Here is a 144,179-nt window from a genome sequence, read left to right as displayed (position 1 = left end):
ATCACCTCATTAGTGATCTGGTCATCTTTTCAACTGCTTCCAAATAGACCCCTATTGCTTTCTTTCCTGTGTGCTTTTGTATCCCAAGTTTCGGAGGGAGAAGTTCTGATCAGGCTGGGTTGTCACCACCCAATATGGAGTGCTCCATGTAGGGAGCATCTCAGGTCAAGTCATCTCTTGGGCAACAGGTCTTACTCATGTGCATCTTACATACACATGTATTGCCTTTGGCCTGGGCGCTCATTTTTGACTCAGTAACCATTAGCTATAGTATCTCTCTTTTTTTTGGTCACTGCACGTGGCTTGTGGGATCTTAGTTCCCCGACCAGGGATGAACCCGAGCCCTCGACAGGGAAAGCATGGAATCCTAACCACTGGACCTCCAGGGAATTCCCTAGCTGTGGTACCTTCATGCAGAAAGAACTGCTCATGACAACTTTCCTCTGAAGGGGGATGTAGGTATGGCCAGAATCCAGTGCTTCATTGTTTGTTAGGACAGGAAGGGGATACACTTATTTAATACACTATTCAGATGCCATGTCCCATAACGATAAGAGCTAATATGCATTGAGTACCACCTTAGGCCAGACATTTTTTCTAAGCACTTGATTAACATTCATAATTGAACCTTCAAAAACAACTTTTTCTGGTAAATGCTATTATTATCCTTATGGATTAAGAAATTGAAGCAGAGAACTTCCTCAGCAGTTTTTATATTGTGGAGCTACAATGGAATTGACACAATTTAGCTCTGAAGTCATTTCGTTTTATGACTATTTGGGGGTCATGACAAAGGATCCCTCTGTGTGTGTGTGTGTGCGTGTGTGTGTGTGTGTGTGTGTGTTTGTGTGGATGTTTGTGCTTGGGGTGAGACAGTTTTAAGAGAAAGAATGAATGCAAGGCACAAATTAGGTCAGGAAAGCAAGAATATGCAGAAACCTCCATTGGTGCGTGTTAGGGGAAGTATTTGAAAGACATGACAGACAGATGTAACAAAGCAACGAGACACAGCTGGGCTTGCCTTGAGAACCAGAAAGGATTCTAGCACAAGATGCTGAGGGGTTTCTCTTAATCACTTCTTCCCTTTTTAAGAATAAAAAGGAGTAGAAATGGTGTCTAAGTGTCCATGATTCCTTTTAAAATTAATAGCATATTAAATACCTTCCTTTGGAGCCATAAACCTCCATCCTAGCCAATAGCCCGTGGGTCCTGATGCTACTTGATAGATAAGATTCAAGAATTTTGGTTTAGACAGGAATGTTTGGATTTGAGTGTGTTTAAGGAGAGAAAGTGGAGGGTAGTTATATGTACATTGCCCAGGAACGTGAAGTTTGCAGTAGGAATGTGGAGATGGGAGACTCCTCCACCATGAAGAAGTCTCTTAAGGTCCAAGCCAGAGCAGCTACTGAACAATACTTTAGTTTCCACTAAAGACTGAGGCAATTATCCCAGTGATTTAGGAGGAAGGGGAGCTATTGAATTACTAGAATAATTATCTCCATTTCCTTTCTTTTTTGTTCACGGAGAGAGATCTGGTCTGCTCTTGTCAATGTGTGCCACCTTGCTGGGTGAGGGCGGCCTCCTAATACTTCACTTTTTAGTAAAACACAGTAATCATTGAAATATCATCTTCTTGGGGCTTCATGGGCCTTGACGAGGTCTCCTGGGTGCTTCAGAGACAAAACCTTTCCACCTTTCATGAGTTACGTTTCTCTTCCAATCAGTAGCTTAGGAAGTAACAGGGGATACTTGACTTGAGAAGAAAATGGCTATTTAGTACCTCATATCATTTCCGAGTCACAGTGGGGTTCTTGTAGGTCAGGAGTGATTTTGCAAAGTTCTGACTGAAGGCAGGGGAAGGACGGGATGATCCTTGCTCTCCCAAATTCTGAGCAGGCTGGAGGGCTGTACGAGGTGTGGGTTCTGGCCAGTACTTGGCACACTGTGTGACATGGGGATTTATACATCCAAACCAATAGGTCTTGGTGCTGAGAGCAGTAGTTGAAGGACGGTCAGTTGTTCCTCTGAGAAGCACTCACAAAGATGTTCTCTGTTTCAGGCACAATGATTACTCCAGAGACTTGAGGAGTTTCAAGACAACTGAATGCAAGATAAGAAAGGAGATGGCTTGGGGAAGATAGACTGCTTATCCCTACTGGGACTCTTCTGGAAGGCACATTATTGACTTCAAGGCAAGAGGCTATGAAAGTGTGCCTTTCCTTAAGACAGTAAGCTCTCTGTTTTCTGAAGCGAATGGAAAAAAAGGGGCGTTTTGGTTCCCTGTATCAGTTTCCAGAAATGAGTGTATTGTACAATGTACTTGAATCTACTATGCTACCAAATATAACTTATTGTTACTCAGATGATTCAGAAGACCCTCTGGGATCTCATTAAGATAAACAGCAAATATTTTGTGCTGCAGCTGTATGGACAAGCCATTTCCCAGTGACTTCTAGCAATGAGTCAGAAAAATAAAAATAAATGCCTTTCTGTATTGTCACATATTCTAAGCCAATCATTCAATCAATTGGAATTTATAGTTTACCTCTTAACTGTCAGGGATTATACAGGTATGTGGGGGATATAAAGAAAGGTCAGTGGCGGACTCATTGGTTGCAAATAGAGTTACATCTACATAGGTTCTTTGTCGGAGCTTAAGACTAGAACGCAGTATTGGGGTTTTGTGATGGGTTTGGTAGATCTGCCCCCAGTGTCCACCCCACCTGCCTTCTGCCACTTCCTGCACTGTAGTGGCTGGAGAGCCAAACACCCCATTTCCCAGACTCCCCTGACCTCAGGATGTGCTCTGGATGTGATTTAAGTCCAGCCATTACTTTGCACTAGTGTGAGGTTTGGAAGGCAGAAATGAGCAGAGGTCATGCCTTTGCGGCTTCTGCTTTTTCTTTTAAAAGTCTGGTTGTAGAGGCATTTGCATTCTCTGCGGCAGCATTAGCAGAACTTTGTGGGTGACAAGAGCCAGGTCACAGGGACCCCATCGTGCAGGTGAGGATTAAAGCATGTCTGGTTTGGAGCGGAGCCAGCTTCCTGTCCCTGAGGGCCTCCACATTGCGGTGGCTTCCTGACTTTGGCTGTCATACTGTGTAGAAGGTGGCAGGTTCCTAATCTTGGGATAACCAAGAGCTCCCTTGGTGACCCAGTTTGACTACATGGTCTGGGGAGCCATTTCTGAAATCTCAACCTCAGTCTGTTTCGCCATCTCTCCCAATGACTCAGTGAGCTTTTTAATGCCCTATGATAAACCCTTCCGTGCTTCAATTTGCTAGGGTGGCTTATGTTCTCTGCAACTAAACCCTGCCCATGACTGTGATTGGTAGAGGAGAGTTACAGGCAACAGACTCTAAAGAAATTGGAAATCTGGATTTATGTTTTCTGACTGGATTAGGTTTGAGAGGAGCAACAATGATGTTAGCATTAGAATATGGAATACTGGCAGTGCGTGACATGGAGTGGTGAAATCGTTACTTAATATACGGGTCACTTGGGATGAAGTGTACAGTACAGGCGAGGCTTTGGTGCACTGGGTGCCTGCTGACCACTATGGTGAGAATAAGGCATATAAGCACTGTGGAGCTGGGTGGTTGTTTTCACCTACATTAGAGAACTTAAAGAAAAAATGATCTGCTTAGGATTTTAAAGTTACTGTTGTAAGGCATGATCAGAAGACAAGAAGTGCCTATGAATTTCTAGAAGAATCATTTATTTCATGTAGCCGCAGGGCTGATACATTCTAACATTAAATGCAGTCTGATCCTGTGGGTTGATGATTAAAACATAATCTGAACTCACAGAATCACTAGGTCTCTTATGCGAAAGTTTGAGTATTGATTGGGAGAGAGTGAGACCATATGAATTGGGACCATTTGGGTGGGTTCAACTGAACCTGAGTACAAAGATCCCCCAAACTCCATTGAACCTCTGTTGCCAGTAGAAGCATTTCCTCTGGCAATGATGTTTGATGAGGCTGGTCCAGCCTTTCTTAGAGACTCTGTAATGACCTTGCTGAGGGAGTTCCCTTGCAGGGGAGTGCCAGTTTTCCTCTTACCACAATTCCTATCACTCATTGGTCTAGATCTATCACTAGAGTCAAACGCCATCATGAATTCAGAAGGACAAGTACAATGTCTATTTTAGGAGGCAAAAGTTTACACACCTAGGGAATGGCAAGATTTTCTCACTTATATCAGCAAAAACCTAGGGAATATATGTGGGGATAAATTATGAGAATCTAGGCTAGAAAATAAGAAACATAATTTTAAATCTGGCTTACTTTATTGGGGTGGTTACATTTTCTAGAGATTCTGGATTGTTCTAGTCGGAGCAGCTGGGAATGGTTGTAACTCTTGGCCTGACTGATTGACTGGAAATGGGACTCAGTGGTGGCCTAGTCAAAGGAAATTGAGGTATCAGAAACCTGCGGTATAACGTAGGGGGAGGAATCCAAATACTTAGGAGAAAGGACTATCGGGGTAGGTATTTCACATATAATCCAGTAACCCACTAAGAGGGCCAGGGGACTGACTTTTCACCAGAGCGCTGAGAAACAAAACTGTGAGAAGTACATCCTTGAGAAGTGTTGCAGTGAAGTCATCCATAAGTCAGGAAGGTGAGAGATGCTGCTTTTGAAACGGACATTTTGATTGCAATGGGTCTGCTGAGAACCTAGAGAGGCAGAGAACAAGTAGCAATACCTAAATGTTAGAAGCAATGTGGAAACATCTTCTGGCAGCATTGCCAGAGCAGCAATCTGATCTTTGCTGGTAGTTAATTGACCATCTGCCTTCTAGGAATGAAGAGACGGCCGTTCTGTCAGAATCCACTTGTTGATATATATATAATCAAAAATACTATGCATCTGGAAAGTCATAGGCCTTCACAATTTCCAGACCAGTTTATAAACCTAAAGCCATTGAATGAAGGGGAAACCAGAACCCTGAGATCCTATCAAGAAAATGTACCATAAATATTTCTCCTATTCTTCCTCAAAGAAACCTGTAGCTATTTAATAACTTAACTCTGCACTAGGAAAAGAGAATCACCAAAACTGATGAGGGCTGATTGGATTCTAGCTTTCATTAACATGAATCACCTAACACTCCAAATACTACTGTGGTCCTTTAGAGGTGATAAATGAAATTTGGGTCTGAGCTTGTCTCTCAGTGGTCCTACTGAATTTGTGAAGCCCTCTTGTAATTATTTCCCTTACTCTTTTTTTTTTTTCCCTTACTCTTAAATGTGTAGTTGGAGTATACATTTCAGCAACTGAAGAGTAGCCACGTTGGTTTTGTGGAGTAAAAGCTATTAACTATGAAGTGTCCAGTGGAAGCTGGAGTAACCCCTACCCATAAAAATAGTAAACCAAACCAATCCCCCCCCCCACAAAAAAAAAACTACTGCAATCTTGAGGAAATCACAGAGATTAGTGTCATCATAGAAAGCATAAAATAGTGCAGGGATGATGGTTCTTCTCATATCTACATTTAACTCATAGTAGATATACAAGAAAACTACGGGTCTTGGAGAATGACAGTGGATTACTGTAAACTTAATCAGTTGGTGATTCCAATTGTATTTGCTGTTCAACATGTCAAATTAACATAATTTCTAGCACCTGGAAGGGACCTATACATTTAGCAAATACTATATTTTCCTTCTAGTTGGTAGAGAACACTAGACTCAGTTATATTTTACCGCACAGAGATAGTAGTATACTTTCCCTGTTTATCTCTGGGCTAGGTCATGCATCAGATGCTCAGACATGTTTTAGTTTTCAGGGAAGTTGATCACACCATGCTATGGAACATCATACAGGTCCACTATGTTGATGACATCATTCAATTGAGCCTGGTGAAAAAGAAGTAGCATGTGTCCTTGGTAAGATGTATACATGACAGGATATTTAAAAGATCATAAAAATACAAGGGTCTGTCCCTTCAGTAAAGTTCATGGAAGACCAATAGTCTGGAGCATTTTGAGATATCCCATCCAAAGTGAAAGACTAACTGTTGTGCCTTCTGCTAAGAAAGAGGTTCAAGCTTGACAGCTTTCTTTTGGCTTTTGGAGACAGCACATACCACATCTCCATGTGCTACCTGGACTCATTTACTGAGTAACCTTAAGCTGCCAGCTTTATGGAGGGCCCAGAGCATAAAAAGGAATAGAAGCAGACTGCCACTTGGCCTAATAATCCAGCCGATCTAGTGGTGACTTGTAAAGGAAAAAATTCAGCTTTTTTCTACTGCTTAGGGAAAACCCCAGTTCTTCCTGACTGTGTGTTTCTTCCCTGAGAGTTTCCTTTTCTTCTACATAGACACTTCAATTCTGACACTTCTCATCACCAAATAGATGGAAGTTTCCCCCACACCAATCAATTCTCTGCAACACCAGCTGCGTATCCTACAATTTAACTCAATTCTTACACTATCTCAGTTCCATAAGAACCACCCCCCCTTCAGATGCCAGTTAACACCTGTGCTTCTGACCAACGGACTATAGATCAGAGGCTCCAAAAACCCCCCCTTGGGTTTGATTAATTTGCTAGAGCATCTCACAGCACTCAGGAAAACACTTAATGACTAACAGTTTATTAAAGGATACAGATGAACACCCAGATGAAGAGATACATAGGAGGAGGTCTGGGAGGGTCCTCAGGAGAGGACCTCGGGGACATAAGCTCTGGCGCTGGAATTGGGGTGCGTCACCCTTCCAGTGCGTGTGTGTGTGTGTGTGTGTGTGTGTTCATCAACCCGAGAGCTCTCTGAACATTGTACTGTTGAGATTTTTGGAGGCTTCCTCACATAGGCACAATCAATTATGAACCCCATTTCCAGCCCCTCTCCCCATTTTGGAGAAGTGTTGGAGGGGGAGAGGTGCTGAAAATTCCAAGCTTCTAATCATGGCTTGGTCTTTGTGGGTGACTGGCCCCCATCCAAGAGCCATCAGAAGCCCACCCAGAGTTGCCTCGTTAGAACAAAAGATGCTCCAACTGCTCTTACTACTTAGGAATTGACAAGGCTTTGGGAGCCCTGGGTCAGGGTCTGGATCAGATATAAATACTAGAACACGAGATGATCCTAGTGTTCTTATCACTTAGGAAGTTACAAGGGTTCTAGGAGCTCTGTGCCAGGAACCCAGGGCAGAGACCAATATATATATTTTCAACTATCTCACATGACTGGAGTGTCTTTATCAGATGAGGATGGTGCATGGAACCTATAGGAGTATGGAGCCTCTACAAGAGTGATACACATCCCTAGAGTCTGGAGCAAAGTTATCCTCTATTTGTCAATTGATTACTCTCTCTTTGAGAAATAGGCCTGGCTTGCTTCTCATGGTCAAGTGACCACGTGGCCTGAGCTGTGCATCATGGGCTGGGTGTTATCTGATTAACCAAGCTATAGGAATGGGTCTTCTCATTCTTCATTCTCCAACACTTTATGATTGTGTGGTCTTGAAGGGTGAGTACATTGCATGAACAGAGGGCTCACACTGCCAGGGCATCACCCACTGCTGCATTGCCCTCTCCCCCAATCAATACCTGTAGATCCTTGGGGCGAGCCCAATGAAGAAGTTACCCTAGAAAGAAAAAAAAGTCAAGCCTGGTTTATGAATGCATCCATATGATGTGCTTGCGTCAGCTGAAAATCAGCTTCTGTAACATTACAGCCCCACTCAGCAGTGACCTTGAAAAACAGTAGGGAAAGAAAATCTCTCTGTGGGAAGAACTTGTCAGTGTTGCTTGAAAATAAAGATGTTCAGATGTCCAGGTCAACATAGATTCATTGGTAATAGATTCATTCTGGATTAGCTGGATGGCCAGAGATTTGGAAGGAAAAAGATTGGAGGACTGGTATCAGACTGGGGTAGAGGTGTGCAAATGAACTCTTAGGATGGGTACAAAGAAGGAAGATATGTGTGACCACATGTTTGTTCAAAACAGGGCATATTTTGACGAGAAGTTGCTGAAAAATAAATTGGACACATTGACCTGTTTTGTGGATGTCTGTAAGTCTCTTTCCTCAGTCTGATGGATTGTTTCCTCATGATTAGATTCAGGTTATGCATTTTCAGCAGGAATACTACATAACTAATGTTGTATCCTTCTCAGTCAAAACATCAGGAAGCACGTGATATCAATTTGTTCTGTTAAATTGGAACTTGAGATTGCTATGCACCATTTTGGCCACCATGTGCAAATGAACCAACAGGCAAAAGAGGGGTCAGTACTATGTCAAAGGAGTGTTTCAGCCCAGTTATCAAGAGGAAATAATGTTGCTGCTTTACTATGGGAGCAGGGAGAGATATTTTTGGAATCTGGAAGATCCTCTGGGACACTTCATAGAAGTGCCATGCCCAGTGGTAAAAGTTAAATTAAATTATATATTCAATATGCATTTTAATTTAATTTATATATTTAACAATAACTTTTAGTGGAAGACTACAGAAATCTAGTATAGTCAGGATCCCTGAGGGTTTAGATCCACCAAGAATGAAGATCCGGGTCACTGTACCAGCTAAATAACTTGGCCCAGCTGTTATGCTGGCTGAGGACAAAACAGGCTGGGGAGGAAATAAGTTGTAAATACCAACTGTAGACTTCCAGCTGCCTCTGGAACTATCATGACCACAAATGATTTCTTCCTTGTTCTGTTATGTGCTTTTATACACATTAACCATTTTCCCTCCTCCCTTTCCATTTTTCTCAAAACTTTATAAATGGTCTGATGGTGGTTAATTTTACAAGTTAATTTATATAGCATGGAATATCTTGGTGGAATTGTTACTGAACTAGAGAAGGAATAAATATCACCCAAAGATAGATACAGAGACTTATGGAACTTTGGGTGTTCCCTTTTGAGGGGAGGTGAGTATATTTGTTTTTTGTTTTTGTTGGTACAGGGACAATTATGTTATTGCTTGGAAGTTTAAATATGGAGAGAAGGTAAGTATGGATGTTGAATACCCAGAGGAAGCGTCTACGGCATTTATGGTGGATTGGTGCTCAATATCCATTCAAGTTTTCTTCTGTGAACTTTCCCATTTTGCAGAAGTTAGAAAGTAAAAAAAAAAAAAGTTTCTGTTTTTTTTTTTTTACCTGGACTCTCTTGCAGCTAAGGTTTTGGAATTTGTTAGGCTGGGCCAATCAAATACACTTGTGCAAGATTTGGAAGGCAGAGAGGAATGGAGGCTGTATTTCTGCTGTACTTGCTGTACTAAAAAGTACAGGCATGGAGGGATTTTTTTTCCCCCTGAGGCAGCATTAACATAGATACCAGTGTCTAGGAACTCAGTTGGTTTGAGTACTAAAAGGCAGAGCATGAGGCCTCCCTGCTGGTGTGTGTCACAGCAGGGATGGTGCAACTTCCTGATGTGGCAGGTTCCTCATTGTAGCAGCTTCCTGCCACAATTCTGGAGCCAGCTTCTTTCTGACCACAGAAGAGGCAGAAGCTCCTTTGGTGACCCATTTCTGCCCTGAGACTTTTTGTTCTTGAAAGCTTGTCATGGAAGCTCTTTCTTCTGCTTTCCCAATGATTCAGTAAGCCTTTACAGTAAGCTTGTAATAAGTATTTTTCCTGCTTAAACCAGCTACAATGGATTCTGTTCTTTGCAAGTAAACCCTGATCAATATAGGGGCTTAGGAGCCCACTGTCCTGTGCCAATAGTTTACATGAGGAGCAAGCAAGGTTCAGGTGTAGCTTCTTCACTACTGCTTGTTATGCTTCTATTCTGGAGAGAAATCTATCACACCCTCTACGACAGCGATTCTTAAGCTCAGCACATTAGAATTATCTGGGGAGTTTGAAAAATTCCTGGTTCATGAACTGTCCCCAGAGTAATTAAATCAGAAATCTCTATGTGTGGGGCCCAGCATTCAGTGCTTTTTTTTTTTAAAGGTTTAGTGTTATTTATTTTTGGCTGTGTTGGGTCTTCGTTGCTGTGCGCGGGCTTTCTCTGGTTGTGGCGATCAGGAGCTACTCTTAATTGCAGCGCACAGGCTTCTCATTGCGGTGGCTTCTCTTGTTGTGGAGCATGGGCTCTAGGTGCACAGGCTTCAGTAGTTGTGGCTCACGGGCTCTAGAGTGCAGGCTCAGTTGTTGTGGCGCACGGGCTTAGTTGCTCTGCAGCATTTGGGATCTTCCCGGACCGGCTCGCACCCATGTCCCCTGCCTTGGCAGGGGGATTCTTATCCACTGCGCCACCAGGGAAGTTCAGCATTCAGTATTTTAAAAGCTGCCCAGGTGATTCCAATGTGTGTCCAAGTTTGGAGAACCACCGTAGTCTGGAAGAGAGAGGGAGGTGAATTCTCAGGTTATGTATGAGTTGCAGTGGAGGAGAAATAAAACACTAGTAAAGTAGCTAATTTACCATCTCACAGTCACAATACTGAAATAGGTCTCACTGGGCTAAAATCAAGGTGTCTGCAGGGTTGGTTCCTTTCTGAATACTCTAGGGGAGAATCTGTTTCCTTGCCTTTTCCAGCTTCTAGATGTTGCCTGCATCCCTTGGTTCTTGGCCCCCTTCCATCTTCAAAGCCAGCAAAGGCTGGCTGAGTCTTTTTCACGATGCTGTCTCCCTGGTTTTGACTTTTCTGCCGTCCTCTTCTGCTTTTAAGACCCCTGTGTTGACATTGGGCCCACTGAGACAATCCAGGTTAAACTTCCCATCTCAAGGTTAGTTGATTAGCGGCTTAATTCCACCTTCAACCTTAATTCCATCTTGCTATGTAACTTAACATAGTCACAGGATCTGGGGTTTAGGATGTGGATATCTTTGAGGAGGCGTTATCCTGCTTTTCCTAAGGAAATAAGGAACAAGATCACTGGGGAAGAGACACCCCAGGGATTCCTTCCCCACACTGTTTGAATCAGAAGAGGCAACTGGAGAGGCCAAGGAACTCAAAAGCTATTATACTATTAATTTAGACATAAGTGGGAGCCTGGTACACTGTATATTCATACTTCTGTAAGAAGCATGGCTAGCCAGAATGGACTGCTAAGACGTTAGATTATAATTTGAGATTGTTTAGTCTTGCCACTTTTCTCCTATTGGCAAAATTATGTTTCAATGATTTGAAGCTTCTTTGCAATCCCCTGGTTGTCCAACTATAGATAATGGGAAAATACTAACAGGTAAGCCTTATAGTTTGTTGACCTCTGGTTAGGAACCAAGAGGCTTACCACAAACAGGTGGTCCTGCTAGCTAATTGTTTCCCCCTCTTTAAGAGCCATTCTACAGTAACCATTCTAAAATAAAAAAATTATGCTTTTGGCAGATGTCCTTCAAAATTATTGCTTCATATCTGGCAACCGCTGCTGCAGGCTAATTGATCTAGTTCCTCCAGGGGCACACTGTACAGCTAACTCATCCAGGCAGGTTCACTGGGAAGCGGACAGCGTTTCTGATATGGTTTTTTTTTTTTTTTTTTGACCTTGCTGAATGATTGGTCACACTTGCTTTAAGCGTAGTCCATGCCAAGAGCATTGGAACCACGATCCGTAGTATAGAATGCCACAACCTTAGCCTTTGTTTGTGGCCATGCCAGAGTAGACCCTGGCTCTCAGGAAAATTCCTGGCTTTGTCCTTGGTACCCTGCAGGTGCTGCCTTAACCACTTGCTGGTCTGATCTCAGAAGCACCTGGGTCCGCTTTTAACCAGCATCTTGAATTATTTGCACACTGGCTCCTTGACTGAAAACTCATAATCTGTGCTTCCCCGGGGCCACACTAAATAGGAATGGGCGTGGAGTGAGGTTACAAAAATGCAAACAAAGTTGGGCATCTCTGGCTCACTGGTTTCCCCCCGGTCCAGACTGGCAGGCCCGTCAGCCTCACCCTTGCCTGCAATTCTCTTTGTAATTCTAGCGGCCCCTGACACTCCCTCCTCTCTGGGCCTGAGGTTGGCCTCATGGGCCCCGGCTCCTAGGTTGCTGCTCTAGCTGCCTGGAAACTTCTCTCTCAAGCTAAATTTGAGGCACAATTATAGGCCCTATAGAAGCTGTCATGGGCTTTCCTCAGTCTCGACTTTCTATTTTTATTTATATTGTCTCTGCTGCTGATTCTTTATTCTAACTTTTATTACATCACAATGTTATTGTACAGGTTTTGGTGAAAAGCTCTTCAAATCCTCCACGGACTGATACAGAACACAAATTAGTATACAGAATAGTAACACTGATGTCCCTGTCGCCATCGAGAGACTGGGGATGGTGTCAGCCATGTATTTTATGTCTCTACATTGAAAGGGCAGAGGGGATGGTGCCAATGTCGCCTATTCCACTATGTGGATCAAGGAGGTCTTGGTTGCCTTGGTCAGAAAAGGGGAGCTTTACCCAATCAGGCACTTTTTCCAGATATTCCAGATAGACAATGATCGATGAAACTATAACCCACCAGGATTTAATCTCGGGACTGAGTAGGTAGGAAAAATGATCACCTGGGCTTTTCATTTTTGTGAAACAAACACACAAACCACCCTCCACCCTCAACAAAAACAAAAACAAAAACCACCTAAATATAGCTAACTGAATTTTCAATCTTGGGAAAACGTTTTTCATAAATAAAAAGCATAAAATTTTGGCTCAATTGGCAGCATCTAATAATCAAATTTAGGAAAAGTCATTTTGGGTGGTGCACCTACGGTAGAAGCTATCCTGAGGAAAACTTGGAAAACTTGTCTGTCTGACTCTTGGTCTCTCCTGGTCTCTCCCCTTTCTCTCCCTCCCCACCTCTTACTGCACGTTCCTCCTCACTTCTCCTCCCTTTGCCTGACACTGGATGAAGTTTCCATGAGGGCCCCACTGTGGTGCTAATAATAGCGATAGCTGCTGTTTATCAAGCCTTTGCCACTTGTCAGGTGCTGTGCGAAGCGCGCTAGATACATTACCTCACTCATTCCTCCCGCAGTCCTCCCAGAGGATGGGCATATTTGTGTAATGAGCCCGGACAGACATGGTGCCTAATAGCTCCATTATATCCTTTGTCAGCACTCCAAATAACAAAGTTATTGGTATTCTTGCCTTTTTCATGCTTGGTTTCAAATATATTGGTAAATATGATGCTGGCTACAGAAAGGAACTAGCAGGAGGGCTATAGGAAATTGGGGTTAGGCTTTACATATTTTTTAATCCTTTCTCTGAGCAGTAATTACTGGTGGTAGATGAGAGTACTGGGAGCTGTTGTTTCATATTGAAACTTAACTGCTTCCTTCCCTGCAGTTAAAAAAAAAAAAAAAAAATACTGGTACAGATGATTAAGAGCCTAAGATGTAGGAAAGTGCTAAGTTTTGAACTCAACCTCTCCTGACAGGCTCAGTATTAACCATTACTTTCAACGCTTCGTCATATGAGAACAAAAGGTACCACGGCTCCATGCTGTATATTTTGCAGTCAAGATGTTCCAGGCTGTCTCTGGAGGGTCTGACCTTTTGGATTGGAGCAAATGAGTCTGGAGAGGATGGTAGGTCAGTAGAAGCTGAGATTTTTGTTTTTTCCTCCTCCTGGACCATATATCACCTTCCTACCTTCCTCACTGTCCTAGTGGTTCCACCAGAGTACAGAGTTTTCCAGAGTTCCTCTGCTTCGCAGGTAAAGCCCTACAGATTGCTTTTAAAGTCAGAATCTTTGCGACTTCAGGGACTGGCAAATGTTGCCCAGTCAGGCAGCCCTGTTCTCACACAGGGGCACAGAGTCAACTTGTTGGGGCCTGAGGACACCAAGGGAGCACAGTCTTGCAAAAGATGCTGAAGATCTTTCATCATATTGCTCTGACAGTGAGGCTAGAAAACCACAGTTGAAAACGGATGCAACAGGATAGAAGGGGCTGGTAGCACTGGGAGTTAAGTTACCCTTGATAAAGGGAAGACAGAAAGGAAAATTAAAAACAATATCTTGAGGCACTGAATTTAAATGACCAGCTGCATATTACCTGAGACCATTCCACATCTTTTAGGATGACCTAAGGGAATATAATTATGTCACTTAGAAGGAAAGTGATGAGTTATGTTAGAGAGTCATCAGAATGTCAGTTTTATTAACATGAATAAGGTGTAGACAGCAATTTTGTTCTTGTACTTGTCATTAATTTGTGAGTGAAAACTTCAATTAAAAAAATTAATTACTTCCGGGCTTCCCTGGTGGCACAGTGGTTGAGAGTCTGCCTGCTGATGCAGGGGACACGGATTTGTGCCCCGGTCCGGGAAGATCCCACATGCCGCGGAGCGGCTGGGCCCGTGAGCCATGGCCGCTGAGCTTGCGCGTCCGGAGCGTGTGCTCCGCCACGGGAGAGGCCACAACAGTGAGAGGTCCGCATACAGCATAAATAAATAAATAAATAAATAAATAAATAAATAAATAAATAAATAAATTACTGTAGTGGGCTTAATAATAGCTCTCAAAGGTATGATGTCTTAGTCCCTAAAACATGTAAATATTTCCCTATTTTGAAAAATTCTTTGCAGGTGTGACTGAGTTAAGACGCTTGAAATGGAGGAATTATCCTGAATTATCCAATGGGCCCTACGTAATCACAGTGTAATCCTTTTAAGAGGGAAAATAAGGGAGACTTGACATATAAGGAAGAAGAGGAGAAGGCAATGTGACCACGGAGGCAGAGATTGGAGGGATGTGGTCACAAGCCAAGGAATGCTGACAGCCAGCAGAAGCTACAAGAGGCAAGGAACAGAATCTCCTCTAGAGCCTCTGCTGACCCCTTGATATTGACTCAGTGATGCTGATTTGGATATCTCACCTCCAGAACTGTGAGAAAATAAATCTCATTGTTATAAGCCCTCAAGCTTGTGGTAATTTGTTACACCTGTTATAGGAAACTGATACACTTAACTTGAACCTAGGAAGTTAGTTTCTTAAGTCGTGAACGTAGGTCTCTCTACTGAAAAATATGTCCGTACCTGTATGTGCTTGTAGAGAAGGAGACACAAGAAATTGGCAGCAATGTTTGCTTCTTGGAAGGGGAACCAAGAGAGTAAGTGTCTAAAGTAAGAGGCAGACTTACTGTTCATTTTATATACTCTGATTCTATTTGAATTTTTTCAAATGCATATATTTCTTTTTTAAAAAAATAAACTTTTAACTTTAGGATAGTTTTAGATTTACAGAAAAATTGCCAATGTCGTACAGAGAGTTCCCATATACCTAAACCCAGTTTCCCCTATGATTAGCATCTTACATTAGTACATTTCATTTTTCACAATTTGTCACAGTGAATCCATATTGATACATTATTATTAAGTAAACTCCATACTTTACTCAAATTTCCTTAGTTTTTACCTACTGTCCTTCTTCTGTTCCAAGATGCCACACAGAACACCACATTACATTTAATTATCATGTCTCCTTGGGCTCATCTTGGCTGAAACAGTTTCTCAGACTTGCTTTTGATGACCTTTCAAGAGTACTGGTCAGTACTAGCTACTAGTCAGTAGAATGTCTCTTAATTGGAATTTGTCTGATGTTTTTGTCATGATTAGACTGGGGCATGTATTTCTTTTTCAATTAAAAACTAGTTAATAAAAAAGGAAATTTATTATTAGCACACTAATAATACTTACGTAGATTACTGTGAGGATTAAAATAGTATGTGTGTGTGTGCATGTATCTTAGTAGGATAATATATACAAATATATATATTTTGGGTAGGATAATGTAAAGTCAGAAGGATCAAGGTTACACTCTTAGCCCTGTCACTTCCTAGTTCTGTGATCTGGAGCAAATAACCTCTCTGAGCTTCAGTTTTGAAATCTGTAAAATGGTGATAATAATATATGCTTAATAGGGTGGTGATACATATTTAAAAATATGTGTAGGGCTTCCCTGGTGGTGCAGTGGTTGAGAGTCCGCCTGCTGATGCAGGGGACATGGGTTCGTGCCCCGGTCCGGGAAGATCCCACATGCCGCGGAGCGGCTGGGCCCGTGAGCCATGGCCGCTGAACCTGCGCGTCCAGAGTCTGTTCTCTGCAACGGGAGAGGCCACAACAGTGAGAGGCCTGCGTACCGCAAAAAAAAAAAAAAAAAAAAATGGTAAAACTCAAATGCAGCTATAGTAAATTTTGTATTGTTCTTATGTATAATATTTGAAGATAAACTATATGCAAGGAATTGTGACTAATTTGCTTGTAATACAGGGAATGTATAAATAAAGCAGCCAAGTTATTGCTTTAAGTTAGCTGTATGTAGCTGTATAAACATCTGTGCCTTTCTCTATTAGCTGTATAAACATTTCTGCCTTTCTAATTGTGATGTTTTATCCATGAAATACTTATTTAGTGTCTACTAGAGGTGAAATTTTGTGCAACACAGAATTATACAAAACACAGTGCTTGCTTACAATCTAACCGGGGCAGGAACAAAATGACCCATGAGTGCAGGAGGAGAAGGGGTATTCCTGTCAACTGGGGCAACTTTGTCTTGAAATATAGGTGGCTAGAATTTTATACTGTATCTTCTCTTGACTATCAACATATTGGATGTGCACTGCAGAAAATTTGGGAGAGTATAGAGAAGTAGAAGAAAAATATCCAAACATAATTCTATTTTGGCATAGTTCCTTCCAGTGTTTTTAACCATGAATTTTTAAAAAAACTGCTGAGATCATATCATATATATATATAAAATTTAATATCCAGTTTTTTTCCACCTAATATATGATAAACATTCTTTCGTGACACTCAAACTGCTTCTTAAAGCATCATTTTAAATAGTTGCATACTATTTCCTTCTGCTAATAGGAAGTAGGTTTGGCTGTTGTGAAAGAGACATGGAACAATAGTGGCTTAAACAAGGTAGAAATGTGTTTTTCTGTTGTGGCATTCCGAGCTGGTGTGAAGCCCTGTGAAGTTGTCAGAGGCTCAGACTCTTTTATTGAATTGCTCTGCCATCCCGAGGTGTAGCCCTTGTCTGCATGGTCCAAGATGTCTCACCACCATGTTTATGGAAAATCAAAAAGGGGAGGAAAAAAGGTGGGGAAGCATGCCTCTCGTCTTTAAGGACACAACCCAGAAAGTATGCCCATCACTTATGCTCATATTCCATTGGCCAGATCTACTCATATGGCCATAACCAGTTTCAAGGAAGGTTGGGAATCATAGTATTTATTCTAGGTGATTATATGCCCAACTAAAATCCAGGGCTTCTACTACTTTAGAAGGAGAAGACAGATATTGAGGGTCAACTAGCAGTTTCTGGCACACTTTGCCTGGCTGTCCTCTGCTTATATAAACCATGTACTATTGCTAGAGATTTTTGATATCTTCATTTTCTTTTGCTTTAATGATAAATCTTTATATTTTTGTGCTTACCAAGTTTCAAATGTTTGACATATCAGTTCATTTAAGCCTCACAATAATCTTATAGGTAAATACTATTATCCCTATTTTAAATTGAAGAGAGTAAAGTTAAGGAATTTGCTCAAGGTAATATAATTAGTTAGTGGAGTGGCCAGGATTTGAACTGAGAGTCCATATTCTATAACTACCACTATGCTTCTCATTTTTTACCATGTACTGATGATTTCCTTAGAGAAGACTTCTAGAAGAGGAATTAGTGGGTCAAAGGGTATGGACTTGTTTTTTTGGGGGGCTGTGTTGAGCAGCTTGTGGGATTCTAGTTCCCTGACCAGGGATTCCCTGAACCTGGGCCCTCAGCAGTGAGAGCGCAGAGTCCTAACTACTGGACCACCAGGGAATTCCCAAGGGCATGGACATTTTAAAGGCTTGTGATATATTTTTCCCAATTATTTTATAGAAATTTATACTAACTGACCATTCCCTCCAATGAGAAGAAAAGATGTCCTCCCACTGGTCCAAAATAAATCTTCCTACTTGGTCACATAAGTCATCCTCTAGCATTTTCCTAGAACTGGCCCCATGAATCAGCTCTTCTCTGCATTTTTGCTTCAAATGTGGTAGTGGTGCTCGTAAATGGGCAGAGGTTATTTTACACACACTTATACACCCACAGTGTCCAGCCAAATGTAAAGGAGCTCCTTGCATGCTTATTGAGTGGACACAGGTGACACATACTCCTGTGGAAGGTAAGCCCAGTGCCTGGCCATGGTAGGTGTTCCAAAATACTTCTTACATGAATTTACAGCCTCTTCCCATGTTGAAACGAATCTTTCCTTTGGCCCCCACTACTTCTGTAAGCTATTACCTCATCACAACATTTCTTTCATAGCTAAATTTCACAAAACCACAACAGTACAGCTTTCAGTCCTCCTTCCCATCTACCCTCCAACTTCCTGACATCTAGCTTCCATCCCAGTGCCCCCTCCCAAATGCACTTTCAAAACAGAGTTCTTGGAATCCCGATGTTAATAGCAAGAGAAGGCAGTACTGTGTGTTTAATCCACCTCTATATTCCCCTAGCCCAGAGTAGATCCCCAGTAATTATTTATTAGATGAATGAACATATCTAATGGCTCCTTCCTAATTATAAAATCATGAAATCTTTGATCTAGAAGGAATCCAGCAACCCAAAACATGGTACAGGCATAAAATATAAATTGCTTCAGGGAAACACACAGTTATTTGTGCTGTCAGTGGGGTGGGGAGTGAGTTAAGGAGGTGAAGCAACTTCAGTGGTTTACTCTGTATGTTTCCCTGTCATTCAAGTCTTTTGCAAGGGAATGAATTCATGTTCTATTTTTAAAAACATAAATGTAAGCAAAAGAATTGAATATATCTCTTAAAATAATTTAGAACAAGTAATGGCTGCAGAGCCTTAAAGGTTTTCTAGTGTATTTGTAGAATACAGTCTTGATTATTTGAGATTGACATGAAGAAGGAAAGGAGTCTTCCATTAGGCTGTAATGAACTGTGTGAGTCTTACCCAGTATGGCCATTTTATTGTCAAATATATGTTTATTTCAGATTTCTAACACAAACACAAGCTCCTCCATTTTTCCTTCTTCCCCCTCTTCCTTCCTTTTGCGACAAGTGCAGGACTGGGCTAGGTACCATGTGAGATGTAAAAAACATATACTTGGCTCCTGCTTTCAAGAACACTACATGGGCTTCCCTGGTGGCGCAGTGGTTAAGAGTCCGCCTGCCGATGCAGGAGACACGGGCTCGTGCCCCGGTCTGGGAAGATCCCACATGCCGTGGAGCGGCTGGGCCCGTGAGCCATGGCCGCTGAGCCTGCGCGTCCGGAGCCTGTGCTCTGCAACGGGAGAGGCCAGAGCAGTGAGAGGCCCGCGTACCGCAAAAAAAAAAAAAAAAAAAAAAAAAATGTAAAGGAAACAGATGATCTGTTATGGAAGAGATAACACCACAAGCCCAACATGTATGTGATTAAGTTCTTAAAGTGTAAACCCATAGGAAATGTTATGAAGTGTCGCTGGTGATGCGGATTAAAACAGAGCTGACCATACAAGTGTAAACAAAATATAGCCCTGCTTAACTCTTTTCAATCATTAATTGTTCTGAGTGGTCACTTCAGTATTGGTTACCTCCATTCTCAAACTGTTACTGTGATGTTAGCTAGCAAGTGTTTATCCTTAACATCAGAAGTGTGACAGGAGTCCTACCAAGTGATTTTGCCAATAGTTCCCGTTTCTGCTAAAAAAGTGGTATACTCAGACTTAAGCTGTCATGTGTCCACACTCACCTGTCACTTGGGAAGGCCTCTCTCAGAATGCCATGTGCCCAATATCACACAGCCAGGAAGAGGCAGAATCAGGAGTTGAACCAAGCAGTCTGCCTCTAAAGCCTGTAGGCTTAGCCGTTGTCTTAGGGAAAGGGAAGGGAAACCTAACCCCTGTTGAGTATCTACCATGTGCCAGGTGCTCTGTTAAGCACTTTCACTTACACTATTTCATTTAATCTTCATGAAAATACTTAGAAATAGCAGTTATAATCCACAGTTCTGTAGATGAGGAAGAAGACAGAGGCTCAGAGAAGTTAGGTAAGTTGTTTATAGTCACACAGCTGGTAAGTAGTAGAGCTGGGATTCAAGCCCAAGTCCTTCTGACTCCAAAGCACATGCATGTTCTATCATTTCAGGTAATAATGATAAACATCTTTCAAAACATAGTAGTGGGAGACTAATAAAAAATGGTGTTTGGTGATGTTGGGAATCTATACCCTCTGCTAGTCTGGCTCCATATTGGGCTTGTGTTTGTTAGCAATTCTACTCTGACATTTCTCTCCAATCCCTATAATCTCCCTCTGGCATCCTCTCCTACCCTGTGGTCTCCTGTTTCTTCCATCCTTCAGCCACTTGATTATTCTCATCTTTAATTTCCATTAATACCTGCTGAGCATGCCCATAGCTCTCTCATGATATGTCCCTTTGGCATTATAACTTGTATAAGAGCAGTTTTGTAATGTGTATTTGTTGTTTTTGCCCTACCCCGAATATCCTGAGGACAGGAACTACATCTCATTTATTCATCTCTGTTTCTCTCAGCTTTGGTGCTCACAGAGTAGGCAATCAGCAATTATTTTTTGACTTGAATCTCCCTCTGGTTGCTCATAAATGTCTACTTCAATTCCTTTTCCCCGACTGTAGTCCTCATGTACCACCTCTCCCAGTTCCCACCCTTCACTATCAACCTGCAGTGTCCTGAGCTCAGAGATAACTCAATAAATAAGATCTTCTGCCATGATGGCCATGTCCAGTATCTGTGCTGTCCAACATGGCAGCCACTAGCCACATGGACCATTGAGCACCTGGAATGTGGTTAGTGCAACTGAAGAACTGAGTTTTACATTTCATTTCATTTTAAATAAAATTGACTAATTAATTTAAATAATTGACTTGTTTTATTTAAATTAATTTAAATAACCACCACCATATTAAATAGCACAGCTCTTCAAACATGGAAGAAACAAGCTCCTCAGTCCAAAGCTCAGATGGGAGAACACGCTTCTGCAAGAATTCTGTGGAAGGGTATTCTGGAAATACGGAAATGAGGGCTGTACGGTTCATTTCCAGACAGGTAGTTTCTCATGTTTGTTCTCAAGTTGTCTTGAACAAATCATCCTGCAGTCAATCTGTGGACTAAATGTGTAGATACTACCTATTGTCTATAGAGTGGCAGCTCCATTAAAATAACGTTCATGTATATAGTGTAAAATGGGGAGACATCTAAGTGGTCTGTTACTGAATGGTCCTAAAATCCCTTCAAAGGCACTGAGATGCTAACTGGAAAAAAAATTCCCTCTTTCTCCCGCTTCTCTGTTTCTCTCAAATTTAATTTTCTTGTTTTCGTTTCCTGGAACTCTAGTGGCTGTCTAGAATGTATTGCTGGGAGCCAAATTTGTCATTTTATCTTTGGCAGTTGAAGAACTTAAATTTTTCTTTCTAGGGATAATATGATGCATCTCCATTTAGAGGATAGCTAAGTGAAAATGCACTCCTGAAACAAGATTTGTTCTGCTGGCTTCCTTCAATTTGTCAAAAAGACAAAAATCTCACCAGCCTCACTTTGTAATAATGCCCTGAAATTACTTGGAATCATCTTCCACCTACTTTTCTTGTCGCTATTACCTAATACGTGTGGCAGGGAAGACGAAAATGAACACATTTACAATTGAATGTTCTGCTTATATGTGTATTGTCAATGCTAATTGTTTTAGGCAAGGTGTTTGCTTTCCCAGTTTAACTGGGTATCAGAGTTGAATATTCAACATAGCTTTCAAGTCTCAAAATCTCAGCACCATCTTCAAAGCACATAAGGCATCTCCTGAAGCTAGCCTTTTGCTCACAGACCCGCCCCTTGCCCTGGCAACATGACCAACAGTTTCTTCTTTCCAGATTCCTCCTCCCTCTTCACCCTTCATCTCTGTCGTGAGCAGACTCATCAAGACAATGCTACTGCTGGACAGCTCAAGTTCACTGTCTCCCAAGAGGGTCTCAAGAGAGCCTACTAAGCACCAGGTCCTTTCCAGAGCTGATCTTCATTCCTCACGTCAACCCTGAGAGCAGGTGTCCTTTCCATTTCACAGACAAGGAAACTGAAGCTTAGTCAAGTGCAGTGAATGGTCTGTGATCTACCTGATAAAAGGAAACGAGAGCTCCGAAGTCCTGCTATCCTTTGGCTCTAAAGCACCACACCATGCTGCTTTACTGTTGAGAGTAAAGGTTCACTTCATGCATGTGGAGCCCAGGCCTTGTAGAGCTTCCAAGTACTGCTTTGTTAGAGAAGCAGGGCGCTAACCCGCAAAACTCCTTGTGGGAGGAAACCTGACCTGGGCTTGTGTGGCAGGCTGAAGTGTGGTCACCCAACGATGTCCATGCCCAGTTCCTGGAGCCTGTAAGGATGTTACCAGACATGGTAAAATGGACTTTGCTAACAGTCTTGAGATGGGGAAGTTATGCTGCATTATCTGGTGGACCCGATAATAACAAGGGTCCTTATGAGAGGGAGGATTAAAGTTAGTAGTAGGAGATGTGACAGCAGAAGCAAGAGGTTGGAGTGATGCAAGGAAGGGGCCATCAGCCAAGGAATGTGGACAGCATCTAGAAACTGTAAAAGGCAAGGAAATAGATTCTCTCCAAAACTCGCAGAAGGAATGCAGCCAGACCAACATCTTGATTTGAGACTTCTGACTTCCAGAACTGTAGGAGATTAAAAACTACAAGAGAGGGGCTTCCCTGGTGGTGCAGTGGTTGAGAGTCGGCCTGCCGATGCAGGGGACACGGGTTCGTGCCCTGGTCCGGGAGGATCCCACATGCCACAGAGCGGCTGGGCCCGCGAGCCATGGCCGCTGAGCCTGCGCGTCCGTAGCCTGTGCTCTGCAACGGGAGAGGCCACAACAGTGAGAGGCCCGCCTACCACACACACACACACAAAAACTAGAAGAGAATAAATTTGTGTTGTTTTAAGATAGTAAGTTTGTAATAATTTGTTGTAGCAGCAATAGGAAACTAATACAGCTTATTAACAAAAAGAAAACAGTCACCCAAAGATTGGGTTGGCTGATTGCAGTCCCCATGTGTTGGCCCCAGTGATTCCTGCCCTTTTTTTTTTTTGGCACAACATCCCAGGAAGGCCTTTTATATCAAAAGTGTCATGAAGTCCTCAATTTTTAAAAAGTTGCTAAATTGTTCTCGTGTTAAATATACCACCTGGTGAGGGAGCATCTTGTGCGGGCAAACTGCTTTGTCTTCGAGATCACAGGCTCGTTTGGGAGACTGAAACCACTTGAAAGTCTAAAGGAGAAGAGCGGTTAAGAAAGACCTAAGTCTCTAGAATCAAACTTAGTTGGAATGGCAACTGTAGCATTTGTTAGCTTTGTGACCTCAGGCAAGTTATTTAACCTCAGCTTTCTCATCTGTAGAATGGGGATAATGAAAAAAACTATCTTATAGGGTTTTAATAGAGATTAGATGAGACAAGGTATTAAATGGGGGGTGATAATAGTTTCTATTTCAGAGGGCTAAAGTGACTTGATTTTAACCACGTAAATCTCTTAGATTTCTCTTAGAAAGCTCCGGGCACATAGTAAGCTCTCCAGAAATCTATGTTATTATTTTAATTAAGGCAAGCAAGCCATGATGGGAAAGAAGTAGGACTCTAGACTTTGAAAGACAACTAGTGAGTGCCTTACCTAAAATGACAGAGGGGGAAGAAAACCAGTATTTTTGAATGCTTAGTAAGTATCTGGAACTTAACATCAAAGGAGATATTTCGAGGCTTAAATAAAATGATACCCCCGTGCCCAGTGTAGGTTGTAGTTTTCTTATTCTGATTTTGCACCTGAGTCTTCCAAAGTTTAAGTAGTTTACCCAGGATCCCATGACCCTGGTATGTTGGAAGTCCCTGTCCTTTCCCTCCACCTTGCTGCATGTAGCTGCAGGGAGAAGGGAGGCGAGTCAAGACGGGTGTGGGGACACAAGGAATCAATTCGGCTGTAGTCAGGCTTGGTACCTGGTTCCTGCTCTGGTCCCTGGCACCGAGTAAACACTATATATACCTATATATGTAAATTTATATATATTTATATATATACCTGATGAATTCCAAATGGCCGAGATACTGGGTTGCCGGCCTCTTGACAACCACCAGATGTCAGTGCTAACAAGGCATTCATTCCTCCCCTTGGTTGTTTCCAGAGCTAAATGTCAGAGTGTACTTACGTCTTCATTTGGGAAGCAGCACCTCTTCAAGTCCGGAGAGTGGAATGATTTTGGAGGACTGTGTCATATATTTTAGCAGAGCCCAGAACTGAATTTGGAAAGTATATGGTGGTAGAACACTTGGGTCTTTAAGATAAAAGTCCAAATCATCACATCCTAAGGAACTCTTTGCACTTTTTTCTTTTTTTTTGGCGGCGCTGCGCTTGGCATGCAGGATTCCCCTGCAGTGGAAGCACGGAGTCCTAACCATTGGACTGCCAGGGAGTTCCCAAACTATTTGTACTTGGAAGATGAACTTTCCTCGAGGGTAGGCAGTTGTGGAAACCAAAAGGCACTCAAACCCTTAAACTCACGAGGTGAAAAAGTTATGACTGGGGACTGGTTATTGATCAGCAAAAGCTTGGAACTGTAGCTTTAACCTTTTAAACCATGAAATGTAATTTACTCAGGATGCAAACCTATACACATACTTTTATAATTAAACTAAAAATTTCCCCAAACAATATTTTACTACATGTGGGGCACTCTGATATTTTCTCTTCTATTCTTTCATTAAAAAATGCTGGTTGGGACCCACCAAACCGATGACCCACGGTTTGAAAAACACTGACCTAGGAGATTATGCCATAGTATGTTTTAGATGAGGTCCTGGGTTTGCAGTGCTTCATCAGAATTAAATTCCAGGGTTAGAGTAGTCTAGCGGGGAAACCCATGCTTTGGGTATGGATCTGGACTCAAATTGCAACCTTGCCTTTAGTAAGTTACTTATTCCCTGAACCTCTACTTTCTCGTATGTAAAATGGATATAATAATGTCTCCTCACAAGACTGTTGTGAGGTGCCTGATATATAACAGGTTTTCAACATATGCCTTGCCCTTCTGTACTTGAAGGGTCTTATATTATATGTGCTTAGAGAAATTATAATTTAAATAAACCAGGGCATTCTAAAGTGGAAGGGAGGTTAGATCCTAAAACCAGTTCCTGGAAATCCTTAAGAATAGAATAATCCGGGAGTTCCCTGGTGGCCTAATGGTTAGGACTCCGTGCTTTCACTGCTGTGGCCTGGGTTCAATCCCTCGTCCGGGAACTGAGATCCTGCAAGCAATGTGGGGCAGCCAAAAAAAAAAAAAAAAAAAAAATAGAATAATCCTGTGCCTATAGTTCAGGCATAATCGTGCTCGTTAGAGAGCTGGAATAATGCCTCTTAAAGTATTGGGGAGGGGATGACATGCCCTGTTTACAATGATGCTTCCCTGGAATTCCCCTGTCTGACCCTCTCTTAGAACTTATCACACAAATATTATTACTCATTTAATGATTTTTCCCTGTTAGGATCTGTGCTTGGCTGGGAGACAGTAGGTGCTCAAAATATTGCTGATATTAATGCAGATTTATGACTGAGCATGGGACTGTGGGTCAGACTTTCTATCTGGAGAATTCTAGCCAAGGAGCCCTGTGACATGCTGAGGGGGAGCTAGGAAGACTTTTTAATTTTCCAGGTAATAAATACTGATCACAAGTGCACTATGATCTGTTTCATAATGAAACTGCCTGTATAGATTTTTTCAGTCTGTGAAAGCCTCCAAGTTATGTCACCTGAGGAAGAGACTGATTTCCTAGCACTTCAGCTCTTCTGAACCCCTGGTGTAAGAATCCATAGCACCGTTGGCAGTGTTTTCTCGTGATGTATTTATATCTCTCCTCTCCATTGGATTATAAATTCTTTGAACCTGTTTTATGACAATAAAGCCTCTTGTTTTGTGATTACATGCTCTTCGTGTGCATGATCACCTACCCTCACGGCTACCACAGCAAGGTAGATGTTGTTATAGCTCCATTTTACAGGCGAGGGGACTGAGGCTCAGAGAGGGTATAAAGCTTCCCCAAGGTCACACAGTTAGCAAACAGCAGAGTGAGGATTCAAACTCACCCCTCTAATGCCAGAGTTGGGGTTCATAATAAATATGTGTTGAACTCATACACTGCTGGTGGGAATGTAAATTGGTGCAGTGCTGTGGAAAACAGTATGGAGGTTTCTCAAAAAACTTAAAATCGAACTACCATATGACCCAACAATTCCACTCCTGGGCATATATCTGAAAAAAAAATACTAGTTCAAAAAGACACATGCACCCCAATGTTCATAGCAGCATTATTTACAGTAGCCAAGATATGGAAGCAACCCAAGTGCCCATCAGCAGATGAATGGATAAAGAAGATGTCGTATATATATATATATATATATATATATATATATATATATATACACACACACACACACACACACACACACACACACGGGATACTACTCATCCATAAGAAGAATGAAATTTTGCCATTATGCTAAGTGAAATAAGTCAGACAGAGAAGGACATATACTATATGATATCACTTATATGTGGAATCAAAAGGACACAACAAACTAGTGAATGTAAAAAAAAGAAGCAGACTCACAGATGTAGAGAACAAACTAGTGGTTACCAGTGGGGAGAGGTAAGGGGGAAGGGGCAAGATAGGGGTAGGGGATTAAGAGGTACAAACTATTATGCATAAGATAAGCTGCAAGGATATACTGTACAACATGGGGAATATAGCCACGATTTTATAAGAAATACAAATGTGGTATAACCTGTAAAAATTGTGAATCACTATATTGTACACCTGTAACATATAATATTGTACATCAACTATGCTTCAATAAAAACAAATAAATAAGTAAAATATGTGTTGATGGTTTATGGGTTGATAGACCCAGGACTCCGAGGTCTGATTCCCTGTACAGACCCAGGACTCCGAGGTCTGTGTTCCCCGCCTGTATTGCGCTGTCCAGGTTGGAACTGAGTGTTCCAGGATCCTGGACCCGGTTAGTGGGGCATGCTTCAGAGCACAGAGCCAGGGGAGTGGTGATGCAAAAGATAATGCCTTAGGGGGAATAGAAATGAAAAACTAGCAAGCTGAGTCCTTGGTCTGAGGGAGAGAGAGAATGAGAAAGAGAGAGTGATTACACGCAATCAAGGGAGAATAGAGGGGTAAAGAGAGGGGAAGCAGGGAGGTGGACAAGTCCTCTGAACCACAGCCCCAGACTCTCTAAACAATGCCTGAAGATTCCCGCCTGGATGGGAAGGAGCAGAGAAGGAGGCTCTTTGTGCTCCGGCAACTGGCTTGTGTTACAATTCAGTCCTCTTTGGCCTTAGTCAATTCGAGCTATAGATCATTTTCGTAGACTCATGAAACTTTCGAGCTGGGAAGGACTTTGAAGATTATCTGCTGCCATCCTGTGGTAAGATCTCTCTCTTTCTCTCTCTCCAGATAAAGCCACCAGGGACACACAGTGTGAAATCAAGAAGAATAATAACATTAATGATAACAATAGCTGGAGGTGATAGTGAACATACATTACAATTGCTGAAGCATGGATGCTGACCAATCAGAAAGGACACAGCAGCAAATATCTGGTGTGGCTGGGCTGGCCACTGATTTTCAGCTGTACTTCAGCCCTGGCACGTGTATGTGCTGGGCATGAGCTAAGCATTGCTTAATTAAATCCCCAGAAAACCCCATGAGCCCAGTGATACTTCACCAGAGGAGGAAACGTTAGGTTTAGAGAAGTGACATTAGTGTCCCAGGATACAAGTGAGTAAGTGGAGGTGTCTGATTTGAACTAGGGGCTCCTGACTGCAAGGCCTATGCTAGGCTTAACAACTCTGGGGTGATACCTGTCTCAGAAGTGCATAGCTGGGACAAGGCGGGAACAGGGAAGCATCTGCTTGGAGTTTGAGAGTTTGAGACATGTGGGTGAGGGAGTTTTTTCCATTCTGCTTAGAGAGACTTCTTGATTTTGTCCAACAAGGGCCCCTGAGAGTGTTATAGACATTCTGGTCTCTGATTCCCATTAGGGCAGGAAATGAATAGAAAATGCTGACCTCTTTCCTATGTCAAGGCTTTCCTTGGCCTTTTGGGAAGTGGATTGGGAAAGCATGTCCGTTATTTTTACTTCAAGCCTCCCTTCCACTTCAAGAGGGCTCTTACCTGAGAAAAATGGCTGGGCTTGGTTTGGGCGTGACCCTGCACTGGAAAAATCCCTTGAATGAAAGAACCTCAGTGAAATTTCCCTGCCACTAGGCCTCATCTTTCTATAATAATGACTAGTATTATAATAATTACATAATATTTTGGCGGGAAAAGTTGGCATGATTTTTCTCTTTTGCTTTTCTGAATATATTTTCTGCCGAGCCTAGCCAAGGGCACTCATCTGCCTCAAGGAATTAGGATAATTACAGCAGAAAGAAATCAATAGTATTCAGGTTCTGGTTCTCAAAACAAGATCTTATTTCAAGGCAATAGACTTGAGAGCAGGTATTGTGAAGAGAGGAGATTTTCTCGATTCCCTCATGTCCTTCCTTAGCTTATCAAAACCCAGTCCTGGTGAACCAACCCAAAGGGTTTTGTTGCGAGACATGCAGGAAGAGCGGTGGGTGGCAGAACCCCATCCCTTCCAGTCATGGGGGTGGCTGGAAAAAGAAGGGAGTCCAGGAGAGAACTATTTTCTTCAAGAGGCAGGCGTTACATAGGCCGAGGAGAACCCCGTGGGCAGAGACCTCCGACTCCCCCCCTTTACTGTGCTGGGCTGCCCTGTGCCAGCTGAGGGTGCGGTTTGCTCATCTGAGACCGCTCTCATTTCCTGTGCAGTGTGGACATCAGGCTGAGAGCCAGCAGGTCTAAACAGGGACCCTGCCTCGGTGCGAGTGAGTTCCAGGGCTGGATGAAGAATGTGGAGAAGGGGACTTTCCTGGTGGTCCAGTGGGTAAGACTCTGTGCTCCCAATGCAGGGGCCCGGGTTCAATCCCTGGTTGGGGAACTAGATCCTGCATGCATGCCACAACTAAGAGTTCACATGCCGCAACTAAAAGATCCCGCACGCTGCAACTGAGAAGGCCACATGTTGCAACTGAGTCCGCACGCTGCAACTAAGAGTGTGCATGTTGCAACCGAGAAGTCCACATGCCGCCACTAAAGATCCCGCATGACGCAACAAAAAGCCCGTGTGCTGCAACGAAGACCCAGCACAGCCAAAATAAATAAATAATTAAATATTTAAAAAAAGAAAAAAAGAATGTGGAGAAGAGGGGAGGGAGCAGAAAGTCTAGGGAATCTCACTAAGATGCTGAGTTACCCAAAGGAGACTAATTAGATGGGCAAAGAGTGGGATTGCCAACCCGGAGGACGAACAGAGAAGTTAGAAATAAAATAGAGGATCCCCTGCCTCTCAACCCCCAGTGGAATCCCCTCACACCTAGACTAAAATCCACAATTCTCCTCATGGTAGGCAAGACCCCCCCAGGCTGGCACTCCTCTGACACCTCTCTGACCCCTTCATCTTTTTCCAACCACCTCGGCCTCCTGGCTCTTGCTCCCACACAGCTCATAACTGCACCTGGTGAGGGGTGGTGTGGCATGGGGGATGGGCTGGGGGGGGTTGTACTGGTTCTTTCTTCCCTTTGAAGCTGCAGGCTTGATCCTTCATTCCACTTAGGTATCTCCTCACACAGAGCCTCGTCAGGAAGACTTCCCTGACCAGCCTATTTAAATAGTGCTTCAACCCCTCTCCAGGCTCTTACCTGGCTTTATTATTCCTCATAACAGTGCTTACAATTTGAGCCTACATTTTAACAAAACACCACATAACAAAATACCACAGACTGGGTGGCTTAAACAGCAGAGATTTTATTTTTTCATAGCCTGGAGGCTGGAAGTCCAAGATCAGGGTGTCAGCATGGTAGGGTTCTGGTGAGGGCTCTTCTCCTGGTTTGAAGAAGGCAGCCTTCTTGCTGTGTGCTCACATGGCCTCTCCTTGAGTGTGTGTGTGTGTGTGTGTGTGTGTGTGTGTGTGTGTGTGTGTGTGCGCGCGCAGAGAGAAGGCCACCAATCCTGTCAAATTAGGTCCCTATCCTTATGACCTTATTTAGCCTTAATTACCTCCTAAAAGCCCTATCTCCAAATACAATTACATTGGAGGTTAGGGCTTCAACATATGAATTTTGGAGGGGACACTATTCAGTCCATGGTGCCCTTATAACTACACATTTATTAGAAAGTATTTACTAGAATAGTCTGTACATTGCTATACCTAACTTGCCCATTACTGTGCCTGGCACATAGTAGGCACTCTATAAACGTCTGGGCAATAAATAGATGATCTACTCTGCTTATCCTAGTGGTAGTGTAAACCAGTTTATGCCTTCATTATGATAACATCTCAAATAAGCACCATTAATCAAGCATATACATATGCCAGTGACTTTACCTTAGTTTCTGATCTAATCCTCAAAAAAATCCTAGAAAATAAGAATGACTATTACTGTGATAGGGATGAGTCAACAGAGGCATGGCAAGGTTAAGTAAATGGCCCAAAGCCACACAGCTAATAGGCAAGGCCAAGATTAGGACCCTAGTCTGTCAACTCCAAAAGTGTATTTCTTTTTAGACTCTAGACCAGTGGTTCTCAAACTCTGGTGTACTTCACAACCACCTGGAGGACTTGTTAAAACAGACTGCTGGGCTCTACCCTCTGAGTTTCTGATTCTATAGGTCAAGGGTTGGATCTGAGAATTTGCATTTCTAATAAGTTCCCAGGGGATACTGATAGCGCTGGTCCGGGGACCACACTTGGAGAATCACTTCTGTAGATGTACAATACTTCAAGTTCCTTTTTCTTTCAGACTTCTGAGCTATTTTCTGTCTCTATAGCCTTTGCTTGAGTGCATCAGAAATGAGTTTGCAGTAAATGCCTGGTGTTTCCACATTGTCTGGAGTGGCCATCCGGAGCCTAGAGAAAGACCTTTGCCACAGGGTGGCAGCAGCATCCCAGGTACAGAGAGTTTGGCTTGGAGCTGGGGACAGCTCATTAGCACACTGGCCCCTGGGTTCCCACAGAGTGTGGGCCTGACTGCCTCTCCATTTCCCCTTGGCAGGGAGGAGATGGCAGGAGGGGGGCTGGCAGAAGGGGAGGTCGTTGGCACACAGAGTGGTGGTTTTGTTCTCTGGGAGACCGGGAGAAAGCTGGGTGGTCCCCTCAGAGTGTCGAATTGTGCCCTTGACAAAATCACCACGCAACGCTGGAGAGCCGGGCCTGACAAAGGCCGGGAGGAGACTGGCAGTGGTTGCCTGTACCCCGGGCGCACGCAGAGGCCTGGGCCCCTCCGGCCTGGCAGTTTCTCAGGATGCCCGTTTCTAGGGGTGATTGACCCTGCAAAGCCTCCCTCGGAGGAGAGGTTGGTCTGTGGCCTCCTCGGTGAGTTCCTTCCTGCTCTGGTGGGCCCAGATGGAGCTGGGAACCACTCTCCCCTCCTCCAGCATCATCCCTAGGCCTCTTCTTTTCTCATTGAGACGGTTTTGTCCTAAACGTCTTAAGGATCTTCCTAAGTGCCAGAAGCTGTGCTGAGAATTTTATATTATCATTTATTTAATTCTCATTACACCTCATGGTCTTATTATACCTACTGATGATGAGGGAGTTGAAGTCTGAGCCATCACGTGCCAAGCTTAGTTGACCACAGAGCCCCATTCAACCTCCTCCAATATATGGAAACCTGATATGAAAACTGGTTTGGAGACTTCAGGTTTCAGACAACCTTCACATGTACAGATGAGGACATACAGGGAGACTTAAGGATTAGGTCAAGGTACCACAGTCGGTTAAAAGCAAGTCAGGAACTTGAACTCACATTTCCTCGTCCAGGTAACTACCATCACCACGAATCCAATAGATTGTGTTCCAGAGTTAACCAAGACAGTCCAGGGACCTTGATGAAACTGCTCAAGAATTTAGGGTTAAGAGGTTTGGATTCAACCACCACTCTGAAGCTGAGAGCCTTTAAGTTTTAGGAAGCATGAAGGTGCTTTTAGCCTAGCTGTGTTAGTTTTCTAACACACATGTAGACATCCTGCTTCTTTGGTTAACGGCTCATCATCAGCTTACGTGCAACAATACCTCACTGAGGCCCTGTAGTGCCAAGGCCATGGAATTTGGTGACAGTTTTCAGACTTGTGTTGCTGACAGAACTTTTGAATGCTAAGTTCTCCCCACGGCAGACCGATCATCATTTCCTTTTGGGGCTGAGATGACCCTTGGATGGTCTTTATTTTCTCCTGCTATGTCTTCAAGTTCCCGGCTGGCTGCCTTCAACGTTTTTTTTTGTTTTTTTCTTTAATGATCCCCTGGACCTACAGACTTGGAAAGGAAATCCAAAAGTTGTCATCTGACACCCGTCTTCTGTGAGACACACTGTTGTCTTTAACCTGGCTGCACGTATGTGATTATTGGGAAAGAATTTATGATTTTAAGGGGCATATTTTGTGCTCCTTCTGCAGTACCGATTGGGCCCCGCTTTTTTATATCCTTCAGCCTCAGCTGAAAGAAGGGGCTTTTGTGGGAATGATGCCCATTCACGGAGGCTAGAGTTCCCTCAAAAGACTTTGAAAAATGCCTCTTCCGAACTTTACAATGACTGGAAAATGATGGTCTTTGAGTAGCACAATATGAAAAGAATATGGGTGCGTTTCTAGAAAGAGCACCCCAAATGAAAAAAATATGTTCACATTGGAAAACAATATGTGAATGCCAAATTGTTCAGTCCTGTAACGGATTACAGAAAATATTTTATGTTTGGGTGGGCAGGGGAGAACAGGAGGAAGGAGTGAGAGAAGGAAAGGGGAAAAAAAGAGAAGAAAAGAAAAACAGATGTGAGTCTTAAAATATTTCAAGCATGGATAACTGAAACATTGTTTAATCTATTTAAGAGGGTTCTGTGAAGTCTTAAAGGTGATTGATCAGGCTTTTTAAATGCAGCAACAAGATTTACAAGCACATAGTGAGTGAAAATGCCCCCCAAACAAATAAATAGTAAGAAGAGTCCCAGATCTGGACTGCCTTTTAAAGCATGTTTTTGTCTGCAAAGAGGAATTAAAAATTGGGATGATTATTTTTAATAATCACACAAACTCACCTATAATATTCTCTTCATCGAAGCAAACATAAATTGTCTTGAATTCTTCATTTTGCTTGTACGTAGGGTTGCCAAATTAACCAAAAAAATACAGTATTTTGGAACATACAATAAAACATTATTTGTTACTATTCATATTTAACTGGTGTCTTGTATTTTATCTAACAATCCTACTTGTTCGTGTGTGTTCGGTAAAATGAGACTGTTTCCAAATTGAAGGCTGAGACACCAGCTTTGTGGGCATGATGAGGGAAGACCAGCTAAAAAAATGTTACCGAGCTACTTACTGAGAACCTGCTCTGTGCTTAGGAAACATAAGTGATGGGATGGGAAGATAATTATCTAGAACAGGATGGCATCAAAAAAGGAGGTGGGAGGGGAGAGAGGCAGGGCACAGGGGAAGAGGAAACAGAGAATACCCAGAAAGGAAGGGGCTCCTGGGAGAGAGGACTGGAGAAGCAGGATGACCAGAGGGAAAGGAGAAATGGGGCAGGGAAGAATTTTAAACTCCTTGATGTCTTTCACATACTGATCTTCCCTCTGCACGGCCGACCTTAGAATTTCATACTGAGCTCATCCAAGCGAGTTCTCTAAGAGGAAGTTCAGTTCCTTCCTGCGGAGAGTTCCGGGCTCCCCCCGGTGGCTATTGTAGGTATCGCTCCCCCAGACCCTGCCTCATTTACCCCAGACATTTCTCATCTCTCACTTTCCCTCTTAGAACTCGGCACATCGGCTTCCTCCGCTCTTCCTTCCCTGCTTTTTCTGATGGCTTATTCATTCGGAGACTGCTTTCGGCATGGCATGACACCTCCCAACTGCTCTGGCCCCCGGAACAGGCCACACAGAGCTGGTCATTGTTGCCCTAGTTCTGGGACCACCCGAGCGGGAGAAGGGGCAGCGCGCCGCCGCGGAGGCCGGATGATTGACAGCAGCCTCAGGTCAAGTGCCCGGCGGGCCACCCGGAAGGAGGGCGTGTGCTCCCCTCCCCCTCCCCCTGCCCCTTCCAGCGGGAAATGAGCCCTTCCTTCAGACGCACGCAATTAACGGCACCAAACCCTCTATTTTCAACACTCTGTATATGAATAAAGGCTTACCAAAAAAAAAAAAAAAAAGGATTTTAGCGGGAAAGGGAATCCTGCTTGGGGTGAGACAGTGCTGCTGAAGGGATAAATATGGGAAGCACACAGACCCCCAGCTTCTCACAGTGTAGGATTTAAAAAAAATTGTTAGTGTATTTACTCATCAGAAACGTTAAAAAAAAAAAAAGCGTTAATCTGAAAAGTGTCCAAAGTTCCATTTGTGAACAGATCTGTGACCTACCACACAGAGGGATCTCTGCGGGCTTCCCCAACACCTTAGTCACACCCTGACAGGGCTGCCACGTCCCTCATTCCTAATGGCATCACCCGATCTTCCACAGGCTGATGAACAGCTTCGCAGGCGTGACTGTGGGCTGAGGGGGGGTGGAGGCAAAATGCAGCTTCGGCTGCGACTGGAAGGAAACTGGTGATTGCAGGAAGAAGCACTTCCTAGGGGTGGACTCAGATTTTGGTGGCACCTCCCTGATTGCTTCTTTATCCAGAAAGTCCCATCGATCAGGATTCCCTCAGGATGGTGAGAGCTGGTTTGATGCCCTCAGGCTGTGAGCGTTTCCCCAATCAGCCATTCCAATACCATAGATGCCTTGTAAAAAGTTAATCAGTGATCGGTAAATGTTTTGGTCAAAAGATCCTTTAGAGAAATTGATGGAAATTAAGGATTTCTCCCCCAGAAAAAGGCAAATGCACAAAACTCTCCCCACACTTTCAAGGGCTATTAGAACTCACTTAAGTCTTCACATGGATGATCTAGGTGTTTGTGGATCATACTTAAGAGTCCCTCTCTAGATGGCTGTCACCTGCTAGTAGAGGGTCAGATTAAAATGTCTCTTAAAAAAAAAAAATGTCTCTAGACACAACTTCGGTCTGGGCATTTCATGATATTGCCTCTCAGTCCTCTGTTAAAAAGCATGACAGAAAAAAAAAAAAAGCAGTTGTTGTAACTCGTGCTTTATGAATAGAACGGTTCACTAGCACATTGGCTGTTTCTGAAATATCCCTTGAGACCTTATTCAGCTCTTTTCGCAAATGGCAGCAGTAATCACATAGATAAATCTACCTACCTAATTTGAAGGTCAGACAGGAAATTACTTTTTTTGGAAGAACCAATGGTGGCATTACACTTTTCTAATTAATCCCAACATGGAAATGATTCAATTTATTGGCGAAATCTGAATCTGAGGTGAACAAGTAAATGCATGCTGTTACAGCAAAGTGCTTCCCTCACCTCCTCCTGTTTCCAGTTCTAGGAGTTGGGCAGGGAGAGTGTGTCCTTATTTATTTTCCTGTGGTTGGCTTCCCCAGCTGGGCCTTCCAAGATTTTACCTAGTAAAATCTTTAAAAAAAAAAAAAAAAAAAATTTGCATGGCATCCTTCCCAGCATTGTCCTGAACTCCCTGCAATACTTCCATGAATGAAAATTTTATTTTCCTTCAGGGATAAGAACAATAACAACATGCAAAAGTATAATGTAAAACTAATTTTTTTCTTTATTGAAAATACATCTACAAGGTAATGCTTCTCAGTCCACACTGGGTGCATGTAATATGCAGAGCCTGTGATGGGCTGGCAAGAGGGTCATCCCAGAGGACCTGCTTTCCATAAGAGATGGTTAGTATAAAAAAGATCACATTGTGTAACAGTTAATTTGACACAATTAATTTTTACTCTACTGGTGTCATGACAGCCATGCACATTAACTTTTGTAGTGTATTTCCCAAATAGAGCCTTGACATTAAATGGTTACTCCACCACAGCCTAATGTTAACTTTTGTACACATGTACGTAATGCTCGCGATCTATATAAAAACATCTCTAATTGTATATCAGAGGATGTATGTCTAGATTTTCAATCTGTTAGCATAATTAAGTCCGTTCCTCACCATTTTCAGTCAGAAACTCAAACACAGCTGGTATTGTCTGACAGCTCGCACTTCACATCTTTGACTGGATACTCCTTAGAGGGTAAAAAAATAATCTCCTCTAAACCTGGTAGCTGCCTTGCCTGAAACTAATACCCCTAGTGTTTTTTTTGTTTTTTTTTTTTTGTCTTGGAACCACACTGACATGAGTTCATACTGATTCATCTTCTACGGTTTCTCTCAGGGACGCAAACCAAACCAAACCAAACCCCACTTCAGCTGAAGGTTTTAAATGATTTGGTGAATGGAGTTCCAACACAAAGAAATATCTTGTTTCTCTCATTCTAAGAACTTTTGATGATAGTCAAAAACCTTTTCAAATAAGAGACCACCCACCCGGTTCATGGACCTCTAGTGGAGAGAGAGCTCATTCATTTGACTTCTTTAAAACGTATAAGAAGTGACCTTATATTTTGATCTGCAGACTTCCTTAAGGAATGATTTTTGAACTGAAAAGAAAAAGTGTTTCAGGTTAAAAAAAAAAAAAAGAACCTCTCCTTTTAAAAAAAAACCTTCCTTAAAGATGACTTATAATCTTGGTGTTTTAAAATCCTCTCTTTATAATGTCAGCCATGCTCCGTTCTTTCCTGGTGATCTTTAGTGTTCCATAGTAAGACCGTGAGCACCCTTGCTAAGTTGCTAGTCTTACGTTTTATTTTCTAAAAGTCTATGGTCAGTTGAGGAGTGGTGGGAGATATCCTTCCCAAAGTAGTCCCTTTAGTTTGTGAAGAGTAGGAAAGAAGGGAATACTTCCCCTGTTGGGAAGAACTAAGCAGAGTTTCGTGAACAATTCCACTCCTGGAAGGGCCTCCAGCCAGGTGACTTGTGTAACTGACATTTTGGACACAGGACCTGGTAAACCACACAGCCATTCTGCCCCCACTTAGAAATGTTCATTCCCAATAAATGTCTATTCTGAAAGTCTCACGCTCCATGGACTGATACTTGCTACAGGATGTTCTTTGGGGAAATGGAGGGCAGGCTCTTTTATGGTACAGGATGTTTGGGTGAAAATTGACCATAAAGGCATCTAAGGAACTCGCTCATTTTACAGATGGGAACTCTGAGGCCTAGAGATGAGACATAACATGCCCATGGCCACATGGAAATTTCACTTTCTGCACCTCTTCACAGCTGTGCTGGGTATGTATTTGTATTGTCCTGCTACTAATAAAAGAAGGACACAAATCATAAGAGAAAGGAAAAAAAAAAAAAAACCCTTGTAATGTCCAACCAATAACCCATTGCTGATCAAGTTGTTTTGTTTTGATATTAAAACTGAATTGTATTCTGAAGGATTTTTAAATTCTGAAAGTTGATTTAAAACCATGTTTTTAGCCTAATATTTGTTTTGACTCTTTAATTTGTAAGAACTATCACATTTACAGGATTGCGTGCCACATAAACTTGTAAGACCTGATCAAGACTATTTTTGATCTCAGTACCTTATTAGATAAGACTAACATGAAATGACTTAAAAATTTCAAACATGGGATGAAAACTATACATTTTGGCCACTGCAAAATCCCCCCTTGTTTTTGGATGACTATTTCCCAATCCTATCAGGGCAGGGAGGAAAAGGGAGGTAAAGGGCTGACTGGAGAGAATGAGTTGAAATGAGATGGAAACATTGTATAATGGTTTTCAAACACCTGGTGCTCAAGGAAGCATTTCTTTGTGTTAGTCTACATCTTGGTCTCGCTATCAATGGATTTCTCAATTTCGCTTTCCTGGGCAATCAGCTGATACGGTTTCTTCATTTCATTCTCTTCAATCACTGAGTTACCCATTTCGACGTCCCGATTCTTCAGTTCATGTCGTGACAAGTGTTCAACAATGCCAGCTCCCAGGGAGTCTCCCAGCACATTGGTGGTGGTACGAAGACGGTCCCTGGGGAAGGGAGGGGTGGAAGGAAAAGCGAGGCTCCTGTGAATATCACGGGATTTCAGCTCATGTTTTGAACCAGCTGGCTAAGTCACTGGGGGCATCTCTTAAAATTCTGCTTGGTGTAGCCACCCACTTCATCATTCCATAATAGACACATAACATTCAAAATCATAGTTACTAATATATATCCGTATAATTAATAACTTATATAACTTATAACTAAGGATATATATTAGTATTAATTTTTAGTTACTAATTAGAGTACCAACAGTAGGAATGACCCTCCCCTTTCTCCTTTTATTTAAAATTTTTCTTTGGTTCTCTTTCCTACCACTCACTTTCCTTTTACCAGAAGGTCTCAGAAGTGTGATCTGGAGACCCCTGGGGGTCACTGAGGCAAAAACAATTTTCATAATAATGCTAAGATGTTATTTGCCCTTTTCCCTCTCATTTTCTCATGAATGTCTGTCTAGTGGAATTTTTTGAACAAACAACACAACACCAAAGATAACACAACAGATTGAATGCAGAAGCAGCTAGTCTTGTATTAAGCTAGACATTAAGGAGATTTGCAAAAATGTAAAATGGTATCATTCTTTTCCCTAAATTTTTGGTTTGGAAAATGATATTTTTCCATAAAAGTGTTATATATGTTAACATGTAATGAATGGATTATTGTAGCCTTTAAATGAATTTAACATTTAAAAACTGCCTAAGTTTTTCTAACATGATAAATATTGATAGATATGACCCACACAGATAAAAGCTTTGGGGGTCGTCAATTTTTAAGTGTAAAGGGGCTGTGAGACTAAAAACTTTGAGAACCACAGCTTTATATTATAAAAGTCTTCACATGACTCAAGTAGTGGCTGTGGGCCAGACAGTGAGCTGAATGCTTTCCATGTATCAATGCATTTAATTCTCACAGCACCACCGGGAGGTAGAGGGCATTATTGTCTTCATTCTGCAGAGAAGGAAAGTAGGGTGGCTGGGTAATCTGGCCGGGTGCCACACAGGGGCAGGACACAAACCCAGATCCAAGTGACCATGGAACTCATGCTCTCAATTAATTATCTTCCCCCCACTTATTGTGCCTTGAGAACACTGAACTTTTTGTGGTCATTAGATCTACCTCATGGAGTCTATGTAGACTCCAACACCTACTGTGTCCTTCTAGGCTGTCACCTTGGGCATCCTGGGGAGCAAGTGTAAATGGAAGGAAAAGAAAAGAGGCAGAGAATGTTAGCTGGAAGGGTGAGGGGAAAAGGGCAGAGGGGTGGGCCCTAGAGGTTAGGGTCTGAGGGTGCTTTTCTTGAAACTTTCCTCAGAACCAAAAATCAATTCCACTTAATGACGCCAGCTCTCTTCCCACTGTCTGCACAGCTGCCCCACTCGCTGTTGGGGTCAGATGGGAACATCTGCATTATATTACGCCATTGGAATGGGAAGCACAAGAAGAACGCCTGAGGCAGCCTGGGAGGCCCGCTGTTCGGTCCCAGCCGCCATGGGGATGTGTTGTGTAATGCAGAAATGGCTCTGCTGATTTATGTTGGCTTTGTAGACAATAGGTTTCCCAATCCCCAAATGGTTTTATAGAGTGAGAAGCGTAGCAGCCAGATGTGCCCCGAAGGCTGATAAGGGAGAGTGTGCATGGTGCCGGGGGCTTGGTGGCCAGATAATGGCAGGGATCAGGCAGGGAGGACAATTTAATTACAGGCCAAGCCTCCCCTCTTCACGGAGCCCTTTGGCAGGGGCGCCAGGCTGCCTGGTGCCCTAGGATGACAGAGGAGAGCCCCACGACAGCAAGCCGAATGCAGTCCGAGCGTACTCACAGGAACCAGTCCACTGCGATGATGAGCGTGATGTCGTCGGTGGGCAGGCCCACAGATGTCAGCACGATGACCATGGTGACCAGGCCCGCCTGAGGAATCCCAGCTGCCCCGATACTGGCAGCCGTGGCTGTGATACTGTTAGAGGAAGTCCCCAAACAGAAAACATTTGTTTAAATCTCCCCAGATAGAGAGCAGACCCTGTAAAACATGCACAGGGGCGATGTCTGACTTGCCAAGTTAACATAAGAGGCCGTGCTTTAGAAAACTGTAAGTGAGATGGTATAAAACCCATTGAGCTGATAATCGTATTAACTCATAGTTATCAAATGCCTATTACGTGCCTCCTGATTTGTTAAGCATGGATTACCTCATTTGTTTCTCACAACGACCCTTAGGAAGTTGGTCCTGTTCTTACAGCTGTTTCTAAATGAGGAAACTTGTGCCTATATACTTTTTCACGTACCTGGAAGTATTTTGCAAGGTCTAAAATACTGTACAGTTACAAAAACAGTTTGTTTCTAATAATTCCCCTATCCAAGCAGAGGGTTGTAAAGATACTGAACTTTACAGTATGGTTACTTTGGTCAGAAAAAAAAATCAAATTTGTTAATTCAAAAGCAAAATGATTTATGAACAAGGTTCTGTAGCACTAGCTATATATATATATATTTTTTTCTTTTTTTTACTAGCAATATTTTTTATGGAGGCAGTGTGAACCTCATTTGTAAGGCACATAACCTGTCTGGGACTCAGTTTGTTAAATATCTATTTGATAGGCTTATGTGAGAATGTGAAAATAGTTTTTGAATAATAAAGTATTACCTAGATATAAAGTGGTATTCATAAAGTAATAAGTCTGTGGAAGAGACTTCATGGTTCCCCCGCATTGTTCCCCTTGTATAGTACTAGAATGTTTAGTTGGTGTATGGCCGCCCACAATGAAACTATATTTCCCAGCCTCCCTTGGAGCTTAAACTAAGTTCTGGCCAATAAGACATAGGTGAAAGTGATCAAGCAAATTGCAGGTTGTGTCATTCCTCCTCCTCCCACTGGCTAAAATTTGGAGGTGATGTTGAGCCATCCTGGACCACCTGGATATCACCCTGGACCACCAGGGTGATACCCCGGGGATGATAGAACCACAAGTTTTGGTCCCTTACACTGTAGAACACCTACCAGCCTGGAGGGCTTTGTGGAGCGGAACTGCTCCACATGAGAGAGAAGTACAGTTCTATCTTGCTGAAGTCACTATAATTGTTATTATTATTTTTAACTCTGACACACGCAGCTGAAACTTTTTCATAACGCAGGGCTTTTCAACCAGTATGTCAAGGTATGCCCGAGAATAGGTTATAGTTAACTGAGATATTGAGCTCCCAGCCCCAGTTTAGCTAGACTGGGCCTGGGGCTCCCAGAACCTCCAGGTCCGTCACCTCTGGCCATGATCAGCCCCATCATTTTTATCCCAATGCATCCTACAACTATTATCATTTCCCAATAGTACAAAATATGTATACAGAGTCTGACATAAATTATTTCTAAATAAACATATATAGACATACACACACAAATGTGAGGGAACTGATAGAGATTTAAAAAGACTAAAGTGACATAAAAACCAAATACAAGCCGTAAACCTGGATTGGATCTTAGTCTGTGGAAAAAGCTATACAAGATATTTTGAAACAACAGGGGAAATTTGAATATAGGCTGGATATTCCAGAAGTGTTTTTAAGAATCTTACTATTGTGGTTATGTAGGAAACTATCTTTATTCTTAGGTGATGCATGCTGAACTATGTACGATGAAGTGTCATGAAGGCGAGGGGAGATGGGAAAGAAGCAAAAATGGCAAAACGTTAACAATTGTTGGTTCTAGGTAGAAGATGTGTGTTGTAATATTCTTTAAACTTTCCTATGTATAAGACAATTTATAATAAAAATGTTGTGAAAAAACTAATTTATTTTGATTTCCAAATTGAATTGTTAATAATAACACACACACACACACACACACACACACACACACTAAAGAGCAGGGTCTGATCTGGATTGTGAGATTTTGTCTTCATTATACTCATTGGTCTGTTGTGCACGAGGACTTTCATTAAGCAAAAAGAAGGGACGATATTCACATGTGCACATGGATATGCCTGGACTGTCGTCAGAAGGATACAAAAGAAACCAGCAAGCAACAGTGGTTGCCTCTGGAGAAGGAAACTAAGAGACTAGCGGAAGGTAGGAGAGGGAAAATTACCTTTCACTAGACAGTTCAAATAATAGTTAAAAAATAGGGCTTCCCTGGTGGCGCAGTGGTTGAGAGTCTGCCTGCCGATGCAGGGGACACGGGTTCATGCCCCGGTCCGGGAAGATCCCACATGCCGCGGAGCGGCTGGGCCCGTGAGCCATGGCTGCTGAGCCTGTGCGTCTGGAGCCTGTGCTCCGCAACGGGAGAGGCCAAAACAGTGAGAGGCCCGCGTACCGCAAAAAAAAAAAAAAAAAAAGAAAAAAGTTAAAAAATAGTCCACAAAAGGAAAATTCTCAACCTATTTGTCAGTGTGCTCTGTCATATATACTGCCTAAAAATTAACCCAAGAGAAAATGTTAATCCAGTTTTTGAAATGTATTTTTATTTTCTAATTTTCTCAATAAAAGCTAATGAATAATAAAAGCTAAAATTTCAATGCCTTTTATTGAAGTTTAACATTTTTTAAAAAGAGAAATATCCATACTATGTATTCTACAGATTTTAAAAAGAAAGAGCTGGATATGTTTATAGATGGTATACGGATGAGTAAATCTATCAAGTGGCAAGCAGTATGTATGGTATGATTCCATTAATTAAAAAAAAAAATGTGTGTATGTCTGTGCATTGGAAAAGGTCTTTGTACACCAAACAGTAACCCTGGTCACCTACAGAAAGATGAGGAGTCATGGTGGCAGACAAGTTTCACTTTTTACTTTATACATTTCTGTATTATTAGAAATTCATTATTAATAAATATGCACATCTGTAGTTTAAAAAAGTAAAAATCTCTAAATATCAAAAATAACACTGTTCCTATGAAGAGTCCCCTCTCCCAGTTTCTTCACTCAAGCCCTGATCACCGGCTCATCATTTAAAGTCGTTCTTAAGAAAAGGTCGTATAGAATGTTCCTTGTACCTGATTGTAATAATCTGTCCAAAGTTCAGGTCGAAGTTGTTAACTTGAGCAATGAAAATGGCAGCCAAAGCCTCATAGAGGGCAGTCCCATCCATGTTAATGGTGGCCCCTACTGGGAGCACGAATCTGGTGACACGTTTGTCCACGCCATTGTTCTCTTCCAGGCACTTGAAGGTGATGGGTAGGGTGGCAGAGCTGAGCACAGTAAAACAGGACATGTCAGCTGACCATCCTGACAGTTCAGACTGTGCCTGTCCATTTTGGTATTTTGGACAGAGAGTTCCTTCCTTTCCCATATCCTAAGTGAAAGGGAACTAAGTCAGCACTAGTATAGATAGGGGAACAGAGCTAGGGACAGTGGGTCCTCTCACGGGGTCATTTGGCAGCTCCCCTGCTTCTGGAGTCCTCTGTGAGGCATCACTTGCGATTACTCCCCATCCCCCAACAAGAGCCTGTGCCAACGCTCGGCCATCTCTCCCTTAGGCAAATGGCAACTGGACGAGGAAGATGAGAACGGGCAGGAAAGGATAGCTGATTTCCATTTTGTCCCCTGAATGGGTATATAGCCAGCTAGTCTTTGAATCCCAACTAGGTCTGACTAGCATTGGAGTCAAAAAGCCAATTCCTATGTCTGGACATTTAAAACCTGGAAAAACACACTCCCGCCCCTCAGTCTGAAGGTTCTGGTTCAAAGTAAAGTTTGAGGTACATTTTCTGATAGAAATAAGCCACGGATGTATGCGTACCTGGATGAGGTTCCCAGAGCCGTGACGAGCGCTTGCAGCAACCCACCGATGAAAACCCAGGGGTTTTTCCGTGTTACCAAGAAGTAGAGGAGGGGCAGGACAATGACTGCATGGATGAGTAAGCCCACGATGACTGTCACTGTGTACATGGCAAGCTGCCCGCCAATGACTCCCATGTCTTCCATCTCAACAATTTTCCCTGCAATCAGGAAGAGGATGCCCAGAGGGGCGTACCTATGTAGAAGCAACACATGCACAGTTGGAAGTCTGATTTCCAACAAGCTATTCCACAGAAATTACCAAGTGATAAGAAAAAGTCAGAGAGTTGACTTCCAAACTTTTCTGCGCAGAATACTATGAGGACTTGCAGAAACTGTGAACTTCTTTCTTTTCTTTTTTAAAATACAAATTTAAATATAACTAGCGCATAATTAGGCTTTCCTCTCACTCAGAATTTCTCTAGGTCACAATTCTTTTTTTCTCCTAAACCAGAAAAAAAGGCAGGTTCAGAGGTTTTGCTACTCACCTCTTTTTTTCCTAAATAACTGTCATTTCACCACACCTGGGTCACTTTGGGGGTCCTCAGATGCCACCATCCCCCCATCCTGCTGTCTCCTGCTCCCCTGCTAAGTACTCTGAACAGTCAGAATCCACCAAACCAATATCCGGACTTCTGGGAGCATTTCCCACGTCGGAGCCTGACTCCCAAGCTAAAACAAGTTGCACACGATGGCATTTCAGTGTTTTAGATTTGCAGACAGCTGTCTTAATCAAGGACAACTTTTATTAGTTTTTCCCATACTACACACTGCTTATAATATTACTTAGTATCAATCTTTTTTTATTTAAATAAATGTACTCTAAGAGGAAATTGTATGTTACAATGCAAATGAAAAACTAGCACCATTTGCCATAGGTAGAAGGCAATCATAAAAGAAATTCAGAGCTATCAAAGTTAATAACATGCATGTTTGTACTACCACAATCAGGTTATGGGTGTTCTAGTTAAGTAATTATTACCCACAGGCTGCTACTGCCTTTTGTGATCTTTCGCCTGTAGACTCGAAAGAGTGAACAACGGAGACATGAAATGTCTTGTACACATCGAATCAAGGCCCTGCTCTCTTTGTCCGACGTGTGCTGTAAACTACAACCCAACTCACATTACCCGAAACAGAGAAGCTGATCACCCGTCAGGAGAAGGGTCTGCTGGGAACTGTGGAGGACTTATTTCATATTGAAAAATACAATGGTTCTTTTAAAAGTCCTTTAAAATCACAGGCCAGGAAATTATAAGAGTACCTGTTTTCAGAAATGTAATAACTCAATGTTGAATGTGCAGGCAAACGTACAGCTAGAAAAGCTACATGTGAGGTTCATTCAGCAGCCCTGAATAGGCTTCTTTCATAAAAGAGGTGAAAGGTGGAGGCATTTTAATAATATGAAGATAAATGTCCACTTTCAGCTCTGCCAAGGTTTCCAAGGAGGGCCCCCAGCATTTCAATGGGGACTCTTGGGGAGACGACATTCTGATCATCTTTGTGCCCCCAAGTTCATATCCTTCTTGAACAGACTCCTGAAAAATGGATTTCTCTGGGCTTTGGGGGCAATAAAGACAAAGGATATTTTTAATCACGATGGCGAGGGCTTTTCTTAGAAATGGATGTTTTCCTGCCTCAGGTGCCAAGAGGGAGTCTGGATTTAAAACAAAGGAAAAAGGGAAAGCAACCCTCACAGGAGGCTTAAACCTATCACAGGGTTCTCTCCCTGCTGGGGAGAGTTTACTTTCCAAGGTCAATGTTCCTCTGTGGATTTAGTCTTTTCCTTTGTCTCCTGCTCTCAACTTTCTTTGAAGGAAGTTGTGTTATAAATTGTGGCTTGGCCTTCCATAATACTTCCCATGAGTCCTTCAGGCTTGACGCAGAGTGGCCATTTACACTTCTTTCTTAGGACTGAAATGGAGGAGAGCAGAGCTCGGTTTTTCTGATGGTCTAGGGGCTTTTCCCTCTCCTGGGAATGCTCTTCTCTCAGTACTTTGTATGGCTAGCTGATCACCCACCTCCTCAGAGGCCTTTCTGTCCCATCCAAGGCAAATTTTAAGCCTCTGCCCCAGTCACTTTTTATCACCTCACATCATATTACGTGAAAGAAAACCTCATGTTTTATTTTATTATTATTTTTTTCCATAGCACTTGTGACTAAAGCACATGGATGATTTGTTTGTTTGTTTAAGAATGTAAGATCCACACGAGGTCCTACTGTATAGCACAGGGAACTATATTCGATATCTTGTCATAAACTGTAATGGAAAAGATTTTTAAAAAAGAGAATGTAAGATCCAGGACATCCTTGTCTGTCTTCTTCATTGCTATATCCAGGGTACCTGGCATTAAATGCTTCGTAGACAGGAGACAATCAATAAATAGGAGACAATCAATAGGAGAATGAATAACTAATTAGTTATCAAATGGAGGGATGAGGAATGGTACCCCATCAGTGCTGGAGTAAGGGAGTTGACACCTTTCAAAAACAAGGAAGCAAACTTATGCAGACAGGCTTGCAGATATGTTCAAGGCCACTACCAGCCCAGAAAGTTACTGATTTTCTTGTGCTTACCCGAATGAGATCATTGCAATTGGCCATCCTGCCTGGTGGCATCTTCCTCAGTACAGAACACAAGTTGATGGCAATAAGCATCTTCTAGATAGCATACATAGCAAATGGAAATACATACCACATTATCACCGCTACCAATCTCATGATGGCTTCGTTAAGAGAATCAAAGAACTCTCTCAGGGCCTGGCCCTGCTCCTTCATGTTTCCAATCACAAATCCGAAGCACATGGAGAAGACAACTAGTCCCAGGGCATTGACCCCATTCACAGACCCTGGCACTGGGACTAACTCCTCTGTGATCCTCGTCAGAGTCTCCATGGCCTCTGACACATTATTTATCACGGCACCCACAAGTGTTTCATTGGACTGGATGGGCACTTTAAAGCTTCTCTTCTCATAGTTGGTTTTAAACTTAAAAAGAAAAGGCACAACAGGGATTAAAGGTAATTTTTGCTTTCTTCTTTTGTACTTTTTGCTCGGATTTTCTATAATGATATACATTACCCCAAATTCAGAGAAAAGCGTTACACAAAGTATCTATCTACCCTGTCTGTCTATCTATCTATCTATTTATCTTCTATCTATTTACTTATCCTCTATCTAATCTGTGACAAACCTCTACTACTTCCTCAGCACAGACACACACACACACACACACACTCAAATACACAACAAACCATAACAGGAAAGAGGTTGAAGATGGAGTAAACAGATACAAGTGCTTCTGCTTTTTTCTGAAACCCTAATAAAATGACTATAAATTCAAATATTCACAATAATCCCTTTACCCTCTACGGGTTCACGTGAGGGGATCATGGACAAATCACCTAACATCCCCTTGCTCATATTCCACAGCTGTGAAACAGCGCTAACTGTGCTGGTTCCACCTCACAGTGTTGTCGTAATGATCAAATTAAACAGAATATATGAGAACATCTGGTAAACTTTAAAGCACTATACTAATGTTGGCTAGTGGCGCTCAATAACAAAGCCCTTCAGGGACTGGACTTAGTTGGAGACTTTGGTGAATATTAAACAATTTAACATCCCCAAAACAACATTCTTCAAAGTATTCCTGATAGTATTAGTTCTTAGGAATAGTTGTGTGAATAATAGTTGAGGATGACAACCCAGTTCTCAAGTCTATAGAAGAGTCTCCTCTTATTCAAGAGATGGTCTTTTCCCTACAGCTTCTGCATAGAGGCCCCAGAAAGAAAAGGCTGAGTGTATTACTGTGGCTATTTGAAACAATTACGCCCATCTCTCTATGATTTTTAACGAGAGCAGAATTTCTGGCCTTCACATTGATGGGGGTAAAGCACCAGAGAGAGTAATAATCTATGGATGTTGACTGGATCTAGAGTCTAGGTGAAGAAAGCACAGCTGTACACGAAGGGCTGGGCCATTTCTCTACCAAGAGTAAATGGAAGACATTTTTGTCCAGTGGGAAGGCACTATTCCCAAACAAGGACATGGCCAGCTGTCAATACTGTAGACATATTCCCTAAACAATCAGTGGCACTGCTCGTAATTTTAACAAAGAAACGGACACCTTTTTGTCAGTCAGCTCTCAAATCTCTATTCTACTGGGGTGCTTATGCATTTTATGGATTGTCTAGGGTGAATTTTCAATCCCAATTAGCCTTTCCTACACCTCCAACTCTTTCCCCTTAGACACAGTTTGCAGCCTACACAGAAATTGCAACCTCATTTGCATTCTGATCTAAGACAAATAGATCCGGGATGATACATTTGCTTCCCTTTCAGAATCCTGTAAATGCAGTCCCAAACCAAATCTTCATGAGTCAGCACTTTTCCCAGCGTTGCTAGAAATCAGCATTTTTTTTTTTTTTTTTTTTTTTTTTTTTTTTTTTTTTTTTTTTTTTTTTTTTTTACGGTATGCGGGCCTCTCACTGTTGCGGCCTCTCCCGTTGCGGAGCACAGGCTCGGGACGCACAGGCTCAGCGGCCATGGCTCACGGGCCCAGCCGTTCAGCGGCTCCGCGGCATGTGGGATCTTCCCGGACCGGGGCACGAGCCCGCGTCCCCTGCATCGGCAGGCGGACTCTCAACCACTGCGCCACCAAGGAAGCCCAGAAATCAGCATTTTTGATGTCACCTAGTGCCAGCTGACTAACTGGAATAGTCAGCTCCGTGGTGCTGGGGTTGGCTGGTTGGGTTGAAAGGGGTTTATTATTTATGATGATAGTTGTTTTGAATAAAGAGAGTTAGATTTTGCCCTTGCAGGCTTTTTTTGTTTTTTTTAAATAAAGAAGGAATTTTGCAGTGCGCACATGCATTGCCTATTAAAAATGGTCAATACAAACTTTAAAAAGGGAAAAAAGCAAAGAGCGTAAAACCTGGTCCTCCGTGAGTTTGGAGTTTGATTTTGTTTGTTTTACAGATCCCAAGCACAAGGGTTAGGGAATTACAACAAGGGTGAAGTGACACCATCTGGAGAAATGTTTGGGAGCTATTATTTAACAACTAGAATGTCTAGTTGTTTCCCTTTTAATATCTTGGGCAACAAAGCTTTTTTGTTCAGGTGATGTTAGAATGAACTTTACTAATTTTATCCCCTAATAGTAAAATGTATTTGTGTCTTCAACACAGAGAGCCAAGGGTTGCTTGGATTTGGGGCTAAAGGGAACTGGATTTCACTATGGCCTCCTGCTAGGTTTCTCATCAGCCTGGATACCCCTTCCCAGGAAGCAGAACAGAATGTAGAAGCAAAAAGAGGATGGAATTTGAAATCAACACAATGAATTTGAATTCAGGTCTGCTATTTACTACTTGGGAAGTCTCACACCTACTACATAACCTCTCTGAATTATCATAGATAAGTTGTCTCATCAGTGAAATGAAGACAATGATACCCCTCATATTATGTGAAGAGTAAACATAACATTAGTGCTTGGAAAAGAGGGGACATTCAATACATGATGGTGGCAGTGCTTTCTGATGTGGCTCCTCCTTTAGAATCTCTAAGGCCCTTAGTAGACTTTTAAAAAAACAACCCATTGATTTTTAAAATCAAACCCAGAAACTTGAATAATCTCCCTAATCTTTAAAGCAAGCTGTAAATATATCTTATACTGGAGTTTGCTTGCTTGGTGAGCTTTTGTTTATGGGCTATGGGGGAGAGGAGAGAGAGTCTCCTGATTGGCCTTCTTAATAATTAACAGAGACTTAATGAGTCATTTGTATGCAAGACATACAGTGTCTGGCGACTAATAAAGCCTTCAGTACAGGGAAGACCACCCCCACTCCTTTCCCAATTCCCCAGAAAACTCTAGTGCTTTCCATCCACTTGGCAAGAGAAGTGTTTCTTACTACAGAGAAATGGGAAAAAATTAAATTAAATTAAAAAGAGAACTCTACTCTGTTTGGTACACCAAAGAGGAATTTTAAAGGTGAATTAGTAGCTGTGTTTACCTGTTTAAAGCAAGCTTCCACCAGATTTGGAGGGAACATATTCCTGTAAAGAAAATAATGGTCACTTGAAAAATTCCCAAATAATAAATTAGCTCCTTAAATACTTTTTCATTGTGTCTAAGGTAAAGATTGCACTGAAATAAGCAGCAAATGGAAAAAGAGAAAGATTTTGGTGGATCTTATGAAATGGGACATAGGTCATCCCTCAGTGTGGCCCATGTAGTTCAAGGAAGTTCCAAATTCAACTCATCTGTCCTTTTGTCAGACAATGGGATTTTTTATTCCAACATCAAACCCTGCTCCTAGGAAAAACCCAAGCGAGAATGGAAATGCCTTTTATCATAAGCATTCTGGTTAACTGAGGTATTATTCAATAATGGCCATTTTGGTATCATGCCATGTGTTTAAGGACCAAGTGCTCCGTATCAAATGTCATGGTTAGACTGTTCTCCACAGAGTCCTCCCAAAGGCTCTCTGGGGGATGAGATATTGACTCTGAATTGCTAGAGCTTCTGAGGCTCTTTGGTGACCAACAGGGAGAGGGCCCACAAAATTTGAACTTGAGGCCCATGTGGCAGGGTTTGTTACTGCCTCAGAGCAGTGTTTGTGTTCATGGTGGGGAAGAAGTAAGAGGCAACACTCTCGCTGGGGAATCTCTAGCCAGCTGTATGACCTTGGCTAATTCATGGCACCCAGGTAGGTCTCAGCTGACTCACCTGTTAAAGAGGAGATTGGATTAAACTATCACTAGGGCTCCAAGACTAAAGACTGCGGGAGAAGGAGACATGACCCAGGCAGCTGGAGAGTCTGAGATTCCAGCAGGTGTGTGTCATCAATCAGATTTTAAGGTTATAAACTCTGGTTTCTTCCTACTGCCTAGACCAGGGGTCCCCAGCCACTGGACTGTGGAGCAGGTGGTGAGCAGTGGGCCAGCCAGCAAAGCTTCACCTGCCGCTCGGCATCGCTCGCATTACCGCCTGACCATCCCCACTCCCCAGCCCCCATCCATGGAAAAATTGTCTTCCACGAAACTGGTCCCTGGTGCCAAAAAGTTGGGGATCTCTGGCATAGACCATCCTGTTTCTTTGTCCTTCCCATCTATGCTCTATGGGTCTGTTTCTACAAATCCTGAGAGAAAAGTGAGTTTAGGAGATTCCAAGATAAATGCTCGAACCAGGCGTCTGGGTGGGGACAGGTTAGTCTTGCACTTGTCACTGGGGCAAGGAGAGGCAGAAACACACCAGACAGAGAATGAGAAGATCCCAATTCTTTAAATAAGGAGTAGAAATTATACAGAAAGAAAATATAATAAAATACCCCTAATCCAAACTCCCTGAGGGTAAAGTTCCTGAAAAAAAATGGTGAAAAGCCTTAATTAATCGTACGATTTAAATAAAGTCATTATCATTGGGTGCCAGCTTGGTATGAAATAATACAGAGTGGCTTGTTACCTTCGGATAATTGCGATTAACTCCCTGAAAAGCGCTTTCAGGGAGGTACCGTGGGGCTGCCTTGTGCTTACATACAGATGATACAAAGTCACTCATGGTCAGAATTGATAGGTGCTGCTGAAGGACCCTTTGTTGCCCAAATCACTCTTAAATCTACCAGCCACAGACCCATTCCTTGAGATGGCACGTGAACTCAAGTCCCTAGGGGGAGGTTCTCTCAGATAGTCGGTGGGGAATCCTTTAAAGTAGGCATCTAGGATTGGTAAGCCAGTCTGCAAGTACGTTGTAGAGAAGGGAGGAAAGGGCTAGGTTTGGGGAGGACAGCCTGGGTGGGCTACTTGCTGGAGGAATGCTAAGCAGGTGGGGCACTGAGAGGTCCGTGCTGGGATATCTTCCATTTGCCTTTCTCCATCCACTCTCCATCCTGCTCTGTGCCTGGGAGGCTGACCCCTCACCTTCTGGCTTCCTGTTGGGTTTGTCCAGTGTGAGGCGCTGACAGATCACAGGGCAGTGGGAGGAGAGAAGTGGACGTATATATTCTTCCGGCTCTCTCTCTGGCAGGTTGGGCAACAGCTTCCTCCCTCCAAATTAGAGCTGTAGCCCCTATCCTGAGGGCCCTTTGCCTCAGGACACAGCCCGTCCTGACTTCCAGTAATGGCTCCCTTCCTTTCCTCAGAGCCACAGGTGGTAACAAAACAGCTTCCTATTGCTGTTAGTCCTCTAGTGTCTCACCATCACTTGTAGGTTCCCTTTACCCTGCCCACACCTTTGCAAACCCTGTTCAGTGATCCTTCTGGCCTTGCAATATGCTTCCTACGAGCAACTGACCGATGCAAAGGCAAGTGTGGAGAGAGAGCAGGCAGGGAGGTGCCAGGCTCAAACTTGGGCTTACTTCTCAGTTCTGTGTCCAACATATTCTATCCTCAAGTCTGTTTCAAGTATTAGATAAGCTAATTTGTAATCAGTGTATGGTTTGTGTATAAAACAGTGCTAAAGAAGCCATCCTTTAGTCTTTTATTATTGATCTGCCAAATCCTTTCTTCATAAATAGTACAAAAGGAAAACCTTGGGACAGGTATGATCAGATGATCTCTAAAGTCCCTTTTGGAAATAAATTGTGGTGTACAATGGATGATGATACAGATCACAAGTTCCAAATTAGAAGAGTCCAATGAACAGGCTATACTTGAAAAAAAAGTAGCCTTAAAGAGGAAGACTTGAGAAAAGTAGGTCAAGAATTGTTGAAAGGCATTATGTTAAGTGAGATAAATCAGACAGAGAGAGACAAATACTATATGATTATCACTTATATGTGGAATCTAAAAATTACAACCAATTAGTGATTATAACAAAAAAAAGAAGCAGACTCACAGATATAGAGAACAAACTAGTGGTTACCAGTGGGGAGAGGGAAGGAGGGGCCAATATAGGGGTAGGGGAGTAAGAGGTACAAACTATTAGGTATAAAATAAGCCACAAGGATATATTGTATAATGCAGGGAAGAAAGCCAATATTTTATATAACTATAAATGGAAGAGAACCTGTAAAAGCTGTGAATCACTATGTTGTACACCCGTAACATATGTAATTGTACAGCAATATACTTCAGTAAAAAAGTCACGCACACAAAAGAACTAGTAATACTGCAAGGTGCACTGCACAGTTGAGAGGATGTCTGAGTGCTCAGATTCCGAATCCTAAAAGCAGGGCTCTTAAATCCTTATCTTCTCCTTGCTCTTCTCACCTCTTTCACATGAGATCAGAAAACGGACACTTACTTCAATTTCTGTTAGAAAGAGGTAAAGATGTGACCTTCATTTCAAGCCCAGCGGGACTGGTTCAGTCAGATACCTCTTCTAGGGTTTGATCAGCTCCCCAATAAGAGGGGTTGGGTGGTCAAAATATACCCAAAAGGATGGGCTTGCAAGGACGTACCTGATCAAGTCCAGGAAGGCGTCTGCAGCTGTCACTTGTACAATTTTGCCTTCTCTGTGCATGTTTTCCTTTGTGCCCTTCCCAGGATGGATGATGATGACAATGATTATGCCAATCACCACGGCAATGATGGTCGTAGTCATGTAATAGACTACAGCTCGCATCCCCATCTTCCCTGACGCCTTACTATCTAGGGCCGCCATTCCTGGGGAAGGCAAACAGAAGGAGATTTTCAGCAAATCAGTTCAGGGAATTTTCCAGTGGAAGGTCACGGGAAGAGCATTTCCTTCACCACTCCCCTACCCTCTCCCACCCAGCAATGGGATTTTATACGTGTTATGAGAACTTGGCACCAAATTTAATCAGGCCGTCAGCAAAAGGTGAAGGGAAAAAGCCATGGAATGGCTAGGCATCAGCTGTGTCAGCAAACACGTGATCACCTATTTTCTGCCCCAAGAATTGATAGCATGTGGCTCTCTGATGGTTTGAAGGGGCAATCAAATTCTTTCCTAGGTTGCTACTAGTTGGGGAAGCTGTGTTAATTAGTGAGTAGTGTGTGTGTGTGTGTGTGTGTGTGTGTGTGTGAAGAGATACCTTAAAAGATTTCTGGCAGAATAATCTAAGCATATCTCAAGTTCTGAGCACTGGGCAGACTCACACAGATTAACTGCCATTAAGTTCTTTTATAAGAATTATTATTTTATGTATGTACTTGGGAGTCTTCTTTTTGGATATATTTACGTAAAATTTCAGCTATTATTCTAATCACCTACTGATTTACCTTCAATTTACATTTAAAGTAGGCCAAAGTTCTCAAATATCTTTTCTATTGTTTCATTTTATCTCATCTCATCACAATTTTTAAAAAAGAATCACGTGGGTGGGGTTCTTCTCATTTTTGCACTCTGTCTTCCTCCACCTTGTCCCGTAGGCCTGGAGCATCTTATCTCATGTGAAACATTCTTTCCCTCATTTTTAGTACATCTTCAAAATCTACCTCAGGCAAGGCATTATCCCCTGTGAGAGAGGAGGTATGACTTTGAAGGTTTCCCTAACTGCTCTAGCCAATGGAACACATCTCCATACCTCTTGGGATGGAAAAAAATTGGAAATGACCCAAAACTCTCAAGAGATTAAGTCATCTTAATAATAATATGGGCTCTTCTGTTTCATTAACCATTTCCTCACTTCTCTTCCTTCTTCCTCCTCCCCAAATCCGCTAAAACACTAAAATCCAATTATAGCATCATCCAATTATAGTTAATCAAACTATTTTCCTTACTATTTAAAATCATGATTCTATAAATGTATTAAAAGTTTATACTGTATTTCAATGATCAGTATCAGATTCTAATAGTGGTTCAACATGCAGGTAGTGACCCTGTTCATACCAATGTATTGATATTTAGAGTAAGGTAAAGTATTGAAAAAAATAGTGTCCATGATTGCCAGATACCTCGCTGGGTTTGCCCCCAAATCTTGATACAATGGTAATGAGCTCTATGGGAACTGAAGCCATGACCTTCAACTTATAATTTCATGTGTATTGAATCATATCATTCATAATTTTCATAATAAGCACTTAGTACCTGCTACGTTCTTATTTTTAACAATTTATAAGGCAGATTAAAAAACAAATAAGTAACTTTCTAAGGTCTTAGTTAACAACAAGTAAAGTGAAGGGGGAACTTGAACCCAGATCTTGTGTAATTGAATTTAACGTGCTTTCTCCCCCTGAGAAAACCAACTACAGTTCCCACAAACAAGGAGGCCAAATTTGACTTTAACGCATGAACTTAGCTTCTTTTATCCTTGCCCTGGGTTTCTTGAAACCCAGGATTAATACCCACTTATGGGGGAGGCGCCACTTCAACACTTCACCATCATTAAAAATGGGCTAATCTGTTCTCAGTCCAAGTGGTCCCATCCCCCCAGGTTCATTCTCAGGTCTCCATCATATCTCAAAACATCTTGGCTTTCCTGTGCTTGAAATCATTTCTCCCAGAAGGGGCCCACTCTCTTTCCCACCATTGCCTGAGCTTGTCACCACTGAAGCCTGCAATTCTTCGGTGGGCGAGTGGTGTGGGCACAAAAGGCCGGATATCTCTGCTAGGGGTACCAGGCGGCAGTATTTTCTTCCTCCGAGATGCTTTCTTTCCCTCTCGCCTTCTATTCTGTGGTGCTGTTCCGTTCTCTCGCCAACTCTTCTCTGCCGCTCCTGCCCACTATTCCCGACCTATAGCTATTCAGAGAGAGCGCTAAGTGGTCAAGGCAGAGCACTGGAAACCAACGTGGCAGACAAAGGAGGAGGCTTAAATCTCCCTCCCTCCCACCATGGGGGAGGGATGGGGAAAATTATACCAGAATCCACAGCTACAGGGCCATTGGCTCCAGGAAACAAAGTTTATAGGTGTTTTTTTTAAAGAAATAAAGTTTAAAAAAAATGAAAACCGATAAGAAAGTATTTTTTCCATATGCTCTAATTCTGAAATAGATGAAGACAAACATTGAGGCATTTTTTAGCAATGAGCCCAGGAGAATCAACAGTCAAATGAGAGGCCTCACCAACCTCTGCATATTGACCTTGTTCCTCTGAAAGAGAATAAAGCAGCAGCTCCGATCGTTTCAGCGGAAGAGGGAATGTGTGGGAGTATCTTCATTAACTGATTCTCCACGTAGGTCCTTCCCCTAAAAGGGGTCTGGTGTCCCACAGTGGGGCTACCTGCCCACTTCTGCTCAGGGTACCCCAGCATCCCCTCTCCTCCTTCCAATTCTAACCACTCCCCTTTTCTCTGAGGCAGGCTTGTAAAACTAAAGGGACCACTAGAAGCAAAGCCACACACTGTCATCAGGGCAACAGCAGGATGGATGTGGACAATCTGTCACAACACTGGGCCTAAAAGAGAATAGCCTTGATGCTGGTGGAGTCAAGAAAATGGAGGAAGAGCTCTGGAAGGCGAAACCCCACATAAGCAAGCTGTCATTCTTCCTGTCTCTCACCCAGACTCTGTGACCATCTTCTTTCTCCAGCCTCCTGAAATTCCAGACAAAGCTCTACACTAGAGATGACACGCGTCTGGGCACAAGGGTAAAGTACTAAATCACTTTGTAGAAAAGGGAACTCTGGTAGGAAGTGCCCTAAATGTTTGAGAAGGGAAAAGTTTGCATTGAGCCTTGTCACTTTAAAATATATGGAAGAGGGGCTTCCCTGGTGGCGCAGTGGTTGAGAGTCCGCCTGTCGATGCAGGGGACACGGGTTTGTGCCCCGGTCTGGGAAGATCCCACGTGCCGCGGAACGGCTGGGCCCGTGAGCCATGGCTGCTGAGCCTGTGCGTCTGGAGCCTGTGCTCCGCAACGGGAGAGGCCGCAACAGGGAGAGGCCCGCGTACCGCAAAAAAAAAAAAAAAAAAAAATATATATATATATGTATATATATATATATATATATATATATATATATATATATATAAGAAAAGGTTACTGTGGTGAGGGGGAAAGAGGTCCCTTGGGTATGTAGGTACTTGTGGGAGTATGTTATGACAACTATGTGTTCATCTAAATACGTATTTGAGAAACACATTCCAGAGCAAGTAGTAAAGATAATGATCTTGACTGGTCCCTTTTGCTTCATTTGATCTGGTCTTAGCTAAACCAGCTCCATTCAAGACATCCTGACATCTTTATTATGAAAACAATCTGTCATCAGAATTGAGATCCTCTTGAAACTTAGAGAAATACTGTATTGTCTATTGCTACAAATTCTGTGAGAGTTCTTCCAATTACAATGACATGTTTGTAGGTTTATATGTTTTGTAAATATTCAGTTAACTTTTGTGCTGGTTCACTAACTCACCAAATTCGCCCTCTTATCAATGGCACATATTCATCTAATTTCATGATAACTGTATGTTGTAGATATTGTTGACACCATTTGAAAGGTAAAGAGACGAGGCCAGAGATGTTAAGTAACTTGTCCAGTGTTGCACAGCTAGCTAACAGCAGTGGTAGGATTCGTACCCACAGTCTCAAGGGAGTACCCTTTCCACTATACCTCAATTCTAATGGACAAGCTAGGAGTCACCCACATTTCATTTGCTTGTTATCCATGCTAACTTTCTTGCTTTTGAGTTCAATATTGAAATAAGCCACCTGACTGGAAGAAAATTTGACAAAGGGAGGTAACTGTGGAAAAACTCTGACCTTCCCCACCTTGAGGGGAAGTAACACTGGTCACCGGAAGGACTAGCCAGAGAGCTGATCAATGAGTTTAAATTCCTCTCTATTCCTAGAAAAACAGCCCAGAGCATGTTCTAATGGAGGGTGGAGGGTCATGGATATTTGCTGACTGTGGGCACATGGGTCTTACTTTCTTTTCTAAAAATCAACCTGTCAATAACTGGTCATCAAGAAACTAATCCATCATTCATTCCTGCAAACCTATTATATGTTTACCAATGAGTATGGCATCTAAGAAAGATTGAACAAGACATTTTCTACAATGTAAAAGATTTAGACTTTTCTTCAAAATACCTGGGTATTTTAGGCAGCGGTCACTCTGAAGAGAGAGGAAAGGAAGAGAAGAGAGTGTCTTGATACAAATGGGTCAATATGCATTTACCTCTTTATTTATGAAGACAGTCTTTAGGTAATCAGTTCAGCACAACAGATGTGCACCAAATTCACGTTGTTGGGGTGGGGTGGGGAGGGAGTGTTTCCTAAATATGTGTATAGAACTCTCTAAGTCTATTGTAAATTAGATTTCTTCTGGTATAATATTGGTATGACTTCTCAGATAAATGAAATATGTATTCAGTCAAGTATGAAAGGGTAACATCAATAATGTCAAGTTCCCAAGGCTCTATTATTTGCATGGATTTTATTCTCCCATCAGCTAAAAATCTCTTATACATTAATGTGTCTCAGTCTGTTCCCCCAATAACTCCTATTTCTGGTTTGAAATGTGAAATCTAAAGAAGAAGCGGTCTGTTATGAATTGTCTTTCTACTCGTCCTCGTGGTGTTTCATTGTTCTTCCAGGGCCACTGGATCAGTCCAGAGAGGACGGAAAAGGGGGGATGGCAACAGCTGATTCAAGAATATTGTCCTGTTTCAGTTGTTATTTTATTTTACATATACTCCTTCTCCACCATGGGCTTCTCAAACACTCATCTAATGAAAGCCGCCTGTTCTCAACCCTCCTAGAATTTCAAGATGGGCAAACTTACAAGGAAATCAAGGATGAGCTCTAGTATGTACCGTATTCATTTGAATAAAAGGTAATGATTTTTTAATAAGAAAGTTAAGCTCTAGAAATACAATATACCTCATATTTACAGACTGAAAAATGAGCTCTTGTGTCCTAAAGCAGCTGCCCATTTCTGGAGCAAGGGCACACTGGAACCCTCAGCAATGGACAGTGAACAGGAGAGCCACAAAGCTCCGAGGAAAGGCGGTGAGGGGGAGGGAGTGAGTGTGAAACAAATGACTTTAAATCTCTGTCTAAAACTATGCGAAGGTTTTTTTCACTGAAATATTGTCTCTGGCTTCTTTATAGACTAGATTGGAAAAAAAAAAGTTCTATGATTCTAGGGGTTCTGGAACAGAAGGCAAATCTTTAAAAGTTAGGTTAGAAACAGTATCATAAGGGGCTTCCCTGGTGGTGCAGTGGTTAAGAATCCACCTACCAATGCAGGGGACATGAGTTTGAGCCCTGGTCCAGGAAGATCCCACATGCTGCAGAGCAACTAAGCCCGTGCACCACAACTACTGAGCCTGTGCTGTAGAGCCCATGAGCCACAACTACCGAGCCCGTGTGCTGCAACTATTGAAGCCCATGTGCCTAGAGCCCGTGCTCCGCAACAAGAGAAGCCACCGCCATGAGAAGCCTGCGCACTGCAACGAAGAGTAGCCCCTGCTTGCCGCAACTAGAGAAAGCCCATGCACAGCAACAAAAACCCAATGCACCCAAAAAATAAAATAAATTAAATAAATTTTAAAAAAACACGAAAAAGAAAGAATTCTTAAAAAAAAAACTATCATAATTTTGCATCACAATGAATACGCTGGTTATAGCCTCAGAATTTCATCGAAGAGACAATATTTCAAACTACTTGAGGCCAACCTCAGGCATTTTTAGAAGCACATTCTTCTTTTTTTTTTTTTTAAATCTGCCTCCTTAATTAATTAATTTATTTTTGGCTGTGTTGGGTCCTCGTTTCTGTGTGAGGGCTTTCTCTAGTTGTGGCAAGCGAGGGCTACTCTTCATCACCATGTGCGGGTCTCTCACTATCGCAGCCTCTCTTGTTGCGGAGCACAGGCTCCAGACGCACAGGCTCAGTAGTTGTGGCTCAAGGGCCTAGTTGCTCCACGGCATGTGGGATCTTCCCAGACCAGGGCTCGAACCCGTGTCCCCTGAATTAGCAGGCAGATTCTCAACCACTGCGCCACCAGGGAAGCCCCATAGAAGCAAATTCTTCTTTAAAAATGGTGGTGCAGTGATTAAGAGTTCCGGCCCTGAAGTTAGAATACCTGGATTCCACGTCTAGCTCTGGTACCACGTGACCTCTGTAAGCCTCAGTTTCCTCATCTGTAGAATGGGAATAAGGAAAGCTCTCTCACAGGGTTTTCATGACATTAAAGGGACAGAAAGCACTTAGCATAGTGCTTGGCACATAGTAAGCATTCAAGAAACGTTAGCTGTTATTATTATTAATTAATCAGACAAATAATAAGCTACTCTCTAAGTGTTATTTGACCTGTCTGAGCCTCCATTTCACCTAGACAAGAAGATAATAATACCCACATTGCAAGTGCAGGGAAAACTTACGTAAAGAATCTGTACAAAATAGGCCCTTGACAAATGTTAGTTATGATTATTATATGACCCCCTCTGCTAGAATTTTAGTGCCAAGAGAGCAGAACCATATGTCTTATTCATTGATGTAGCCTCCTTGCCCAAAACAGTGTCTGCACAGGAAGGCGCCCAATAAATGTTTGTTGAATAGTCATTCTTGCCACCACTGCGGCTGTTATGCCCGAAGGAGGCCACACACTTTTTAAAAAAGCATTTAGATTAGGCTCCTGTTCAAATGACGAGCACTAAAGTTGCTCTTGTTTAAAGCACTCTGCAATGCGGACTCACCAATTTTGACTGCTCTTCCCGCCAATTAATCCAAAATAGTGAGATTCCTTCTATCTTGAAGAAGGAGAGACAGACCTTGTGGGGAGCGACCCGGTATCACCTGGAGCTTTATCTCCAGAGCTGGGAGGTCATCAGAGCAGGGCAGGAGGGGCGGGAGGCTGGCACAGCTCCATGCAGAGAAGGGAATGGAAGAGGGGGTGGGATCTAACACGTGCTTAAGTGGGTCACGGCTAGTATTTTTATCCATTAATGAAAGAGGACAGAAAACAATAGAGTGCATACATGGGGTAAAGGTATTGTTTTGTGAAACTTTTTTCAGCTCTGTGTGTGTATGTCCGTGTGTAGCCAGATCACAGTGTAAAATACATTTGTGGGTTCTGGTAAAAAAAAAAGAAAGAAAAAAGGTTTGCAAACACTGGTATCTACCCCCTTTCAGTTAATAGTAGAGGCTTTAACAAGGAGCCACGAGCTATGGGCTTCCCTTCCTCTCACCTTGCTTCTGATGCCCTCGGGCTGCCCACCCACCATACCCAAGACCTCATCCCATCTCACTAGCGGGGACCTAGGACAGGACGGTGCTGATTTCTGGAATCTGGTCAACTCATTTGAACAGAAATTCTACAGATATTGTAACAAGGGAAAAAGTTTTAGAAAAGGTTTGTTTCGTGGAATATTGAGCAAAGAAAATTCTTTTACTTTAATCCGTGATTCTTTTACTTTAATCAATGATTCTTAGTGAAGAGAGTTAAACCATCTCCACAAAGAGCTGAGAATGATTTTGTGGAATTCACAGTCAATTAAATCACAAGTATTCTCACATGGGTTTTCACCCTGGCCAACTTTTCCTTCCCGTTATGGCTGTTCACAGTCTCACAGAACTTGACATTTCATTCACCTATAACACCACTTAGTTTTATGAAGTTATACTGCATGAGAACGACAAGGAAGCTTCCTTACAAATTTACCACTTGTGATGGCATTTGTCAGGCAAGTTGATTTTTTAACTCGACCCTTACAACTTGTCAACGAGTCTTTTTTTGAGCTCTAGTGTGCATTAGTAGAATGCAGTGTGGAAAGGTAAAAGGGAAACTTTCTCTTTCAAAAGAGTGTTAAATAGAAAAACTAGCAGAGCAGACACTAGTATCATTGGCAGAAAAACTCCTATCATAAATCACCTTTTATTCTCACTCTGGTAGGACTGAGCAAACGATCCCTTTTCCCTGGCCATAGACATCCTTGAAAATGAACTTTCACAGAAGGAAGCAGTGAGGGGAAGCAGAGGCCAAGCTTCAACGGCTGCTACCTCTCACGTCCAAGAGCTTCTGGGTCCTTCCCCTTAACCTTTGGCGGGGGGTGGGCAGGGAGGGGGACTGCTTCTCCGGGGTACCAGCTGGTGAGGCCCTCTGAGGGGTCAAGCTTTGCTCTTCTCTACACTGGCCTTAACCACCCAATAGCCTCATCACAGCCTGACACAGCCCTGCCATGAATGGTTCCAGTAACGCGGGAACCTACCGCACCGCACCGACCCCCTCTCTCTCTCAGCAAGGTCGCAGGAAACTCTGAGAAGGGCCAGCTCTGAGTTTCACGTCTCACAGTTCATCGCTGCTGGCGCGAGCCCCATGGAGAGGTGACCGTTCACCCCACACACTAGCCCATCCTTCGCTCACGGTATTGGAATGTGCCACACAATATGCTTTTTTTGAAGAGGAACCAGGGAGTCGTTCATCTTCTTTATGTGCACTAAGCAGAGCAAGAGGGAGAGGCGAGTGGGACCCACGATGAGCTGGGGAGTAGTGATTAGTAACAGCTGACAGCCTCAGACCGAGACCCTTTCTTTGGTTACCTCATTGTGTAGCAGCTGAGCACAAAGGAATGACTGTCTTTTCGCCAAGACTTAGAAACCCAGGACCACAGAAAATAGCAGCTAAAAGAAAAAGCGTGGGTTGGGTGGTTAGGGCAAGGGCCGATCAGACGACTCTTGGTTATACCTGTGAAGCCTGGCTTTGAAAAGAGACCCCTGTGATGTGGAAAGTCATACCCACAGGCAGTGGACCTTCAACCAGCCCCCACCAGGAGCACTGATGTGAATGGGGAAAGTAGGTGACTTCACTCACAACAGAAAGAGCACGCAGAGAGCAGCAAATTGCTCTGGTTTAATGAGAGGAAGTTCTTTGAGGGCCAGAGCTCCAGCCCCCTCTGCCTTTGCAAAAGAATCACGATTTACAACCAACCACCGGATGAGTTGTTTGCAATTTCCGTAACAGCCCTCTTTACTTGGGGTTGTCTAACTTGCCATGGAAAAGACCTTTATGTTCTGGGCCTCGTGCAATTTTCTTAAGAAGGTGGTGATCAAAACAGCACATTTTCTAAAATAGCTAGTGGGAAGCAGCCGCATAGCACAGGGAGATCAACCCTAGAGGGGTGCGATAGGGAAGGTGGGAGGGAGACGCAAGAGGGAGGGGATATGGGGATACATGTATGCATATGGCTGATTTACTTTGTTATACAGCAAAAACTAACACACCATCGTAATGCAATTATACTCCAATAAAGATGTTAAAAAAAAAAAAAGCACATTTCTAGCTGGCAGGATGCTGAATGGGACTGAGTTCTACCACTGGGCCAGACTTGTCCCAAGCTAATCAAAGGGCATCACGAGTTGACTGCAGAACATGTCAGACTCAAGGGGTGCTCTATTCTTCCCGTGGAAGGCCTGTCCCTTGCAGGAAAAAAAGGAATTGAAAGCCTCATAGAAACTGAAAGCGACATATGGACATTAAAACCCAAATCCATCTGGCCCAGATTCCCAGAACAGTTGAAGCAGGAGTGTGACTCCAGGCCTTGAGGAGGCTGGGAAGCAGCAGAGATTCCTGGGGCCAAAAGTGTCGTACAAACTATGCGACCCAAGGTCCACCCCACCCCTCCACCATCAAAAGATTCTGGAACCATAACCCAACCTGAAAACTCTGCAATGAACTGAGGTTAAGTTCTGTTGCCTGAAACTGAAATTAAGATATTTTTAAAAGGTAAATTTCTTAAAAAAAAAAGAAAGAAAGAAAGAAAGAAAGAAATAGTTGAGAGTAAAACATGTTCACCTCAGCTATTTTCTGAATTAAATCCAGAATATGGAATCTTATATACTACATAAAAGAATAAATTAAAAAAAATTCAAGTCCACATAGTATGAGTGTGTTTCGTGGTTGGTAATTGCAATCATCGTTGCTTTTGTTGTGGTCATCCATTTGCAATGCTTGGTGTCAGTTTATTTATCTCTTGTAGAAATAAAATACAGTGTGTGTGAGTGAAAAAGAAAAAAAATTCAAGTCCATGTTTTGACCAGTTAAGAGAGTATACAAAATTAAGTCTTTGGGGATAGAGTTGGGGTTGAGGAGAAGAGGTTGCTAGTGGAGATAAGAGAGTTGAGGAATGACAGATAAGAAAGGGGAGAGAGAAAAGAGAAGAAGGAAAGGGAGACTTAAAGCAGAGACGTATGGGATGGGGAAACAGTTCAGAAGGTGCTTTTATCTCAGTCAGCATATTTCTTGGTATGGCCAACACACCTCCTTTCAGTTCTGATTAGTTTGCTCAGCATTTAAAAGTTCATCAATTGTTCTTATCTAATCTATAAAGGAATAGTTGCACCCAGGGAGTGGGAGATTATGCCCCCAACTACCTGACCCTAACAATAAAGCAGTATCACTTCGAAGAGTGAAAAAGACTGTGAACTCTAGAATTGGTTGGCTTCCCTCATCTCTGCCTTACATAAGTCAGAGAACATTCCCTCCTTGGAACAGGAAAAGCTGCATTTTTGCCCCCAGGGCCAAGGGCGACAATGTAATTGAATTATTCCTGATATATTCCACTAGAAGTGGTGTAACACTTTACAGCTTTTTTCCTTCTACACAAAGAAGTTAGTTTTGCAGCATCAGTTTCATATTTTGATTTTTTTTTTCCATGGGGTATTTAGGAATTTCAAAAAATTCTCCGAAGAAAACTGCAGGCAGCCCCTTATATCGAATTTCGCTTATCTTGAGTAGACTTCAAGGAGCTGGAGGATGTCAAAGAAAAGATGTGGAAATGACATTTGGTTGATTTTGAGACTGACGGTGCATGCGCTGGATTGGTAATATTATTCTTTAACTTGGAATTTAGGGAGAGGGTGGGTAACGATACAGTCACCAGTGTTTGGAAAAAAACACAACTAGTGGATGGGCACATTGGAGTAAAATTTGGTAACACAGAATGGCAAAGAGAGAGGGGGAGGGAGAGAGAGAGAGAATATGAACTGGGGACATTGTCTTTAACAAGGAATATGGGATAAAAGATTTATAAATAAGGTAAAGAAAAGCAGGTACGAAACATTGATTTCAAGTGACTAATTCAAATGACTATGACTGCCCCATCACAAATAATGGAGAGTGGCAGTAAGGAACTGAAGTTATATTAAGGGTAACTTACTTCTTTTGAAAGTGGCTATACTAATTGCTTTCATAGTTAAAAATTTCTCACTTACGTGTTCACTCACATTTCATTAAGGACCTTCTCAATGCTCTGGCCAAAGACATGATCATTAAGGCCCTCATGCATTTAGTAAGAAGTAAGACTTAAAAATATATTATTGTGAGACAGCCTGAACAAATGAAATGCATAAAATTATCCAGCAGAATGATTTGAGATGGAATTGGAAGGAAAATAGGGACATTTGTTGGCATATCCTGCAAGGAAATGATTGTAATAAACTGAAAGGTTTGCTTGATTTGAATTCTGGCTCCCTTACTTGTTAGCTTGTGACTGGTCAAGATATGCAACCTCTCTGTGTCTCAGTAAATGAGGGATAATAATAGGATTTACTTCATGAGATTGTTCTGAGAATTAAATAAATTCAGCATGTGATGCCTTAGAACAACATCTGGCACATATCTTAGCCATGATGATGGTCATTTTTTTGTTTGTTTGTTTTTAAAAAATACTTTAGGTCTGAAAGACTCCTTGGAACACTACTGTAAAATGTGAGATCTCAGTAGGTAAAATTAGACCTTATATTTCTAGGCACGTGCTAAGTGCTTTATCTGATTTAATCCTCTCAAATGACTTGCGTGGTTGGGACTTAACAATGGTCAATAACCATTTACAGATTAGGAAACGGGGAGGTGACACCACGGGCTCAGATCACACAGCTAGTAAGCGGCTATTGTTGGCATTTCAACTCAAATCTTTCTACCCCCAGAACTGCCCTGGAGATTCTTTGTAAAATAAAGTCTTCTCTGTACTGGACTTGTATCAATTGTTGATTTGTCTAATGGGGAATTCTGACAAAAATCTGTTAAATTCGTATTGGAAAGGATGCCTTACATCATAGTAAAAAAGTCTTGAAAGTAAAGCAGTGATGATGAGCGGCTACTGTCAAAGCAGTGGGCAGCCTGCACTAGAATTAGTCTGATACCTTGTTGAACTGGAGAGTCATAACATGCCAGCTTTATTCAGAAGTTGATATACTAACAGGTATCCTAAATCAAAGAGAAAAAAGAAACCTCAACCATGGATAACTGCACATTGCAAAGGCCTTTGGCTAATTCCTGGAACTCCCAGGTCTCTTGGTGAAGCTGCAGTATTCCCTCCACCCCATACCCTTCAGAGTGGCAGTTATCAAACTTTCTCTGACCCCATCCATGGTGGCACTCACCACCTCCTAGGCTAACTCTTCACTGTTGGGCAGCTTTGATTTTTAAAAACCGGTGCTTAAAAAGAACTGAAATCTGGTTCTTTATATTGCCCCTGAGATACATTTTTGCTTCTGGAGGAACACAGAGCAAGTCCGGTCCACATTTATCAGAGAGACCTCGGTCTTCTTTTCTCCAGACTAAATACACATCATTTCTCCAACTGATCCTCATGTATCACTGTTTTCAGAGGTTCATCAACCCGTAATCCTTCCCACTGCCTACCGATTGGGGCCCTCATGCTCTGATCCAAACCTTCTTTTCTCAGCTTCATTTCCTACGAGGGCCGATTCTACCGTATTCTTCTGGGCAACCTAGACTACTCAGTATTCCCTAGACACGACTTGAGTTTTCCTGTCTCTGCATCTTTGCTTTTAAGGCTTCTTCTGCTCTTGTCCTCATTTCCTGTGGAAATCCTCCCGCCGGTCCAGCTCCTGAATTCCCAGAGCACTCTTTTTGTGCTTCTCGGCTTCAGAGCCGGCTTTGTTTTACAGTCATGTCTGTACCTGTTGGGCTCTCCATGAATATTTTCAACTCCTTGAGGCTAGAGACTGGTAACGTCTCTTCACATCTTTATTCTGCACACCGGTTAGCACATCACCTGCCCCAAATAGATGTCCAATAAATGTGTCTTGGATTGGATTCAACACCCTCTTAGTAGATACCCTGCTTTGTCAAAGGTGCTCCCGAATGTGCTTGGCACTAAACAAATACTCCCAAGGCGCTGTGACCACTGCAGAGTACAGCGAGCTGTTTTCATAATTCTACCGAGGAAGCACACGACTCCGTTCATTCATTTTTAGCCACCACATCCTACTGTTGGTTCGCATTAAGCTTTTAGTCACATTAATGGCTGCCAAGCTCAGTCGTTCCCCATCCTGTGATTGAATCTTTTGAATCTAAAAGCAGAAATGTGCATTTATCCTCTGCTCAACTTCATTTTGCTGGTTTCCGTGCAGCACTGCAGCCCACTGAAGTCATTTTGACTCGTGCTCAGAGGCATATGCGGTTGAAGCCATTCTATGGGGGCTTATATCATCTCAAAACACAGTGCAGGTGCCTTCTGGGTCTTTAAGTTGTTGATTAAAAAAAAAAAAAAAAGGAACAGGACAGTATTTTCTTTTATAAGTACACTAGGGTACTTTACCAGGTATCTTTCCAGGTTGCCGTGGAGCCTCAAACACTCTTTAGATCTAAATGTTCAGACAGTTTCAAGTCCAGACCACCGTTTCATTAGGTTCTATTTTATTGTTAGAGGTATTATAGAAGACTTTAAAATTTCAGAATAACCAAAATAAATTGTATCAGGAATTCCACAGCCAAATATTATTATAGGAAGGGAGTATTTTTAAAACATAAAGAGATTCCTTGTAGTATAGGGAACTGTCACAAGATGTTTTGTGAGAATGGAGTAAGCCTGACTTTGTAACGTTAGGAAATAACTCTCTTTTCCTAAAAGAACCAGTAGTATCAATCTAGAAAATTATGCACTGATAAATATTTTTCTCTATTAAATGGGAATGTAATGTCATTGGGTAGATATGTAAATATGCCAATACAAAAAAACATAAGTTTTTCAGGACTTCCCTGGTGGTGCAGTGGTTAAGAGTCTGCATGCCAGTGCAGGGGACATGGGTTCGAGCCCTGGTCCAGGAGGTTCCCACATGCTGCGGAGCAACTGAGCCCACGCACCACAACTACTGAGCCCACATGCCGAAACTGCTGATCCCGAGTGCTGCAACTACTGAAGCCCATGCACCTAGAGCCCGTGCTCTGCAACAAAAGAAGCCACCACAATGAGAAACCCGTGCACTGCAACGAAGAGTAGCGCCCCCTTGCTGCAACTAGAGAGAAAGCCCGAGCGTAGCAACGAAGACCCAACGCAGCCAAAAATAAATAAAATTTACAAACAAAACAAAAAATGTTAAGTTATTCATATGAGAAAGAAATAACATAATAATTATTTAAGGCTTCAGGAAAGTTCACTGGATAACTCATTGGCAAACAATTCTGAATTTGTTACATTGATCATTAAAAAGCCCATTATTTAAGTGTATGCCTTTAATTCATCTTTACATTTACTCCTTCCACCAGTAACATATCAGCTTGTGGTTTTACCAGGTATGCTCAGTTCTGAACATACCTAATGGTCTGTATTTATTGCTCTATGTCCAGTGGCTATCACAGCAGGGATCCAATAGATATTTTGTTGAACGAATGATGAGTGACAAAGCCTGCAAATTCAGCAGGTAGGAATAACTAAGCCACTATACTCAATCCACAAATCAATGAGCTATTTATGTAATATCTACTATAACTCGTCACTGTAACTAGGGCTGAGATGCAAATGTCCAAACAGTAGTTCCTATTCTCAAGGAGTTCCTTCGTTGAGTAGACAAGTCATATTCTCACCAAATAATCAAATGATCAACCACACGTGACATAAAAAGTTAAGTGTACAAGTATGCGAAAATTGGAGAGAATATTTACCTCATGTGGAGAAAGGACTTTATCATAGGCAGTAAAATTAAGGCAACAAATGCACTTTAGCATTATAAATCGATCCAGTACAAATCTAGTGGCCACACCGCATGACACTACAGAGAGGGGGCTTTTGTGACAAATAGATCTGAGTTTGAACACAGGTTTGGCCACTTGCTGCCAGGGACACCTTGGGAAGTTTCCTCATCTGAAAATGGGGATGATAATAATGATCTTGCAGAAGGAATAACAAGTATGTGTGTTAAATGCCCAGCATGTCTTTTATACTCAGTAACTGCTAGCAATTAATATGCAGGTGAAATTTTAAAAGTCACTGACCAATCAAAGAATAAATCTTCAGTCAAGATCATCACTTCACCATTTTAAGGTAGAAGAGGGTAAACATGATCTGAATGGCAATACCAGTGTTCTCAGATGTTTTCATCTTCAGATGTAAATCACACATTATTTAGCCAATTTCTGAGGAATTACCATGTGCCAGGCTCTGTCCCAGACTAAGTAAACCATGTAGCACTGTCTCTAATTTGCACACATCTAATGCTATGGAAACTTGATTGTAGAGAACACAATCCCACAGGAGAATCTGCAAACACCCCTGGAAACCCAGTCTGTTATCAAAAAGCCAAAATTAAATGCTTAAGACTGGGGCTAGGTCATGGCTAAGGAAAGTGAGTCCAAGAAACCAAGAGGCTCAGTAATGTACAAAGTGACACCACTAGTTAGCGGTGAGGCTAGAACAGAACAAAAGCTCCACCACGAACTTTGCAAAGTAGTTTAAAGCTTTGTGTTAGCACACCAATTTGAAACTGGTTAAGTTTACAACAAATAAAGTTTTCCCAATCCTGGAAGGTCATGAGCTTTTTTGGCGAATGGGTTTTTTATTCTAACGTAGAAAGTAAAGTGACTTTGTTTACTCAGGGTCATCTGCGAGCAGTTTCCTTGCTCAGAAATACTGACAAGCTGCAGCGAGCATGTCTTAGGAAGTAGCAAATCAGCTGAAAGGAGGTGGAGTAACACACAACACGATCTCTGAAACTGGCTTCCAATTAGTGACAGCCCAGGCATGGGTCACTGATGAGGCCCGCGCCAAGGCTGAGGAAATGATCCTCTCTGGTCAGACGCGAGATGCACAAGCAAGGGAAAGGCCTTTCACCGAATACTCTCCAGCAAGGAAGCCAAAGGGCGTTTGAACTTGATGTTTACAGCATCAAAGCAGAATCCGAAAGTGGCTGTAATCACTAACATTAGTCCCGTGCCTGCAATTCACACAGAGTACCCTCGCAGCCACGATCTCAGCTGAGCTCACCTCAGGGTCCTCCCACGTGGCATGGACAACAAATATTTCTATTACTATCGCTACCGTTATTTCTACTCCATTGGTAAGCCTTGAATGCCAAAGCAAAGACTTCCCCCATAGCTAAACAGTGCTGAAAAACTAGTCTGGTATGAAAACTAGTCTGAGAGTTCCAAAGTTTGTGTTCTTAAGAACCAAACAGGGATTACCACGGATACATGCAGCCGGAGGGAGCCTCCTCTTCTTTGATCCTATACTCTGCACTGCTCAGTTGGCCCCTCTTCAAGTCTTCAGAATTAAACATCTCATCTCTCCACAGAGCAAGGACATCCAGAGCCCAGAGTCCCTGTTTAACAGCTCTGTGACTTCCTTCTTCAGCACCTAACACAGCTGATGGGATGAGCTCAATACTGGATGAATTAACAACCTCACCTAGACGGCAGCCAAGGTGCCTGACTCAGAGCACAAAAGCAGTGAGGACACGGAAGGGAACGAAGCGTAAAAACATATGGTAGATGCTGTCAGGACCTATTTGCCGAGTATCCAGTGAAAGCACAGAGTCAGACGAGGTTTGACAGGGAAAATAAAGGAAGTAGTAGGGCCCGTGCTCCCTGAGAAGTGTATCGACAGTCTCGCTGAGGCCGCAGCACGTGAAAATGCCTCATGAGGGCTTGTGGGATAACTTCCAGATGAGTAGAGATGTAAAATATTTCAAGTAGGGAGATAAACGCGTAAAGAAGGTGAACAGAATAACCATTCACTGGGAATCAGCACACAGGATACACAAACGTGCTCCTTAATCCTCCACCGAGTGTTTGGAAGCATGAGAACATTTCCACTGGCTTATCCAATGCACTGAGGGTTTTCTGTCTGCACAAAGTTTTCTTTACGCTCCTGGAGGGGCATAGGAACCGCTTCCGAGGGAGATTCTGACATTGAAGCTGATTAAGAAGGAAACAGGAACATTCTGCTTTTTCCTTGGCGAACCATCCTTGGCTCATTTGAAAGAAATTTATTGAGCGCTTATTGTATGCCAGGCCCAGAGCTACAGACAGAGCTCCAACCCAGGGCTGGTCTTAATGCTCACAGGCTGGCAGGCAGAGCAGTGCTGGGGGAGCCACATTCTGGCAGAAGAAAAGAGGAGCACTGTGGAAGGGGAGCTGGGGAACTGTGATAACCTGTAAGATGGGGTCCTGGCAATGCTTGCCTTTGCTGTCAGGACAACTGGAAAAGCACATTTAGAAAGAAGGAGCAATTTTAGTGCCAAATCAGATCTGCCTGTGCATGTTTACCAGATTGGACTCTGACAGCCAAGGATTTAGCAGTGATGTCGTCAGAACTAATAAAACAGGTTAAGAGAGCTCACGAGGGCTAAGTGCGGAGTCAGGTTAGGTATTTCTGTGAACGCTGGAGCACATCAAAGGCATACAGGCTGTTGAAATTCTAATTGGGAGACATGAGACAACCCAAAATTTGAAAACTAGTACCCCTCCCCATGCTGCCAAACACCTAGCATCTGTTCAAATCTATTATAAACCATTTCCTCAGGGAGGAAGTGAAAGAATTGCATGTAGCTGCCGAGACGTGTGCTAGCCGGGGATGCCGCTTCCACGCTGTAAACTTATGTGTGAACTTATTCATTAAGGAATGCCATTCCTGACCACGGACCTGCTGCAAAATGGACGAGGAGTTCAGTCACAGAGCACAGGTGAAGTCAATGCCCCGAAGACATCATAAAACAACTTAGGAAGTACGTCTTAGAAAATGCATTAAAAAGCAAACTAGCAAATTAATCTCACGTTTGGTTTGTGAAGCTGTAGCTATGCTCTCCAGTGGAAGCATTTCAATTTTCAGCACCCTCTCCCTAACCATTTCAAAGCCTGCAATTCTACAGTAGTCGAGTCAGTTGTTCTAATCGGACTTTTCAAGTTTTTAACTTTATATGGTTTACTGGTACCTAAAAATTGCTCTTGGTGAAATTTTCTTCCACTGGGCATTTACCTCCTAGAGTCACTATGGGAGGAGAATAATAAAGTCATGTGATACGGCAGCGTTAGTAACACACAGCTGTATTGGGTTACTTTCATTTTACTAAACATTTTAGGCCAGGTCTTGCTCCCTGGATAACTCTGGGAATCCTCCACAGGCACGCAGAAGACGTGAATCTAGCTCTTTGTGTCTGTAACTGTACACCTGCTATTGATGCAAAGGATGAAAAGAAAAACACCCAAAACACATTGTTCTATTTTTAAGCTGTTGTACTCAGATCCTGGGGAAGGAAAGATGCCCTTTCTCCCCTTGAAAATTACTGAGAGCCAGCTATTCTGCTGTAGTGTAAATTCAATTTCCAAACATTGAAGACAGATGATCTTAAGCACTGAGGGAGAAAGTATGGAGTGTGTGTGTATGTGTGTGTGTGTGTGTGTGTGTGTGTGTGTGCGCGTGTTTGTCTGTAGATGTGCGCGCATACCAGTTGGAGCTGGGGATGCCAAAATAAATCTTTCCACACATCCGGAAATGCCTATCAGGGAAGCAAACTAGCTGGCAATCAGAAACTCCCATGTAATGCTCACTGTTTTAAACGGCACACACTCTCATGTCCTAGGGCAGAATTGCATGCCACGGCTTTAGAAGGCACTCCACCAAATACTAACTGAAAGATTGAATCAGTGAATCTTTCCAGAAAAAGCATGTTAAAGCTCTCTTTGCCTGTTAAAAAAAAAAAAAAACAACACACCAACTGCATAAATTGGCAGTAGGGTGCAATATTTCTCTAACCCAGGAGTCCAAATGTTGGCTGTTCTGGTCTGATGCTACTCAAGGACACAGTGGAATAGTTTCAGGAGGATCTGGGTCACCTTGGAACTTTGATGCTTCTTCCCTCCTGTATTAACCTCTCTGAAAAATGGTATGCAGGGTATAACACTTTTTACATCCGAAAGGAGACTTTCATGACTTTTTCTAAAATAACTGAAGACTCTCTGGGATCTCAAAACATGATTGTTGCCAGCCCCCAGGGATGGAGTGCCAAACAAAATGGTCCCTCGCTTTCCTGAAACTTACAGTTGGCTGGAGGAGGTGGAAAATGACAATGGGGCCACCTGGTGACACAGCACAGGTAGGAAAGCGTTCCTGGAGGAAGTGACATTAAAGTAAGAACTGAAGGGAAAGGAGGGGTTTCAGGTAAAGAGTCAAGGCAGACATGGGGGAAGACAGTGAGAAATGAGATGGAAAGAGACAAGCAGGAGCCAGGCTCAGAGTTCTGACCTTTATTTCAAAAGCAAAGTGGGGAATTTTAGCAAGATGATACAGTCTTCAGGTAAAAAAGCAGGTCAGAAAACGGCAAGTCCCCATGGGGAGTGGGGGGAAGGCAGGGAGACTAGCGATGGTGTTGCGGCTGCAGACTAGGTTTGAGACGGTGTGGTCTGGACTTGGTGGAGGGGTGGCCAGTCAGAAGTCAGAGTTAAGGAGGTAGAATCAACAAGCCTGGGGGTGGGGAGGAGTGGGAGGAGGGTCGAAGTTTCTGATTTAGCCCCTCCTTTCTACATTTCCTTTGATTGAAAAACAACAACAAATTTTCAATAGTTTCCTACTGTTTCTAAATCTAAGATTTCTGAATTCTCCTCCACATTTATGTCCTTTCACCAGGAATACATTTATTCTACATGCACTCACCATCTTCATAATAATGAACCAGCTCTGTAAAATCTTAGTGACTTGAAAGGGACCAGTGGGTCCTTTTCAGGCGGGGAAGCAGGCTCAGAACGATGAAGGCTTTACTGTGTCTTTAAGTTTATTTTGCAGGTAATTCTAGTTTGCATACACCTGGGAACACATCCAATAGCTCTCTCCCATCTTGAAACAAAAGAAGAATTTTTGAATCTAAAGGAGTAGCAATCACATTGTCAAAGCTGGCCTAACTCAGGAGCCTTTGGCCAGCTGAGTTTTACCAGCTCCTGAAAGCTGTGGATCCTAAGGCTCTTCAAGGCCTCTTTCCAATACAGACTTCTACTGCTTGTATCTATCTGTGACTCTCTTGACCAAAAAACCACGGTCTGAGGGACAGAGGAAGATGTTAAGCAACACTAGGGAGATGTAATCAGCAAAATCCAGAACGTGGGAAACTAATTTTACGTGACAAACAATCTGGTCTCTTCAATAAACTGCAAAAGAAAAGGATGGGAAAGAGAGAGACAGAGACAGAGAAATAGAGGCAGGGACAGAGAGACAGAGAAAGAATCTACAGATTACAAGATTTAAGGGATATGCAAAACAAATTCAATTTATGAATGTGGCTTGATTCAAACTGACACACTGTAAAAAGAGAGGGAGAAAAGAAATGGGGAGTTTTGAAACCGATTGGATGATATTAAGAGGTCACTGTTAATTTTTAAACAGATGATAATGGACATTACGATTATGTTTAGGGAAAATAATTTTTCTCTTTTTAGACTTAAATGACTCCTACAGAAACCACACTTTCCCTCAGACTATAGAAAGTCCCTAGCCTGTATCCAGGAAAGATGATTTTCACTTTCATCCCAGAGCTAGAGGTCAGGGTAGAAACAGTGGACAAGTTTCCCCAACAGTGAATCTACTCTCCCCACCTGCTTCTACACTAAGAGTTGGATAGTCCAAATAAAAGCGGTAAGGTAGACTGACATTCCCAAACTCTGCTTTCACATCTGCCTAGCAATTTAATCCTGAAAGTGGACTGAAAGTGAAATCAATGTTCCTAAAAGCTTGAGTCAGATTTTAAATATACTAAAATAATCCATGGTGAGTCATTTTATAATTTATTATTTTTGGAAAACACACACTTATTCTCAATAGAGAAGGCACATCTCCCTCAAGGGTTGGGGAGCGGGGAAAAATGAGTTTAGAGCCCTTTTTTTTTTTTGCGGTACATGGGCCTCTCACTCTTGTGGCCTCTCCCGTTGTGGAGCATAGGCTCCGGACGCACAGGCTCAGCGGCCATGGCTCACGGCCCCAGCCACTCCGCGGCATGTGGGATCTTCCCGGACCAGGGCACGAACCCGTGTCTCCTGCATTGGCAGGCAGACTCTCAACCACTGTGCCACCAGGGAAGCCCTACCTTTCTTTTTAACAGACAAATAAGCTGCAGAAAGGCCAGAGCCTTGTTCTTTATGCCACTTTTCTCTCGTGATCCTGTCAACCAACAGAAGTTAGGATTGTGTTTTTATTTTGAGAAGCCTAAAAATAAGAATTTAAACCAACTGTCCATTCTTCATGATAGAGAAAACTAAATCCTCAGAGAACCTTTTACCCCTGAGGCAATCAGATAAATTTATTCAGCTAGGATGGACTGTGCTTTCATAATTCAACATACATAAGGAATATAATAACTGTACTGTACTATTAGGACTGCTCTTTATACTGATATGTAGCACAAAAAAGTGTATCTGTGGTGTTTTCTTAAAACAGTTTTTGTTTTCATATTTTTTCCTTTTATTGAAATCTTAGCAACTCTTGAACCACAGGTCATGAATGCAGTTAGAGTCAAGAGAGATCAAATCCTGCTCTTCTCTCCACTGAGTCTTTTCACAATGTCTGTGGTTAGAAAGAAAAACAGAGTGATTCACTATCTCTAAAGACCAGTCACACAGGGGGTCTGCCCATGCTTAAGAAGTCCTTCCCAAGCCTCTCTCCTGGTGAGGCTGCACTTTTTGAAAGTGGATTTTGACTGTACATGTGGGAAGTTGGGATCAGTAGCTCAGTGTCACAAGAAAGCCAAGGGGTTTTATCTACAAGAACACTGACTGTGAACAAAGCCCATCAAAGCCATAAATACCTTCCAAGGGCAATTGAAGGTTGTAAGAGCCAAACTCTCAAACTACACAGAGGAGACAGCATGAAGTGTGTCTTCCACCCATAAACACGGGTGGATGTAATGTACTTTTAAATTCCTGCCCACGCCTCTGCTTCCCTCATATAGCACTATTTGTACTCCACCGAGGCAGGAACTTTTGTACTTGCAAAGCTTCAAGAGATCTTTTTTTTTTTTTTTTTTTTCTTCAAAAATACCCCTTTGAGCGTTATTTGGGAGGACTCTTGACTATTTGGGAGGACTGCATTTGGAGGTTGTCCAAAGAGCTGATGAACTATGGGGGCAAAAACGGTAGATTTAACTTAAGAACTGTGTTCCAACTTATATTAGTCATCAGTAAGAAAAGGTTTATTGACACAAATCTCAAATTTCCTTGAGAAGTTCCCAAGTTAAAATTGTGAAACCTAAGTTTGTTGCTGAGTGGCAGAGTCCTGGCTGTAGATAAAATAATCGAACATACAAACCTTAAAAATTTCCTTTTGCCGTTCAGACAGTGCAATCATTTTTTAAAAATTAATAATGGAAAGGTATTTGGCAGAATAAAATACAATTTCTTGCACACTTATGTGGTTGGTCCTCAAAAAAAAAAAAAAAGGAAAAAATATGTGCCAAATGGTAAGTTTAATGCTGATTACTGCTTTAATTAAAAGAAAATTCTAAGTGATCACATAGAAATGCAGAGAATGCTCGCTACAAACTCACAGCACCCAGAGCCCATTTTAGCCTTCTCCACATGGTTGGGATAAATTAAAAACAAGGAATAAAAAAGCCACGAAGTTACTCTGATAAATTTCGATAAAAGAAACTGATCTCTTTTAAAGAATAATAATTGTTGGAATGGCTACCTTTTCTCAAAAAACGATTTCAGTTGTAAAAATAAAATAAAATGGATGATCAGAGTCCGCATATTTAAGGAAACAGCCTTGCAGTCAGAATTTCACCAAAATCTGACTTTTTCTAGTGTTGACAAAAATCTCTTTCCATGAAAGAATCACGGATTCTGTCTTAATTTTTATATGTACTCTTTGGTGTAAGTAAATCAATGAGTAGATTGGCAGGAATGTGTCAAGTAGAATCAATTAAATTTCCTTAATACATCTGCTCTCTCTCTCTCTTTCTCTTTCTCTTCTCTGAGCAAAGTTTGGAATCATTTTGAATGCCAAAGGAAATACTCTACTTAATGAAAGATATATTTGAATTTGAGTGTATCTTGATTGAATGTCAAAAATGAACACTCATTTGGAAGGGTGAGTATGCTTTGCTCCAGAGAAATTCATGGCAGCTAATTTTGCCTTTTGTATATTGAAAATAATTAAATTATTTCATTCAAGTCCTTGTAATAAGTTGCATTATGAGCGGCATATGGCTGAGTATGGAAATTGGTTAACAGCGAGTGTTAGTTGAGTACCACAGGACTCATAAAGTATTTTAAGCGGAAAATGGTCAAATTAGATTCTTACTTGAAACTACAAAAGAAGAACTATGTATTTCCAATAGGGTAATTAATGAAAACCCAAAACTTAGTTATGCAGAACCATGCAACTTTCTCTGCACCACCTGTGTGTATGAGGTGAGCAGAGTCTAATTCCATTGCTACTCTCACAAATATGTATTTTATAATGCTATGGTGTCGTATGGAACCTATATTTTATTAGAATAGATGCATTTTGGCTAGCAACACCAGGGCCATGGATTTCAACAAGAAACATCCCAAGGGACCAATTCTACCTCTGACCCTTACATCCCAATACTGTAGCACAATAAACACGGGTGGATGTAATGTACTTTTAAATTCCTGCCCACGCCTCTGCTTCCCTCATATAGCACTATTTGTACTCCACCGAGGCAGGAACTTTTGTACTTGCAAAGCTTCAAGAGATCTTTTTTTTTTTTTTTTTTCTTTCAAAAATACCCCTTTGAGCGTTATTTGGGAGGACTCTTGAAATACTGAAATAGAAAGTTTTCCAAGACTTAGGAACCACTTAGAATTTTCTCCTTTAAGAGACCACAAATATGAGACCACAAATTGTTTTCCTACTAATATCCAAATCCCATTTCCCAGCTGGGAGGTTAAATTGTCATTGTCAACGTGTAAACACAGTTGCATAGCACCGCGCCAATGTGGCGCCTTTGGGGGAGCTTGGCTGTAAAGCTTAATCAGAACGGAGACACGCTGTCTGCCTTCATGCAGCTTGCACTTGGAGAGCACACTGGCCCAGAGCCACTGACAGCAGATCACAGGGCTGGAGGATAAAGCCGACCCTCATACCACTGTGGTTTGTCCAACGATGGAGGGGGCAGACATGACTGAACAATGTCTAATATTTAGACTTACAAGAAGCTTGGGATACTTTGTTTATTTTTTGAGGGTTTTAAGCTCATGCCCCTTGTGTGGATTTCAACACAGAAAGGATAATCTGAAACAGCAGCATAAAGAGAGGAAACCAACTGTTAGTGAAAAAAAGCCAGCCCTTGTTATCAAGGATAGTGCTTGTAATACTCTATCAGTGTTCTTTAAAATTCCAGACTTCCCTTGGTCAGACCAATAATCCATCCTGTCTCTGGCAGCAGCACCAATGCTGCCCACCGTGACGTCAACGTCAAAAGACCCACCCACCTTTAGTTTTCCCTTAGCGATATAGCTTTGTTTCTTTAAAGAGTGGTCAGTGGCTTACATTTTGCTTACAGCAAAGGGTCTTTGGGATTTTCTTTAATAAACACTAATGAATGATTTATAATTAGCCTGTACATTACTTATACATTTGTAAGAGGATAGCACCATCAATGCAAGAGGTTGCTTGGGCTATAGTCCTCTTCAGGCACACAAATGAGCAATAATCAGTACCACCATAAACTAACTCACCAAGCGGAGGTACAACTCACAACTGGCAATTCAAGAAATGGGATGGAAGCTGAATGAGACAACCCCCAAATTACTGAGAATGGTCAGTTGGCAAGCTTCACTTTGGCTTACTGATGGTCAAAAGGCAGTAGAAGACACAGTCCAAGATTTGGATTGGAGGTCTTACGAGTGCTTTAAAAAGTGGAGGGTCCTAAAAGAATGGGACTTTAGGGGCTTTTCTGGAATTACCCAAGTGCAGACACCTAAGGAAGCAAACCCTTTCCTTCTGAGTTGAAAATAACTGACCTGGAATTATAGCTCATAATGCAGAGAATTATAATGAATGTATAATTCAGTAGTATTGTAAAAGATCTGAACAGAACTTTCAGCAACGGGGGACTTTCTGTAAATTAAGATGTACCAGGCCACTGAGGTAGCTCATAAAGGCCACTTCATACCGGTGAGATTTGTACCAGCACTCCAGTCTTAGCATCTACATTCCTTGGAGGAAACTCGAGTATGTAATCTAGAGGTCCTCTTGCTTCGGTCTGTCTCTTCCCACACCCCTACCCTGACCCCCAACTACCTCCTCAGGGAAACCACAGGGGCCTCTGAGGAATGTCTCGATTTGGAGAGATTATCTGATTACTGCCCTCAAGACTTAACATTCTGGATACCTCAAGCATCTATACTATACATTTCCAAAAGTGAATTCCCGGCACAGGGAGAAAGCTATCTGATTTAAGCAGTGTATGATGTCCTTTGAAAGCTATGTGTAAAAACTCTAGCTGTGGTAGGTTAAATTAATAAGCAAACAAACATTTAGAATGCCCCTTTCAAAAGAACTGACATTAAAATATTACATCTACCTGATATTTGAAAATGTCTAATTGTGTTAAAGATCATATAACATAAAATTTACCAACTTAACCATTTTTAAAGGTACAGCTCAGTGGTGTTAAGTATATCCACATTGTTGTGTCACCTGTCTTATTTCTTTAATTAAGCTGATTTTTATTCACTATAGCTGAAGAAAGTAACACATTATATTCTAACATAACAAAAAGTTATGATTGATGAGTCTACATACATTTCAAAGGATTTCAACAATCATTTTAGTATAACCAAAGATGTAACATTTGAATTTTATCTTTTTTGAAACATAAAATGCAGTTATAATACCCAGACTACATATCTTATGACTTCGAAAATTTTAGCTAAAACATACATCTTTTACAGGTAAAAGCAAAGCAAAAAAAAAAAAAAGACATAAGTGTTGGCGAGAATGTGGAAAAATTAGAACCCTTATATGCTGCCGGTGGGGATGTAAATTACAATTACAAGTGCAATTACAAAACAGTCTGGCAGTTCTTCAAAAGGTTAAGCAGAGTTACCGTATGACCCAGAAATTCCACTCCAAGGTATATACCCAAGAGAAATGAAAACATAGGCCAATGAAAGTCCACAGCAGCATTATTCATAAGCGCGCCCTGACTGCAATGTAAAAAATCCCCCAAGTCCACCAACAGATGAATGGATAAATAAAATATGGGATGGCCAAACAATGAAATATTATTTGGCCATAAAAGAGAATGAAATAGTAACACATGCCACAACAGGGATGAACCTTGAAAACATGAACCTTGAAAGAGACCAGTAACAAAGGACCATGTATTGTATGATTCCATTTATATGAAATGTCCAGGATAGACAGATCTATAAAGAAATGAAGAAGACTGATGTTTGCCTAGGGTTAGAGGAATGGGGTAATTTGGGGGAGATGGCTAGGAAGTGTGGAGTTTTTTGGGGGTTAGTAATAATGTTCTAAAATTTATTGTGATGATGGATGCACAACTCCAGGAAGACACTAAAAGCCATTGAATTATACACTTAATATGGGTAAACTGTATGCACGTGAATTATATCTCAATAAAACTGTTAAAAAGATAAAAACCATCTTGAAAATAAGATAAATCTAAGTCTACCAATACCAAGCAATAATTTTAGGGACTCCATATAAATAAAAGCCTCTCTCTTTCTATTGTAAAATAGATTTCTATCATTCCAAGGAACAAGGAACAAGGGGAAGTTAGTGGTAGAGGGCAAAGTCTGACAACAAGGATGTCTCTAGCAGTTGAAAGTCTGATACACACTGCTATATATCCAAATATGCTTATGTGATTTATACAGCACTTTTCAGGCCCTTGACCTTACTTGGGAGGTGTTAAGTCAGTGTTCAGGTATTTATTTAATGGGAAATTATATACTGACATTAGCCATCTTTCCATAGAGTTTCTGTTTTCTGCTAAAATCAAATAATGATGCCACGTGTCCAATTCAGAGGGAAAAAAATGAATAAAGTCAATAGATTGAATTCTTTCAATTCTAAGATTTTTTCCCTATAAATTTTCCATAAGTGTTTCTTGCCTCTACTCATGTGAATACTGGCAAAAAAGGGGCTAAAATTATGAAATATAATGCCTAAGTGATATTAGAAATTTTGAAATTGTCAATCATGCTTAGATTTAATAGCTTATACTAGTCATGGAAATGTGCTTATAGTTTTGTTCTCATACTAAGAGTCATATTCTCTCACAGTAAATGTGTTCCTACATCATTTAATATGTAAACATTTTGAATGTGCCCATGAGTGTTATTGTTATGAACTTCCAGTTTATTATTCTTAAATATGCTTAAGAACTACGACATTAATGTCTGGCTGTGAGCCTAGGCATGCCAAAGGAATGCTTTCAGATATGCCATTAAGCACAGGTCCCGAGATAAGACTGCCAAATTATATTCTAAAATTTAAAAATACAGCAAGATTCCAGTACAGAAGCTACTAATGTTTCCATCTTTTTAAAAAAATAAATACTTACTGTGTAGGTAGGGTACGCTGATATTAAGTATTTTATGGTATGTATCAATTTAGGAAAATTTTGCAATATTCTTTAGGAAAGTTAGTTTTAAAATAATGAAACTTCAGCTCTTCGCACAAACTCCTTTGAGAACAGTGCATCCAAATGACAGGTTAAGGAGACATGATGTAGTTGAGAAACCTTAAAGTACAGAAAGAAATTCTGGAAAAGTTGCAAATTAAAAAGAGTAGAGGCAACAGTCAGACTGTAGTACTTTTCAGAGTCAGAAGAACTTTGGAAAAAACAAACATGCAAAGCTATGTGTGCACATATCCATATTCATATTGTGCTATAATGAAAAATTGTGTTCCCAGATTTCATAGCATCAACGTTTTATTGCATTATCTCCTACTAGACAGAGACGCATCGTGCTCTCTGGAAGCATTGGTAATTAATGTAAAGCACTGGTAGAGAAGTTTATACCACAAACGGAAAGAAAGTAAAGAGCTTGGTTGGCAACACTTTCTTTAAGTGACTGACAACTCTTGGTGTGTGTGTGGGGGTGTGTGTGTGTAGAACATTAAAGAAACATGAAACAAGTTAAAATCATCTTAAAATATTATTCCTGTCTTATGTGTTCTTTGCTTTTAGAAACATAATGAAGTATCTCGTATTTGCTTCAAAATAATCCAGTGGTGGGAAGGAGGATAGGTAGGGGAGAGGGTCCGGGGGTATTATAGATGACACAGGATTGTGTGTGTGTGTGTGTGTGTGTGTGTGTGTGTGTGTGTGTGTGTGTTTGTGTGTGTGTGTGTGTGTGTTTATTTCCCCACCCCCCCCAACAGCACTGACAGGTCCTGGCAATATAAATGTCATCTCAACAGGTTGGATCTAGGAGGCCTACAATCATCTTGCCATCATGCTCTTACAGAACTCTTTCTAAATGATTAGCCAGGAGCTTCTTCTGACTTGTTTACTTGTCCCCAGCACCACAGAGCTCAGACACTGGCCTCCCTTCATCCAGTGCCCTGTGAGAGGAAACCCCCTTGGTAATTTAGGGGAAGTTTCTTCCCTCTGAGGAAAACTCAGATGGAAACTCAAGTAATTGTTTAAAAAACTAAATAGAAAGACAGCAAAACCTATTTCCCCATACGAGGGAGTGCAGGAAATGGACATTTGAAAGCAGTACTAACTGATAATGTAGATGTTGCTGGGTTAGCAAAACAAGGGCAATTATGGGTAGTGCGCTGGCCTCCAGCCTGGGGATCTGGGGTTATTACAAAGATCTCCATGAAGAAGCTAAAAAGAAGATTATCTTGCCTAGAGAAATAAATCTGCACAAACATAAGGCTTGAGAACCTAGATTCTACCCAGACTCAGAATCGGCTGGATCATTCCAGCAGATCAGTCCTTCAGCAGAGAATACCGTCACCCCAAAGCCTTCTTTCTGCTTATCATGAAATACTCACTAAACACGGAACAGAGGGAAGATGGCGTACTGTCCCCTGCAGACATACAACCCATGGCATTGCCACAGAAAGCCTTGTCTGGCTACAGAACCTTCTCTCTTTCTCTCTATCTCTATGTCTGTCTCTTTCTGCTGGTAGAAACTCCAGCGTCTTTTAACTTGGCTTTATGGGGCACACAGAAGTCTTTTGTAATGGAATGCAGGCTCCTAGTCATTCCCAAGGTGAGCAGTTCTCCTAGCAGAAGTCCATTCAAATCAAAGTCAATAGACTGGGTGTCTGTGTGTGTCCTCAAGCACAAATCTCCAGTCAGAATTCATCAGCATCCATCATTGCTCTACTGAAAACCATTATCATATCAGCAGAAGAAAAGCATCTCTTTCCAACACAGCCCACAGACCTGTAGTTCCACAGTAGTTTGAAAGAAATCACCAAATTGGTAACATAGGGGGAAAAAAATCTTATTTTTCTTAGAGAATAATTTAATTTTAAAAGAAGTTTTAAATTTTTCTTTCTTGTTAATTTTATTAAAGAAACTTTCAAAAGTGTCTTACAAACCAGAACCGATCAAAACCACAGGCTACATTGAAGCTGCTGAAATTCACAGATAAAAATTCCCAGGAATTCCCTGGCAGTCCAGTGGTTAAGACTCCGTGCTTTCACTGCTGAGGGCCTGGGTTCAATCCCTGGTTGGGTAACTAAGATCCCACAGGCCGTGTGGCCAAAAAAAAAAAAAAAAAAAAAAAAAAAAATCCCAGCTCATAGAACCCCAAGCCTTCTAGAAAGTCAAATCTCACACAAAGCCTTGATGAGCCTGGGGCTTCTGATCTTTCAATTCAAGAACTGTTCCATTTTTACCACAAAAGTTTTTCCATAAACATTCAATTCTGAGGGGTTAGGTTACCATAGGCAGAACCCCTCTGAGCCAGTGGTTTGTTGCAGCTGACCCAACCCCAGCTGGTGTTAGCAGAGGATTGGTTCCTGGTGACTCTCCCTACCCAGTCACGTGACACCTGGAGCTCTGGGTTCAATTCTGGGAAAACAATGGGATTCAGGAGAGGGCAACCCAGTTGGTAAGGGGCCTAGAAGGACTGGGCACATGAGAAGAACTGGGAGAGAAATTCTAGGCTGTGCTCAGATGCCCTCTTGAAACTGGCTGAAGAACTGTGCTCCATGGGGCACAATTAGCACCACTAGGTGGACCTCGCAGGAGACAAGTGCAACTCAAGTTCGGACCACCTAAGCATGAAACTTTCAGGAGGCAGCTGATGGCCACCTTCCGGGGTGCTGGAGAGGGGACTCCTGTCCTGGGCGTCGGGATGCATAGCATCACCTCTCTCTGCCTTCCAGTTTGGACAGCCTCAGTCTTCTGTCTCTCCTCCTGAAAGCTGAGTGGCTCTGCTCTGAAAGGGAAAGTTTCTGTGGCTGAAACCCTGTTAGGTGCCTCTTCCCTCTGACTTCCCATCTGTGAGGCTATGTTCCCCGGTGTTACTTTTGCTGGGAACGTCACGGGGCACCCCCCTCTGGCTCTTACCGTGTTTAACGGTGAGCCAGGTGTGAGGAAAGCAACAACAAGCTGCTGACTGGGGAGCCTGAAAACTGGAGACTCAGGAAGAGGGATGGCCTGATACTCAGTCCCTACTTTGTCCTCCACTGGGCTCTTCTTCCCTGGGTCACTGTTCCCGTGACGCTGCAATCGTGAGTCTATCTCCCAACCAGACTCTGAACTCCTTGAGGTCAAGGGCCTTGTCTTCCTCATTTGGGACCCTCAGGTCCTAGAAAAGTGGCTGGTACGTAAAAAAGCTCAACAAGTGCTTAGTGAATGAAATTGTCTGTGACAGAATGGTAGACATTTTCTGGGACAGCTAGACTTAAATAAATTTGTCTACGCTTTACCAAAACCCAAATCCACTAAAAATAAATAAAAAGCATTTAATTTCCCAGATTTCCTTCCTATAGGATGCAAAAAAGCCAGGTGATCTCTTTAGCCCTCAGACGGGTCTTCCCATTAGATCTTACAACCTCTCCCTCTAGATGGATGTTATTTAGCCTCCCTTCCCACATTTGTAAACAGATGGAGATAGAAAATAAAGCGGGGCCAATGGTTGGCTTCAGATGAGCTGGGCTGAAGCTGCTTTCTCGGTACCTTGTTTCCAGGCTGCCATGAAGTGTGTTCGAGTGTTGAGACAGACTCAGTTTGTCAACGTTTTGATTAGCCGGGAAGGCTCTGCTTTCGGCATGTAAGCAGCACGTGGAATTTACTGCCCTGTGGATTCCAGGGTGCCACACACTGGGGCTAAGTTTCTCAGGAAAGACCGGGCAGTTGTATAACCAATGATAATATTCAGAATTATGCAGCTGTGATAAGGTCATCCCATCCCTCACTGCAGGGCAAAAACCAATCCCTTCCAGTAGAGAGGAAGGAATTTTCCCGTGTTGTTACTCCATTACTCATGGTTTCTTTAATTTACCTTTAATAGGAAACTGATAGCTGTAAGGATCACAGACATACGAGACGTGAGGAATCTGGAGGCTTAGTTACATGCCCCTGAACTGAAGCTCTCTTCTTTTTCTAGAATTTTCACTTATACAATGTGGACCAGGACAGCTCTCACTGCTGCTACTCTGACTGCCAATAACTACCATTAATTGAGCACATACTGTGTGCCAGGCATAAATCCTCAGGACAACAGACCCACGACATAGGTACCATTAACACCTTCGTTTTACAGAGAATGAAAAGGAGGCCCAAAGAAACTCCTCCCTACCCAAGATGGATATTTTTTTCCCTCCTTCAATGAAATGTATGTGTGGGGGAAGAAAGGAAAGCAATCTACAGTCCCTTTTCTTGTACATAGATGCCTGGGGTATTTCACAAAGGCCTCAGCTATATCCCTGAGTCATGACAATGAATAGTTTAAAATATTAAATTTTTCTTGTGTGATTTTGGCTTTCATTTTTGCAAGGCCTTCACAAACCTTTCACATGTCCAAATACTAAGAATTGCCTAGCTCATTTTTTGCCCTCTTGTGTTAAAGGAAATGACAAAATTTTAGATTATTTTTATTGTAACTGTCATTTCTCTGACACTAAGGGCCATACTTTGAGGTATGCCATTTATTGTCTGTACTTTTATTTTCTCAGGTAAGAGAGCCTTTTGCTGAGTGTAGCTTGTTGGCTTCAACTACAGTTAAGTCCCACATTCCATTGAATTCATTGGTCTACTGATTTGGAAGATGTTTGTCAAAAGGGATGCATCCCCCTTCCAGAAAACTGGAGACACGGAAGATTCCTTTCGAGGTAAGTGATTGAGAAGGAATGCACACTTAGAATGAGAAAAGAAGAAAGCACTAGTTTTCTGAAAAAATTCCAAAGTAAGGAGGAGGTGATGGTTACGTCTACACAGAGCAACTTGAAATGGAGTTTAATTATTATCTAGTGAATTTCATAAGGGTTAAGTCAGCCGAGCCAACTCATAATTCTGGCATGAAATATCTAGTCTGGCTGCTTATCTTGACCAAATCAGTAGGAATTGGTACCAACCCCCTATTTTATTGTGCGGTATGTTGGCATACAAGTATTCTTCTTGTTCAAAAAAATAGGTACTTGAGTACAAATCTAGCCGTTAGGCTTTCTCCGGCTTCTCTCTGGCAGCTTCTGGAATGCTAATACACACCAAGGATGTTTGGAAGGATTGAAAATTTCAAATTCAGAAAAAGGAGAACATGGCTTACAGGGGATCTAGTGCCACAATTCACCAACAGGGATGTTCCAACTATGAAAACGTAACTTCAATGTCTCAGAGTTTAAACGTGATTAAATGTACAGAACCTTCTAAAACAAAATGCCAAATGGAAATAATGCAATAAGGGTTTCATGCATTTCACCTTCTGTCTGCACAGACCCTGGGACTTTTGAACTTAAGAGTGCTGAGTTCTCGTGTTCCTGTCGGGCGCAGAAAAGGCCAACGTGGCTAGGACACAACATGGTAATACCCAGAAGGTGGAGGAGAAGTTTTCCAACAGTTATTTGTTTAGTAGACAATAAATGTGGTGTTCAGTAGCTGATTCCATGTTGAGTTAAGCTTCGATATGGAACTGCCAACAGTGGAATGAGGCAACATATGAAACCCAGAGATAGCCTGATGGGTGCACAAATCTATCAGTGCATTTCTTATAATTAATAGCACTGACGCTGAAACCTGAGTTCCAATATTGGTAGCCCAAGGGATGGATTGAGCCTGCAGATGTTAATTATGTCAATGTTTGAAAATCTAGGTTCTTATCAATTTTTGGATTTCTGGATTCTTTTGAAAAATTGGAAGATCTGGCCCTTGCTGACACATGGCAACAATTGGCTGGAGCTGATAGCTTTCAGGTCACAATCTTGCCTCCCTTTGTCTACGCTATTCTGCAGTGGGTCACTTTCCATTTATCATCACACTCATCTCTGTTACCTCTCCTGTCAAAGAGAAATACTTCTCTGTATCCATGACTCTATTAAGTAGGAAAACAAAAAGTAGCCTGAAAGGGCAGCTTCATATATATACATCGCCCGCTTGGCCACTGGAGGCATCTGAGTTTGCTTTTCCATTCTAAAATAGTGGACCCTGACTTTGTTGTCTCCCAGCACATTCTCCAATAATGCTTCCCAACACTTACAGGGATCCCCTGGGGTGTGTGTACTTTGCAAAAGTGGCCCCCCCCCACCTCCTCATTTCGGACTGAGTCATACCCTGCTTTGGTTTAGAATCCCTGTACTTAAAACCATGAAAGAAATTCTTATGGAATCTATCACTCATTCCAGTTGATCATGAATATCTAAATTACCATGTAGCTTGGAAATTATTCCTTTGAGACCAACACCTTAAAAAGATCTTTGGCAAGCTAAATTAAGCCGCTTCTCTTAACAGTCCTGGAAAAGAGCTGACACTCTTTTAATGGTGCCTAGTGGCAGCATTCCCAACTTGCAATTAGGTTACATTTTAAAAGTTCATTTTATACTGGTTGTTTGCAGTTTATAATTCCTTTCTCTTTAACACCAATATTATAAATGTTGATAATTTCTCCAAGGTTTACGCACAATTTCTTTTTAACCATGCAGAGGGATTGCATCACAGTGGGTTATTTTTTTTCCCAGAAAAATTACTCAACGAAAGCTCTTATTCCTTCAACAAAGTTGATGTATTAAGTATTAGAAAATACCAGGAAATTCCAGTTCAAATAACTGTTAACTCGGATTGCTACTAAAGGGAGTTAATATTTCCTCTAGTTGTACCAAACGAGGGCTTTCCTCTTATAAAACCCACTGTAGCACAGTGGAAATTTTAGCACAATTGCCAGAAAGCAGAAACCTCTAAACACTGTTCTCACCCTTGAAGAGACAGTATAAAGGAACCCCAAACCCCACAGTTTGCATCCAGAAAAACTGCAGGTACTCAATTCAGACTCCAGCCAGTAGGGATGGTGGGAAGGGACTCCCTGTATCATTAAACAAAATAGTGGATGTGAGTTCTGTCCTCTAAGTGCTTCTGCAAGAACTTGTTTCCCAGGAAAATGGCAGCACATAGATAATGAGGATGTGCCCTCACGTCAGCATGAATTTAGCTTCTGTGATAAGAATCGTGGCCGCTGTGATTACCTCTGGTCAGCAATGGGCCAGGCCAGTTTCAAAAACAAGTGCCCCAAATCATTCTGTCTACTTGATTGTTTTATGGGCACTTCATCCTCCAATGGAAGCTTTATGTACATGCAATCACTTGTTTGAAGACCTGAACAAGTAGAAGCCAGCAGAGATCTGCAAGGCGCTGAAAAAAAAACAAACTGACATAGTTTCTGTCCAAGTAATGGCCAGCCCTCCAAGGCATAGAGCAGTCAGAATCTTGCCCCAAGACTTTTGAGTTGTTCTATGTTGTTCTTATTACACAGAGATCTTGAAAGGCGATTATAAATGGCCTTGAGAACTCCCTGGGTGGGGGGGTGGGGGGAAAGATGCTCGGAGCCACAGAATGATCTGCCTAAAGGTGGGCAGTAAGCCAAGGACGGAAGAGAAAACAGGGCCAGTAATACCTGAGTTCTGGGTTTTAGCTACAAACTCAGAAACCATCCTGCTGGGGCAGTGTCTATGGACATTCCTTCTCCAAGTCAGAGATGTGCTGTGGGGAAAGAGAAGAGTTTTCTAAAACTTCTTGGTTCTGTTTGTATTCTCCAATCACAGGTACCAGTGACTCTTCAACCATTTCCCATGCAGGCGTAAGTCGTTATTTCGCGTTCATAGAAAATAAGAATCCTATCCTGCAAAGCTTCCTTCCGTGCCTTGAAAATCCAAGTGTCAACTGACAAAATATCTGGATGGGGAAAATCTCCCACCCCCTCCCCATTCTCCCACCAGCGTAAAAGGCAACGGGGGTGGGGGACAATGGAGAAGGGAACGAAATCATGCGGGTTCACCAGGAAAAGATACAGTGTTGGTGGCAGCAGAGTTGGTGAGTGTGTTGTGGGCATTACCTCTTGATGAGGCTTCCAAGAAGGCTCCCGCTCAAGTCGTGGTGGCTCTGAGAACAAGCATTCTTGCATCAATAGCTAATAGGCTGTCCAACCAGATGTTATCTGGGTGGGATAAGAGGGTGAGAAAACAGACCTGTTGTACGCTGTTGTCAACTACATCGCTGTGGGCAGAGAAGGCTGGTTGTGTAGTGTTTAGCAGTGCGCCTCTTTTGTAGTGAGGCAGACCAGATTACATGGCGGTTCAAATCCGTTTCCTCTTGTGATTGGTAAAATACGAGAGTTATAATCATTCATGCATTACTAAAGCCTCCTTTCCATCATTTTGAAGGGACTTTTATTTTCTAGAACAGAGCATGCATCCAGCAGAAACCTAAAGCGTTTGTTTTTCTAAGCGATCTTTTGCAATAAGCACACATGAAAAAAACAAAACAAAACTGCATAGGGTACCTGTGACAAGACTGGAGATGATTAGTGGTAACACCAGCATCTGTAACATCCGCATCAGAAGTTCCCCGGGAAAGGAGAAGTATTTGACTTCCCGGTAGCTCATTTTGTATGGTCGGAGGGTAAATCCAAGGATTGTACCTGCAGGAGAAAAAACAAAAACAAGACAAAGAAGAAAAGTTGAGTCTTTTTCGAAACTGTAGCAATTGTAGAAAAATAAGCAAGCATTTGGCTGATCATCACTCCTGTCTAAGGAGACTCGATTTATTTAAGCAGCAAATATTTGTGCCACTTTGGAGCAAGGGGTGTGCCTATCTTTTCAATCATAGTCTGGAAGGGTCTGGCTGAATTCAGGGCTTCGAGTAGAACTTAGAGAAAAAAATGCTCCTGGTCTTAGCAAATGAAAAATTTCTCTGTCTAACTTGCATGCAGGGGAACCAATTTTGACATGGCCCAGGACATGGATTGGGGCATATCTAGGAAATAAATCACGTATCCACACACAAGGCAATATAGGAAAACAATAAAAGAGGCTTATTATAATGAAGTTCTTTTGTAACAACAGATGTTAGAACGGCTGGCATAACCACTTATAAAGGGCAGTGTAATTTTATCTTTTACAATGAAAAAAACCTCCTCTTGTGCACACTGTTAATCCATTTTCATCATCTCCCTGTCTACACACCACACTTTCTGTCTACATGGTCCCGATATTGCCTTGGCAACTATATTGTACAGACTTGCTAGTTGCTGGCAAAAGAAGACAACAAAATTAGCAGAGACTTTTTCCAAAAGTTTTCCCTGAAAACTTAGGGGATAATAAGGGAAAGAGAAAGCAATTTTCCCCTTAATTTGATTCTGCTCCTGGAACTTTAAAAAATATTTAAATGATAACTCTATAGGTATATCAAATTATGCTTGGTACCTTTGGAAATGTTCAGAAATTAACAGATGTATTGAATAATTTTTCTCCTTCTCCCCTTTTCCTAATAAACTTTCTTTGCCCCCCCCCCAGATTTTCTTATTCCATTATTGTAAATATTTTCAAAAATTTTACTAAACCATGTGAGTTATAGAGAAGTACTGAGTAGTCTAGAGGCTAGAGGTTGGGGGAGGAGAGAGAATACTGTGTAGACACAAGTTTTTCCAAAGGAAGCAAGCAGTCCTTTAAGGAAACTGAACCATCTTAACTTCTTATGAAATGAGACACAAAGTTCATTTCAATTGTTACTGTAACTCCAATTTCAATTCTTGGACTCCAACAACATGAAGTATCCATTCTTTGATTACATACCGTGATATCGCAATTACAAGTTGAATCTACATGACTAGAAAATCCAGCTGACCCTGTTTTCAAGACCTTCAGAAAAATATTTATTGCTTTTTCCCAATGTAACAGTAATATGTTCGGGAGAAAAAAGTTGATTTGGAAAATGTAGAAAAGAGGAAGCCAAAGCCTGCCTTTATTGGTTCTACCATTTAAATAGCAAATAGCTAATACTGACTGAGCTCTCTCTATTTGCCAGGCATTGTTGTTAGTGCTTTACCTGTATTAGTATCCATATATTTAATCCTCACAAAACTCCCAAGACATAGGTACTAATTTACCACCAATTTACTGATGGAGAAATCTAATCATAGTGAAGTTAAAACATGCCCAATTTCAACAGCTCTTCCATATCAAAGTCAAATAGCCGTCCATTCAAGTGGCAGAGCTGGGATTTAAACCCAGGCAGTTTGGACTCAGACCTCACATTCTTGACTACTTTTCATACTTCCTGTCTCTTCAGTAGAGCAAAGACAACTACTGTTAGTGCTTCCCTGAGCTTCTTTCCAGAATGTTCTCTTACAGAGTTAAATACACAGGGATCACGCAGACTATACTTTTCCATATATAGTCACCATAAACATCACTTTTAAGCCTCATGATAGCAGATCCAGTGATTGTATCAAAATTTACTTACTACCATTTTTGTTGTTGAACACTTGGTTGTTTCGCAGTTTTTACTTTTATGAAAAACACCATTATGAATATACGAAGGCTGGTTTTTACCTAGAGGTATTTTGTTTAGTGTAGTTCAGGGAAAGGGAACCAGTGCATTAAAGAATCTGGTTACCAGCTGCGGGGAGGAGAGAAATAGGTGAGGGAGATTAAGAGGTATAAACTTGCAGTTACAGAATAAATGAGTCATGGGTATGAAATGTACAGTGTGGGGAATATAGTCAATAATTATGTAATATCTTTGTAGAATGACAAATGGTAACTAGACTTATCATGAAGATCACTTGGGAATGTATAGAGACATGGAATCACTATGTTGTACACCAGGAACTAACATAGTGTTGTAGGTCAATTATACTTCAAAAACAAGCAAACAAACTCATAGAGATCAGAACTGTGGTTACAAGAGGGGGTGTGTGTGGGGAAAGGAATTGGATAAGGCAGTCAAAAGGTATAAACTTCCAGTTATAAGACAAATAAGTACTAGGGATGTAATGGACAACATGACGAATTAACACTGCTGTACGTTGTATATGAAAGTTGTTGGGCATTCCCTGGTGGTCCAGTGGTTAGGGCTCCGTGTTTCCACTGCAGGGGGCATGGGTTCAATCCCTGGTCGATGGACTTTCACTAAGCTTTTTGTGATAATCATTTCATGATGTATGCAAGTCAAATCATTACGCAGTACATCTTTGTGTGTGTGTGTGTGTGTGTGTGTGTGTGTGTGTGTGTGTTGTTGTCGATTTTTTTTTAGCCGAGCTGCAAGACTTGCGGGATCTTTGTTCCCAGACCAGGGATTGAACCCGGACCCTCAGCAGTGAAAGCTCAGAGTCCTAACCACTGGGCTGCCAGGGAATTCCCATGCTGTACATCTTAAACTTATACAGTGCTGTATGTCAATTACACCTCAATAAAACTGGAAGAAAAAAAAAAAAAAGCATATGACTACCTCAATTCATGTTATCAAATTGCTTTCCCAATGGATTGGCCCAGCAGTTTAATACCCCATTAGTGAATGAGAAGACTTTATTTCCCATACCTCTAGGAATGGAATATTATCATAAAAACTTGTTAAAAGAAGCAGAATTTTTGAATGAGTAAATAGTCTGTATATTTGTTTTCTTTTGAATTTACTTAACATCTAATGACCATTCCTCCTAATTGTATTTCACCAGTCATTTACTAAATCCTGATAGTTTAAGAGTTTATGTATGTGTGTGTATATTTGGTATAGATTCTTTATATAATAGAGATAATTACCCTTTGCCTATGTTTAAAATAATATTTGCTATAGTTTTTTTCTAATTTGCTTGCCATATATTATTACTTAAAATATACAGGTGTTCTACAAATAATGTCTACACATCTTTTTTATTAAGTGATTTCTTCAAGAGTTATAAACTTTAATTTCCCTCACCCTCCCAAGTTTGAGAAATCTTCAATACACTTTTCCTTTTTCGATAGTTTGCTTGGTTTTAAAATCTTAAATCTTTAATCTCCCTGGAACTCTGTTTGGGGTAAGGTATTTAATTTCAATTTTCAGTGTGCATTATTCAATACAACAGTATTAACAGCACATAGGAATTATAAAAAGCTCTGGTTATATCTGGTTCTTTCCTACTTGTTCATATAAAGGTCAAGTTACTAAAATCTGTGCTTTATCTTATAATAAGCATGCAAGGAATAAAATAAATATTATAAAGTTTACTTCCAATCAAATGTATTTTCACTGGCATTGGTTATGTTTTGTGACTTTTATTTACATGCATTTAAACGTTTGTCATTCAATTAAAACAAAAAATATGCACAGTAAGCCCAAGAAACTCATTTTGGTCTTCTGGAATTTGACCATACCAAGCGAGTAGGAATTTTAGATATCCTTCAAATAACAATTTAAGAACAAGTTTGGTTTTACAAGATCCTTTCTAAATACAGTTTTAGAAATGTATTTACTCATGTACAACAATATTTTCAAGGGTCGGTAGGATCCTGCCTAGTCCAGAAATACCCATTTAAATTATAATTCAGAAAAAATTGGTAAGATAGCTGCTCTACTAATGCTCTACTAATGATACAGAGCAACAGAAAGACAGTCAAGAAGGCAAAGTCTCAAGAGGTGGTGAAATTTTTCATCTGTCTCCTTCCAGTCAAGATGGTCTTGCTTGGAAGTGTTAGTCCTGGCATCTACCCTAGAATGTCTCTGTTTCTTTACCGTCTCCAATACAGAAACCACATTTTCTAAAAGCTCTTTTTTATAGTAGGAACTGCAGAAAGATGACATCATTTATTTATAAGGGATAGTTTTAAGTCAAGTGCTTTGAAGAGAGGAGTTGTTTAGAGTGATAGCACATTGCAAATACACTTTGAATCCGTTTTGTCCCTGACTGTGCTTTGGTTTATTTACTGTCTCTGGGTTTATCAAGTGAGCCATTTCTACTCTTAGGAGAGATTATGTGGGGAAGGGCAGTTTTTATTGGGCTCTTACTATGTGTTAATGGTGGTGTGATCCTCATCACAACTTTATGAGGTAGGTATTATCATATCTATCTTAAAGATGAATACGCTGAAGCTCAGGAGTTAGTTAACTGGCTCAAGGTTACACAGCTAGTAAGTGGTTGACCCGGGGGCTTCCAAACAAAAGCCAGTGCTCTATCTACTAGCTTGCTTGAAGACAGTTCTCAAATGCACCTGGCCTCTGGGTCTTCAGCATCTCTAACCCCCCAAATTGTAGAAGCACTTGAGTACTAACCCTGGATCTGCTAGAGATGTCCCAGAGGCACCTTCGGAACCTTCCACAGGTCCACTTACTTTTTGAGGATTCCACAATATGGTTATTAGTATCAAGTCACTGTTTAAAATGGTTACACCAAGTCCCTTTTCATGGAATGATTTAACTAAATGTATATAGAATTTATTAATTAAAGTAGCCTGCCTTTTCCCTCCAGTGCACACATTTTAATCCTTGGAAACCATCAGTAACAAAGGTGGGAAAGACATTAAATGAAAACATCCTTCAGGTTCTCATGCTTAATGACAACAGCTAACAGTCTTCAGCACATGCAAGATGCCAAGTTCTCACAAGCACAGATGCCATGGAAGCCAGGACTGGTACTACCCATATCTCACAGATGGAGAACCAGTCACTGACAAAGTAGGTAAACTGCCAAAACCACAAACCTGTATAGGTCGGAGCCATAGTCAGCGTAGAGAGAGGTCGAGCTCTTCTCAAGGTCAGCTGAGTGGCTGAGGTGGGCTTCATACCCCGCTCCAGGGCCCAGACCCTCACCCACTATGCTGTACTCATGGCCTTTCAGTAGACATGGTACGAATTTAAAGAGCCTAAGTTAGGACACAACATTTTATCTACATTTTCATTCTCTTTTGAATTAGGTTAACTAAATATAGAGCTTAAGTTGAGGAAAGATTTTGTTGATTTTACTTAATGAAGTCCACATCTAGCTTTTTTTCAGTTCCTTTGTTAAATGAATAAACAAAAGCCATTTTTTCCTTCAGCTTTCTGCTGGGACAGGCAGCGTTAGAGGTGAAGCCAGTGTGCTGAGGTCAGCCAGCTCTCAGCATCAAGTTAAGAGGAGATGCTCTGCATATGCAAAGATGGCTTTTCTGGGTAAGCAGTTCAGGTTTCTCATGAGTCTTCCCTGAAAACAAGTTCTCACAGCCTGATACATAGACTTCTCAGAGCCCTCTCCACTCTGCCCTTTCGACCAGTTAGAGGGAGAAGGGTGGAGGGAAGCCTGCTTCCCTTCAGTAAAGCAACTCACTGCCTCTGCAGAGCTGAGTTCCATTAGTGGGCACTTATTTAAGCCCATTGATTGATATTCCCAGAACTAATAAAAACTTTTATGGCTACCAGATTTTTAGTGCAAAAGAACAGATCCTTTATTATTGATTACTCTGCAAAAATAACCATAAAAACCAGAAGAACTTCCTAACAGGATTTGTTAGATCCGAAGCAAACTTTGCAAAGTTGGCATCTTGGTGGCATTATGTAATACATAGATGTCACGAGCAATATCAGAATTCCTCGTTCTCAGCCAACAATCTCATAGTATTCTTATTTTGGTATTTTAACAAGATTTCTAGAATCTAGGAAATATCTTAACAAAAATGTTTACCGTGATCAAAATTAACCGTCCTTGTTGAATGCTACAAACAAAGATGCATTTTTTAAAAATACTTTTTCTGGGGCTTCCCTGGTGGTGCAGTGGTTGAGAGTCCGCCTGCCGATGCAGGGGACGCGGGTTCGTGCCCCGGTCCGGGAGGATCCCACGTGCCGCGGAGCGGCTGAACCCGTGAGCCATGGCCGCTGAGCCTGCGCGTCCGGAGCCTGTGTTCCGCAACGGGAGAGGCCACAGCAGTGAGAGGCCCATGTACCGCAAAAAAAAGAGAGAGAAAAAATACTCAAGAAAAAGAGTCCTTCAGGGGTTCACTGTTTCTCCCTGGGGAGTCTATACAACAAATACTTCTTTGGAAGATTAAATGTCACTTCACTTTCTAAACTAAGACACAATGTGCACCCTGGAGCCTCAGAAAGAACACATACCTGGTTCACTTTTTTTTTTTTTTTTTGCGCTACGTGGGCCTCTCACTGTTGTGGCCTCTTTCGTTGCGGAGCACAGGCTCCGGATGCGCAGGCTCAGCGGCCATGGCTCACGGGCCCAGCCGCTCCGCGGCATGTGGGATCTTCCCGGACCGGGGCACGAACCGTGTCTCCTACATCAGCAGGCGGATTCTCAACCACTGTGCCACCAGGGAAGCCCCGCTGGTTCACTTTTGAAGGCCAGACATTCACAAGTTAAAGCTAAAGACCTGTTTTAAGAATTTGGTTCATATCTAATCTGAAAAAAATTATTGAAAATATTAAGAAGCCAGAAAATATTTAAGAGTAAAAGAATGAAGCACAATCTGAAGTAAACTTTAGACCAAATCACCCACTTTAACTTTTGGTGGATGTTGGCGTTTGAAATAGTAAAGTTTTACTAACGTTCCCGCCCTATCTCCAAACTCTGTCATGAACAGATTGGCAGACCAAAGCCTTCTAGAGTTATTATTCACAATGCAAAATTCTCCAGGAAAAGAGACGATGGCCCCCAAAGAGCTCAGATGTCAAAAGAGAATCTAAAAGTGATATTGGCATTGATTTTGAGAGGAAGATCTCACATTCTGAGGCCAGCTGTAAGAAAACTACCAAAGGCCCACCACCCAAGGTGAGCTAACTAGCTCTTCTAGCATTTACATTGCAAACCAGTCAAAGCCCATTCAAACTCCTACTGGGAAAAAGCTTGGCCTGCAGATCTTCAACCAGAAAGGAGACCATGCTGTCTGCTTGAATGCAAGATGGCTCAAAGATATAATAGTATCAAATATTTTTGTTGATAGCACACCACTGGTTTTATGTGACAAAATACTATTCTTTCCCAGCTAGGGTCTTTTCCTTTTTGTAGTAAAAAACCAAACACACAAACAAAAAACCAGCACTACTTTGCCTCAAGTTCACAACAATCTAATGTATGATGTAATAAAATCACAGGAGTGGCATCCATTGCCTTTGCCGTATTCTATTGGTTAAAAGCAAGGTCACAGTTTCCACCACACCAAGTGAGCTGCATGGGATGCTAAGGGCTTTGTCTGACCTGCAGTCTCTGGGCCTGGCCCCCAGCTGCTCCCCCAGGAGCAGAGGAACTGCTTAGTTGCACCGACTCCCTACTGCACTCCAAACTCTGATTTCTCTCGTGATGTGGGAAACTGGTTCTTGTCTGAACTATGATTTCTCATATGCTTAGGTTTCTAGATTCACAAACTAGGAGTGATAGCTCTCGATTCCTAATTCTCTCACTAGACAGGTTTTTTGGGGTATGAAAGACAGCAGGTGTGATGCTGTAGAAAGATCATAGTCTGGGAGTCAGAGATGAGGGTTCTGGGCCTGATGCTGCCAGTAAATTACGCTAGTAGATACTTCACTTAAATGACTGAATCTTCATAGCACACCTACAGGACTTAATATCACCATCTTATAGATGAAGAGACTGAGTCCTAGAAAAAATAAGCCAACTGTCCAGGATTACGTGGCCAGTAACTGACGTTGGCAAAATGGGGTTTTAAACTTAGATCTGCCTATTTCCGCAGCTAATATCTTCAAGTCACAATCTCTTTGCCCTCCCTGCCCGCTTCTTAATCTGAATAATGGGAGAAACAGATCAGAAAGGCAGTATCTATGACCTTCTTGAACTTTAATATTCTCTGCTACATATTCTGAGCATTATCTTAGCTGTTTTATATGCATTCATCTTGTTTCTTCTAATGAATTCTGAAGTCCTTGAGAATGCCTACGAAAGCTTGTAGTAAGTCATAAAATGCTTTATCAATTTGGCCATTACGGTTATTATGGCAGGTACTCAATAATTATTTGAGAGATCAAATAAAAGTTTCTATTTCAGAACTTGGCTAGATCGTGGCCCAATTTGGAGAAGTTAAAAGCCTGTCTCACGCCAGCCTGATGAAGCTGCTGGATGTAAAGTTCCATTAACTCATTTTTATAAAGAAGCCAAGGGCAAAATGGAGAATTTACCTGCCCAAGAGGTCTGCTGGTCCCTGGCTTTTTGTTTCAGCTCAAACTTCCAGGCATTTCCTGGTGAGAAGCTACTCTGTGTTTGAGCCAACCTTTCAACCCTCCCCCACTCCTCTGTTCCCACATCCTTCAGAGGCCCTGGCTTGGCTCATTCTTTTGTCCTTTGGTATTTCCTGTTGCTGGAGGTGGGAAATACCTGTTCCAGCCTTGTTCCACCAGTGGTGCCCAGATAACCAGCCGTGGGTGACTGATGACCAGGCACGGTACAGATGCAGACTCAAATCTGCATGGCGTGCAACACTGAGAGACAACTGAACCGGAAGAACCTTGGAGTTCTTAAAAGCCTGGTGCTTTCTTCTTAAAACTGCACTAACATAGACTATGTGAAACGGTAATATAATTTATAAATAATCCTACGGGTCTTTAAATGTCCAATCCATTGTCATTAAAAAAAAATCTATTTTAGAAATAGTAACTGAAATCACCAGAATCTGTTGACTTCCTTTCTGGGTAATATATACAGTTGTGAGTAGAAACTGGAAATGAAATATATTTTAAAATTTCCAAGTTCTCCCTGTGCCTTTGCTTGTCTGTCATATGCTTGCCAGCCCACACAAACTTCAAAGTCCACTCATCTCTACCTGTGGCAGCAGCCCCACTGGGGCAAACTCTTTTAAATCTCACAATTTGGAAGAGTAAATGACTCCAACCTCTATGGGGTATAAATTAGCTATACAAAATCACAAATGGGTATACCCTTAGTCTCAGCAATTGCACTTTTAGGGATGTATCCCACAGATATCCTTTACCAGGGTGAAATAACTTTAATCCCAGATTATTCATTATACCATGTGAAAAATGATATCAAAGGGTTGGAAACAACCTAAGTGTCCCATCAATGGGGAACTGCTTAAATAAAGTATGGTTCACCCATACAATGCAGCCTGGAGAGGATGAGGTGGTTCTTTATGAGCTAGTAAGGAATGACATCCAAGGGATACTGTAAAGTGAAAAAAGCAAAGTATGAAGTGAGCTATATATACTATGGCACAATTTGTAAAAGGCAAAAAAAAAAAACAAAATTAAATAAATATGAATTTATTTTTATGCTGATAAAATAACTCTAAAGTCACAGAAGAAACTGATAACAAAACAAATTGGACCCCTGGGGGATCTGTGTGGGTGTGACACTTTCATTTCATTTCATTTTTGTTCTTTTTGATTTGGGGCAATGTAGATTTATTTATTTCATAAGTAAAATAACAAAATAAATACACACACAAAAATGGCCCACAATTAAAAACAAAATCTGACTGAATTTTATTTTACATCTTTTCTGCTAAATGCCTGAATCTTTCTAAAAACTCACTCTGGGTCTGGGTTGCTTGGTCCTCAATCTGCTTTAATTTGCTTTAACAATGAGTTTCCTTAATTTGGGTCATGGAGAGGGGGGACACTAGCGTGCTCAGATTTATAGTTGAGGGGATCACTTTCTGACCAAAAGGATTTTTTTCTGGAGACAAGGAAGTGAATCTGAAAAAACTTTGAACTCAGTCGTTATAGGCTCGTGTACTGCTTCACCCAATTAGCCAGAGTTACAAGTATACCAGAGCTGAAAACTCACATTGTAAACCACTCAGCAAAGGTATGCTCTTTCCTCATCTGTCACGTTGTGGAAAGCATCCTGATGCCAGAACTTACAAAGCCCTGGCAAGTTTATTGAGTTGCAGCTTTATGCACAAGACTACTTCATTTGCCTTAAAAAAGCAAATCTAAGACAAAAGTAAATAAATAAGAAAAAAGAAAAGAAAACAACTTGGGTCATAGGCAGTCTCTTCAAAGACTCATCATTTCCTTCTTGATGCCTTTACCTTCACATTCATCAACACGCTGAAGAGAGCAGCAAGCACATGGATCTCTGGGGTTTTGCCTTTCTTGCTTCAAAAATGGAATTTCCAGTGATGCAATGTGTCTAAAAGAAGAGGCCATCTTTTCAGGGTGAGAAGGGCAGTAATTGTCCATCTCTACTCTCATTAGGAACAAATGAGCTTCATCTTACAAGATTTTGAATAGAAAGTCTCTCACTAATAGCCCACTGTTTTCTCTCTGAGAAGCAACAGCATTTTGTGACCTGGAATCATTGCTGGAGAACTGGAGAAATCTCTTTGGGGACAAGAAGAATAAAGTTGTCCTCTCAGGAGACAGGGACTCAGTCTTGAAATTCAAAACTTAAGTGTACCTTTCAACTCGCTGCTCCTAAATTTACCTTCAACTCTTTGATAAGATACACAGAGGAAAAAAAGGAGTGCCTTTCCCCGACATTGACTTAATTCAGCCAGGGTATATCTTCCTTTATCTAGCCTTGGGGGTTTTATTCTTCTCTTTTTGGTTTCAAAACCACTTGAGTGCATTTTTTTTTTTTTTTTTTGGCTGCATTGGGTCTTCGTTGCTGTGCATCGACTTTTCTCTAGTTGCGGGGAGCGGGGGCTACTCTTTGTTGCGCTGGGCGGGCTTCTCATTGTGGTGGCTTCTCTTGTTGCAGAGCACGGGCTCTAGGCACACGGGCTTCAGTAGTTGTGGCTCACCGGCTCTAGAGCGCAGGCTCAGTAGTTGTGGCTCATGGGCTTAGTTGCTCCGTGGCATGTGGGATCTTCCCGGACCAGGGCTCGAACCCGCGTCCCCTGAATTGGCAGGTGGATTCTTAACCACTGCGCCACCAGGGAAGCCCTTGAGTGCATTTTTGATTGGGTCTAGTGATGGGAATATTCTTGGTCTAGGGAATAAGCTCTGGGTCATTTTGATAGCACTGAAGCTTGACATAAAACTCATAATTTTTATCCTCGGTGAGCACAATGGCTAAAGTGTGTGCCCTGAAGTGCTCTGTGTGTTTGCTGTCAGACCAAATACTTGGTGAATGATGGCACCCCAGTGTTCCATAAATATCAAGAACTCTTAACACCTGGAATGTAAAGCTTGGAAAAGACGGTGCTTAAATTCCAGTTGCCTCTTCCAAATAGCGTAGGCTCTTCACAACCTTGTTTACTCTACAGCAAAAACAAAGGCCTGCAATTTTCATCCCCTGATTTATACAGAAGATGGAAGGGCAGGAGTGGCTCTGCAGAGGTGTGCCTCAGTTGTATCCTCAAACATTGCTTAGGAAACATTGGCCACCACACCCAGAGGCAAGAACTTGACAGTCAAGAATTCAAAGCAAGAGAAGGCAGCCGCTTCATAGATTTGAGAGACTGGCTAGAATGAGTTGGGAGATCACGAGTTCAGGAAAAAGGTCCTTGCAATGGTACAGCATCATGGGCTGAAAAGAAAACCCTCATGCGTCTTATTCCGTATTTTCAGCTTTAGAGGAAGACAAATTAGACTTTAAATGATAGAGTTGGAGGCAGACATTAGTCCAAATGTAAATGTAAATTTTGGAGTTGGAGGCAGACATTAGTCTAAATGTATTTTGCTGGTGAGGAAATATGAGGTCCAGAGATTTGTCTTAAATCATAAAGGGAGCTGACGGCAGAGCTGTGTCTGTAAGCAGGACCTTTAGACTCTCAGCGCTTTCTCAGCTGTGCTCCAGACATTCACAGATACTAATCAGAAGGGGGGATGAACTGGCCATGGACTTACATTGCTATAGAGGGCAATGGGAAAGCACTCTGTAAACTGTAACACAGCCACAATGGAAGATATTATTATTGCAGGTAATTGTCCTGAACACACATACTTATTTGATTACCTACTTGAAAAAGAAACAAATTTGAAATTGCCTGCTCAGTTTTCTCATTATCTGAATTAACAGGAAGAAAATAGAGCAAAATAAAATCCAGAGACAATCTTAGAACAACATTAAGCCTTCTACTCCCTACTTCAAAATAACCTTTACCAACTCTGTTAGAAACCAGCAACATTTTCTCCAAGTTTCCAGAACCCCTCATCTTGCTTGGCTCCACTCTGATGGGGGCGACAATTAATGAACAGTAGACACCAAAATGCTGGAGAAAAGGAGAAACCAGGGAGGTGGTGAACTCTGATGGGTCCTGAGTGGTACGAACAAACATGCACTATTGAGTATGTTACAACATTTATTGAAACCATTTTCTCAGCAACTTCCCATTTTCCTGAGACATCACTCCCTCCATTGAGCAGTCTGTGTTGTGATAACAGCTGCCTGGGGATTACTTTCTGCTTGGCTCAAGAGGCCAGGTAGGTAAGGGACAGATAATGACGGTGTCACTTACACTGAGGCTTTCATCTCTGCCTCTCAAAGCCGTTTACAACTATTAAGTCTCTTCCTACGACTCTCTTGGCTCCCTCCTCTAGCCAAGGAAATAGAAGACACTTCCAGACCTAAAGCAGGTGACCGTCTTCTCCCCTTCCCACACCCGGTCCTCCCTCACCCTTGGCTCTCAGTCCTCTGGCCAAGCAGCATCCTCAAACCCGCGTGTATTTTCACTTGATGCCCTAGCACAGATGGAAGCCAAAGACGAAGGGCTGACGGTTTCTTTGGACACTTTGCCTGCCAAGCATTTAAGGACATTATTTAAGGTTACATGGTCGTAAGTGGCAGAACTGGGATAGAATCTTGGCAGAGAGGTGTTATAATTATTCCATTTTACACATGAAGAAACAGAGGATCAGTTCCAGAAATGGGACATCAACCTAAGCTTCTGACTCCAGAATCCGTGGCTCTGATCTACTCCCCTATTCAGTCCTGGACTCTATCCCCAGGACAGGAGGCAGCTCTCTGGAATGCTTTTGGAGACGGTGGGAGGGAGGGCTGGGATCTAATGCTAGTCGGCTATTTGCTATTGCTGTCCCCAACAATTTTTCTATCCCTATGTCACTTCTCCAGAGCAGGGCATTATGGATCCACTGCTTCCTAGCTCACCCTCCAGCCCAGCCCTCTGCCCAGGGAGTCTCTGTGAGTGACAGTGACTAGCTGGGCTCTGGTAACACCAGGGGAGGGGCTGCCCCGAGCTTCTGGAAGCTCCTTCTCTTTTCCAGGAAGTGTTGAAGAAACTGGAAATCTGAACCCAGAAATCTGTTCACCATTCTTTGGATTCTTGTTGTTCAGCCTGGGTGGAGATGGCCTTCTCTTAGTAAGCTGAAAGGTGTCAGCATGGGGGCCACTAACTCAAGCGGTTGGCTAGCTGGGTCCAGACAGCAGCTGATAGCTCACTACATTAATGAACCTGTTTGGCTGAACTAACTGACTCGGCTGGATGTTGTATGACATGTCCAAGGCTCAGGATACCACTACAGCATTTCTGGGAGATTATTGCTTCTAGTTATAAAGAAGGGCCCTAGAGTTAATACTGCTCCCAGAATAGACTCACTTACAGAGTAGCTTATGCAGTAGGATAACCCGATGCATTGATCGTTATCCATTTACCTTCAAAGACAGAGCCTGTCTTCGTTCAGTCTGGAGATGGTAAGGCTACCTTCCAAATCTTTATCTATGCTGAGCCTCTTACACTGTATCTCCACTGCAGCCCGCATCTCAAACTCAACACATCCAAAACTGACATTATTACTTCCCCCGTCTTCTTCCTGTGTTCCACCATGACTGATGGTACCAACGCCACTCGGTCACCCAAGCCAGAAATCAGACCATCGACCTGCAATCCACCTTCTCTGTCAACTCACATGCAATCAGCCACCAGGACTCAGGAGTGACCCTTGTTCTGAACTCTCAATTCAGTCTCTCCTTTCCACCCCTCCTATTGATGTGTCAGTGCACATCCTTAGCTAATTGGTGTAATAAAACAAGAATGGACATTTCCTGAGAGGAGGGACTAAGCATCCAGAACGCTGTGGTGGGTAAGAGTATGAACTTGGAGCCAAAATGGTGGATTTAAATCCCGGTCAAAATGCATCAACTGTGGGATAAGTATCTGAGCTTCGGTTTCCTCATCTATAAAATGAGAATAAAAATACCTCCCTCCCTGGCTTGTTGTGAGGATTAAATAAAGCTAACATACCAACAACACTTACAACACTGCTTGGCACCACATAAGTGTCCACAATATATATTATACATGTAACGATAGATGAGGAAACTGAGACTTCAGAACAGGTAAACACCTTCTTTAGGATCACACGGTGATTAAGTGCGGCCGGCATATGAATTCAGATCATCAAAAGCCACACTTTAAAAATGTTACCACGTGGCACATCTATGGTTCCACATGTGGTTGTTAATAACAAAGTAGAACGTCTAAAGTACCAACACAGAAAGACACCATATACGATATAGAACTGTATATACAATGTGGTCTAATTTCAAAAAATATTACGAATTTCTCTACTACTACCTCTGAACCCCATATATTCCTTTGCCATCTCATTTTTCATCCATCTCTCCTACTAAACCACCTGAGGGCAGAGATGCCACATTGTATAGCATAGAGCCAGATACACAGCATACAATATTTGTTAAGTTGCTGAATAGCATTGAATCTTTAAAAAAAAAAAATGTATTTATTTAGCAGATAATAGATGAGTGACATTCTGTGACTTGAACATGACAAAGGATTTTTCTTTCTTTCAGGGAGATGTCTGAGGTCCCTCTGACACAACTGACCACAGTATGAAGTAGAAAGTGCTTCCCGGAGGAAGAAAGACAGTGACCACTCTTCTCAGTGTTTTTTGTCAGACAGCTGCCTGCTATAGCCCTGGAAGACACTTCATCAAATGCTTTAATGATGAACTATCTTAAAGGGACTTAGCACTTACCACTGCCTTCTTTCAAGTTGCTAGCCTGCTCCCGTTACATGGGCTTTGCAGCCTGGCACTTTCAGACTTTGACATGGCTTAGAAATGACATTAGAAATGTCATTGCATAGAAATGACATCACATTGCACATGTGGTTCTATGCCTGTGTTTGTAGAGGAATTGGTAGTGAAATATCTACAATTCCCTACTTTTTTTGAATATATGGATTCAACATGTCTCTACTCCTCCTCTGTATTTCTAGCTTCTATTTCCACACACTAAATGCACATTTATTTTATTTCAAAACGATGAAAGAAAACAGACTGAACAAAAAATTCACCCCACTACGTAGATTTTCCCAGTCTTTTTTAGTAAAAGTGATCAAAACCTAAGAATTTGAAAACAAAGTAATTGGGACTTCCTTGGCAGTCCAGTGGTTAAGATTTCACCTTTCAGTGCAGGGGACATGGGTTTGATCCCTGGTCGGGGAACTAAGATCCCACAGGCCACAGGGCAACTAAGCCTGCGTGCTCTAGAGCCCACACGCCACAACTAAAAAGAAGCCCACGCACCACAACGAAGATCATGCATGCCACAACTAAGACCCGATGCAGCCTAAATAAATTTTAAAATAAATAAATTAAAATTAAAAAAGAAAACCAAGTAATAGCTATAGTTCTTTCTTGTCATTTCATCTTTGGAGAAAATAACTCTTTTCTTCTTCCTTCCTAGCATCTTTCCAGTCTTTCCTTGTGCTGCAGCAAATAAATTTGAGAGTTGATGTCCCAGACATGTCCTTTTCCTATTATTTCTTTTAGGGTTGGTGTAGACATGGTACCCAGTGGCAAGCTAAATGAGCCTTTGTTTTCACTGGGCCCTCAGTGGAAGAGGCACCAAGAGATAGCTGAAGGCTTCTTCCTTCTCTCCTAAATCTGTTTGCTACTAAGTTGCGATTCCAAGTCTTTGGTGTAGACTCAGTGGTCTGACTGTCAATGAGACCTCTTTATTTGTTTCTTTGTTAGTGCCTTCTTCTTGTTACTTCTACCTCCTCAGTTTCCATTAGTAAAGCCAACCCTGAGGGCATCCTGCCAAGTTATCTACCCCAGCTCAGCCAACTCATCACAATTCTCACAAATCTTAGGGAAAGTCCTCTTTGGGCTAGGAAATGATCCCAGAACTCATAGAGAAAATGGACTCTTAAATCCTGCCACTATCTTCCTTCTATCAGAGATGTTATTTCTTTGTAATCACTTAAGAACTTCCTTCCCCATTGATCTGATTTCCACGTTCAGGTTTTATCACTTTCCATTTCTGTGTTCTTCACCTGAAACATTTCTGTCCCAGAAATGGAACTCTTGTGTTTAGAACACCATTTTGAATCAATGTTTCTGCATCTTTTCCAAACATACTCCAGTATCACTGAGCTCTATTATTATACGTATAGGGTTGCAAAATAAATGGGTATTTGTTAAATGAAAGAGGAATGCAGCTTAATCATTTGTAGGAGAATTATACGTTTTCTGCTGAGTTTAACTGAGTAAATCGTGTAGCAAAATGACAAAGCTATGTGAATGCGTGTAGCATTGCTTGGTAATCGGCCTCTACCAAGACATGGCAGCATTTTTCTTCCTGGCAACTCTCACAAGATGTCAGCTAGTCAGGAGAGCACTGAGCTGGGATGGCAGAGTGGTTAAGAGAATGGCCTCTGGCACTAGACAGCCTGAGTTTGACTTTCACCTCTAGCATTTACTAGCTGCGTGACTTTGGGCAAGCTGCTTGATCTTTCCGTGCTTAGTCTCCACTATGAAATGAGGATCAGAGTAATCGTACCTACCCACTGCCTTCATAAGCTTGTTTAAGGATTAAGTGAGCTAATATAAGCAAAACACCTAGGAAGTAGCTGGAATAGTGCTGTATAATCGCTCACAATTATTATTACACAGCTATTACTTGGCTTGACAACGACTGTAATTCAAAGAAAAAAACCGAGATGAGAATACTGTATTTTACATCAACTTCCAAGACAATGATACAGCACTGAAATACTTCTTCCGGGAAGATATTCAAACCTGGAGACCTAAAGGAAGCCATTACTTCTCTGAGTCAATCAGGAAACTTTCTTTTTGAACATCTCTGGAATTAATTGAAGAGTCATTAATCACCAACAATTACTAAAAGGAGCCAAAGATGTTGAAATGGAATATATCTAAAGTCTTGTGACAAACTACTCTTCTGCTATATTCCTATTTGTCTGCAATCTAAGAATCCTATTTTTGGAGATAAAGTTATAATTATATTTACATGCTATAGAATTTTCTAAGTTTTTATTGTCATTACCTCTTATATTTGACGGTGATCTTGGCAAACTCCAAGGTAGAGATTAAAGCCTTTTTTTGGTGGCAGATTAGTAGAAATTTAAGTTATAGCATTTTTTACAACATGACATTGGCTTATCTGTTTACCAGCCTAAGGGTTTCTATATTGGTTCAAAAATTCTGAGTAAGTAGGTTTTTCAGCTATATTTTAAAGGAAGATTAATGCTACCTACAAGTAGCAGATATAATTGCTAATTATAATGAACTATAATCTCAGATACCAATAAATCAAACAAAACAATAATGTTTTATTTGTACAGATTGCTGTCAACAATGCTAAATTAGTAAGAGACTGAAATGTTTCAAAAAAGGTTTAGCTATTTATGGCAGACACTTAGAGACAATGAATGAGGGATCTGTGTTTACATTTCCCCTAATTTACCTTTCCCAGTCACTGGACGAGACAGTGTATAAACAGAAAAGATTCGGCCTCTATGTCTGTGTTGATATTCAGCTGCAAGTCAGCACCAGTTAGAATATAATTACTATTAGGGACCTGCGTCTCATTCTGGGTATACCAATAGTGTACATTAGTTTTAAGTGAAAGTGACATTGCATAATGATCACATTTTGGCCAAATCTAGAGCACTTGCTTGTTTCTATTGTTACTTAACTGCTCAGGTCTTAAGATTAAATTATCCTCTTTTATCCTTACATGAGATGGAGAAACATTTGATTTATTTCCCTTCTTCACACAATCAATTGATTTGCATAATGCCTAATGAGACTCTTTCAGATTCCCACATGTTTTACCACATGTTGTTCCAAATGTGCCAACAGACTGTCATTTAAAGCAGAAAAAGAATCTTCAAATTCAGAGGAAAGCCTGGGCTATCCTTTTGAACACCTACAATCAGTTCATCTGATAATATTCCCAGGCAGTCAGATGCCCCCGAGAAACAAGATCTAGTTGTGCTTTCTTTTTTTCGCTTGTTATCAAATGACTTACCCACAATGACTGCAGTGACAGTAAGCAGCACAAAAGCATTCCGAAACAGGTAACTTTTAACATCTTCTTTTGTGATGTTCTGCACTTTCTTCTTGGCCAAGAGTGTGCGTTTACGGACCCCTTGCTGGAATCTCTCCATCCTGCCTCCCATCCTGGCCTCTTCTCCATTGCTTTTAGTCATGTTTTACTTCTGCAGAGTGTCTCTTCTTTGAACTTCAATGTCACGGAATCAGCCCCAGAGAGCCAGTCCTCTTTGGTGTTCAAGAACACAACTAGACGAGAGAGAAAGAGACAAGAATTACAGCCTCCAGGGGTGAGAAATCAGGGCTGCCCGACACCAGGGGAAGCTGTTGGCAAACTGCATAATCTCAGTAGGAATCAAGGGCTGGAGAGTGGCAATGCCAGATCTCAAGGCTAGAATGTGCATATTTTACTGGACCACGTGTGGGGCATGTGCATAAATCCAGAATATATGAGCAGGTACTTGTGTTACATTTTTAAACATTTGTCCTTCCCTCTCCAGTGAAGCTATAAAAGGGCTCATCAGAGCTGGGTGTGACTGAGCACCGTTACCCCCACCCGATCCCCCAGAACCTAGCCAAGTACTTTGCACAATGTTCGCCCTCAATAAATGTCCAATTGAATTAAACGCACAGGAAACGCTCAGTAATTATACTTAATGGCTCATGTTGTATACATGGCAAAGGCATAACCAGGTCAATGAAATGAATTAAGATACTGAGATTTCACAGTCAGAGGTTGCTGTTATATATAATAAAGTAACTACCTTCTGCATTAAGAAAAAAACCACGATAATATCAACTAGTAAATATGCTTATGAAAAGAACACAAGTACCCACAGGCCCTGGGAAATACATTTGACCCTTTCACGTGGTAACTTTTTTTTTTTTTTTCATAAAATAAGCTAAGTGCACTGGGCACGTTTATAAATCATCTGAAATCATAATTCATCTTCATTTTGGTCCCAAGTAGAAGTACAAAGTAGCATTTGTCTTTGTGGCAAACATGCTGGCGTCTTCTGAGGAAACTATCACCCACTTCTCAGTATTTTAAAATTTAGGATTTCTAGAATAGATGAGGAGATTAATTCAATTTTCATTCCAAACGTTACAGCGTGCGGTTTCTAGTTTCTTTAAAGTGCTCCTAGGTTATTCAGATATGTCTAAGTAAATCTCTCCTTGGTGGAAATCAGCTGTTTTGAAAGATCAAGGGATTCCTCCTGCTGTTTTACAAGATTTCTAATCCGTAACCTTTCCCGTGATAAATCCAAGTAAACAATCAAGTCGTGCCTGTGGACGTGTGTATCTGGCAACGCGAAAAGCCAGTGTGTGCGTCCGTGTAGGAGGTAGCTAGAAAGAAAGAGACTCCTCGGAAGCTTTTGGCAAATCCAGGTGCAGAAAAAAAGACTAGTCTTAACAGTTTTGACTTTTAAATAAAATTGCGGGCTGGGGTCAGTGATAATAAGACGTACAACTCGCTCAAGACTTCACAGCAGATTAAAAGTTTAGGAAGAAGTGAAGAAGAGGAGACACGAGAGACCAAATTTTTTTCTCTCCTACTAATCTCTGATTCCCTTTACCAGTCACTTTAAAACAGACCAGCTCAGCCTTGATTCTTTCCTAGAGCTCGAACCACAATCTGTCCCCCATCCACCCTGAATGACTCAACTCCAGATTAAGAGAGGACACGGCGTAAATAGACACCACACGCTCAATGCATTAAATTACTAACATGGACTTTATCTACCAAAATGGCTAGCTTTTACTCTCGCTACTCCTCTGCTCGGGAAACAAAATACACTGGCAGAGAAATGGAACGAGAAATGTAGCCCAGCAGGAATACAGGACGTCAGACTTACCTTTTCTGATTTTGTAACGGGTGGAAGATACCCCAGGCAATGACAAGGTGAATTCCCAGCAGGTACAGCGGAGCAACAAAACGCAGCGAGCAAGGCGTGCATGTGCTCTGAAACTGCAAATTACTATCGGGGCAACTTAAGAAAAGGGGCGGAGTCTGTGCCCGGGAAAGGGGGAGTGGGGAAAAATGAAAACACCACAGGGAAGGAGGGGGGAAAGCCGAGGTTTCTGGAATATTGATTAATCTTGGCGCACCAGAAGCATGCTTGCTGGCTTTGTTTTGCTCCTTAGACCACTTTTCCAGCTTTGTCAGTTCACTTTCATTAGAAATGCAAAACCGGGACCAGGAAGAATTGAAGAATAAAGCGCACACAACACTCAGAAAGCTTGAAGTCTTGATTAGAACGTTTCAAAGAAGACTTTTCTGAGGCTAAAGTTAATTATCTCACATAATGGCAGGTTTCCTCCCCTTAAGGAAACACGAGAGTGTGCTCTTTTGCCTGGTTGTACAACTGTTATGATGAAAGAGCCCCTCTTTTTAGAATTGGGGAAATAACTGGCATTTCTTGGGAAGACCCGGAACGCAATCAAGTATAGAGAAAAAAAATACTATAATTCTCTAACCTTGTCTAAACTTACTCAAAACACAAGCTGAAACATGCCTCTATTTTAGCAGTTTAAACTCTATTATAGCAAATCTAATTTAGCTCACCGTCTGTGTTGCAAAGATTCAAAAAGGTAAGAAGCACAAAGATGCCAGGATCTTTGCTAAACTACTCAAGTAAAAAGCATTTTAAGACCAAGAGTATAAATGCACACTTGAAGTTTGGTAATTTCAAAAGATAAGTTGCTGTGCGGACAGATGCCTCAATTTTAAAGGAGGCTAAATGTCCCCCACACCCCCTCCTGCCTCATCATTTTTAGGAACTAGAAAATTCTCATTGCCTTGAGAATATAACTTGCACTTTTAGTCCACCTTTCTTAAGAAGGAAATAGATTGTGAAGTCGATTTTTAAAAATTAAAAAAAAAAGATTTTTGAGCCTGACTCAACTCCAAAACTTAGAACTTGTTTAGTATGAAGAAAAATGTTTAACAGAAACAAAACTCATACCAAAAATTACAGAGTTCTGTATTCCTGTTTATTAACTCTCATATTCCCCATGCAAAATCTGCTTAATTCTTGTGTCTGTTTTCCAACAAGAAAGTATGTCTTTTTCCCTTATTAACAAATCCAGGGAGATTCTAAAGGTATGTCTCCTGCCAAGCTTCAACTGTTGCATGTATATACTCTTTTGAACAGCTCCTGGTTGGAAAGCAACGGTGAATCACGTAAATGCTAAAATTATAAATTAGCAGCAATTATAACAAGTTTTAAACTTGCATCATTTTAAGAGATTATTGAGAATATCTACCTCTGCCAGTCCCACCCATCAGCAATCTTTCTCTTCCTCTTATCTCTTAGGTCACTTAGCATCCATATCACATAGTTTAACACATAGTTCCACTGTCTCCTACTGCTCCTTTCTTTTAAAAAATCCTGTTAAATTTTGGCTTCTCAACTAAATTGTAAGTTCTTTGAGGGCAAGAATGGGTCTTATACCTGATACATAGTAAACATTAAATTCAACTCCTATGAATGAATGACATAATATAAGAGTATTAAACAAAACACTTTGCAACCTTCTGTGTTAAAACAAAATCACTTATTTTTATGTTCACACTTCTGGCCTAGCTACGTGGAGCACATGTCATTTCTCAATGCCATGACTACATTTTAAAGCATTTATTTACTACACTAGGTCCTCTCTGAGCCATGGGTTTACGACTAATTTGTTCACATTTCTTGTGGAAGTGACCTGTATTTCAAGAGAACTTAAAAGAGAAATCTTTATATGATTTTTAATGGAGTTTCAAGTCAGGTGGTATTTTCGTTTTTAATTCTATTTTTTTTATAGGCAAGAAAAAGCACTAGAAAAACCTCACTTTGGTTAGCATAGAGATGAGAAGGCCCTAGTGCCCCTTCTTTTTTCCTTTTTTCTAATCCCCAAAGCTTGGTTAAAAACCACTTCGTTATTTTAGTTTGCACAGACATTATGGGAGTCTGGTGAACCCCGGAGAAGGGAAATAATTCACCACTGAAAGTTTTGTTGGCTGTAATAAAAACCCAATGAGAAAATGAGATGCAAAAAGTTTCAGTTCAGAGTTCATCTGAATTACAAGGTTTTAGTCTGGGGGACATATTGGGAACTACTTCTTTTAAGTACCACTTTCTCTTTTGGAAAGCTATAGCAATAATGCCCTCAGGACAACTTGGGTTTACTCAACACATATTTCTTCCTTTTCCTCTATTTTATAAATAAGACCCTTGAGCATTCAAACATTTTTCCTTCTTAGAAATACTAAATAAGCGAAACAGCAAGAAATTATGAACATGTCTCTATATGTCTCTATATGTATTTCATTTAAAGCTACTCTGGGTAGGAGACACAGAGCTAGGAAATCACTTTAATTTTGGTATTTCAGAGTTTAAAAAAAAAAAAGATGTGGCAAAACCTGCTCCTTTTAAAAAATTTTCCAAGAATTTTCTTTGAACATGCTATTATAAAGTATGCTGTAGGTAAATTCATTTGGGGGGTTGGGGAATGTCACCATAACAGGAAACAACCAAATCCAACCTATCCTTGAACTCCATTAGTTTCAAGTATGAGGGATCATGATTAACAAGTAAGTGTCGTAACATAGTACAGAACAATCACATTTCAGCAGTCAAGATAAGGGAATTTGAGGAAGAATATGATTAGAAATCCTTTTAAACTTTATTGAATATTTTCCACTTTTATTTGTAATTTCATGGGAGATTTTTTCCTTCCTTGTTCAAATAGTTTACATTTTAGAATCACCATAAGGAATGTCAATTTTCCTTCTACAATTTGGAAATTGTAGAATGTTAAGACAATGAAGGGGACTTGATTTAACCCCAGGGGACGCACTAGAGGTAGCAGGAGTAGACAGAGTACTTGTGGTAGTTGGTCTTTCATTTTGTCTTAAATTTTTTCCTTCTTAGGTTTGAATGTAAAAAGCAAAACAACAAAAAATTGATGGTGAATTATGGTTAGGTTTTTAATGATTTGGGTTTATCTTAAACCTATGTGAAGCCTGAAAAACCCAACTATAGAGGTGAACTATAATTAACCTTTATCCTACTCACTCGTTCAACAAACCTTGAGCAAGTCCTGAGCTCCAAATACCAGCCCCTTTTCTCTAGGGGTCCACAGACACATCTGTAATTATTGCACAGTGGGCAGTAGGGGGGCCCCACAGAAAGTTATGGGAACTCTGTGCTGGAGCCTATTTACCAGGTCTCCCTACGAGGACTCAGAAATCCTTGGAGGACCTGTTCCTGGCTCAGCCTTGTACGTACAGAGGACCCAAAACAGCAAATGAAAAGACCTTGAACTCTATTCCTAGGCAAGAGGGAGCCACAGGATTTAAGCACTGGAGTGATTTTAGTTTTAGGTTGATGCAAACCCTTTGAGTGAACAAGACTTTAGTTAGGAAGCCAAAGGGGCAGAGGAGCATTTACAAACGGGGGTAGTTCACGCTCACATTAAAAAAAAAAAAAAAAAAATTCTATTGAAGAGTACAGACAACCTCATGGTATTGAGCCCCAAGGGATAGGCTGGCATTGAGTTGAGACCACCTCCACTAGAGGTGCTTCCTCTCCAGGTCACCTGACCCACCCACTTCACTTGTTTTAGTTCCCAGTGTGTTCCTCTAGCACATTCTAATGTTGTGACCTCTGAACGGGTTTAAGAAGTGGTCTGAGTAAGGGTAGAGGCCTAGGGAACCCCAACATAATAGGTAAGAAGAATAACAGGACCCCCCTCAATAGATCTGCAGGTGGTGAGAAATTATACCAACCATTTTATCCCAAGTTAGCTAAGAGTTGGACATAATGGCGGTTTAAAGCAATGTAACACATTTTCTTCATACTAAAACTAAAGAGGGTCTGCTTTTTAATGAATATTTCACAAGTGTTATTGCTATTAATTATGACTCATGTTGTGAAATGGCTCTTTTCCCAGTTCTTCAAAACGAGCCAAACCTCCACAGGACCAGAATCTTAGTGTAGCTGGGAAAGATCGGGTAGGTTAGTGGGAATGAAAGGTTTTGGCAGTGTGAGCAACAATGATAGTCGACATTTTTATAGGAATTTATAGTTTCAGAAACACTTTTACACACACTATCTAATTTGATCTTTGTGACAGTGCTTTGAGGAACATGCTATTATCACTAGCCCTGTATATCCAGACGTTGACATGGAGTTCCAAGGGATTGAGCAATTTGCCCAGCATTACAGTCAGTGAGTGACAAGAGTTCCTAACAGTTCACGGAAATTTGGTTTCTCATCTTTTTCCAAAAGGAGTCTCCAGTAGCTTTTATTAAGACAAAGAGAAAAAAGAGTAAAGAATATTAAAAGGAAGGCCTACCATCTGTTATTTCTTCTGGAAAGTCAACCCTAAACTTCTCCTGTTCCCTCTCCTCCTCCAATCCCTGACAGGGTTGATTGCCCTTCCTATGTGCTCCCAAGACTTCCTGGGTTTAAATTTCCAGAGTGATTACCACCCTGTTCTGTAACTCTCTCTTTCTAGACTGTGGGCCCTTTGAGAGCAGAGCTTATCTTTATAACTACTGCCTACCCAGTCACCAGTACAGAAGGTTGCTTGGTTAAGTAAGAGTTGCTGCATCAATAAATGGACACATCACAGCCACAAATACGAGAAATTGTATCAGTCCATCTCCAATCCTAAAACTTGGAGAAAGGACATCAGTGAACATCAAACTTAAAAAAGGGGAGAAAAACTAATGGATTCCTTTTTCAATCATTACAATATAAAAGAGATCCAAGTGGAGCTGCTCTAATGGAACGGGTGGGAGGTGGCGGTCAGAAGCTATCTCAGTTTCCCCCTCTTCTCTCCCTCAGGGGTCCCCCTCATCAATCCATGGATTCCACCCATCATCCTTGAGAACAAAGATGTGTTTTGTTTTGTTTTTTTGGCTTTACGGCATGTGGGATCTTAGTTCCCCGACCAGGGATTGAACCTGCGCCCCCCTGCAGTGGAAGCGTGGAGTCTCAACGACTGGACCACCAGGGAAGTCCCAGAACAAGGATGAATGAGGAAGTCATGTCAGCTTGTGCCAGGATTCCTTAGTACTAGGTCCCGGTTTAGAACTTAGGTCCCCCCATTCTTGCCCCCATCGTGTTTTCAATCACTAAACCACAAGTTCCTCCTCTCCCAAATTTGAATGTCGTCTGTAAAATGAGGTTAGGCTACCTTATTTTGCTCAAGTTGCTTTCTCTTTCAACAGTCTATGATTCTAAATCATGTCATGCCAATAATAGGCTTGCCCCATCCACTTCGATATATTTAGTTAGTGTCACAAATTTTTATATGCACTCAGTGATTAATGGCTTCTCATTAGATTCCTCTGCCACAAATTAAACACAAACATATAAACAGTCACCAGAGGAAGCTTACTAAAGGGCATGGGTTTTATGAAGCACAGTGATGACATGAATCTTTTATAAGTGTTTGCTGGTATAGAATCATAATTACAGCAATCAAGACAGATACACCTCTTTTGTAAGGAAAAAAAGTAATTATAATTTAAAAGCACACAGCTCAAAGTTGCCATCACAAAAACGACTATTATAGCAACTATTTCGCATTTGGACATTTTTTTGGCAGGAGCTCTGGGCATTGTTTATTGTGAGTCAGAAACAGGCACTGAGAAAATATGCAAATTTTTTAAGCAAGAGAAAATGCAGCTTTGAGTTGAGAAAACAGGGTGAATGGTGCAAACTGTCTGGGTCTTGCACACAAATCAATCTTAGAGGCTGAAATAATTTTTGGTCATTGGATGCTGTGAGAGTAATTTGGGGTAAGGTCAGATTAAAGTTATTTTATGCTTTAAAATATACATTCAAGATTTGTGCTGTACCCTGGAATCAAAGTCCATCTTCTGCTAATGCCACATCTATAGCTTGATTCTAAATTGAAAGACCAAGGAAGAAACCTCCGCAATGCTACCGATCCCATTTTCCTTGGCTGGGCAGAGGAACGGCTCTGGGCTCGTGAGGCAGCTCACCTCTGGGTCACAGAAGTGGCAAAGCCAAGCGTCCTCCCTCACCCTGCTGCCACCTCACACAGGATCACACCTGAAGAAATAAAATTCACTTGGGGTAACAAGTTCACTCCTGTCGCTAGACCTCAGTTGTAAATGGGTGTTTCTATCAGAGTTGCATGAATCCAGTACCAAAATCTCTTAATATCAACAGATGAAACTAGGGGAGATAATATAGCCTTGGAGAAAAATACACTGAGGCTGGGGTCTGGTGATGGAAGCTTGGGTAGATATTGGGAGACTCCCCCGACTCCAAACAAAAGGTGAGGCAAGAACTAAGTTTCAAACTTTTTTTAACCTGATAAAGTTAATTCGTATATGGGCCGATGTCACAAATCGAAACCTCAGACAGCCTGCACTGTCAAGGAAACCTAACACACTAACTCCAGTCCTCCCACTCTGCTTTAGCTAGCTTACCTTACCTAGAAAATAGGACCTGTCAGCCTTATAAGGACCTCTAGCCAATCATGCCCCCTTTCAGCGTGGCCTCTTCTAAAGCTCTACAAAGTCACTCTGGCCCCAAATCCCTCGGGACGGTTGCTCCACTGCCTGGGAGGGACTGTGCTTCTCCAGTCCATGGGTTGTTTTCACTGAATAAAGGACATCAAACTCATTTCAAAATTGTATTATTTTTGTCGTTAGAGAAACCCTTTGTTCAAATAAAATCTCATGATGAAACAAACGGTAATACAGCACATCGGGGATAAACCTAATGTCCGGGTGAGATTAGAGCCAGAGTGTCCAGAGCCACTAGATTTATACTTCCTCTGGTGTCCCCTCCCTTCTCCCCACCACCAGCATCTGGACCCTGAATGGGTTCCCAGGGCAAGATATGGAAATGACGGGATCGGGTAACTCGAAGTACTCAGATTCTGAGAATAACGTTCTCATAATCTGGAATAATCTCAGAGGAAAAGACAAAAGGTTTAAAGTAAACTCTAAGGACCCCACGGTGCTAGTGATGTTTCAATGAATAAATCTTATAGAGGCATGGTTTGTTTTAGTAAATTCAACCACAGGTAAGATGTATGGGAGTATGTTTTTCAGGTCTCACGCCCAGGCCTGGGGTGGGTGGAGGGGATGATGAGTGGTAATGAGACGGACTGGACTGAGCAATGGGTCATAGTTTTTATGTCCTTGTGACCTAGTTAAGCTCCGGGATAGATGCAGGAAATGCAACAAAGCCAAATTAATGGTTTGCCCAAAGTCAACTAAGTGAATGTCGAAATCAGCACCAGAACCCGGGGCTCACACTCGCAGCCCTGATCATTTTCAGACAAACATACAGTGAAAGCCTGGTAAGACGTGATTCACTTATGAGACAGATATTTTCAGCTGCAGTGTTATAAAGCTATTGTTGTCCAATATGGTAGCCATTGGCCGCATGTATTGGAGTGCTTGAATGTGGCTCCTGCAAATTGAGATGTGCTTTAAGTGTGAAGTATATATTGGATTTTGAAAACTCGATCCAAAAAAATGTTAAGTATCCCATTGATAATTATTCGTATTGATTACATGCTTGTAATGATAATATTTTAGATATTGGGTTAAGTAAAATATATTAAAACTATGTTAAAGACAGTTTCACCTGTTTCTTTTTTGCTTCTTTTAACGTGGCCAATAGAAAACTTAAAATCACATATGTGACTCTCACCGTCTTTCTGTTGGAAAGACAGCACCGTTGTAAAGTGATTACTCTTTATAGAGGCCTTCTTGGACTTGGTAGAGCTGGCGAGACCCCCTCTCCAGTCCATTCTCTCCCAATTTATTTAAATAGATTAGCATGTGGTGAGAATATTTCGGTCTCTGCTAGAGGTTTAATGCTAATGGTCAGAGTAATAATAATAAAACAGCTACCAGTTATTAAATCTTTTCTATGTGCCAGGCACTGTGCCAAGTGCTTTACATTTGCCTCCTTTACTTGTCACAGCAAACCTCTTGTTACTAAATTTCATCATTCCCACTTTACCAGCGAAGGAATTGAGGTTCTGAGAGGATTAGCAACCAGCCAAGGTCACAAGCTGGTTAAGTGGCTGGACTGAGATTCCACCGCAGGCCGCTTGCTTTCAAAGCTCAGGTACTTGAGCGCCACACAGTTCTGCTCTGCGAACGAACACTCCCGAGGAAAACACTGTCCTCCGAATTGCACCAATTCCCACTAGGTTTGAAGGCACTGGAGGGAAGGTGGGATACCCAGAGAAGGGCAAAACGGTTGCGGTCCTCAAGGATCTTCCAGTGCTGTAGGGAAAACAGATGCACAGTGAGATAGATGACCGAATAAGACCTGATGAAATTGAAAAATAAAACTCTCTAGACAGACAGTTTGCAGGGAAAAGGGAGGGTTGCACGGTAGAAGCAGCATTTCAGAAGGAGCTCTGCGGGTGAAGTGTTTTGCATACTTAGGAATAGCTAGGGAGAGTCTTCCAGGTGGAAGAACCCAGGAGCAAAGACACAGCACGGACTCAAGAGCGGCTATTAAAACATGGCACAGCCGAAAGAAAAGACAGAAGAGGTTGAGCACACCGTGTTTTAGACAAGTAGAGAGTAAGAAGGTAGAAACAGCTTGGATACCTTGCTTTCTTTTCTTTTTAATTGAGGTATAGCTGATTTACAATATTGTGTTGGTTTCAGGTGCACGGCAAAGTGATTTGGCTACACATACGTGTGTGTGTGTGTGTGTGTGTGTGTGTGTGTGTGTGTATTCATTTTTTGGATTCTTTTCCATTGTAGGTTATTACAAGATATTGACTATAGTTCCCTGTGCTATACAGTAAATCCTTGTAGTTTATATGTTTTATATAGGGTAGTGTATATCTGTTAATCCTAAACTCTTAATTTATTCCTCCCCCACCTTTGCTTTCTTGACAAGCATCTCTTGGGTTGAAGAAAAGTCTTTGGGTGCAACTTTCAGAATCAAAGATAGCTTTGTATTAATGCAGTGTGTAAAATGCTCAAGTCTTTTCTCTAGAATCTGGCCTAATAAGCAATCACAGCTACCACCACAAAATCAGCCCCTAAAACTTTCGGAGAACTACCCAATGTTCATGAACCAAAAGGAACAGGGTATCCAAATGTAACAAAGACGCCACAGGAGTGATCCCCTGGTGGCCCACGTTCTCTCATATTCCAGGATCTTTATCAGCAGAAATGAAATGCCTTCTCATCCACACCCCTGCCTCAGCCCCACCCCAAATCCACACTCGGGTCAAAATCCTCGTTTTCTTCAATTCCATTATGGGAAGTTATGTCTCGGAGGCAGTAGATCCACAAAAGGATAATAATTGCTAACACTTATGAGGCAGACAGAGAAGACTAGAAAAAGCAGCTTTCACCAGCATGTAGAAGAGAGGGAATAATTTTATTAGATAATCTATTGGGATCCCTCTTTAGATGTCTGTTAAGTTTTTCAAATGTAATTTTTAAGACAGAACCACTCCTCACATCCTTGGCAAGGTAGCCTTCCTCTGCTTACCTTTTTTTTTCACAAAATCCAATGTGACTCAGAGCTACCGGTCCAGCTTTCAAATTCTTCCAGGAAACTGGAGCCACCAGGTGAGGCCTATTGTTATGGAACGGTTTGGTGATTAAAATGTAGTCCTAATCTAATTTCAGCCCCCAGGGTTTGTCTCCAGTTTAAAATGTGTGGAGTGGAATTAGGGAAAGGAGGCCTGCCAAAGGGTAAATTTACCCCTGGTTAACTACCCTTTGCACTAGTCTTCTACTACAAATTCAGTACCAGAGCCAGGACCGAGCAAATCCTGCCCCGGGAATACAGTCAGTATATGTATATATATGTATATATATGTCAATCCTGGAGCTACGCCTCTGGCATTCCTTTCACCCACCTGGCAAGTCTGGTCTTCTCAACTTCTTATCACAGAGAATTCATTGCTTCCTTGCTGGCTGTTTAGAACTCTTCTCTTGGGTCTGCTGGATGAGATTGCAATCTTTATTTGATCCTGGGGCTTTACGGAAGAAGGTCCATCCTTCAGGCTAGTCTTGAGTTGCTGAGAGCTGCCTGGAGATTTAAAAATGCACATTTGACTGTATGAATTAAAACTGGTGTGATCAGGGTTAAGAAAAAGGAAAAGAACAAACAAGCAAAGGGAGTGGGCAAGGGCACAGATAATCCTCAAAAGGGGAGGAAGAGACTATGGTGCAGCTGGGATTCTGATTCTCATTAGGAAGTCAGTGTGGACTAGAGGAGGGCTCCTCTCTGACCTTTCTCTTAAGGTTGATGTGACATGTTCAGCTTCCTCAGCTCTACCAGCATGGGCCCTGAAGATTTCTCCATCTTATTCTAGCGCCCCTTCAGTGCCTATGGAGAGCTTATATTTGTTAACATGTTTACATAAATTTCCCCCCGCTAAAATTTTTGAGGATTTAGGTCTTCAAAATGTTTTTTCTTTACAATAGAGTAAAAATTATAAAGTAAAACGTGTTTCCCTTCTACACTTCTTCACACCCACAACCTTTGCTCCACAGTCAGCAGTGTATTTTTACGCTTTTTTTAAAAAGTTGAAACATAGTTGATTTACAATGTTGTGTTAATTTCTGCTGTACAGCAAGGTGATTCAGTTATACATATGTACACATTCATTTTTATATTCTTTTCCATTATGATTTGCCACAGGACATTGAATACAGTTCTCTGGGCTGTACCATAGGACCTTGTTGTTTATCCATTCTTTATGTATTAGTTTGCATCTGCTAACCCCAAACTCCCACTCCAAGTCTATTTACACTTCATGCAACAAATTTCTGAGTCGCAACTCAGTGCGCGACACTGTTTAAGGCACTGTGGGTAGAGTGGTGAAGAAAGGAGAGGAGGTCTAGACGCTCCTGGAGTTTATATTCTAGTGGGGGAGACAGGCCCTAAACAAAGAAATGCGGATGGCTTCAGGAAAGGGCTCTGGATCTCACTGACTGGGATAGGAAGCCACTGTAGGGCTTAGCTCAGTGCAGAGGGGTAAAGTGGCCTTTTTAAAGAGTGAACTCTAAGACTTCCCTGGAGGTCCAGTGGTTAAGACTCTGCGCTTCCACTGTAGGGGGCACGGGTTCGATCCCTGGTTGGGTCCTGCATGCCGTTGATTTCCGGTGGCCTTGGCCTGCAGAGGCTTGAAGCAGGGTTTCAGTTCCTGGTCAGCGTTTGAGGTCGGGTCTCGGGGGTGAGAGCACCGAATCCTAGCCACTAGATCAGTGGTCAGTGACAAGGCCCTGGCCCTACGGCTTTGTAGAAAAAGAGTTCCCACAAAGACAGAAAGCAGTGAAACAAGTAAAGTATTTATTAGGAAAAAAAGAAGTACAGTACGTGTGGATAGACACATGGGTGGGCTCAAAGAGAGAGTCATACCCTCGTGGCAGTTTGAATCACTTTTACGGGGCATTTCTTCCAGGTTTCCTTGGGCCAATCATTTGGATTTACCTGGTTTAAAGTCCGTATTTGGCGTATCTCAGGATTTTCCCATGTATGTGCGTGCACTTCTTAGCCAAGATGGATTCTACCGAAGAGGCCTATGGGTAGTGAGCGTGTGGGGCCTGTAGGGACTTTCCACCCCCTCACTTGTTCCCGTAAACCAACCTCTTGCGCCACTCCTTCTCCCTATCGAAACCAATTCTTCTCCCTATCGTGCGCCACTCCTTCTCCCTATCGAAACCAATTCTTCTCCCTATCGAAACCAATTCTTGGAGTTTTTCAGTTGACGGGGACTTTCCAGCCAGCGGGTAATTTTCCAGTTGCCCGTAACAGGTATACGCCCTAACCGCCACATTGAACAAACAACTGTAACGGCCAGAAGGTGGGGCAAAAGTTCCTAAGCCAATGAATTCAAAAGTCACCACATTTACCCAATCATTGTGAGAATATACCCGCCCTATGAGTAAATAAACCTATAAAAAGTATGTGATTCCGCTTTTAGGGGTTCCCCATCGGCCTCCTGCGTGAGGTTCAGGGAACCCCGGTGCATCGGCTCCTAATAAACCTCTTGCGTGTTGCAACGGCTCTCGACTCTTGGCGGTTCTTGGGCGAGTTGGAATCCCTCGCAGACCGTTTGGGTCTAACAAGCGTTAGTGAGCATCACTCTCCTTTTGACCTCCACGGAGGCTTTCTGTGCATGTGTATTCGGGGATGTCTCCTGCCTTCGAGAATGAGGAATATGTGGTCTCTTCTATCTGAGCAGGACCCAGCCTCGTCTCTCAATTGTCCTGCTATTCCCATCTCGGAGTTATCGGTCCACAGGGAGTGAACTCAAACCATTTGCCCTGAGGGCCCATCTATCTCTTGCCTCAGCGTGGCCAAAAAACAAATAAACAAACAAAAATAAAAAAGCGAACTCTGGGCGCTGCATGGAGAATGGTTAGTAGGAGCGAGAGACTAATTAGGAGGCTACTGGAAAAGCCCCCAGGAGAGATGATGGTGGCTTGGATTAAGGTGACTAACCAGAGAGGTGATGAGCAGTAGTCCTGTGAGAGGATGACTTTTGAAAGAAGAACTGTCAGGATTTGATGCTATTTGGACAAAGGGTGTGAAAGAAAGAGTAGTGAAGGATGGAACTAAAGTTTTAGGCTTGAGGAACTAGGTAAGTAGAGTTTAACTGAAATGGGGTTGAAAGCCTAAGGTTCAGGTTAGGTGAATGAAGAGCTTTTGGATCCTCTCACATCTCCAAATGGAGATGGCCAGGTGGCAAGGGCATTCAAGAGAGACGGAAAGCTGGAATATTTGGGACTTGCCACACAAAAACTCCAGCGGCAAGGGCATGCCAAGGGAGTGCACAAGTGTGCATAGAGACAGAGCAGAACCTGATTCATAACTGAAATGGAACGGAGTAACTAAAAATTAAATAGTCCAGTTTATTTTGCTTAATATCCTACATGCTCAAACACTGTTACAGAGGCTGAAATTATATCTAATGAAATCTCTATTATTCTGCCTCATTTTGTTAGCCAAATTTTTAATAAGCATGTATTGGCTCAAAAAGGATGACACCAAGGTTTTTGGCCTGAGAAACTGGAAGACTGTGGTTGTAATTTACTGATTTGGGGAAGAGTGGGAACAGACTTGTGTGGGGTGTGGGCAGGGCAGGAAATTAAAAGATAATCAAGTGGAGATGTTGAACAGGCTGTTAGACATAAGAGAAGGAATTCAGGGGAGAGGTCTGGTTGGCGATTAGATTTGGTGTTATCAGCCTCTAGACAGTGTTTAAAGCTAGGGCACAGTTTAATATTAACAACACAGATTTCATCTCCACAGGGTGTGAGTGTAGCTAGAGATATATAAGCAAGAACTGATCATCAAGGAATGGGCCGGGGGCTCTCCAATTCCTAGACATGGAAAAACTGTGGAGGAATTGGAAGGGAGACCACGTGGTAAGCAAGGAAAAAGCAGAAGTGTTGTCTAATGTGCCACATTATTTTAAACATTACAGGTACTGAAAATATCAAAGAGTCAGAGACTCTTATGAAATTTAATGCAAGCATAAAATACCTTAGGTGTTAATTACATGGCCTCTGTATTTAATTCTAAATCTCCCCAGGATTATACATACTTGCCTGCTTAGAAAATAATTATGTTATCCAAAGGATCAGGGGGTTGCTTTCCCAAAGGAATATTTTGAAATTATGTTTCTAGCTGTACATTCCCAGCTAATCAGTGTGGCATATTGACCAGAGGTTTTGGCTGGGTGTGATATGTGAAGCAGCAGACGGCAGGGCATGGCTTCTCAACTCCTGACTGCCATGCTGTGAGATGCTCTTTAAGTCTCACTGTCATGAATTTGAAGGGTAGAGAGTGGGGTGGTCACGTAAGTCAACTCCCAGGGGATGAGGTTGGAGTCTTTAAGCAACCACAGGGTAGCCACATCCCTTGACTGGACTTTGCATTTCTTTATTTTTTGAGGTTGTGTCAAGATCTTTCTGTGGAATTCTGAACCTGGGGTTGGAGGAGTTGTCCAAAGGGTCTTCTACAGATAGAACCCAGGCATCTGTGAACTTGGATGTGAAAAATATCACAACTTTATTTTCATTAACTTTTCATTGAAATTCAGCAATTCCTTCACTTATGAGTGTAGGCAACAAACCATATTAATATTAGCAGTATCTGGACTTTGTCACCAATAGAAAGGATAGATGTTATTATATCGCCTTACAGTTGTTTCAGATATCTCAACAGTACTTCAAAATTGCAGTAGTTATTAGACCTGACACTGTATTTTTTTTATTGTGTTGGTAAAGAAGCATATATATATATAACTGTATTTCAAGATGATCGTTTCCCTTTGTAATCTTTTGCTTTATACTTACATGTTTTTTATCTTATTGTGAGAAGGGACTTAAACAGATTGCCAAAGGGGACAATGGTGCAGAAAGGTGGAGAACCCCTGCTGTCTCTCAACTTGTGTCTTGAATTCTTGCCATGTACTTCCCACTTCCTGGCACCATACCACTCCTAAAGACACTGTAATGATATTCTACTGGACATCTTGAGGCTTTGATCAATGACATTATCATTACTTATGGTGTCTTTTCTCATCTGAAGTTTGAAATTTTAGGCAGTGAAGTCTGCTCTTGTTACATTTTTCTTCACGGCTTCTGGTTTTGAGTATTTCTTGAAAAGACATTACCCACTCTAAAGTTATAAAAGTACTGTACTCTCCAATGTTTTCTTCCAGCATTTTAATAGGGCTTTTATTTTGTCTTTCATCTAGGACTTTAATCTAATTGGAATTTCTTTTTATGTCTTCTGTGATGTAAGAATCTAACTTTTTAATTTGTTCTCCTAAAATGGTAGTCAAATATTCCAACACCATTTATTGAATAGTCAACCTTTTCTTCATTTACCATATATTTTTAGCAGCTTTATTGAGAGACACAAGGTGTTAGGTTGTAAAAAGTTTTTTTATTACTCATATCCAATCCCAGGCCCAGTTGTTCATTGCCCTCTTTGGAGGGCAATCAGTGTCATTAGTTTCTTTTGTATCCTTACAGAGATATTTACTTATGTGTATATTTATTATTTTATATCAATTATACCTCATTAAAATTACTAAAAATATGATAAATGAGGAAAAGATCGACTCTTCAAAAATAGAAATATTTATGCATATATAAGCAAATACATGTACACACACAATAATATATAATATGCATTGTTTTTCCTTATCAATATATTTTGGACATTATTCCATACCTGTATTTAAAAATATTCTTCATTCTCTTTTACTTCAACTTAGAATTTTATTGTATTGATATGCTCAACAAATATGTATTGAAAACATACTATGTGTGAAGTACTTTTCTTTTTTTTGAATAAATTTATTTATTTTATTTTTGGCTGTGTTGGGTCTTCATTGCTGCGCACCAGCTTTCTCTAGTTGCGGCGAGTGGGATCTACTCTTTGTTGCAGTGTGCGGGTTTCTCATTGCGGTGGCTTCTCTTGATGCAGAGCACGGGCTCTAGGCACGTGGGCTTCAGTAGTTGTGGCACGTAGGCTCAGTAGTTGTGGCTCACGGGCTCCAGAGCACAGGCTCAGCAGTTGTGGCACACGGGCTCAGTTGCTCTGCGGCATGTGGTATCGTCTCAGACCAGGGATCGAACCCGTGTCCCCTGCATTGGCAGGTGGATTCTTAACCACTGTGTCACCAGGGAAGCCCTGAAGTACTTTTCTAAGCTCTGACATATCAGTGAACAAAACAAACACAAATCTTTTCCCTCATAGGTCTTACTTTCTAACGAGATTGATCATAGTTTATTTAACCAGTTTAACGGATATTTAATTTTCAATCTTTTGATATTATAAACAGTGCTCTAATAAATACCTTACGTATGTCATTTTGCACATACGCAAATATATTGATAGAATACAATTCTAGAAGAGGAATTTCTGGGTCAAAGGGTGCGTACATTTGTAACCGATATGATCAAATTATTCTTGGTAGAGGATGAATCAATTTATACTCCCAACGATAATGTATTGACAGTGCTGGTTCCTCCATACATTGTTCTATGCAGGTGTTTTTTTGGTTTGTTTTGGGGTTTTTTTTTTTGCGGTACACGGGCCTCTCACTGTTGTGGCCTCTCCCACTGCGGAGCACAGGCTCCGGACGCGCAGGCTCAGCGTCCATGGCTCACGGGCCCAGCCGCTCTGCAGCACGTGGGATCTTCCCGGACTGGGGCACGAACCTGTGTCCCGTGCATCGGCAGGCGGACTCTCAATCACTGCGCCACCAGGGAAGCCCTTTTTTGTCTATTTAATAGGCAAAAAAATGACAAGTCATTGTAGAGTTATTTACATGTTTCTTCTGAAGAATGTTACTGGGTGTCTTTTCATATTTTTAAGAACCATTTCTGTTTCATATCCTTTGCCTGTTTATCTATTGAGTTGTTAGCCTTTTCTTGCCGTATAGATTGTATATATTAGGAAATGTTGGTCTTTTTTTTCTGTGATTTAAATTTCTAATATTTTGACCAGTTTGTCATTTATTTTGATATTTGATGGGTTTTGCTATACATAAATTTTGATTTTTATGTAATTGAAATAATCAATCTTTCCTTTTGTGGTTTCTGGGAAGTTGTATGGTACTTAGGATTATAAAAAGACTCCAGTGATTTTTTTCTTGAATTTATATTATTTCATTTTTTGAATTTAAATACTTAATCTATCTGGAATTATCTTGCCATAAAGTAAGGACTCAATTTTTTCCCAGATGACAGCTCCAACACAATTTATTAAATACTTTTTCTTTTCTCTATTGATATTAAATATCATCTTTATAACTACTAAATTTCCACATATATTTATGTCTATGTCTTGCCTTTCTACTCTGATCCATTGATCTGTCTGCATACTCAGTGTGCCAATACCACAGTTTTAATTATTGTAGCATTATACTGTAAAGACGTTCTTTCATTAGTTTTGCTTTTCACAATTGTCTTAGCTATTCTTCTTTTTTTTTAAATAAATTTATTTTATTTTATTTATTTATTTTTGGCTGCGTTGGGTCTTCATTGCTGTGCCTGGGCTTTTCTCTGGTTGCGGCGAGAGGGGGTTACTTTTCGTTGTGGTGCGCGGGCTTCTCATTGTGGTGGCTTCTCTTGTTGCGGAGCACGGGCTCTAGGTGCGCAGGCTTCAGTAGTTGTGGCACGCGGGCTTAGTTGCTCCGTGGCATGCGGGATTTTCCCGGATCTGGACTTGAACCTGTGTCCCCTGCATTGGCAGGCAGATTCTTAACCACCGTGCTACCAGGGAAGCCCGTCTTAGCTATTCTTGCTTGCTTATTTTTCCACATGTACTTTAGAATCAGCTTATACATTGCAATCTCTCATTATTTTGTTCAAATTTCCCAGGGAGCCCAATATATAGCATTTTTTTTTCTCTGTCCAGGTTACGAACAAAGTGAGAAAAAAGGTAAAGAATTAAGCATGTTGGAAATCAAATATAACCGTTATTAGAGACACGGCTGAGTTGGATAGCTAAGTATACTTCCAAATGGCCTCGTGAACAGAATCTCAGGACTAGGCAGATATATTTCTGAGCCACAGGCAACCTTGGTCTGGGGATGGCCTCTTGAGGTGGGAGCTGTCCAGGTGAGGCTCGTGAAACCATCATCCTTGCGGCCCACTCACTTCCAAGCAAAAGGAAGGAATAAAGCCAAGAAAGTCTACTTTATTCTTTCCAAATTTGCTAGAGAAGGAGAAGGAGGAACGAGTGAGAAGTGTAAAAGAGGCCTTAAAAATCCTCTGCAGGAAAGAAAACTGGGCCTTTCCCTTCTAACAATTTGATGTTGGGTGGAGTAAATTATTATTCCACTTTTTTCGGTGAGATACATAGTACACAGAAATGTTAAGAAGAGACACAGAAACCTCCATCTTCTACTTCAGTTAACTCCTTATGCAAAGCTTTCGTGGCCTTCGACAGATCCCCTCAACAATCCCTTACATTAATCATTGGTATCTTCTCTCAGCCCAATGTAAACATGACAGAAGTCATAAAGATAAATTTCTCCATTATTTTTTTCTTCATTGACATGGTTTACAAATAATACTTAATACAGTCTCACAGTCAAATAATCCTCAATCCAACCTTGAACTGCTTCCATTTGGAACTCTGACATTGAGTTCAATTTCTTTTCGGTTTCAGGACAGCATCATCTATCTTCCTCGGCATCTACCACATAGCTTCTTTCTGTCTGACTCTTATCTCAAATTAATTAACCCCGAAGTGATGTCAACTTCCATGCTCAGTTCCCTCTACAAGGTGTGTTTTTCATATCCTTGAAGCTATCTATGGGATTATTGCTGTGGACCCTAAAACTGAGAAATACCCTCAAATCATCTCTGATTTTCTGAAGTTGAAGCTAGAATCACCTACCTCACATCCATTCTACTCCTGTCCCCTGGGATCTGGCTGCACTAAAACTGATCAAACATGGAGGATCAAACATGCCTTTTCAATGATCACTTAGGTCTTCCTAATCTACATATTCCTCTGGGTGGAAGATCCATCTTAGCCCTCCAATGCCTGCACCCCACCCCTGAGACACGTGACTCTGTGGAATTCCAGGGCAGGGACAGTATACCTAAACATATGTTCTGAAACAAAGTAATGCGTACTTTTAAATAGCTATGTTAATAAGGTAGGTCCCCATAGGAAGAGAAAGAATAATCTTAAATGTACATCATTATTGGAATCAAAAGAGAAGAATGTACTGATGAAAAAGAATTCAGCTTTACTGCATAACCTGCTAAAGAGCTAATGCAAGTCATGATTACAACGTTTTTACGGTGTTTCTCTCTGTGTCTGGTGGGCTTTTGGTTTGTATTTTTTTAGTTCTAAACGTCATTCTCTGTCTTAGTGCTACTGAGTTCAAGCACACTCCACTGAAGAGCATGTTGTTAATGTTCTTCATGGCATCTGTGCTGTATTTTGGGAGGTCCATGGAACTTAATTAGAAAGAAAGTTGGCTTTAATTTCTTCTTTTAGTCCCCCCACTTGAAAGAATAAAGCCTGGCTGTTTGAAGACCCAGTTCAGAAAATCATTCTACAGTTTCCTCTTGATTTGTGTTTATTGCTTAAAGTTTTCCCAGGGGAGGGCTGAAAGCAACCTTAGAACAGTTCAGGCGTGCTCTTGTATTCCTTTTCTATCGCAGGGCTCCAGATAAGAGCCTTCAAGAAGGGAACATATTCAGCCCTTACAGCAGGATGTCAGTACTTTATAATAACCTCTTCCACAGCCCCAAGCTCTCAGCACTATTCACTTTGTACTAGTACCCTTAACACAGCACAAAGGAAGACTTTGAACATCCCTGAACCCCACATCCCTGCTGAGACCCCGGGATCCAGGATACTGCACAGCAGTCTTCAAAAAGCCCCCTAATTTTATTTCTGTCTCTGATTTCTGGGCCAGAGTCTTTTGCTTGAACAAGGGGAAGAACAGCTGTGTAAATAAATACAGATGACTACAACTGGCTGCATGCTTTCCCCAATTGCGTGCTACACTCACATAGGCTCTCTGTTGATTGTGGGTAGGATAGATAAGGACATGGACCCAAAGTGTGGCACTATATGGTATTTAAAAAAAATTAATTAATTTTTGGCTGCACTGGGTCTTCGTTGCTGTGCACGGGCTTTCTCTAGTTGCGGCGAGCGGGGGCTACTCTTCCTTGCAGTGTGTGGGCTTCTCATTGTGGTGGCTTCTCTTGTTGCGGAGCACGGGCTCTAGGCATGCAGGCTTCGGTAGTTGTGGCACTCAGCCTCAGTAGTTGTGTCTCTCGGGGTCTAGAGCTCAGGCTCAGTAGTTGTGGCGCACAGATTTAATTGCTCCGTGGCATGTGGGATCTTCCCGGAGCAGGGCTCGAACCCGTGTCCCCTGCATTGGCAGGCGGATTCTTAACCACTGCGCCACCAGGGATGTCCACTATATGGTATTCTTCAGAGAAAAAATTGTCTGGTATTAAGCAACTGGGAGAGTGTTCTATATAAAATATGAATGCAGGGCTGCTGGCTCACCAGAAACAGTTAACTGTATCATACGTTTGTAGTTAGGGACTTCCAAAAAAGCCTGTTTTCCTAAAACTAATTGATCATTCATTCAACAAACACTTATCGAGTGTCTACTACATATGAAACATTTTTTTCTAAGTATTCATGGGGACACTTGGCAAACCTTGGTGAGGTCTATCTATGCCTTTAAGGCTGTGAATCAGAGCAAAGGGATAAGTAGTGATTAAAGGTATAGTTTCTGAAAGCAACTGGTCTAGGTTTGAGTTCTAACTTCATTACCTACTAGCCGTGTGGCCTTAGGCATGTTGCAAACCCTTTCCGAGCTTCAGTTTCCTCACCTCTAATACTATTTTCCTCATGGTATCATTGTGAGGATTAAATGATGTGATGCACAGTGTCTGCTACATGATAAACTCTCAGCTATCATAGTAGATAGGATATGGACTAAGCTGCTGTAACAAGGAGACCCCCAAATCCAGTAGCACAGCATAATAGAAACTGATTTCTCTGTTCACAGCTAAGAGGTCTAGAATATCTCTGCCATTTTCAAAATGTAGTTTCATCTCTAAGGCCAAGATGGTTGCTCCAGCCCTTATCACATCCTCGCCAGCAAGAAAGGAAAAAAGCAAGGTGGGTGTTGGGGGGGACATGCTTATTCCTTTTAAGGGAATAACCTAGAAGTGGCACATTCTGTTTCTGGTTACATCCCATGTGCCAGAACTTAGTCATATGACTGTGTCAAGCTACATTAGAAAGGCGGGAATTGTAGCATCCAGCTGGCAGTGTTGCTCAGCCAAAACTCATAGCTTCTGCTGTGCGAAATGGTTGGCCACGAACAACCTCAGCCGCAGCTATCACTGTTACCTAGCCATAGGACCAATGACAGTCATGCTGTGGGAGCCTCAGAAGATCACAAGACACATGGGGTAAGGAAAAAAAAACATTTTCAATGGAGGGAGAGACAGCTCGGAGGCATCTAAGAGGGAGCATGATGAGAGCATTTTGAGAAGTTCAGATTATCTGGAGTGTAGCATGTAATAGCAGCATCTTGTGGGAAGCGAAGCCAGAGCAAAGGTTAGCAGCAGACCACGAAGGGCCTGAGATATTTGGACTGTACTTTTCAGGCAGTGAAGAGATAGTACAGCTTTTTGTTTTTAGCTGGGGAGGGGAAGATAGGGAATGTAGTTTAAGAACATATACCTGACAGTGGTGAATAGGCAAGGAGGTGAATGACCATTTGGGGAAGTCATTTCGATAAACCAGCAATGAGATTTTGAGGGCCTGAACTGGGCCAAGGTGGTGGTGGGATTGGTCAGATGGAACCAGGTGGGAGGCACATTTGGAAATAGGGTCAACAGGATATCATAACTGACTGAGCGTGGGTATGAGGAAAATGGGTCAAGAATGACTCAAATGTTTCACGCTCGGTTTTTGTCAGGGTGATGATGCCATTAACAAGGACAGGGAAGCTGGGAAGAGGGGAGATAACAGCTAGGATGGGGTAGTGTTTTGTGAGCCAGGAAAGGAGAAAACTTTGTGGTACCCTTATAGTTGAATTTAAGTTTTTGGATAATTGTTTGATGTCTGCTCTAGGCATTAACGCATATGACTATAAACTCATTTGTAGGTGCATAACAAACCATCACAAACTTTGTGGCATAAAACAAAAAATTATTTATCATTGTCCTTCATGGTTCCGAAGGATGACGGGGCTCAGCTAGGTGCTTATCACTCAGGATCTCTCACTCAATTATAGCCAGACAAGGGCTGGAGTTGGAATCATCTCAAAAACTCACATGTCTGATGGCTGACGGTGGCTATCCACTGAGACTTCAGCTGGGACTATTGGCCAGAACACCTCCATGTGAGTGTGACCTCTCCACGTGGCCTGGGTCGTTCACAGCATGGTGACTGAGTTCCAAGGACACACATCCTAGAGAAAGTTAAGGAGAAGCTGAACAGTATTTCTGCTAATGACGGAGTCACACAGTGGCATTTCCACTGCAACCAATTCATTAGAAGTGAATTTCTAAGACCAGCTCATGTTAAGGGCTTGATGGGAGGACTGTTGAATTTGTGGACATGTTTTAGACCATCACACTCTGTGACGAAAAAGTCACATATTGGGTGGTCAATGAAAGTTTGTTGAACAAGTAAATGAAGAGAAAAATGAATGTTTCAGTACCACGGATGATCCCGGCTAAGGACGAGGGAATGTTGGCTCTTACTGTTTATTACTAGCTAGTCACCTGTGTGGCCTTCACTTCTACATGGGGAACTTCATTTTTTAGCAGCTGCCACTAATACAACTGGGAGAGTGAGAACATCACAATCCCTTTTTATTGGGCCACTGGCTTTTGAGTATGGAACAAATGGATCTGAGAGGTGTTAAAAATAAAATGAAGCGTATTTAACAATTTTAGAATTTATTTGAGCAAAAATTGATTCAAATCAGGCAGCAAAACAAAAGACTTTTACAGGCAAAAGGCAGTAGGAAAAAATTATATGAAGCAAAAAGCAGGTTGGTTATTGCAAAGTTACTTTCCTTTAGGGGATGACAGGAGTCTATGAGCCAGATTACCCAACTTGTGCTACATCAGGTGATTCCTGGTTGACTGGTTTAAGATTCCACTTCTAGGAGAGGTGAGACTATAATTAAGTCTCAGTTTGGTGACATGGGTAAATCTGTGTTCAGCAGTTAATGTTTCAGTATTTTATCTTTTTTGGAAATGATCTAGATAGTCAATGAATACCCATCATTTAATTTATCTCACTGTAACTTTAAGGTTTCAAGTTACCAAAAGATTTTGGAAACTATTTTCAAGTAGACTTATGAAATGGAGCAGGACCCTGTGGGGCCCTCTCAGGCACAAATCCTTTCCATGTCCTCCATTTCTCATTTGTAGGAAAAAGGCTTCGCCTCCTAGACCTTCCTGAATACCAAAGAGCAGATTCAACAGTTGTTAATCAGGGAAGTAAGGGAATGCAGAAACAAAGGAGGAGCAGTCAAGAAAATATACTGCAGGAAATTCCCTGGCGGTCCAGTGGTTAGGACTATGCGCTTTCACTACCAAGGGTCTGAGTTCAATCCCAGGTCGGGGAACTAAAATCCTCAAGATACTCAGCCAAATGAAAAAAATAAAAATAGAATTATAGTGATGGGCAAGGTCCAGGTTCCTCCTCAAGGGATATGTATAACAATACCTTTGAGTTCTTCTAGAACTAAGGTACCCCACCCAGGTTGAGGATGGTAACTTCAGGCTAAGCCCAAAATTCCTGGAGCACCATCCTGTTACCACACCACCAACTAATTAGAAGAAAGTCACACACTCTGCAGCCTTTGCCCCAAATTTCACCTGTAAAAACTTCTCCCCCAGAACCATGGAGGAGCTTGGGGTTTTTGAGAACGAGCCACCCATTCTCCTTGCTTGGCCCTACAATAAACCTTTCTCTGCTCCAAACTCTGACATTTCGGTTTGTTTGGCCTCACTGTGCATCAGGCACAAGAACTTGCATTTGATTAGGTAGAATAAAAGTATCATACTTAATACTGATAACTCTAAAGACATGCCTATTTTAATTAAACCAACAAACTTAAACTTGCTTTTATTTACTGAAGATTATCCTTGATCACATGAACTTGAAAAACATTTGAATTAATTTCTACACTTCTGAGAGTATACTTGATTTATATAAATGCTTGCTTGTCTTTAAGCCTATTAAATAGAGCTCTTTACAAATTAATTTTGGCAATACCTTCCCCTGGTAGAAAAATTTCACACATCTATAAATACATACATAGACATACATAAACATACAGACTCAGAGATCTTATAGCTGTTGTTTTGAAATTTTAAGCATGAGATGGGTATGATAATACAAAACTCACTAGTTTAAAAAAGAACAATTAGATCTAAACTGTGTTTCTGACAGATGGAATAAGTTAAGATTACCTGTTTTTTACTAATTTCTGTGAAAGAGATTTTTAGTTTTTTATTGGCCTACTTTGCAAAATACCCTTTCCCCTTTTCTTCTCCTTCTGATAAGAATTACCCTGGTTCCTGGAGAAGACCAGTAGAATACTTACATATCAAAAGACACAGAGAAAGAATGCAAGTTCCACGAGGAAGGACTTTTGTTTCCTAAGTTCAATTTTTTTACAATATCTGCAAGTCTTTTAAGATGAATAGGGGAGGTTTGGGGATTGATAAAAAGGATAGATGGGCTTTGAATTGTTTCTAGAGTCACACTTCTGTTCTTATAAAGACTCAATTTGTAAGATAAGTGCTGTTGTTTTTAATTCCTTAAAGAACTGGGTTGCAACCTGAATGATATGGAGGCTGGCCCACCCATCCAACTAGTCATCTTCAATTTGCTTCTTTGTATCAAGGAGAAGATCTTCAACTAAGATGAAAAACAGAAGACTCCTATGTTCCAAATTTAGAGCTGTGTCTAGATTTAGTGTTTTTGGAATGTTTTAGTAAATCCTTCCACAAAGGCTTCAGAAAGTTTTTCTTTCCCTCAGAGTACATAGTTTGATTTTACCTTAGGGGAGAAAGCCTCAAAAAAAGTTCCTACCAGGCACTCAATATCAGCTTCCAACATGGCCAGCTTCTGAACATAGAGATCATTAAAAAAAAAACAAAAAAAAAAAAGAGAGAGAGAGAGAGAGAAAGAAAAACATCCTTTCAAATATCTTGTCAGGTTTCACCTGGTAAAAAGAGCAAATATTCCTGGCTGTATTAAATGACTCCATGAACACAGAGGAGTTACTGAAGAGGGTGCAAAAGATACTACATTTCCAAGATCTAGAGCTGTTAACGAAAGTTCGTGTGCCCGACACACAGTGAGGCCAAACAAACTGAAACATCAGAGTTTGGAACAGAGAAAGGTTTATTGCAAGGTCATGCAAGGAGACAGGTGGCTCATGCCCTAAAAGCCCCGAACTCCCCAAAGGGTTTCGGCAAAGCACTTTTAAAACCAGGTGAAGGATGGGGAGTCACAGGGTGTGTGATCAGCTTGTGCACAGTTCTCTGACTGGCTGATGGTGAGGTAGCAGGGTGGTATCACAGGAGTTAACATTATCAGTCCTTAGGCTCCAGGAGGCCTGGGGCCATGTGCTTATGGTCGTCAAGTAGTTCCATTTGTCGGGGGTGGGGGTTCACATCTGCAAAATAACTCAGGAAATGTGCATCAAATGCTATTATCTAGGTACTTCAGAGGAGCTAAAGCAGAGGATATGGGGGAAGCCTGTCCTAGGAAGGCCCCATGGGGTCCTGCTAGGTTACACTTCCCCCCTTTTCTTTGATACTCCTCAATCTCCAGGAGAACAAATTTTGAACAAGAAAAGGAATAAAGGTTCAGAAAGGAGGTTAATCATAAACTTGACAGAGGTACCCACATTCCGGCAGACACTGATTTGAGAATGGCTGGTGGTGACTGAGTCTGACACAGCTACTCCATTTTTACTTCCAATTGCATTTCTCTCCTCAATGGCCAAAGCAGATGTCACCATTAGTGATTTTAATGCTTTTCTAGATATGAGAAGATGCAAGAATTTGGGCTCTTAAAATCTTCTGAAAATATCTAACTATATGAAGACCTGTTCTGCCAGTTTTTCCCAGAGCACAGAGTGCCTCATTCCTGATCTCCATCCTGAACTCCTTTCAGGGGGTGTTGAAGGTCAACAGCTGCAGAGGAGAGGTAGATGGCAAATGCCAATTTTCAGCCAGCAGGGCCCCTTCATGGTCATACATTTGACCATGGTTTTGGGGGGGCATTTCATGACCATTTTGTGATAGGAATACTCATTCCCAGGTCTGATGAAGATCTCATTGATAGGCCACTCAATGTGCTATCACTGGACTAGGCCTTATTAACAGCACAAAAATCTCCAGACCACCTATCTTATTAGTCTCTTATTGTCCAGGAAAAGATTCCCTCTTGTTGCTTCTTCCCATATCTAGAATTACATTATTACAATCATTGATCTCATATGGAGCTACATATTATCATTTTATCAGAGGCTCAGTCACACATTTGTTAATGCAAGAAACAACAACAAAAGAAGACAATATAGGTTATAAGTTGTTGCAAATATCTCCTAGTTTCTGCCAGACTCTGGAGGGGATGTATTAATTTCTTCTTTCCTGCAACCATTCACAGGTGGGCTGGGGCAGGATGTTCCCTGTGAGCTGAACAAAGTATTTTAGTTTAACATTCGAGCATGGGGGCAGGGTTCCTGAGATGGGCCATTACATATACTTTAAGCTATAGGCAACACCCCTTTAGTGATTAACTTGTAGAAAAGCAATAGAATACAAAGGTTAAAGTAAAAGAAACAGATGTATTATGGAGTCAGATTTGTTCTTCCCTACTACAATTCCCAATGGTCAATGCCCATTCCACAGTCTTGTGGGGAAAGGGGCAACAACCACTCTTGGCTACTTCCTGCTGTACAGGGGTGATGAAGGGTGATTGTGGAATGGAATTGATCAGCCTTAGGCATGGAATATTCTTTAGAATCTTTAGTAAATAGAATAATTCTCTTCCTTTCTTTATCTATAATTATTCGAATCTGATGAAACTCCTTAGCCCTGTTGGTATCTAACTTGTAATTGGACTTAGGCTTTTTGTTCCAGTTCCCATACTTATCTATTAAATTTAACTTTCTGACTGTGTCATAACTACACTTAGGGGGAAAGACTCTTGGAGAAACACAGATTAAAAGCCAGTAATATTTCAGGCAAAACCAAAAAATTATAACCATATTCACCAGTTTACACAGTCCTATATACTTAATCCTTTTTACTAACAGTTTTATGTAATCAGATATTCCATTAGACTTTTAAAATATCTTACCTAGTTTAGCAGTATGATTTAAAAGTTGTCAGAAACCTGTTTTCATCAAAACATCCTTTCTATGACTCTTCTTGAAGATGTGGCAATTTTGCAAAGCATCAGCTTCACTGTCTATGAATGATAAAGGTCTTAAAAAGGCAAGGTTAAAGATCTGATTACAATTCTTCTTGGCAAAGAAGCTTATCCAAGTTGTGACATACAACATTTTACAATAACAACCAAAATTATAACATTATACCAGGATGTATACAAATTTCAGAAATTTTGCATAATTTCTAGATTGTCTATATTAATAACATTATTCATAATGTATAATCACTCATTTGACAATGCTTTCTGTGTAATTTAGCATACCAACTAATTCTAGTCAGTTTAATATATATATATTATTATTATTAATTAATATTAATATATTATTCTGAGGTGCCTCAGGAGCCCTCTGAAGCATCTCAAATCTAGCTGAAGTCAAAAGAACTTTAATTAGAATTTGATAGGAAGTTCATCAAAACTATCAAAAAAAAATTTTTTTAAACATTTGGTCATATAGAATCATACATAGGTCACTGTGAATATTTAAAAACAAATAAAGATCAATGAAAGGCAAGGAAGTTCACACAATCTGTCCTCAAAAGCAGCATTCTAAGTAAACTTGTTCTCTTAGCAGAGAGGAACCAAATCTAGTCCTGCACCTGTCTACTTTTAATAACAAAATTCATTTACCCAATTAAGTTTAATCTAATCTCAGCCTGACCATGCATAAAACTCCTTTTTTACTAAAAATGTATATCCCACTTTCCTACTGTATAGTGAAATGTTTTATTATTTTTAGTAGCTTTAATTACATATTTAAATTAGAATCCCCAACTCTTAAAAACCTTAATTTCTAGTGAAAATCAAGAGGTAAGTAATAGTTACCAAAATCTGGAGAGACTATTTTAGATATTTTTCAGAATGTAATTATTCCTATAGAGTTTACCTAAAAGCTCTTATCTCATTTGCATTTAATTCACACATAAAACCTTCATCATACTAAGTTATTTTTCTTGCTGACAAATTTTCAACAGATATAACAAGATTTCATTTAACTTCTATTAAACCTAGGTGCAGTGAAAGTATTATACTTAATGTTGATGACTCTAAAGACAGATCTATGTTAATTAGATCAACAAACAAACTAACCTTAATACCAGGTATTAATAGAGTATTTCCCCTTTCACATGAACTTAAAACTCATTTTTAAAAGATTATTTATTTATTTATTTGGCTGCTCTGGGTCTTGGTTGTGGCACGTGGGGTCTTTAGCTGCAGCATGTGGGATATAGTTCCCTGACCAGGGATTGAACCCCCTGTATTGGGAGTGTGGAGTCTTAGCCAACGGACCACCAGGGAAGTCCCTTGAAACTCATTTTGTCTAGCTTCTTTTATATTTAATTAGTTCGTGCTTAAAGTCAATTAAATAGAGGTCTTTATAAATTCAATTTTTAAAAATATTTGTTTATTTATCTTTGGCTTCAGCAGTTCTTAGTTGTGGCATGTGGGATCTTTCATTGCAGTGAGTGGGCTTCTCTCTAGTTTTGGCACGTGGGGTCTCTAGTTGTGGCGCACAGGCTTAGTTGCCCTGTGGCATGTGGCATCTTAGTTAGATCTTACAACCCACATCCCTTGTATTGGAAGGTGGATTCTTAACCCCTGGACCACCAGGGAAGTCCCTATAAATTTAATTTTGATAATACTTTCCAGAGGTAGAGATATCTCATATGTATAATGTGTACACAGAAATATAAACAAACAGTACTAGAGATCTCATAGCTGCACTTAAAAACCTCAGTTATGAATCAGGTATTACAATATAAACTTACTAGCTTACAAAGAACAGTTGGAATATATTAAAATTGTTTGCTCAGATGACTAAGTCTTTACTATTTGTTCTTGATATCCCTTATGAAGCTTATTAATTAAAGTTTGGCTGACGGAGCGTTCCCAGAAGTTTTGAGGTTTTTTAAAAAATGTTATTTCTGCATCCTTTTTTTCCTTCAGTTCTAAGCAACACAGATTGATTAGATAAGCTCTAAAGAGGCGAGATAGATCATTTACATCTCAAAGACACAGGAAGAGAAATGTGAATTCCTCCTCTAACTACTTATACAAAACCCAGCCATCTTAGGCTATTTTCAGGGAACTTCCTTTTTTCCAGTTCCCAAATATCCACTGCAGTTTAAACAAACAAATGACAGTAATAAATAAATACAATAAATAATACATATCATCTGCTCACATTCGTAGGCCCCTTTTTCAGCAAAACCAGGAAGAGAAAAAGGGATTTGGACTTAGGTACTAAGACACTCATTCACATACATACACATACACTCCCAATATAAAAGCAATTGCAAAAGACCCACTTTGATATAACAGCCGAGCCATTAGGGTCTTTTGCCCTCCAGATCTCAGGGAGTATTGAGGCATTTCCTTTCATTCAGGAAGCATAGCTAAAGATCTCTTAGTTTTGCAAAAGTACCAAGTAAGATGGAACAGAACTCTGATCATACATACTTAATTATTCACAGCAGGTATTATCAAATATCAAGCAAACAGCAATTCAAATTGGTCCCTCAGGGCCACGGTTCCCTAGTCCCAAAAAGGAAAAAAATCCCAAACAATGCTCTGCCACAGGCAAAACCAGTGCAATAGGGAAGGATACCCTGTTATTGTCACACATGAGTCCCATTATTCACCAAATATGTCTCAATTGGCCAATGCAACTACTAACACACATATAATCCCCAAAGCAAATAATCAGATGAGGCGTAGCCCAGAAATTACACCTCCATTCACAGATGGAGGCTCCAGAGTGTCCTGGCTCCCAAAAAAGAATGGACCACGAGTGGCTCACCCCAAAATGATACACACAAAAACACAAACAACAACTAAGCTATGGTCACACAGACAGAAAATCAGAGGAGGTGTAGTCTAAAATTCCACTTCTACTCCCAAATGGAGGCCTCCAAACAAATTGGCCTGGCTCTCAAAATGAACCAGTTCCCAAATTGGGTGAAGTCCAGCAACAATTCCCCTCTCCAGCAGGGTACCCCAATCAAACAAGATTTCCCTTAGAGGGAAAGCCCAAATTGAGGGGGGTAATTGTTCCCAGTTGTACACACTGGAGTGACGTACCCTCAAGCAAAGAGAGTGGCTCACTTCCCACAAGGGAAGCAGCCCACATGGAGTGGAGGGAATTCCCAGGCTGCGCAAGCTGGAGCAACTCACCCAATAATACCAAATGTGGACCACAGCTCCAGGTGTTTCTTGGCTCCAAACAGCCTCATGCCATGGACGGCCGGTGCCTGATGGGGACAGTCCCTCTGAGATCCCCAGAGCAAAATGGGCTCTGGCAGCTGCTGGGAGCTCAGGCAAGGGGCTGCCCCAGGCTGGGCTTGACCTGCCACTGGCATGGACTCCTGTCTGGCTCGCCAAAATTGTTAACACAATGTGCCTGACACACAGTGAGGCCAAACAAACTGAAACGTTGGAGTTTGGAATAGAGAAAGTTTTATTGCAAGGAGATGGGTGGTTCATGCCCTAAAAGCCCCAAACTCCCTAGTGGGTTTTGGCAAAGCACTTTTAAAAGCCAGGTGAGGGACAGGGTGTCGCAGGGTATGTGATCAGCTTGTGCACAATTCTCTGATTGGCTGATGGTGAGGTAGCAGGGTGGTGTCACAGGGTTTAACACTATTAGTCCTTAGGCTCCAGGAGGCCTGGGGCCATGTGCTCATCGTCATCAAGTAGTTAGCATTTTCCATTTGTTGGGAAGGGGGGAGTTTCACATCAGCAAAACAACTCAGGAAATGTGCATCATATACTATTATCTAAGTACTTCAGAGGAGCTAAAGCATAGGATATGGGGGAAGACCTGTCCCAGGAAGACCCCATGGGGTCCTGCTTGTTTACAGAGCCACCCCCAGATAATCAAAAAAGAGACTCATATAATTCCCCTGAGAGTTGGCAACAGTTCATAAAACCCCAAATGAATTGCAACCCACATTTCTGTCCAGCCATATTTTTGAGATCCCTAACCTGAGGTTTTCAGGTCAAGTTCTCAGGACACAAAACAATACAAATAGGAAGTCAATAAATGTCTCTGGGAAAGCATCAACAACCAATGGGTACCTGAAAGCAAATTCACCAGTCACAATTTAAAGATCTAATTCTTACTTTTCTGTTTTTTTTTTTTTTGGTCTGCCAATCTAAAAGGAAGGGGTGGCCTTTTAGGATGGCCTAAAACGTGAAATTTTACCTTCTCTCTCGATGTAGCACCACAGATAGAGATCTGGGAGAGGGGAGAGATGACTTGGGTAAGAATTCTCCCCCTTTGAAGACTTCTGCTAGTTTACCCCCTCTGCAGATTCCAGAGCAGGTGGGTTGTCCCAGTGGGTCTCATCCTGGTCACCAGAAACTATAGAGGAGGAAAAATAATTTTCCTTCTACCCTTTGTGGTCAGCGCTTGGTTGAGACCCCTTTCTCTCTAGGGACACCTCATGAAGGGTTAAGCTTATCTAGATTAAAAGTTCTCCACTTTGGCCACTGTAATTCAAGATTATCTTTGGTAAGTTTAACCTGCTTGTTCAACTTTAAAACAAAATTTTACTCACCTGAGACCTCACACTGGACCCAGTCCAGTTTCTAAGTTGGACCCCAGTTTGAACCTAAATGCAGTTCCATTACTAAGTCAGTCTTAGTCCAACCCAGACAGGTTTCTATGTTGAACTCCTGTCACTTTTTGGGCTCAGTCAGTAAAAAAAGAAAGCTTAAATAAAGTCTGAAAACTCATAATTCAAAAGCTGGGGAGGTAGGACCCGAGAGGGACTTGCCTACCACCTCCAGGGGCTGCAAGAAAGCAGCAAGGTCAAGGGGTTCCATGGGTACCTATGTCTGGTTGCTCTTTGCTCCTGGGGGGCTCCTCATGGGGGGATCTCCTTTGATTCCCTCTTCTGATATCAGAGTGGTTAAAAGATAAACTGAGGCATATTAAAAATTTTAAGAGATTATTTGAACAAAAATTGATTTGAATCAGGCAGCATGCAATCTAGCAGGTAGAAAGGAGCTCCAAGGAGTTGTACAAAATGAAAGACTTTATAGGCAGAAGGGAGCAGGAAGAAGGAAGTTGTATGAAGCAAAAAAAGCAGGTTGTTATTGCAAAGTTTCCTTTAGGAGATGGCAGGTGTCTATCAGGCAGATTGTCTAACTAATGCAGATCATGATTCTTGATTGACTGGTTTAAGATTCCATTTCTGGGATAGCCGAGACTATAATTAAAATTAAGTCTTAGTCTGGTTACATGGGGCTTAGCATAAGTGACTCCATTTTGGGCCTGTTGTCTTATTTTTAATAGAGGTAATCCTAAACCATATGTCTTCATCCTGCAAGGGATTGATTTCTGCTTTTACCCAAAGGTAAAAGGAGGGTGTAGAAGTTTCTTTCTGCTTTGGAACAGATTACCACATACTTAGTGGCTTAAAACAACGCTCTTAGCTCATTTGCTCATTGTTCTGTAGGTCAGAAATCTTGGGATCTCTGCTCAGGGTCTTACAAGACTCAAATCAAGGTGTTGGTCAGACTGCATTCTCAGTTAGAGCTCGGGGTCCTCTTCCAAACTCATGTAGTTGTAGAATGTGCAGTTCCTTGTGGTTATAATGCTGGCTATGTAATGTGGTTTCCTTGCTGGCTGTCCAGGGGTCACTCTCAGAGGCTAGAGACTGCCTACATTTCTTGTCAAGTGGCCCCTCCATCTTCAAAGCCAGCAACAGAGAGTTTCTCCCTCATTGAATCCCTCTCTTATGCTTCACATCTCTCTGACTTTCTCTGTCCCTGACCACCAGACCCAGATTTAAAGGGCTACTGTGATTAGGTCAGACTCATTTGGCTAATCTCTGTATTTTAAGGCCAGTTGATCTGGGAACTTGATTACGTCTGAAAATCATGTTTGAATAACTGGGAGTTCACAGCAGTAGTGTCTGAATAACAGGGAGAAGGTGCAGGTACACTGGGGCTAGCAATCTTGGAAGTTATTTTAGAAATCTGCTTCCCACAATGGAAATTTCCCAAATATAGGAAGGTGTATGGGTGATTCAAATGTTGGGAAACCCAAAACCTTACAATGTCCACCGCAGGAAGAAAGAAAACAAATGCAGACATAGGAAAACTAAATGGTAAGCATCTGAGGGGAATTCCCTGGCGGTCCAGTGGTTAGGACTCTGCACTCTCACTGCCCAGGGCCCGGGTTCGATTCTGATCCGTGAACTAAGATCCCACAAGCTGCGTGACGTGGCCAAAAAAAAAAAAAAGGAAGAAGGTAAGTTTCTAAAATTGAAATTATAAATTCTACTAGGGAACTAAATAGAGATGGACAAAAAGAATGTGGACCAGTACTGAAAGCCTGGCTGAAATTAGATGCAGAAAATGGCAATAGAAGCTCTTGATACAATTAATGATTTCTTAAGCAATTAACTGCAGCAGTGAGTGTAAAAAGATGAAGGTGGACAACAGTGACAGGCCCGTGTACCGCAAAAAAAAAAAAAAAAAAAAGATGAAGTTGGAGAAATTAAATGGAGGTGTTTGCACAGCACGGGAATTAGCAAGACAAGCAGAGCACTGGTCAAAGAAGCAAAGGATCATGGTAAGAGCATCACTAAAGGGAAAGGAGCTGGAGGTCTGAATTCTCTTTCTTTATCTATAAAGTGAGGGTGCAATGGATAATGGCTGACCTTTAGCACTGTAGCATCTATGATTCTATGTTGTGGCCGTAGGGT

General features: G+C 41.6%; 1 protein-coding gene across 4 annotated transcripts; it reads right to left on the bottom strand.

Annotated features, from left to right (window-relative positions):
• Positions 1-36,264: 36,264 nt before the first annotated feature.
• Positions 36,265-110,461, bottom strand: SLC1A3 (solute carrier family 1 member 3). 4 transcript variants are annotated; one of them, XM_065874161.1, is made up of 10 exons: positions 110,335-110,461; positions 108,456-108,727; positions 89,826-89,963; positions 53,203-53,407; positions 49,816-49,858; positions 46,500-46,792; positions 43,766-43,999; positions 43,020-43,214; positions 39,857-39,991; positions 36,265-38,027 (listed from the first exon to the last, which is right to left on the bottom strand). In XM_065874161.1, the coding sequence occupies exons 2-10, from the start codon at positions 108,634-108,636 to the stop codon at positions 37,823-37,825; spliced, it is 1,629 nt and encodes a 542-aa protein (XP_065730233.1). In that variant the 5' UTR covers positions 108,637-108,727; positions 110,335-110,461; the 3' UTR covers positions 36,265-37,822. The 4 variants fall into 4 exon arrangements, with proteins under 4 accessions (XP_065730233.1, XP_065730234.1, XP_065730235.1 ...); XM_065874162.1 differs by lacking the exon at positions 39,857-39,991 and having other exon boundaries at positions 37,486-38,027; XM_065874163.1 differs by lacking the exon at positions 89,826-89,963 and having other exon boundaries at positions 37,486-38,027.
• Between the last annotated feature and the right edge of the window lie 33,718 nt (positions 110,462-144,179).

Source organism: Phocoena phocoena, chromosome 3 (assembly GCF_963924675.1).
Source record: "Phocoena phocoena chromosome 3, mPhoPho1.1, whole genome shotgun sequence".
Lineage (NCBI taxonomy): Eukaryota > Metazoa > Chordata > Mammalia > Artiodactyla > Phocoenidae > Phocoena > Phocoena phocoena.
The sequence above is the reverse complement of the archived record's forward strand: the minus strand, read 5'-3'. Positions and strand labels throughout refer to the sequence as shown.

Coding starts and splice junctions, on each gene's coding strand:
- SLC1A3 (XM_065874161.1), bottom strand. CDS start 108,636: ATGACTAAAAGCAATGGAGAAGAGGCCAGGATGGGAGGCAGGATGGAG. Junction 89,964..108,455: donor TGTCACTGCAGTCATTGTGG/GTAAGTCATTTG, acceptor TTTCTCCTGCAG/GTACAATCCTTGGATTTACC. Junction 43,215..43,765: donor GCTCTGGGAACCTCATCCAG/GTACGCATACAT, acceptor TACTGTGCTCAG/CTCTGCCACCCTACCCATCA.